The 119,556-nt window shown below is 41.3% G+C and overlaps 2 protein-coding genes across 14 annotated transcripts; one reads left to right on the top strand and one right to left on the bottom strand.

The window, feature by feature from the left end:
- The first annotated feature begins 16,287 nt into the window (after nt 1-16,287).
- On the top strand, nt 16,288-60,582 carry MLH1 (mutL homolog 1). Of its 8 annotated transcripts, XR_014792288.1 has the most exons (22): nt 16,288-16,398; nt 16,927-17,065; nt 17,302-17,392; nt 17,601-17,699; nt 21,959-22,032; nt 24,020-24,092; nt 26,207-26,298; nt 27,390-27,432; nt 28,508-28,596; nt 31,629-31,741; nt 34,284-34,377; nt 35,180-35,333; nt 37,903-38,246; nt 39,350-39,495; nt 41,576-41,684; nt 44,675-44,738; nt 47,177-47,341; nt 48,261-48,353; nt 53,146-53,215; nt 54,343-54,492; nt 54,633-54,746; nt 58,848-59,310. XR_014792288.1 is itself a non-coding variant. In XM_084857967.1 (20 exons), exons 2-20 carry the CDS (start codon nt 16,950-16,952, stop codon nt 59,013-59,015), a joined length of 2,241 nt encoding a protein of 746 aa, XP_084714093.1. In that variant the 5' UTR covers nt 16,288-16,398; nt 16,927-16,949; the 3' UTR covers nt 59,016-60,582. The 8 variants fall into 8 exon arrangements, 4 of the variants coding, with proteins under 4 accessions (XP_084714093.1, XP_084714094.1, XP_084714095.1 ...); XR_014792287.1 differs by lacking the exon at nt 54,343-54,492 and having other exon boundaries at nt 58,848-60,347; XR_014792289.1 differs by lacking the exon at nt 53,146-53,215 and having other exon boundaries at nt 58,848-59,311.
- LRRFIP2 (LRR binding FLII interacting protein 2) lies at nt 60,432-116,701 on the bottom strand. 6 transcript variants are annotated; one of them, XM_084857972.1, is made up of 28 exons: nt 116,297-116,701; nt 110,845-110,992; nt 107,846-107,932; nt 104,895-104,945; nt 101,788-101,841; nt 101,642-101,686; nt 100,885-100,953; nt 97,585-97,647; nt 95,932-96,006; nt 95,276-95,323; nt 95,151-95,195; nt 93,429-93,476; nt 93,265-93,321; nt 90,684-90,752; nt 85,548-85,661; nt 82,540-82,584; nt 81,742-81,849; nt 80,564-80,635; nt 75,434-75,604; nt 73,084-73,176; nt 72,097-72,189; nt 70,088-70,189; nt 69,741-69,873; nt 68,791-68,840; nt 67,576-67,696; nt 65,178-65,257; nt 64,312-64,416; nt 60,432-60,733 (listed from the first exon to the last, which is right to left on the bottom strand). In XM_084857972.1, exons 2-28 carry the CDS (start codon nt 110,932-110,934, stop codon nt 60,623-60,625), a joined length of 2,199 nt encoding a protein of 732 aa, XP_084714098.1. In that variant the 5' UTR covers nt 110,935-110,992; nt 116,297-116,701; the 3' UTR covers nt 60,432-60,622. The 6 variants fall into 6 exon arrangements, with proteins under 6 accessions (XP_084714098.1, XP_084714099.1, XP_084714100.1 ...); XM_084857973.1 differs by lacking the exon at nt 95,151-95,195; XM_084857974.1 differs by lacking the exon at nt 101,788-101,841.
- Nucleotides 116,702-119,556: the final 2,855 nt, after the last annotated feature.

The raw sequence follows: 119,556 nt of genomic DNA, 5'->3' as shown, positions 1-119,556 counted from the left end.
GAAATTTCCCCTCATTAGATCTAGTCCGACTGTCTAGGACAGCAGAGGACAAGTTTACACCCTCTCTTCTGTGTGACAGCCCTTCAGGTATTTGAAGAGCGCTATTATGTCCCCCCTCAGTCTTTTCTTCAGGCTAAACATACAGAGTTCCTTCAGCCTCATAGGACTTGTTTTCCACACCACTGATCACCTTCGTTGCTTTTCTCTGAACTTGTTCCACTTATATTCTTCTTCCAGAATATAAGAGGTCCTCAGAAAGGATTCCCATCCATTCCCAAATGGATTCCCATTTCTTATGCTGGTATAACAGTTACAAATAAGGAACTGGAATTTGAATGAGTGCCTTATGTTCCTATGCTTGGTCTGGAGAAATAGGTAGTGGTCTAGGTGTTCACCATCCTCCCACATTGGTCATAAGTTGGGGATAGCAGCAGAGACCCCAGCAGCGAGGAGAGAAGGGAAAGAGTTGTTGCTATCTCTTTAAGAGGTTTCGTCCTTATATCTTGTATGATATTCATCCCTCCTGGAGTTCCATTCCCTTGTTCTTTCTCTCACAGAAGTATACACTATTTAAATAATAAGTTTAACTTTCTGAGCCTAGATGCTACTTTGCACTTCTACCATTAAAATTGTATTTTGGTATTCAGGTGTTATCCCTTGATTAGTGTCTACTGGGATACGGTGTTCATTGGGATGTCTTGTTGGCTATAATTTTTTAAAAATTGCACTGTGTTAGACCAGCAGAAGCTTTTATCTAGCTTAGAGGAGGAGTGAACAAACAGTATGAGTCATGTCACAACATGATTAACTTTATTGGGGAATGGGTTGCAGTTTTTACTTTATCACTTAATTATCCTAAAGAAAAGGAACTGCTGGGAGGGAGCAGAAACAGTAATACCTACTGCTCAGAGGGACGAAGTGGGGCAAAAGTTACAACCACAATCTTGTCCCAAAAGTATAGAGAACAAAAAGCATTAGAAACAGCACCATCCCTTTACTTTTGCTGTACCCAAATGCAAATAAGAAGTGCAGACTTGCAGTTAGAATTTGCAGATAAAGCTGTAGGTGTTTTGTGAGTAGATCAATCAACTAAAGCTTTCAGTGTGGAAGAATTTTAGGGCACAATCCTATGGATGTTTAGATAGAAAGTCCTCCAGTTTCCAGCATCACGCTGGGAGCTGTAGGAATCGTTTCTGTCTAAACATGCATAGGACTGTGCCCTTCATCAATGAAGGTAATTTTTTCACCAGCAAGAGTGCAATTTAAGGGTTAGTGATAGCACTTTTTTAAAAGAAAGTATTACATATGGCTTTTCCCTCTAACAAAATGTTGGCTTGTGTGTATTAAATGTTATTTTACACGTCCTTCAACGCCATTCAGGATGCTGTTGATCATCAGGAGGCGCAGGGCACCATAGTCTACTGGGTCAAAAGCAGTACTGCAACCTCCTTGAGCCACCGGCTGCCTTTTGAGGGGTCTCCAGTCGCCATTTGATGAAATGAATCAGTCTCCTGAAAGCACAGGACCGCCTCAGAGTTCAGATCTCATATTCACTGCTCTGGAATCAGTTTAGATGTGGAGCAGTATATAAAAGTTGTAAAGAAAATAAGTAAATAAATAAATAGCTGGAGGGGAACATAACTCTGTCTCAGTACGGATGTATGATATAAAAATGAATGGTTAATGTGTATAGCTGCATTTCAAGGACTACATGGAGAAAGTGAGTCCATGGGGTCTGAGGCCAGTTTATCTGTCCTTTGTGCAAACCACATGGCCAGCAGTCTAGCACGAACGTCAACAAGCTGTATAACCCTACTAGCCTGATAGAATTCTTGCCAAACTCTGCAGAGGGAACCAAGGTCACCATGACTTCACAGAAGCATTAACTTCCAAGTTTCCAACAAACACTGCTGCTAAAGGAAATGAAACCTAATCTCACTTGCGCAGATCCACTCTTTAAATGAAGCTAGCTTTTCCTCAGTATTTATAATAGTTTCTCCTCTCACTGAAAGTGAAAGGGAAAAAAAGACCACATCTTAAAGTGACTGGATCTTGTTTACATTTGTACTCTGAAATTTCTTGTAATGCTTGAGCTTTACTCCTCACTTTGTAAACACATTCCCCCCCCATTCTTCTCTCTTTACTGATGATATATGTACCTACCCAACAAAGTTACCTATTTTGTGTATCTGATTAAAGGTTATGCCGCAATAAATGTGTTAGTCGTTAAGCTGCCACAAACCTCTTTGTTGTTTTTGCTGTGACAAAATAACACAGCTAGCGCTCTGTAACATGTCTTAAAGGTAATCTGTCTTTCAGGATCAGGCAGGTGCCACATTTGGGGGCAAAAAGAAAGAAAGATTCAGATCAGAGGAAGCAACGAATATGGACAAACATCACTAAATTTATCATTCCAAAAAATAACAGACACTCCATCTTTCAATAAACCTATCTTCAACTATTTGTTCTTCGCTAGCTCGTATATAATAGGTGAAGTTCATTATTATTGCCACATTCCAGATCCTAAAAACCCAATCAGACAGAGGAGGGGCAATACCCATTTTCCAAAATGAAGCCATTGAGTTTTTTGTTGCTGTCAAAAGATTAATTAGCAATTCCACACCTGCCTTTTCTACACAGTCTTCTAAATAATTAAAGGAGTGTCCTAAGCAGTCCTACCTCCAGGTTTTTCAGGGCCCTGGGGCAAGGCATATGGCATCTCTACAACAGCCTACAATCCTGCATTTAAAACGGGGCGTTCTGCTTCTGTTTTAAAAGCAGGATCACAACTGAATCCCTTTACACGCGCTTCCTTTCCCCCCTCCCCTTCGCCCCGTATCTGAGTCTTCCATTATCTTTCATTGATCTCGCTCCTCTTCTTGCAGAGGTGTTAACTCTTTTCACAGAGGAAACTGAAGCGGAACACAACAGGATAATTTTGCGCGGTGTTAACTCTTTTCAGGGAGGAAACTGAAGCAGAACACAACAGGATAATTTGATAGCTCATTGTCTGTGATCTATTTAAAAACGGAACAAAGGGCATTTAGTGCAGGAGACGCCCTGGAGGGTCACAGCAGGGTCACGGCGTCATGTAAAGAGCCCGCAAAAGTCAGTGAAGGAGCAATCTCAATCGCAGGATAAAAGCTCCGTGTGAAGGAGCCCATGCTCAGTGGGGGCCCTCCATCAGTGAGTCTTCCTTCTCACTGCCATCTCCTTATCCTTTTCCTCATCACTTACTTGCTTGACAGGCAGAGCAGAAGTAGGCAGTGACATCTACCGTTCCTCCTTTTCACCACCACTGCCTGGGCCAGAGTGAGAGGCAGGTGAACATGCAGGTTTCAGTGGTAAAGTGGCAGAGCAACTCCAGGGGCCTCTTGTTAGTGGGTGACTGCTGGGGTGTGGGCCCTCAGCATGTGCCCAGCCATGCCTACCTTTGGCGCCGGCCATAATCCTAAGAGGATCCATTGAAAGCTTATATCTAGGTATCTGCTCATTATAGAAAATAACCAGATTCCAATAAGATTTGATTTTAACACAGTGCCAAAAAAATAGGTGTATAATCCACTTCCCGAGAACCTCTTCTCCAGGATCTATTGTGTTTTAAACCATAAGTCTTGATTTTATAAGATGATAAGTATAACTGATGTAATGAGCTGAGCTTTTTAATAAGTCCGTTAATTTCAGTGAAAGCCTCTTAACACGTAGTTTAAGCAGCTGAATTTAAATTGTTGACAAATACAATTCAAATGTAATAAGAACACAGGGAAAGATTTTATTTCAGCTGAAATCTATAAAAAAAAATTTAGTTAGTGGGCACCAGAACTGGTGAGATGAACAATAAGTTATTTCCCCAAATTGGAACATTAGAATTATTGTACTATTGTACAAAAAAGGTGATAAACAATTACTAAATAACTATAGACCAACCTGGGAACTTGGCAAAGCCTTCAAAATGTATTCCAGATACCTATTACTTAAACTGGAAATGTGCACAGAAATTAATGGTATTTCTGCCAAGTACCAGGTGGGTTTTTGAACCAGATGATGTGCTGTTTACATTATCTGGTTTAATAAATATATAAAGATAGATATATGCTTTTTGTGGCCCTTATTTAGATAATCTCATAGACTGGTACTAGAGTTGTGAGGTTGTGAGACCTGGAAAAATTGAGAAAACACATCTACCTTTTTTTTCCCAAGGACTATTTTTTCAGTTTTTCCAGTGGAAACCCTAGAGATTTGGGGTACACTGAAATGACTCCTATGAAATATTTTCTTTTTTTGGAATGAGTTAAATGCTTCTTTAAAAAAAAAAAAAAAGAGTTTACTCACTCAGGATGTGTACTTATGAAGATGTTTGAATGTGAGACAATCTACAGCATTAGAGAATAATAATTTATGTGAATACTGTAGACATATACAACACAGAACTCCTAAGATGTATTTTGGCACCTAGAGCAGGGTGGGCAACTCCAGGCTGTCTGGGGAACGCTTACAGCCACCTGCCCTGCCCGCATGCTGCACTCCTGGCACCACAGAATTTGATGGCAGGGGCAAAAAAAAAATCTGTGGTTTGCTACCAAATTTTGGCTGCAAACCACTACGGAGGGGTTAAAAAGGACAGCTGTAGGTATTTTTCAAGCTAGATTTGTCCTTTTTAATCCTTCATAACTGCTGATTATTATTTTTTGCCATGGTTGCAAATTTTAGTGGCAGGGGGCAGCAGGGGCCACATGCCACCTGTGGCCTGTGTTGCCCACTCCTGACCTAGAAGATGCAGAGCATTAGGGTGCAATCCTATGTGGATAGGTGGCTGCCTCCGAACTCAGAGGCGAACACCTATCCAATACAGGGCAGGAGAAGCACGGAGGGGATTGTTCCCTCCGCGCTTCTCCTGCCCTGCATTTGCGGCTAGACGGATGTATCGTACCGGCATTTCTGCCTTCCCCGCCCTGGAATGCCCCCAGGAACGCCCTGTTTTGGCCCCTCTGCGCTCCTCTTCTGGAGCCGTTCTGCGCTGCCTGTGAGGCAGCGCGGAATGGGGGGAAGGTCAGTTCTCCGGGAACCGACCTTGGATCCCGGGCTCCAAGGTCAGTTCCCAGAAACCCACATATCCTACGGCCGTCTAGCCGTTGACTAGTGGCTATAGGATTGCTCCCTCCATTGCTTTGTGAATTGCTGCTTGATTTCTGGTAAACTTTGTCTGGTTTGGAGATATTAGAAGCAAGTGTCTGTATCTGTTGTCCTTTTTGACTGGTCCGTCCCTTGTGGTCAACTTTTTTTTTACAAATAAGCAGCTTGTTGCCCTTATGACAAGGTCAGAAGGAGGTGGGGCAGAAATGGAAAGGGATCAGTTGTGGGTACCAAAGCCTCAGAGAGAGAGAAAAAAATCTCAGAGGCTCTGCAGCTCTGAAAATCTGGGTGAGAACTGAGCTCTAAGACCCAAAAAAGGAAATGGACTATATCTAACTGGAAATTCTGAGTAAACATGCATAGATTGCTCTGTAAATGTCATAAATATGCCAAATAGTACAGTTTTATATGCTAAGTTATATGTGATACATTTGACATTGTTAAAGCAGTAAAGTAAGCTTTGCTTTGATAAGACAGTAAGTATTGCATATATTTCATCCCACCCTGCAAATAGAATTTACAGGGGTTTTCCCAGGAAAAAAATGTGTTTTACCCCATGACTTTCAAATTTTCAGAAATTTTACACCTCTAAATGTGATTGAGTTTGGTCTAAAGTGGAACAGCAAGCGCATCCAAAAAGGAGCCAAAGCTTTGAAAGAGTACTAGACATTAATGGCTTTACTGGAAAATGTAGAATGTCCGGTGTTTTTTTTTATCATGTCACCTTCTTCGACGACAAACAGATTATTGCAGTAGTTCATTCAGAGCCCGTTGTTTTCACTTTGAGCATCCTTTTGAGGCCTTGCCAACTTTTTTTGTCTCCAAGTCCCCATGGTGCTGCCCTTTTTCTGTTCTAAAATGAAACAGACAAAAATAGAACAGCGATTGCTCTCTGTTGTTAAATCTGCATATCCTCATCTTGGTATTAGGGTAAGATTTAGCCTTCAAACTTGATGGTCTTGTAGGCCCCTTCCAACCCTACTATTCTATGATTCTATGACACTTGCTCTGTTTCTTTTGAATGTTTATACTGATAACATTATAACAGTCTTTAAATGCTCTCAGTATCCCCCACCCAATTATTAAATCAACACATTTATATCTTAGTGTATGCAGACACCATGATTTTGTCTCAATCAATGATATGGGTGAGATGATTATTGACGGATGTATGGGGCAATCCTACGCACATCAACTTAGGAGTAAGATCCACTGAGTTCAATGAGGCTTGCTCCCAAGTAAGTGTGCATCAGTCATAAGCACCAAACAATTACATGCACACTTACGTGGGAGTAAGTGCTGTTGAATTCTGTGGAGGGTACTTCCAAGTAATTGGGCTATTTGTCTTATGTATTGCAGTCCACGTATATTTCTGAAAGCAACAAAGATCCTAGTGTTTAAAAAGGATTGATTTCTTAAACTGGTTAACGGAAGGCAACAAAATTGAACAAGCTAAGGCTTGTAAGCATCTGGGGCTTTGATTTTCGTTTCATAAAAGGTGAAACCAGCATTAATATGTATCGAAACAGAAAGCAGACTATGCAAATATTCTGATCCCAGGTTTTCCCGTCGGCCACAGAACTCACAGTGCTCTGTTTTTTTGTGCAGCTGAAATTTAATGTAATGTAATGTGTGTAGGATTGGTCTGACCATGGCCTAGAAGATGCTTAAAGTGCTAGAAATTTCAACTGAAATAGCCACAGTGTGGAAGTCTTCCAGAGAACCCTCGTTGGGTGGCTGGAAAAATAGGCTTTGGGACTTGGTGCTCATGGACAAGTTGTTTAAAGACTTTGGAATATTGTGCAAACCCCTGGTGGAGGATGACTTCTACGCTACATGGCATACATTTATCACATTCACCAACAGTCACAGAAGGGACCTGCAACCCCCTGAGTCTCATGGAAATTTGCAGAGAGACTTATTAGGCAATGCCAATGAATCATTCTTCTCAAATTGACTCACTGAAACACTCTGATTTTGTATTGTGTTTGATGGTTGATTTGTATATTATGAAATGTAAATACTTTTTTTAAAAAACTGAAAGCAGAGTACATACCTGAGTTGCAATTTCAGAAGGATATGGGGTAACTGGATAATTCCAGACTTCAGTCTTGAATGGTGCTGGAATATGGGCAGTTTATCCAAATAAGGTATTAGATACTGTGCAGAATAAGTTCCTTACGTCTGCCTTAAACTTTCTGTCTAGCATGTTCCAGCACTTCTCCGTTCAGAGATAAGGCAAAATTTCTAGCACTTTAAGCATCTTCTAGGTCATGGTCAGACCAATCCTACACACATTACATTACATTATGCACCACAATTGGGAGTTCCACTGCTGCTTATGCTGGAGGAGTGGCTGCCACATCGAATGCATGCTCAGCCTGGAAAGGACAGAGGAAAGCAATCAGAAAACACAAAAATGGGTTAAAAATGACAGCTGCACAGTGTCACTGGAAACAGCACCAATGCTTGCCACTTGAGGCCACCTGTGCACCAGTGGTGGAGTCTTACATTGGCATGGATGCAAACTTAATCTTCAGAGTGTATTGCAAACTTGTCATGGAGTGCGACTGAGGGTACAGCTCTCTCTCTAGGTCAGATTGCAACAGGTCCATCATCACGTGGAAAAGCTCTACTGGCTGGCACTGTGAAGAAGCAGTGGGCGTGGCAAAGAAATCCTTCTTTGCCACCTTCCCCACCACAGAACCTATGCTTAGTTGAATTGGTACCAAACACACAGCACTGATGGCATACAGGGCCGGCATACAGAGGCAGGCATTGTTGGGTGCTTGCTGATGGCCTGCACCCCAGGAGGGCCCCATGGACAAGAGCACCCTGCCATTGCTCCACCTCTTTGCCACTGCTTGCTCACCTGCCTCTTGCTCTGGCGCAGACTGTGGTAGGGAGAAGAGGGAGGATGAGATGCCACTGCCGACTTGCACTTTACCTGTCAAGCGAGCAAGTGCTAGCAAAGTTGAGAAAGAGGATGAGGAACAATAGCAGCTAGTGACAATGGCGGTGAGAAGATAGACTCATTGAGGGAGAGTCCATTGAGAGTGTCTTTCCAAAGGGGACTGAAAAACCTGGAGTTGGCACTGGTTGCATAGCCTGAAAATGTCCTGGTGCCCTATCATAAAAAAGACGCTTAAAATGCTGAAAGGTATCTGGTGAGTGTGGACAGTATCCCCCAAAGGGAACACTTTTGATGAGCTGAGGATTGATGTGTACAGCAAGATGAACGCGGCTTTTGCTAATGTGCCACAAACCTCCAGTTCCATTACAACACACATTCAAAAACCATTCCTTGCTATCAGAGGGTTACTCACCCTGTTGGATCACTATGACTACAGTAAGTCTGCCGGACTACAGCTAGGAGGAAGTGTGTGGTGTTTTGCAACCACCTACGTGCCTTATGACTTCACCGGAAGAATTGATGACCATGTGTGGGTGGAAAACGTGCCGTACAAGAATGTGCAAACGTAAGAGTTTCTCAGAGATTTACTGTGCTGTTCAAAAACGTACTTGCATTTATCAGTCAAAAATTTATACTGTTTGAATGTAATTTCTGATTCAATATTATTAAATAAATATTGCTTCCTCCAAGGAACTTGAAGTGGTATAATGTTCCCCTGTCCTCTTATCCTCACAACAATCCTGTTGAGGTAGACTGGGCTAAGGGTATCCGTAGGTAAGCAGGTATTTTTACCCAGGTCTTCCTGCTCCTAGTCTGGCATTCTGTCATGTACTAGACCATGCAGGTGGTAACAGTGACTAGTAATAATTCTTCTACCCATCTTGACTAACACCTCCCCCCCCCATATTTTGCCACCAAAATTAGCTTTCGATGTGCATTCACTCATGAGTTATTGCCATCTCCCCATTCATGTGTCAACCATCTTGGGATATGACAGCTACAGAATTCATGTACCAGAATGGGCATGTCTATTAATTTGTTAAATGTATACTCCGCTCAACTGGCAAATGCCATCGGGGTGGTTTACAATAATAAAAAGCAAAAACAGAGCAAACAAAAAAAGGAAAAACAAAATGATAAAAATATCCAAAATAATACAATATTAAAAACATTAAAAATACATCTACCCAGATGTACATGGGTAGTGTTTGTACATGAGCCCAAAACATACACAAACTTCTAGGTTCTCTGTACATCTTTTTTTTTTATGGAAGTGTATGGCAGATCCTGGACTATGACCCCTGCATGGACCAACCAGCTGTCAGGAGCACCCTTGCTGCCTTCTGAAATCCTCAAGTAGCCAGAACACTCAGACTTAGGGCTCTTTTCCAAGGCTTTATTTCCATTCAACCTAATGACGCTTACAGATGCTAATTGCATGACCCTAATGAGGGAAATTTAAGAGAGCTGGCTACTAAGGTTTTCTAGCCTTAGGGAATCAGTTGGTCTCCATTTGGAGGGTAAAGGCAGGAAGCCTCTGAACTTAAGGGCTAGGGAGGCAAAAGTCCACCCCTTTCCCGTGGGGCATTGGGGCACAGCTGTTGATGTAGCGCCAAGTGGGCTGAGCGCCTCCTCTCAGCGCCCTCCATCTCCCGCTGGTCCCTGCGCCAGTGCCTAGCGTCCCAAAACTCCATTTGTCCCTCCCCCTGCCTGCCAGGGTCACTACCACTCTCAGGAATGTGATCAGGGGGCTCTCCCTTCGGCGCCACCTCTGAACAGGAACGTGGGTTCCTTTCCCACGGTTTCTATCTCTTCCTCAGATTCAGAACTTCTTTGGGGCTCTATGGGCTCCGATCCAGCCCTGACACCAACTGCTTTGTCTTGCCACCACCCTGCAATTCAGCCTGATAGGCCAGCAAGAGTCATTGCCCCTCTGCTCCGTCCTCTCCACTCCAACTGACTGCCTCATGCACCCTCACAGCAACACCCATCCGGCTTGTGCACCCTGCGTGAGACTTGCTCCTTCACAGTCCGGGGAACCTGAATAAACAGAGAGAGGAGGGGGCACCGGCACTTAGCCCATCTTCTCATTGTTAGTGTCAAACTTGTGTGTTCACATTGGGTATTTGTGGTTTAGGCATAGAGGCTGCTTTGCTGCATATGTGCAGATTGCTTACCAATAAATTGTAAAGGCCTATGGCTAAATGGTGAAGGCTGAATTATTTCAATGGAGCTTGAGCAGGAACATTTCCCAGTGGTTCTGTGCTCTGTTGGTCAGACCTGTCTCCCACTCTGCCACCCCTAATGGCAGCCAAAATCTCCTACCTAAGGCTTTCTTCACACGGAGCTTTTATCCTGCGATTGAGATTGCTCCTTCATGGAAGTTTGCTGGCTCCTTACATGATGCTGTGATCCTCCAAGGCGTCTCCTGCACTAAATGCCCTTTGTTCTGTTTTTAAATAGATCAGATAGTGAGCTATCAAATTACCCCATTGTGTTCTACTTGATTTCCCTCCATGAAAAGAGTTAATGTGGCAAGAAGAGGAGCGAGATCAATGAAAGGTAATGGAAGACTCAGCCATGGGGAGAAAAAGGGGGGAAAGGAAGCGCCGTTTTAAATGCAGGATTTTAGGCTGGTGTAGAGATGCCCTAAGTCAGCTACCTCATGATAAGGCCACCTGCGTATACTTATCATGCGCAGGTAATGATAATCATGTACACTTTATTGTGTACACCTTATCATGCACACCCAGAAGCCTGTTCACAAGACTCCCCTCCTCTGCATGCATAGCCAAAACGTGGACAGGGCAGCAGGACCCTGTCTCCAGTGTCTGCGGTTTGATTGGAATTTTGGTAAAGGAGGAGGGGCTACAACACGCAGCTAACTATACCAGCATGAACTCCAATTTCACAGGATTCCCACTGTCATGGTGAGTTTATATGTGTACAGCTATACACACATAGCCTCCCCCTGCCCCCCTTGACAACACTCCACATAGCATATGGATGTCAGAGGTGAGGCCAGGAGGAACTCAGGGATGGGGCCCATGTGTTTGATCCCACTGCCCCCGCCCCCTGTGTATTAGTTGTATGTGTGGAGGGTATTAATCTGGGTTTAAATTTGCACTGTAGTGGGCAGCGCTGAAATAGAGACAAAGGCCATTGACTCAGGATTAAGAACAGTCTTGTGGCACCTTAAAGACTAACAATTGTTTCTGTTTTATAGATTTATTCCATTTTAAATTTCTAAGATGCATCTGATGAAGTAGAGTGTCCACAAAAGCTTATGCCACCATGAATGTGTTAGTCTGTTGTTTTTGCAGGAACAAAAATGGCTCCCTCGCTGGAAATGGAGACTCAGGGCAGTATCCAGTACTGACGCTGGTGGGACCCACCACTTGTGCAACAGAAAACTATCAGTTTAAAAACCACCACTGATGTGCCCTATTCCAGAACAAGCATCATTTTTAACTGCTAGCTCCCTGTTGTGCTAGCGGTGAGTCCCACTGGTATGCTGAGAGACTTGGATACTGTCCTCAGGATCACAGTTGAAATGAATTAAATGCTTTCTTGATATCAATGCTGAACAGAGAAAAGAGTGGAGAATATTGTAGGACCAAATGGCTTCACAAGATGTCATTGTTAATTCCCAAATAGTTCAATGCAACAAATAAGGCAATGCACTGTGACCAAGATGATGATGATGACAGTGCAACAGGAATAAAAGAATAACAGCAATTTAACTACGTATACTTCATCGTTATTATGGTCAATACAGACCAGAGATAAGTAGGAGTTACCACCAGTAAAGATAATGCCTTAAAACTAAAGAGAAAAATAATAGAAATTAAATAAGAATAATTGACAAGGCATATATTTATTTGTATATACATTATACATTAAAAAGGTAAAGGTGTCCCCAACCAGTCGTGTCCGACTCTAGGGTGCGGTGCTCATCCCCGTTTCTAAGCCGAAGAGCCAGCGCTGTCCGAAGACCCTTCCGTGGTCATGTGGCCGGCATGACTGAACACCAAGGTGCACGGAACGCTGTTACCTTTCCCGCCGAAGCGGTACCTATTTATCTACTTGCAATTTCTTGCTTTCGAACTGCTAGGTTGGCAGAAGCTGGGACTGAAGACGGGTGCTCACTCCGTCACGCAGCACTCAGGCCTCGAACTGCTGTCCTGCAGACCTTCCGGTCTGCAGTTCAGCATCTTAACCACTAAGCCACCACAGCCCCACATTATACATTACCAGGCCTATAAATTACCAGCTCACTGGGTTACCATGGGCCAGTCACTGTTTCTTAGTCTAACTTACCTCACAGGGTTGTAGAGTCTGGTAATTTATATATATCCTCCTAGTATTTCCTCCAGACCATCTATGTTAAAACTATCCTAAGTTTCCAAGCTATTCAAAACTGCACAGTATTTTAGCAAGTTCAAGAGAAAGCCATTGCCAGCAATATAGTTGATGTGACAGGTCCAAGGATCCCTCAATCTCCAACAGAGAAAAGCAGAACCAGAAAGAACGGGAACCAACAGGGAGTCTAGCGAAGCCAAGTCTCATAGCAAAAACAGATAAAACATGGAACAAAACCCTGTAGCCCTCCTTATAAAAAGGTAGTGTGATGCAGCAGTAGAATATCACACTAGGAACAGGGAGAAGCAGGTTCAAATCCCACTCAGCCATGAAGCTCGCTGGGGGACCATGGGCCAGTCACTATCTCTCATCCTAATCTACCTCACAGGGTTGCTGTGAGGATAAAAAACGGGGAGGATCATATATGTTGCCTTGAACTCCTTGGAGGAAGGGTGGAATATAACATGAATGAATGAATGAATGCATCTAGTCATCAGAGAAGGGATCTGACCTTTACATTAATTTGGAACTGAGTGCAGAGGTACACTGAAGCTTCTCCACCCTTCATTCATGTTCAGAACTTCTCAGGGGAAATCATAAAATCCCTACAATATTTTTTTTTTTAATGAAAGATCACATAAATACATTTCATATCAGCATCTTCTCAAAACAAAATCAAGTATGTTGTGGCTTTTCCATCTACTGTGCAGCCTGACAATGTTCTTCTAGGTCTGACTGGTCTGTTATCAAGCACAATGTTTTTTCTTATCCCTCCGCTTGCCAAGGTCTCACACTGGCTATCACTTTGTCTCAATAAAAGTTACAAGCAGCTTGTATGAAGCAAGACGTTTTTGTAGCTGTTGTCCATTTTAATCCATTATGAGTGCTCTGCTAGTTCCTTGAGCCTGCAGGGACGGTTTAATAGAGGGGGCTCTTGTGAATAGGCTATAGTGTTCACGGATTCATAGAAATCAAAATATACCATATAAACTTTATAGTTATTTTATATTATAAACAATGGTTTCCTGATACAGAGGTATTTGTACCCAGAGAAAATCATGTGAATAAACATTCAAGAGATACAAAGTAGTATGGGGGATATTCTGTATATAAATCATATATTTTTCATGCTAGAGATGGTATACTATAATTGCATGCATGCAGTTGGAAAAAAAGTTACTATAATTACCCTACACAACAAATAAAAGACAGGTGCCAAAGAATGATAATGATAACAAATTGCTTCAAGAGGAAATGCTTTGTTAATAGTCTTCAGAGCTTGATAGAGATGTCTCAAAGGAATCAAAGAACAAGGAGGTTACAAATAGTGCTTTAGCACTGGTAGGCCGAATTGTCACTAGGCGGAGATAAAAGAAAACAAGAAAACCTGGATGTCTTAAACATCTTCCTGGAGATGTTGACAACAGTATAGGTACTGGTAGTGGAATGCTAACATTTATATATCCCAGGAAGAGCATTTTACTCCTAGGTAATTCCAGCCTATACACATTTACTTGGGAGTAAGTCACATTAAACTCAGTGAGACTTACTTTTGAATAGACAAGCAGTATTATGCTGTGTAAGTCACTTTCTGAGGATCAGAATGAGTACTTTTGTAATCATGTAGAGTTTGGGTGGTTGGGAAGCCATATACCAAGATTTTTAAAACAAGTGGATCATAAAATAAAATTTATGCACTTACAGCATAGTCCTGTTTTCCCAAATAGAATATTTGTGCTGTGTGAGAGTTTGCCATGGCATCTAACCCTTCTATCCCCACCTGCCTGCTGCTAGTCCACACTGGACTAACTGCCACTCAATTGGGGTTTAAGTCAAAAATATTGCTACAAATCAAGTTTGGAAAAAACAGTGGGAAGACCACACACAAAGGGCCCATTTGCACTCATGTTTTGCTGGAGTTGTCTGCCACTGCCATTTTGAATATGCAGCCTCTGATCACAGGTTATTTTGTAACATGTGAACCTGGGCACTAGGGGTTAATTGTGGATTAAACAACCCACAGTTAACTTACAATTAGACCTTAGGTTAACTGTGGGTTGTTTAACCTACGATTAACCCAAAGTGTCCGGGTTCGCATGTCACAAAAAAATCTCAAGTCACAGGTTGCATATTCAATGTGGTGGCAGCACATACTGCAGCAAATCATTAGTTAATTAACCCAAGATTTGCTGCCATTACATGCGAACTGGGTCAATGACTAGAATGCAATTGGTTGGCAACATCATTGTCCAAATTGTTGGGAAAAACTGTGTGAACAAATGGTGTCCATTCCAGAGTAACTAGTATGGAAGTAGTGCGGCAGTTATATTTCTCACCAAATATCACCATTCCCTTGACCCCCAGCTGCTGTTTGTCCCAGAGCCGAACGCCTTCCCTGCTATGTGCCAATGAAGGCGCAGTTTATTGCAAACAGCATCTTTGGGGGCGTATTTTTGGAATACACAAAAATATTCCAAAAAAGGAGGGCCATTTTGGTGCAACAGCATGGGCCTCAGTCTGAACAATCAGTACATTACCCTCAGCTCCTTTTCCTTCAAAATAAACGTGGCCACCTTCAACACACTTTAAAAAACAAATGCAGTCATAACGTGTGATTTGGTCATTAAGGAAACTTGCATAAAGGTGTGTGTATAAAGGATAATATGTCATCATCCGTCCCGTCCCCCCACTCCCCGAAGAGGCCCAGCGGATTTTAGCCAGTCGTCCGCTGGGGAAGTGATTTGCTTCTCCAGTATTAACATATGCTCCTTCAGGCGGCACTTGAAGGTTGAAGGCGGCGGCTTCAAACTACACTTCCCAACATGCCTTCTGATGCGCGATCGACGGAGACTTATCTTCTCAATCGCTCCCAACATCCGGATTGATGGAAGGGTCATGTGCCGCTTTGCTCGAGGCGGCTGCATGCGATTACGTTCTAGATTTGAGCTGGGAGGAAGCAGTTTAAATAGACGGGCTTTTGTTGCAATCTGGGGCTGGAAATCCAAAACACACTGATAGACCGGGGGATAGTTTTTACAGCAGCATTTTAAAGCACCATTTGGCAACCCTTGAGCCGACACGCGTTTGTTTGTTTAAAAAGGAAATGCAGTTTGGGGCAGTGAAGTTCGTCGCACACGCGGAGGGAGGAGTAATTAACCTTTCCCTGTCAGCCTTTTTAAAATCAGAATTCCTAGCCTAGCCGCTCCCCTAGCCATGGGTGGGGATTTTGATAAGGAAAATCGAAAGCAAAGAGAAAGCTTAATCGCCTGCTCTCTTAGCGCTGCAGCGATCCACTTCATACACACCGCCTGCGCCGTCGCCCAATATCCTAATTTTTTCCGCAAATGCTCAGAGATTGGATAATAAGAATGGACTATACTGGAGGGTTGCGTACTCTCTGTCTCAGTATCACCACCGCCCCGTCGCTGCAGTATGGTTGTAACTACACTGGGCTTCTTTGCAGGGCCGTCATAAGCTATGATTTCTCACCCGCGGTCTCTCTCCTCCCCATCACAAGATTATTTTTTAATGTTTAAAAACAAAACAAAAGCAGCCCCATTTCCCACGTGAAGTAAGTCCTAACTCCTAAATTAGAAAGAATGCCCGTCTTTGCCCCGCCCCCCTTATGTTGGGACGTGGAAACACGCTGCTGCTCAGTCACAGCCAGGTATGTTAAAATAGTTCTCACGTCTGCTCCGTGGAAATCCTACAGCAAAAAATAGCGACAAAAGGAACCAGGAAGTCCCTTGTGGCTAGGTCACTCTATTTATTTTTAGTCTCTATGTCCTTTCCCTTTCGACGGAAAGGCGCCTATGGGCGGAAACAACCGCGTCGGATTGACATCCCCACGGTCCAATCGGAGGCGCGCTCGAACCTTTGCGTCCGAGGGCCCAGTGTTTTGGCGCGAGATTGCTGTAGTGGCCGCTGCCAACCGCTTTCGCTCCTACCTCGCTGGGGCTCCGGGGCGGGAGGCTGGACGCCTGCAGGAGGTTCTCGTCAGGGGAGGGGTCGACGGTCTGTCTGTTTGTCTGTCTGTCTGTCTCTCTTCAAGGCGGAAGCTGTCGAGTTTCTCTTTTCTCCTTACGTCGCTCCCGCTTTGACTGTGTGTGTGTGTGTGTGTGTGTATATATACATATATATATATACACATATATATATGTATATATATATATACGTGTGTGTGTGTATATATATATACACACACGTATGTATGTATTTCCATCCCCCTTCGATTATTCTGCTTCCTCACCATCTTGCCTGCTCAAGAATTCTCACCAAACCCTTTATTTCACTACCAGTGTCCTCAGTCCCCTATCCAAGGAGCCCCTTCCTCTTGTCATCACCTCCACCGCTCCCTTTAACATTTCTGGGCCGCTTTTTGAATTCGCTTTCTCCTCCTCCCCATCCCCCGTTTAACCTATCCCATAATTTCAAATTATCTGTAGTCAGCAGGTGATCATTTCTTCCACAACCACCTCCTCACAAAGGTTCTCTCCCCACCCTCACTCCCACCCCAGAACCGGGGCCCTTAGCTGCTCTCATGGCTCTGATGACTGGTGTGATCCGCCGGCTGGATGAGACCGTGGTGAACCGCATCGCAGCTGGAGAGGTCATCCAGAGGCCCGCCAATGCCATTAAGGAGATGATGGAGAACTGGTAATGTACTCCGCTGGGTCCTGGGAGTGGGCAGCGGTCTGCTTTGTAGTATTCCTGCGTGGGGAGGGAGATGGTGGGACAGATGCTCATGGCTTTGCACTACGAAACCTGAAATGAATAGCAAAGCAGATGATGCATGGAATGCGCTGCTTTCCTACACAGATAAATGTTGATGTTAGGCCAATTAGGGATAGAATAGAATTGAAAGATAATGTTATTATTTCTTGTACTTATAGTTTGGATGCCAAAGCTACCAGCATCCAGGTGACAGTTAAGGATGGTGGTCTGAAACTAATTCAAATCCAAGATAATGGTTGTGGAATTAGGGTAAGTAAATCTAACTGACTTTCCAGCATTCATAGAATCATAGAATAGTAGGGTTGGAAGGGGCCTTCAAGGCCATCGAGTCCAACCCCCTGCTCAATGCAGGAATCCAAGTCAGAGCATCCCTGACAGATGGCTGTTCAGACCTTATTTAAACAAACGCAAGTAATATTTGAGAAAACACTGACTTGTATCTTCTTTCCTTCTGCAGAAGGAAGACTTGGATATTGTATGTGAGAGATTCACTACAAGTAAACTACAGACTTTTGAAGATCTAGCTAGTATTTCTACATATGGGTTTAGAGGCGAGGTATGTTGTTGGGATGTGTCTTTGCCGTTTTCCAGAAAAAGTTGCAAGTATTTACCTGTTGCTTGGCAGAGGATGAAATAGGAGCTGGTTTGTGTTATGGTGTGAGCTGGAACTCCTGGACACTAATATGTCACTTTGGTAGTTTACTCTTGATCAGGCCTTTACCCCTGGGTGTGAGAGGAGTGGTCTGGATATGGGAGGTGGAGAACTACCTTGTTGTCATGGTCAGACCACTTCCTGGTGAAATTTGGCCTCATGGTTCTAGTCCCTCCCTGAAGGAGTGGGGGACCCACTAAGATGGTGTGTCTCTGGAGACTTATGGAATCCAAGTGATTCCTGAATGCTCTGGAGGATTTTTCAGTAGTTAGAGCTGGCACTTCTGATAAGGCTCTGTGTGGCGGTGAAGGCATCAAAGAAAGCTTACTTTGCCACTTTCATCGCATCCTCAATAAGCCATCCAGCTGAGCTTTTCGGAGTGGTTTGGGAGCTGCTTTCATAAGACCAAGTGAACCCAATACTGGAACCCTCAGAAGCCCACTATGATGACACTTAAAGGATGAAATCACTCACCTTCATGCTGACTTCAACACCGCTGTTGATGTAGTATCTGTTGAGATGTCCAGTAAATAGTCAGATCATGTTTTGTGGGATAAATTTCAGTGTTTGGAGCCTGAGGATGTGGACAAGATGCTTGCACCTGTACAATCCACCACATGCTCTTTTGACCCTTGCCCTTCGTAGCTTAAGCAAGCCAGCCACACGAAACTGACCAGATGGATCGAGGGAGTGGTGAATACATCATTGCGTGATGGGCTGGTCCCTACTGCCTTGAAGGAGGTGGTGGTGCAACCACTCCTGAAAAAACCTTCCCTGGATCCAGAGATCTAAGCTAACTGTCTTCTGGTCAGAAACACTCCATTCCTGAGTAAGCTGCACAAGAGAGTGGTAGTGTCTCAGCTGTAGCCACTCTTGAATGAAACTGATTATCTGGATCCATTCCAGTCTGGACTCAGGCCCAGTTTGGGGACAAAACCTGCTTTGGTCACCCTGACAGATGATCTTCGGGAGAGGGAGAGCGGGAGTACGACCCTATTACTTCTTGATCTCTCAGCGGCTTTTGTTACCATTGACCACGGTATTCTCCTTGACTGCCTCCATGAGTTGGGGGCACTGTTCTACAGTGGGTCAGTTCGTACCTGTGGGGTCAGTTCCAGAGAATAGTATTGGGTAACTGCACCTTAGCTCATGGCAGCTGAACTATGGGGTGCCACAGGGCACCATCCTGTCCCCATTGTGTGTGTGTGTGTGTGTATGTGTGTGTGTGTGTGTGTGTGTGTATATATATATATATATATATATATATGAAGCTGTTGGGAGTGATCATCAAGATATTTGGGGCAAGGTGTCACCAGTATGCTGATGACACCCAGCTCTATTTCTCTGTGACATCTGAATTGGGAGAGGCTGTGCATATTCTGAACTGGTCCTGGATGCAGTTATGGTTTGGATGAGGGCTAATAAACTGAAGCTGAATCCCAATAACACAGAGTCCCTATGGGTTGGCAGTTCCCAGGTCTAGGAATTGGGATGTTTTCCTGTTCTGGATGGGGTTGCACTCACTGTGAAGGAGCAGGGCTGTAGTTTGGGGGTGCTCCTGGTTCCATCTTTGTGACTGGAGACTCAAGTGACCTTGAGGCACTTGACCTCAAGAGCACCCATTACCAACTTCAGCTGCTATGCCAGCTACACCCGTTCCTAGTCATGGTGATCCTGCACTGGCAACCTCACGATAAGACTACTGCAATGTATTCTATGTAGGGCTGCCCTTGTGTGTGGTTTAGGAGCTGCAGCTCGTGCAGAACACAGCTTGTAGAGTGCTCACTGGGACACCCAGCTATGCTCACATGTTAAAAGAACTGCACTGGCTGCTTATTATCTACTGAGCCACATACAAGATTATGTTACTGTCATACAATGGCCTAAACAGCTTGGGGCCAGGATATCTAGCAGATTGCCAACCTTTAAGATCACCAGAGGAGGCCTTGCTGGTCATTCTGAAATTGACAGAGTGTCGCCATACCTTGATGGCGGGCCTTCTCAGTAGTGGTACCCACCCTTTGGAAAACTCTTCCCTGTGCAGTTTTAGAGGCAGAATATGTGGCAGCCTTCAGATACCTCCTAAAAACACACTTGTTCATGCAGATTTTCCCCAGGTTTTAATTAATCATGCTGCTCCAACTTGCTGCTACTTGTATTGCTTTTGTAATTGGAATTGTTTTTAATATTGTATTTTAAATGTGATTTTAATATTTATATGTGAACTGCTTAGGGATTTTATTATATTTAGCAGTATATAAATAACAAATAAATGGCTTTCATATTTTAGTTTATAGAGTACAGCTTGTCACAATTTAGAATTATATATTTGCATAATTTCAAACATAATGAAGCTCCTTTATCAGCTACCAGCTTGCTGCCAGGCTCGATTTAAAGAGTTTGGGACCAGAATTTTTCAGGAATTCCCCCTGATGCATTGTGTTACTTTGTATAATAGTAAGGTGTGAATTAGTAATTTATTTTGTGCCCTTATGCAGCTAGCTGCATGTAGATAATTGCAAATGAGGATTACAGAGTAGGGATGTACAGATTCCCCACCATCCGTTCTGGTGGGGAATCCGCAGGGGTGGGGGAGGCGATCTGTTCCTCCCCCCCCCGGAATCCTCGTGGAACGGCTCCACTCCGCGAGGATTCCGCAGAGCCATTCTTACCTGAATCAACCGGAGCCCTTCGCCTCCGTGCCGATCGCCATTTAAAAAAAAAAAATCAGCAGGATGTGTCCATAGGCTTATACGCAAGATTCACAGCTCTATTTTGCATATAAGGCTATGGGCACATCCTGCCGATCGCCATTTTTTTTAAAAAATGGCAATCGGTGCAGCGGCGAAGGGCTCCCGGTGCAACAAGCAGCCATGCCGTCCCATGTGGAATCCTCCGGGAGAGGAGGTAAGTGGGGCCGATCCGCTGCAGATTCCTGGAATCCAGCCTCATTTGAATCTGCAGCGGATTTCTCTAACATCCCTATTACAAAGGCAGCTGATTTGTTGTGGGTATGATCCACAAGTGTTCTGTGCACTGTTTTCTTCATGGAGATACTATGCTGTATACGAAATTCATAATGTTTGAAATGATTGTGAATTGCCATAATGCTCACTTTTTATTTAATTCAGGGTCTATTCGGATGTGTTGGTATGTGAGTGCATAATAGCTTACACACTATTTAGGCCTCCGTGTATTATATATTCAGCTGAGTGTTATATAAACACAGTTATTACAAATTTCTTTGTATGATATCTCAGAGCAGTGAAAATTAAGAGAAAATTCTAGGCATTTGTCATGAATTTTGTATCTTCTATGTACTCCCCAAATTTCAGTAAGCAAGTTTTCCTCCGTTGGTTTAGGACACAGGTTTAAGTAGATGAGAGTCTCTTATTTTGATGGAATTTACTCATGGGAAAGCGCTTAGTGTACAGGCCTTAACCTAAATCTGCTTTTCGTTGTGTCTTTTTTCATGCAACTACATGGACTCGATAAGAGTTGATCTATAAACTGCTTATATCTTGTAAAACTTAAAGAGTTTTAAAAGATGATTCATGTATCCTAGTAAGCTACTTTTATCAAAAGCAGAAAGTATTCAGTTTGGTTTCTTTTTAAAACGTAGGGTTGAACCTTTTATTTAATTTCATGCAAGAAAGAAAATGTTTGGAAATTATTTTTATATTTCCAAATATATATTTGGATATATTTAGATATGTTCATTACATAAAATCCAGGAAAAAGGGAAATCAGTATCTGTTCTAGTTGATTTATGATTTAATTTCTTTGCAGATTTTGATTAATGTGTGTTTATTTTTTACCTGGAGATACTTTTGCAGGAATTAAGATACATGGTGTGAGAATTCCTTGGTCTCTAGTTCAAGGAATAAGTAAGGGAAATAATAACCTTTTCAAAGAAGTATTCTGCTACTTCCATATGCTTGTCATCTGAATTACGTATTAAACTGCAGTTTAAAATAAAACTGTCTAAATAAAAATCTCAGTTAATCAGATTTTCAACACTGTGTCTAATGCTGGAGATAAGAGACCTTCATTATTTTACAGTTATCACTGAATGCTTATTTAACACCAGCAAAGGATTAGGTGCTGTTTCTGACATCTAAGTTGACATACTCAGTTTATAAAATTGAATTTTTCCTTCCTAGGCACTGGCTAGTATAAGTCATGTTGCCCATGTTACTATAACATCTAAAACAGCTGATGGAAAGTGTGCTTACAGGTAGGTATATTCAGCCTTTAACTGTGGTAAACCTATAGGATAGAGTTAATATCTCGAATAAGATTACTGTTAAATATATATTTGCTTACAGGAGTAACTAGTTAAAAAAAGGTATAAAGTAATGAATGCTAAGCACATTTAAGTGTTGTTTAGGAGAGGAATGGGAACAAAGTAGATCTAATGGTAGATTGCTGGATGATTTGCAGTAAATTGGTAAGGGTTTCTTACTCCATTTTTAACCATAGCAACAGCAAAAAAGCTTTTCCCCAATGAGGATGTTAAGACTACCTGATATCTAGAAACTCAGGTGAAGTTTTGTACTTGCATATGCAAGTATATGGCCTATGGGGTAGAATAATTAATTGTCTTTGCCCCGACACACCATTTTGCATCTGGCTCTTCCCCTGTGCCATTATTTTGCAGCTGGCTCTGGTTGATGGACTTGGGGTTTAATTAAAAAACAATGTAGATCCCTCAAGCTGTAAACCTACACATTGTTCAGAGTACTGTGGAAGTAACATTATGGCAAGAGCAAATGAGAAATAGAAGAGAGAGTAGCATACTTATAGGTTCAGTGTACTTTAACAAATGTGCCCTACTAATGATCTAGACTAGATGTCCATGTGTTCTGCTATGCCAGCACAGTTCCCACTCAGGCTAATGATCCCTGACATACTAACAGTTAATGTGAAACTGAAAGCAAGGCAACCTAGCTTATAAGCCATTGGGTGTACGCAATGCTGCACAGATAAGTTCTTCTTACCTGCCTACCATCATGCTTAAATTAGGCCCTAGTGTACCATAGGGGCTAAGCTTGCTCAGACCTCACCAAAGCTACAACTTCATTAAGTAGTCATGCTTTCTCAGCCTCAGCACCCCCGTTTTCAATAAGATATCTACCTTATAAGATTGTTAGAAGGATTGCTGTAATGTGAAGTGCTTTGAACACTATAAAGTATTATATAAATGGTAAGTATTATTATTGAGCGCAGGACAGGAAGGCCTGGCGTGCTTTTGGTCCATGGGGTCACGAAGAGTCGGACACAACGTAACGACTGAACAAACTTAGTTATGAGGGAAATGTGCCTCATAGATGCTCAGAGGCTGTCTGTTCTATGGCTGCTCTATTGCGTTTAAAACCGACTGTTGGGCTGAGGCAAGGTGTATATTGCACTTTGTTATTAAAAAAGATTAGAATCCCCTGTACAGTTCTCTGAGTCCCACAGAATTCTGTGGGAGCTTAGCTAAGAGCACATAACTGTGCATAGTTAGGAATTTGTTTGTCAGTATAAGGAACAATGGAACAACTTATTAGAACATTAAAAAACACAACATAAAAACAATACAGGTGTTGCACCAAATAAGCCATGATTCTGAAGCAGTCATACTGATAGATGTGTCAGAAATATTAGCTCAACAATGATAGCTGAAATGTTAGCAGGAAAAGAAGCTACTTGAAAGGTTCACCGATCTTCAATTAACCAACCCCATAGAATAATCTATTTCTCTTTAGCATTATGCAATACAATTTGTAGCCACCAGAGGTCATTGTCTAATTGGTGCAAAGAAAACCTATTTTGAATGAAGAGCAGAAATTCTCCCTATTGCTTCTGGTGTAAATTTGGAGAGAGAGAAAAGCACTCTGCTACCCACCCTCCTGTCCTGACCAACACTTCCTTTCCTTCACCCTCACTCCACTTAGGATTACTCTATTAATCTCATTTGGGGGTACAAAGCAGCTAGTGGTGGTAGCTGTGTTTTGCTCCAGCTGAGTCGTCTCACATCTTCGTTCACCTGATCTGCTAAGAGACCAATTTGTTGATCTGCTTCTTTTAGTCTACTGGAATGTTACTGGTGCTGGTGAGAGTTTGGTATCTGTTCCTGAAGCACTGCTGATTTGAGAAAAAACCTTGTGGAGCCATCTGTTAGCTGATCTGACTGGTTAGTCATTGATTGATTGATTGATTGACTGATTGTTTGCTCTTAGGGCGAACTATTCTGATGGAAAATTGAAGGCTGCCCCCAAACCTTGTGCAGGAAACCAGGGAACCCAGATCACAGTAGGTTATTTCCTTTTTAAACTTTTGTAATACTGGAGCAGACGCATTCCCAGTTCTGTATCTCTCTCTTAGTAGCATTTTCAGCCTTTAGGTACTTTGCAATGCCTTGCCTTAGTGATTAGGATTAATGATTTGGGGATTAATTTACCCTGAGGCTTAGCCTAAGAATCTGTTTTTAGTGCCAGTCCTCAGCCCTGAAATACCTTAAGTAGTAATAACAAGAATGCCCCAGATCACGTACAGAGTGCCTTTCCCACACCGTTAAGAATGCAGTACTATCAGTTGTGCCTTCATTAGGTGGAAGCCTCTGATTACTTAATGGAGAGAGCAATGCTATGGTCCTGGGAGAGCATCTCCAACCTCAGAGGCTTCCAAGTATCCAACGTCCTGCCAGGCTGCTGCTGGCAGGACGGTAGAAGCAATGGAGGTGATCGTTGCCTCTCTGTCCGCCGCCGCCCAGATGGGCCTCTGAGCCTGTCTAGAGTAGTTGCACTGATGGGGCTGAGGTGGTTGCTGAAGAGGCCAAGGGAAACATCATATCCTGACCTCACCCCTGCCCACTGAATACCCCCTTTCAGACTTCTCTGAGGTCCTCCACTTTTGCAACCTTGGCAATCAGCTGATGCGGTTTTCTGCAAGGAGTTGCAGGGAGATCAGATTCTGGAGTCCCTCTTCCGAGGTCATAGCATTGTCTACGGCCTGGGGGGGGAGGGCTCCAAAGAATCCTATGACCCCTGGGATGCTCTCTCCATAAGTATAATCAGTGATCAGACATTTAAAATTGGTCAGAAGGACTTTAGAGCAGAGTTTTTAGATTAAGTACATTTGAGTCCTGATACCTAATTTCTAAATAAATAGAATAAAATACAGAGCATTCTAAACTCTGAAACAGGAGGTCTGTGTATTCTTTTGTGACGCTTCATAGCACAGACTTGGAATAGCCTTCTTCATAATAGATGCCTATTTGACGGCATTTAAAACTGGAACCCTGTTATATCTGTCTTAGTTTCCTCTTACATAGAACATTTTATGGAATTCTTTACTGCTTTTAGGACTTTACTTGCTAAAGACCACAATGCAAATATAAACTCATTACAATAGTAACACTGACAGTGTGTAATATGCACAAAACTGGAGTACATTTAAGAAGTTACATTAAGGGCTTCATTCCTCAACTCACCATTTAATGCAAGTTGTATTTTTTTCATGGGAATTGTGTCCAAGCATTTAATGTTGAGATTTCATAGTGAATGTAAACATACTATAAGATAACCAGTAAAATATTTCAATATCAGCAGAAGAACATGGAATAATTGTCAAATAATTTCAATGATACATCTCCAGCAGTATGTTGTTTAGGCTGATTCAACCATGGTCTGTGTTAACTTCCATTAAACTAAAATATAGTGAAGGAACTCTTCAAAATTGATTCTTAGAAATATATTTGTATTTGCAGAGATGGTGTACTTGTGGTCACACCAAAACATACAGGAGGAAAGTGTGTGTGTACAAACTCAGGTGTTTGACTGTGTGCATGCACTCAATTTCACTTTGGTATTGTGTGTGTGTGTGTGTGTGTATATACACACACACACACAACACCAAGATGAAATTGAATGTAGAGCCTTTATTTTTACTGATGTTTAGCAAAGGTTTTCCTACGTTGTGATATTATCTCTTGATATATATGATCACTGCAGCCAGAATCTGTTATGCCACATACTGGAAAGTAGCAACTACATCATAGGCTGATGAGCGGGAAAACAAGCATTATAAATATATGACAATATATGATGATGATGCCCTGTAATGAGAGAATATTTCTAAACCTAGATCTGGGCCCCAAGGAGTGCAGCTGGAGGGAGCTGAGAATGGGGAGCAGGGGGCGCAACAGGAGGTTGCTTGTGGAGCCCCTTCTCCCATCTGACATGCAATCAGCACTGTGAAAGCTGACAATTGAGAAGATCTGTTAAGTGGTGCAAGCAAGCCATACACCCCATATGCTGGATATAGTTTTCTTTACTACTGCCAGAACAAAAGAATATTGCAGAGTGATCCATGTTCTGTTTGGAATTTTTCCAAACTTTAAACTGCCTGTTTGGTTCTCTCCACAGGTTGAGGATCTCTTTTACAATGTAGCCACTAGGAGAAAAGCTTTAAAAAACCCTAGTGAAGAATATGCAAAAATATTGGAAGTCGTTGGCAGGTAATTTTTTTTTTTAAAGGGAGGGGGAGCTCCAGTTTCTATTATCTACATGACTTGTTTCATGTTAGATTGGGAGATTTTTCTACTTCTAGCCAAGAATGACATCTTTGATGAATTAGGAACCTAAAATAGCAAGAGAGGTGCCTTCATGCTGATCTCAGTATACTGGCACAAATACAGTTGGACAGCAGTTTTAGACTTGAGAAGTATCCCACTAAAGCCAGCTGAACATTCACATAACATTTGTGCTATCTAACATTCACATGACAGTTGAGGAAGGACTCCAGAATTGTTTGTGCAAATTTTTGAAAGAGACAGGGAAGGAGGACTAATTCCATTATATTTATCAGAAGGATGAGGTTCTTCTGCTCCCAGGGTTGTAAAGCCAACAAAAGAAAGCCAACAGAGCCTTTGCCAAGATTAAGTTGTATGATCTGGTACTTTTATTGTGAGTCATATAGCTGAGAATAAATGATTACGCATTCTTCAGACTGTTCTTGCAGAACTTTTAAAATTTTACTAGAGCTTTACAACTGCCCCACACTTCCTTCGCCTGTCCCCCATTAATGTGTCATAAAACCAAATGTGTGCTGTGATATTATGTTCAGAGTTCATTCACTCTATTGCATGGGCTGCTGCAGGGAGACTTATGCTTAAATCCAGTGTTGTGCAAGTAGACTTTCCTGTCCTCTCCTCTTTCCTGGAGCCATCTGTATGTCCCCCAGATCTGTTTTGTGGGGTCACCCAATCCTTGGAGCAGATTTGGGGGGCTGCAGGGGGATGGAAAATTGTTTCCACCAGCAGGTTCCATTCTGCAGATGGAAGGACATTATTGGATTGATGCCTTCAGTATGATGTTATTATGGGACACACTCGGTTTTACCTCATATTACCAGAGGAGTGCAGAGGGGGTGGTTACATAGGGCTGTTGCTTTCAGTGGTGCTTTCTGTAACTTCTAGATTCACCCTTACATAAAACCAAATTTTAGTTTAAAAGTGAAGGAAGTTTCCACATGCTTTACTAGCAGTTTGTTCTGTGTGTGCTTGAGAATCTGCCATTCATTGTTTTACGTATTGTGTTGTTCTTTCAGGTATGCCATTCACAACTCAGGCACCAGTTTTTCAGTTAAAAAGGCAAGTAAAACCTTCACTGCTTCAATATTACTAAAATAGAAGTTGCAGTCACTGGGGTGCTCAATACTATTATTTCAAGTAATCATTTTTTTAAAATATGTAGTTCGTTAAACTAAAGACATGTAAGTTAAAAGCAACCTATAGTTTTAAATATAAAATGTAGAAATTCAGATACTGTTGTAGTGATCACACACGTTTTTTTTCAAGCGTGATCTGTTAAGAATTCTTAAGGCTGTTCTGCTATGCACACGTACCTGGGAGTATGTTCTGTTGAATACAGTGGATGATTTTGTTAGATTAATGGACAACCAATACAATTAAAATCAAACAACACACACACAGTATTTACCAAAACTCCTTTTGCCTCATTGTCCATTTGCTGCTGTGTGCTATTTCAGGAGGTAGGGAACCTGGTGCCTCCAGATGTTTTGGAATACAACTCCCATAATCCCTGACCATTGACCCTCCTGGCTAGGTCTTATGGGAGCTGTAGTTCAAAGCATCTTGAAGGCACCAGATTGCCTACCCCTGTGCTATTCTACGTCAGCAAGCATTTGTTTAGGACCAGATCTTACAACTCCCAAGTCATTGCAACGAGAGTGCCCATGGAACTGAGCTTGCATTCTGAGCTAACCTAGGGCAATGTGAATTTGTGCTGCCATACAGAGCACTGGCATCATCACCAGATGAAGTATAGAAACTGCATAAAGGTATTGTTTCACATATAATTGGGCAGAGAAGGAATTTGGCTGGCACTTAGGAGCAGTTCGTGTATCCCCCAGGCAGCTGGGGTAGCCAGGTCAGCACAACACTGTGTGCCTGTTATCTGCCAGACTTAGACCTCCTTTCTGGCTCACCTTCCTAGACAAAATGTAGCCAAGGGACACACAAAACGACTGCAAAATATTGCTGTCTGGCAACATAGTGCTATGTTCAACATTCAGCTAATTCTTTGATAGAAGAAATGTATTTTGATAAATATATGTAAGTTTCCATTCATTCCGCCACTTATATTCCTTAATGTTCTTCATATAATCAAATTGGTAAATGGAAGCTTACTGTCTTTTGCTCTTAGCAAGGTGACACAGTGGCAGATGTCAGAACACTGTTGAATGCCACAATTGTCGACAATATTCGGTCCATCTTTGGAAATGCTGTTGGCAGGTACACTGACTACAAAATGCAATACAACTTCTAAACTGTTTGAGATTCGTTTTTAACAAACCATGCAAAACATCTCTGATTACGAGTATTGTCTTGTCATTATGTGCTGTGGAATGCGAGTGATTATTGCAAATAAATGTAATAGGCCCAGGAAAGCTTCATATTGAAATAGCGTTGGGGTGCATGAACTTTTCAGTATATTTCCCGAAGAGGATGTTCTGTCATAAGTCATGGTCTCAGCCGGATGGGTTTCCAGCCTAAGTATACTGGCAGCATGGGCAGGTTAGGCAAGAGTTCAGGTTCCAGTAAGGCAAGTCCAAGTTCCAGGCAGCCCCCAGGACAGCTCCAGGAGAAGCTAATGTTGAAGATTCATGTGAGCAGCTCAAATGTTGCTTCAGCAACAGGTAAACCCAGATAGCCTTAAGCAGAACTAGGGTTGTACTGGGTAGCTGGCTCCACCCCTGTTGAGAGAAACTTCTGTAAAAGGGACTGTACCTGCTTCAACAGCCATTGACTGACAGCACAGTGGAAACTGGTTCCACCGGGGCTTCTGGGCTGGAGTCTGAGGACAGCAGTGTGGCCTGTAATGGCAAAATGGACTCCCCTTACACTGGCGCTTCTGGGTCTGAGGATTTCTGGGGCCGGTTCTCAGGGCAGTTCTTTCTCTTTCACTGATACCTTCTCCAAATCTATGGCCTCGTCCCTTGAAGACCTTTCTCTTTTCTCAGGCATTTGATAGTATATGATTTTTTAATTGGTCCTGGATTTGTCTTATGGCTATGGTTGATTGCTCAAAGTTGTTTGATACATATTGTCTTTGTGTATACTGTCTGTGTGTTTTTATGTAAATGATTTTTAAACTTTGTATACTGCATGTTAATGATTTTTAATCTTTATAAACCATCCAGAGAGCTTCGGTGATGGGGTGGTACAAAATTACTATTAGTAGTAGTACTACTACTACTAGTAGTAATAATAATAATATATGATGGGGAGTTAGACTCTGGGCTCATGACGAAGGATTTAAAAGATCAGATTGGGAAATAATTCTTATAGCGTTCCCAACCCAAGTGTCTGCACATATTCTGTCCTCTTTCATATGTGTATCTGAAGGGGATAATGCAGCAGGTTATTTTTTACAAAACCCTTGTTGGTTGTCTTTGCCAAATGTCCTATACTAATTGTGACTGGAGCTCCTGATTTCTTAACTTACCCATAGATGACTATTGATCTTTACATTCCCATTGCTGTTATTGTTAATACACAGAATGAGAGAGCAGTTCCTTGCCCTAAGGAGTTCACAGTCTAAAGGTTGACACAGGGAAGGGAAATGGAGGTGGGATAAACAGGGGAAGAATATATAATTCACTTACATGTTTGTAGGCTTAATTACAGAAGGGTATTGAGATTAGGAGATTGTGCAAAAAGCTTCACAGAAAATACAGCTTTTGAAGGAAGTCAGAGAAGTGGCGTCATGAGGATGTTTGGAATAACCAAATGAGTATCTTAAAACGATGTATAAAGTATCTTAAAACAAGACACCCTGACCTCTCAGTGCCTTGAGGTTTGCGACTGTAGTTGTAGAAAGAATCGATCTCCTGTAATTGCATGGACAACATCAAACAAACAACAGAATGACTTGCTGCCTGTTCTCTAGGATTCCTGCAAATATTGGCATAAAGAACAGTGTCAGACTGTTTCTAAATTTAGAAACGGTAGTTATAGCTGTAGGGCTGAGCAGTCAGTGCTCATGTCATGCTAGCAGAAGCAGTTCTGAGCAGAGGGCATTCCTTATCTAATGGGGGCTATACAGAATAGCTTGTTTGCTGGAGACGTCTCTTTTCTGAGGGCTTACAGAGCTGTAAATCTCCCTCCTTTTTCCTTATAAAACCTCTTGTGTATTGACAATCCAACAATTGTTTCTGAAACGTGGATAAAAGCACATAAATCTGTAATAAAAGCTAGTGTTAAATAAGTTCTAGTGTATGTTAGATATAGCTGCCCTAAAAGGGAGAGGAAGCTGTTAATATACAATATATTTCTTCAATATTCTAGTGAGGCACCACTTGGACTATTGTATTGCCTTTGTCATCATTGTACTCTGATTTTAATTGTAAGAATAGGCCTGGTTTGGACGATCATATAACACTTGGTTTGCTATTCTAGTTTGTTTACTGTGGATGGAATAAACCCTAGTTTTTTGGGTTGGTATATAATGGGGAACTGTGATTTTTCTAAAGTGAAAACAAATGCTTTCTCCTCAGGTGTACAAAGTTTGGGAGTGGGGCATGCTGAGGCTGAAGCAGGTTCATTGATCATAACGTAAACCATAGTTTAGATAATCATCTGAACCATGCCATAGCATGTGCCTCTACAGAAATGTCGTTGGGGGTTGGGGGGTGGATCTGATGAGTCCTGCTAGCTTCACATTATGTAAATACATTACAGTAAATGGAGAAAAGTAATTCTGATATACCAAGGTATGAGAAATGGCCACCTTTGAAGAGGGAACATCTATTAAAATGCCCTTGTTTTGTGAACAATAAAAACTAACTAATCCCTACATAGTGATGTCTTGGCCATTGTAACAAAGCAGTCTGTGTTAACAGTGTTTTGATAAATTATATTACAAATGGATGTAGGGTGCAGTCCTATGGATGTTTATACAGAAAAAAGTCCTCCAACTCCCAGCATTCCCCAGCTAACCATGCTAACTGGGGAATGCTGGGAGTTCTAGGATTTTTTTTCTGTCTAAAGAGAAATATAGGATTGCATCCTAAAGCACATATATGTGCGTGAGGCTATAATCCTATACACACACTTACCTAGGAGTAAGGCCCATTGAAAACAGTGGATGTATAAGATTGCACCTCAGATACACTCTGTTGCTCTTCAACTTTTGTCACCTTAAATGCCAAAAGAGCAGTATTGAACTAATACATGGATCTGACGTTTACCAAGAATTGCTTTTGTCTAGAGAAGTGCTTCCTAAGAAGAAGGGAGGAAATTAATTACTTTTTAAATGTCTATAGAGAGTTGATTGAAGTGGGCTGTGAAGATGCAACACTGGCTTTTAAAATGAAAGGTTATGTAACCAATGCAAACTATTCAATGAAGAAATGCACCTTTTTGCTTTTCATAAATAGTAAGTACAAAAGTATATTTCTGTTTGTGTGTTATATAACAGAATAATGTTTGGACTCTTAACAAGATGTTGCACTTCCAGACTCTGAACAAGATCCTTTTCCTTAAAAAGGGTATAGTAAATACTGTTTCCGGTGAAGTGCTACCATGACTAAGGGGGGATAGGGATTATCTCTCTGTCTGCAGGCTTGATTTCTGGATTGTGACTTGGAATTAGTTTGTAATGAAGCATCTGGGATTCTGTTCTAAACCATAACATACATTTATTCATTTGTTTTGTAACCCGCCTTTCTACCAAGAAAATGGCACTCAAAGTGGCTTACAATCATAGATAAATAAAAACGTGATTAAACCAGTAATAAAACACATTAAAAACACAACAATAACAGAATAAAAACAACACACAGCCCAACTCACTTGCAAATGCATGCATTTATGCTGTTTCCATGTATTATGTATATTGGCCAAGTCTGTTTTGCTTTAATAATAAGGTTATTTTCAGACATGCATTTGCAAGGGTCAGACAAGTAGAACTGCATGCCTAGCACCCACAAGCCACGTGGGTACTGTGCCACTGCAGTGAGAACTGCTGCCACTATCAACAAAGTATGATAACTGTTCAGCACAGGTGGCACAGCCCAATGAAGCTAATCCTTTTGGTGCTGCCAAACTCCCACACTAAATTGTATTGTCTCCTGATACTTCTTGCATTTCCTATCTGGTGCCCTACTACTGGGATATGCTGTCATCTAGAAGCACCCTAGCTTTCTTTGTCAGAATTTACAGTATTTGTCCATTATCCTCCTCCTCTCCATTTTATCCTCACAACAACAACCCTGTGAGGTAGGTTGGGCTGAGAGTCTGTGACTGGCCCAAAGTCACCCAGTGAGCTTCCATGGCCAAGTGGGGACTAGAACCTGGATCTCCCGGCTCCCAGTCTGTCACTCTCACCACTACACTACACTGGCTCTCATGTGGTTAATTTACAATTAACCACAGTTTAATGTTCTGGAGGGAACAACCCTATGTCTTCTAGACAGTGTCTGGGGATATAGGATTTTTCAGTTTCCTGGGTCTGCGCTAGAAGACAGGGCTTCAAACTCAGAGCCAGGAAACTGTGGCCCCCTCCCCCCTTCCCCCATAACTGGCGCAGAATGAATCACACCAGCTGCCTCTCCATGCTCGGTAAACTGAGTGTGGAGACAGGGAGAAGGGGTCATTCCCAGGAGAGGGGAGGAGACCAGGGCAGCATTCCTACGATCTTTCCTATCGCCACCCCAGCCTCCTTCCCTCCCCTTCCTCAAAGCCTGCATTAGACGGGCAAAATCGCCTGTCTAGCTAAAATGCAGAGCAGGAGGCACAAGGCACCTCCCTCTCTGCGGAGGATACTCATAAGCCTCTGGGTTCGGGGGCTTATGGTACCCAGGTCACAATCCATGGGATTGCGCCCTAGTTTGATTACGCTTAACTGTGGTTTAGGCGGGAAACAAACCAGGATCATAAACCACAATTTGAAGTTGGCTTATTTCAATAAACCATAGTTAAGACTAACCACAGTTTAGCTTGTTTTGGACTTATTGATAGTTAAAAATACTTGGTAGTTAAAAATAGAAACGAAACCTCTGATCTCTTCTTCACAGCTGTGCCAGAGGTGGGGAGGGAGGGTGGAGCCTGAGCCTTGTCCACATAACACTTAATCAAGTGTTGCATCTAAATGAGGCCATTATATAAGAAAGAAACAGGGAGCCCCATTGAGACTAGTGTCACTGCATTCAAGGGGTTGGAAGGAAATAATGAGCCTCTGCTTATCCTAAACAAGTAGACCCTAGCTAAAATATCCCACCTCTTGACGCTTCTGGTTGTGCATTCTGATAACACGGATATCCTTCTCTGTTTGAAATAGGGAAGAAGCTAAGCCATTCTTCACCACCCTCACTGGATAATCCTTTTATACACACACTAGCTGCAGTGGAAGCTCTTAATCCAGTGAAAGTGAAATGCATTTAAGTGTCATTGAAATAAATGGGCCTCCGTTCCAAGAGAATGAGTTTATAAGAACATAAGAGCCATCCTGGATCAGACCAAAGGCTTATCTAGTCTAGCAGTCTGTTCCTACAGTGGCCAACCAGATGTCTATCTGAAGCCCACAAGCAGGGCATGGAATGCAATAGCACCACCCTGCTTGTGTTCTCCAGCAACTGGTATTCAGAAGAATACTGCCTCTGATACTGGAGGTAATAAATAACCATCATAATTGGTAGCTGCTGATAGCCTTATCCTCTTCATTTTAAAAACAAATATATATGGAAAATGTATTTAGGATCAGGGTGCTAGTTGTGTTGAATCCAGCAGCCATGGCCATGCAAGAATGCTATCTGAGGACTATTGATGATAATGCCACATGTATATATTTTAAATTTGCCAGCTGGTTATATGAATGAAAAGCTAAAGGTCTAAGCTTGATCAGAGATGGGTGTAAATGTGTTATAAAGAAACTAATGAAGACTGCTTCACTTGTCTCTACTTTTTTTTCCTTCTCCCAGATCGACTGGTTGAGTCAAGTGCTTTACGAAAAGCAATAGAAACTGTGTATGCTGCTTACTTACCTAAAAACACACATCCATTTTTATACATAAGGTAAAGTAGCTTTACTGTTTAGGGTCAGGTGACTGGGAAGAAGAGAAAAGGGTAATTTTCTCTCTTTCTAATGATTCAAGGAAGTTGTAGATGTCTTAGATCAGACATCTAAGACATCTTAGATGTCTTAAAACTCTGTCTGTGAAAACTCATTATCACAGTTTGGGGGTGCTCTTGACCCTGGCTTAGACCTGTTTTTTCAGGCCTCGGCTTTGGCCAGGAGCACATTTGCAGAGTGGTGTGCCAGCTGTTCTGGAACCTTCTGATCCTGCTATGGTAATCTAAGCCTTAGTCACCTCTTGTTTTGATTATTGTAACCCACTCTATTATAACATGTCTGTGAAAGCCCTTTGGAAACTTCAGTTGGTTCAGAATGCTGCAACTAAACCTTTTCAGTGGCAGAGGGTAGGGGGAGAATACAGCATTCATATTACTCCCCCCCTCTCCCCCCTCCATAAACTGTACTGGCTCCCTGTTTGTTTCCAAACACAATTCAGAGTACTGGTTTTAACCTAGAAAGCCCCAAATGACGTGGAAACAGCTTTCCTGAAGGGCCTCCTTCCTCCATATAATCCTGCTTAAGAACTGAGATCTTCCATAGAGGCCTAGTTATTTTGGCTGTTACGAGTTTTGTTTGCTGTTACTTGTTATACTATTTTACTGTTTTTTTGTGTATGCACTGTGATCTTCATAGGGAGAAAGAGCAGGATACACAGAGCACCTGTAACACCTACTCTGAAAAATCTGTTGCTGAGCATGTCATTGATTAACTTACACTTGGTGTTCTCGAAATGTCTTGTAGCCTTGAAATAGCTCCTCAGAATGTAGATGTGAATGTGCATCCCACAAAGCATGAAGTCCATTTCCTTCATGAAGACAGCATCTTGGAGCGTGTACAACAACACATAGAAAGCAAATTGTTGGGCTCTAATTCATCAAGGATGTATTTCACCCAGGTGAGTGGATTCTTTAGCAAAAAAAAAAAAAAGCTTTCAGTCTTTGCTTAGTTATTGCTTATATTATTGCTTATATGAATGAATACTTTGCATTTAGTTATTGCTTATATTATTGCTTATATGAATGAGTACTTTGCATTCAAGATTTGGATTTATTCTGTCCCAAAATGGATGATAGCACACCATGCAAGACAACATGCCAGGATAAACTGGACTAGCAATGCAAAATGTCACACATGTTGAAAAATACTCCAGTTCCCTCATAGGTTCTTGTTGCTTTATGGCTGCACAGTTGGGCGTGCACTGCATAGGACTTTTGTCTGCAGTTTTTCTAAAAGAGTGAAGATTGGTAGGGTCAACAACTTCTGCCGAACCATTATGGAAAGTCTGTTGCTGTAAATCTGTTAAGTTTCTAGCTGTGCATGTCCTTCAACATAGGTTAGCAGTGGTTTTCAAAATGTGTTGTGACGATACGTGAACTGATTGTGTGAACTAGAAACCTGTGCAACTTACAGAGGTTTCATGTCAGGCAAATGGACATCGAAAGGCTAGCCTGATGGGAGAATGCTTTGAAAACCACTGATGATAAAGTCAGCAATCTTAACTTGGACTGAAAGGGGATAATGGATGTAAGCAGTGTTAAGCATCCAGTTCTAACCTGCCCTACCTGTGCAAATGGTCTAAAGCCACTTTGTACAGGTTGGGTCTTCAGCCAGAAGGCATTACTCATGTGATGTAATAGCATTACAAGGCAAATATATGCCTGCATCAGTCTAAACTGCCTACTTTGGGCACCCAACTTTGTACATAGTGCATAGTGCAGAATGTTGGTCTGGCTGAAGATGCCCCCCTTCTATTCACGGCCACTTCCAACCTCCAGATATAGAGAACCTTTAAGTAAATGGGTGGAGAAAAATGAGCAAGATACAAAGGCTGCCATCTTCAGATTTTGGGAAGGTATTTCCCAAATAGCACAGTGGGGCTGTATCAGATTAAGATGTTTAAGGTCATAATGTTGTCAGTTGCATAAAATATCATCTGTTATTCAGGCTATGTGCTGCAAAGTACTTTCATAAAATGCGATATCAACAAGTGCCTTGGGGAGCAATCCGATGTCCCCTAGACAGTGTCTGGGGGACATAGGATTGTTCAATTTCCTGGCTTGGAGCCAGGAAGTCACGCTTCCTGCTCCCTCATAGCTGGTGTGGACAAACCTGCACAGGCCTCCTCTCTGTGCTCACAGAACAGAGCACGAAGATGGGGAAAAGGAAGCGTTCCCAGGGGAGGAGAGGAGACTGGGGCAGCAGCCATATTAGGGATCCTGTGGCTGTCCCAGCTTCCTTCCCTCCCCCTCTCCAAAGCGTTGATTAGTCATCTATCTGCATTGGATACTCGTAAGCCTATGAGTTTAGAGGCTTATGAGTACCTAGGGCGGATGTGATAGGATTACACCCTTAATGTTTAGATATTGACAATTAGGCTGAGATTCGAACAGGAAATCAACATACAGGAGAGCGTGAATTTAAAACAGTTCTGTTTATTTCTATAAACGTCATATGTAAATGGCTTATTTACATGTCAAAGTGTTGTACGAAAAAATAAATGACTTTAGCATAGAAATAACCACTACTACTACATATAATTGTTGACTTGTATTATAAGAAGCTTTAATGTACAAAATAACATTACTTGTACAAATAGTTAAAGGCTTAAGGCTTATTATGACGCAAGGGGTTGGATCCAGATTTAGGGACGTGCAACTGGGTTGGTAGAAGTGGGTGTCCCTGCCCCCTCCTCCTCACAGCAGCCCTTTCAGCCCCCCGAAAATGCTATTCAGAGGGTCGGGGGAGCCAGCTGAATGGGATGAGATATGGGGGGAGGTGTATCCAAAAAGTGGATGGTGGCACCTTCTATAAGTTGGATCCAGTCCATTAAAATTAATGCCGTACAAAGGATCAATAAAGGAACGTAGCCATTTTAAAATAAAGTTTATGTTGGGGATGGCCAGATCTGCCCCGCAATCAACTTTATCTGGGCCCTGGTGGTGCTACCAAATATAATCAAACTATGATCAAATTTGCTAATTTGTATGCTGAAGAGAATTATTTTCAGAAATAAGTGTGTGTTGTGGGGGGAGATTTTTCATACTTCACTGTTGCATTTCCTTGTGCGTCTGATTAATTCCTTGTATTTTGTATGAAATATGTCGAACATAATTTTTTAATACAAGTATTTAGATGGCAAGCACCATCTCAAGAGGTAGAATACATGTGCTTGTAACTTTCAAGTCTTTATTGGTAGGTAGCACAGATTGCATTACAGAGCCTGGTCACTTGTAAAGGGAAAATTGTTGTATTAGGCTTTATCTGTAATACCCATTTCACATAGCTAAGGTATCATGTGACTGTTTGCAGTTTGTGATAAATCTGGCTTTGTGAATAGGCCTGGAGTTGTGCCTGTTCTGGCTGCGCCCAAGAATAAGTCCCTCTCCAAAAGTTTTGAGGAAACACGTGTAGAATTCTAGTGACACTAAATTGCTTCTCTTCTTTCATCCATCTCTTCAATAAAGACATTGCTACCAGGTGTTACTGCCTCTTCCACTGATGTTGTTAAATCAGCAAGTTCTTCAACTAGTCAAGGGGGAGACAAGGTTTATGCCCATCAGATGGTCCGTACTGATTCCCGGGACCAGAAACTAGATGCTTTTCTTCAGCCAAGTAATAAATCCAGAACATCTGGACCTCCTGTAGTGGCATCAGAGGACAACAATAAGGATCAGAGTTGCAAGGGGACTGGGCTACAAGATGTTGAGATGGAAGAATGCAGTGACTTGAATTTAGGAGCGGAAGCTGTGGAGGCACCAGAAGAGTTGGTGGAAAGTCAGCCTCTGACTCTTGAAAATATACCTGCAAGGTAAGAGAGATCTCTACGGAATTTTTCTACATCATCTCTGCTTATAACTAAGTTGGGAAGAGGTGTTGGCACCTTCCTTTCCCTTCCTCTGGCTGGACAAGCATCAAGACTGAATTCACTTCTGTCTTTGGCATATGTTTTTCTAAAGGCTGGGCCTGGACTGCATTAGGAGATGCTGTCTTTTAATTCATTATTTATTTAACAAATTTATATCCTGCCTTTCATGACATTAGAACAATTAATAAAAAACACAGTATCCTCCTTAAAATAGTAGAAATGCCACACACACAAAAACAGCGTAAGATACATTTAAAACCAGTTGCGGAGTAAAACAATCCAGTAAAACCAGTTACTAAAAAGGAGCAACAAAATAGATTAAAGGCCAAAGGCTAAAGACTATCTTCCGAAAAAAGACACATTTTCATAAATCAGCAGAAGGCCATTAGCAAGGGGGCCAAATGGGTTTCCCCTGATGGGGAGTACCATACTATTGAGAAGGTCCTGTCCCATACAAACAAACAGGGAATGATGGAACAGATGAGAGGGCCTTCCTTGATTACCTTAATGAGTGGACAGGTTAGTATCTTAGAAGGTGTTCATTCAAATATTCTGTTCCCAAACAGAATGTTTAAGGTCATAATCAGCACTTTGAACTGGGGCCAGAAACAAATTTGGAAGCCGGTGGACATGTTTCAACAAGGGAGTAATATGCTCCCAATATGCAACACCTGTTAACAATCTCACCACTACATTCTGAAGAAGGCAGCCCCATGTAAAGCACATTGCAGTAGTCCAGGTGTGATGTAACTGAGGCATTTGTTACAATGGGCTAGTCTGAAAGCTCCAAGAAGAGGCATACTGGGCATCCAAGGATAAGGCTGGTTCCAGAAGCACCCCCAGCTCTCTTTTCTGTGAGGGAGCAGACTTTGCTGGCATAATGTGGACCCATAAAACATGAGGGCAGAGAATCTTTTCTGATAAGTTTAGCCTTTACTTTGCAAGTGAAATAGATACTTGAAAGTTCTTGATTGAGTGGCTGCTTATTTGTGAATTCATCAAAGCACATATAGAACATAATGCATTTCTTTTCATCTGCCTTGCAGAAAGAGGCAGCGAAAAGATTGTGATGTGGAAATGGACGAACATGCAAGACAGGAAATGACTGCTGCCTGCACTCCAAGGAGGAGAATTATTAACCTAACCAGTGTATTGACCCTTCAAGAAGAAATTAGTAACCAGGCACATGAAAGTAAACTTAATACTTATCTGCCCTTACAGCTGTGTTTCTCATGCTGCTTTAGACTCTTTAAGATGGTTTCATGAAGATAGCAAAACAAGTTTAACCATCTAGTAGGAGAGGAATGGTTTGTTATGGTCAAAACTTGTGTATTTTATGTATTTCATTAATGTGTGAATTGGCTCATAGCACTGAGTGAAGATCATTTGTTATGCGAAGGTATTTGACAATAGGTCAGTCAAAGGTATGCATGCCTACATACCTAACAGCAGGATGTGATCTTTAGGTACCTTGCATATTAACGAGCTTAACATCCACCTCATCCAACAGCTCATTTACCAAAGTGCTTACAAGATCCTAAACTTGGTAATATGTTCCTATTTTTATTTTTCTGAATACTTCATAAAGTATTAACTTGCATTCAAGGTTAATGGCCTGCAAATCATCAGCCTAGAAAAGCAACACTTTATCTATATTCTTTGGCTACAGATGTAGGAGCAGAAATTTTGTTCTGAGCATCACAGAAAGGCCTTGGAGGCTAGACTGCAGCAGTGTGATTATGCTGGTTTAGAAACAATTGCCAGTGAAATAGGCATTGATTGAGAGCACTATTGGCTGCTTTTTATGACCAGTTATGCAAGCAGTTCAGCAGGAGTCAAGCAGAATTCTGCTCTCAATTTATTTTCAAGGAAACAACATAGCTCACAAATGCTTTGTGTGGGTGGCTTTCTCTCAGCTGCTATTTGTATTTTTCAGAGCAAGATTGTTGTGTGTAGCTGAAGTTGGACTGGTATTCAGTTCCTCAGTTATGTTAAGGTGTGGAAGTACTATGAATCCATTATTCTCTCCATTTTTGCCACTTAGCCTAGTGGTGTTGGCTACTTGTGCCATTTATATTCTGACAGCCAAATCCAAAAAATCTGGACGGGCATCCACTATTAAATAATTAATGCTTAATTTTAAAAACTTTTGCTGCAAAATTTGACAGGGCCAGGTAGATAAACAGAACAATTGGAGTTTTGGGATATAAGTAGACTTTACTTCAAACCCAATTACTTTGGCTGACCTGGTTTGTGGATATGGTTTTCTTGAGATTTGTGTGAGGAGTAGCAAGTACAATATTCCAAGGGCGCAATCATATCCAGATAGGCGGCTGCCTCCGAATTCGGAGGCGGCTGCCTATCCAAGGCAAGGCAGGAGACACACGGAGGGGATTGTTCCCTCCGCTCTCCTCCTGCCCTGCTTTTTCTACTAGACAGCCGATTGCGGCTGTCTAGCTGCAGGAGTACGGAGCGAGGAAGGAGGCTGCTGTACAACACATAGGATGTGTTGTACAGGCAGCTACGCTTTCCCCACCCTGGAATGCCCCCAGTCACGCCCCTTTCAGGCCGCTCCACACTCCTCTTGCGAGTGCGGAGGACAGGGCTGTTCCACACTGCCTCCGAGGCAGCGTGGAAGTGAGGGGAGATCAGTTCTCTGGGAACTGACTTCGGAGCATGGGCTCCGAAGTCAGTTCCCGGGTAACAGCATATCCTATGACCATCTGGCCGCTGTCTAGCAGCCATAAGATTGCTCCCTCCATAACAAAGCACTAACAACTTGAAGTAATTAGGGCTATACTGGGCTATATTAAAAAAAAAAAACCCAAACCCTGGTGTAACTGAATTGCCAAAATATTTCTTGGAGGCAACAACGTGAAGAGTAAAATACAGCTCTTCTGATATTCCGTTGAAAATGCAATGTGTCTTTTAAATCTTGAAGTCCAAACTCGAAACCCTTGAAAATTAGTGTAGGCAGGAGCATATGGTACTGCTGGAGAAAGTATATTCCAAGAAATTTCATAAAGGGAAAAAGAGATACAAGTTTAAGAATAGTATGAGCAACATTAGGCTTTTCCAAATACTTCTTCTCTGAGTAGAAGTAGAAAAAACCTGAAGGATTGGACTGAATAGGGTTATTGGAAATGGAATAGCAGCTGAAATTTGAAGTCCATGGTGCTTTAGTAGTTTGTTAATGAAGGTGTTGAGTTCTTGAAGGGAGAGAGATTATCAGTTCTGTGAATTGTACTGAACACAGGTGGTTTCTGTTTCAGGTCTTCAGGAGTTGCTACGGGATCATTCCTTCATTGGATGTGTTAGTCCTCAGTGGGCACTGGTGCAGTATCAGACAAAACTGTATCTTCTCAATACTACAAAACTCAGGTAACAGTCTAAATACATTGTTTTCAACAAAACAGGTATTTAGCAGATTCAGTAACTTGAGATAGGAAGAAAAGAATCAGAAATGGGTACATTATTCCAAGTCAGGATGTATGAGAAATTCATTTCAGTTTATTTTTTATCCGGGTTTACCCAGTTTGCACTTTCCAGACCAAACACTGACTTGGATGCAAACTTTGGTTGAAGTCTGTACTTTTCCGAGTTTGCAGTGTGATTTGTGGACTCAAAAAAATGAGTTTGACACCATGTGAATGAAAACGTGCATGAAAAAATGCATGATCTTGAAAAAAGCACACAATACACTTTAATCAATGGAAGAAGAATGTATACATCTCAAAGATGTGCACAATTGGTATATACATTTGGAAAAATACATGTGAAAATACAGATTTTCATGTAAAAAGAAAAAACAAAGCTCACAATCTGATATGGACTGGAGTTGGAACGAGTTTTGAGATGGAATTGGGAGAACGTCTGCAAACTCAACTTTTGCTGATTTGCACATCCTTAGTCATGGGTTGTAGCATAATTTATCTTCTTGATACTTGGCTAACTGTCCAGACATGAAAGGGACACATGTATTTAAGGCCAGCTTGCACATGCCATTTGTGATGAGGATATACCTTACTATAGGGCAGTCTGCAGATGAGAAATAGGAAACATAAAAAGAGCTGTGCTGGATCAATCCAAAGCTGGAATCCAGTGGGGCACTTATGCCCCCACTAGAGATGTAAAATTCCTGGAAATATTGAAGCCATGGAAAAAAGTTGGGTTTTTTCCAGGGGTTTTTGGAAAACTAGAAATTTTGGAAAAATTATTATATAGCCTAAATGGCAATAATTCCTGATGTTCCTAAATAACATTATTTAACGTTGTAACAGATGGTAAGAAGCATCCTGTGTATATGGTAGTTTTTCATGGTTTTGTTCTTTTTCTTTTCTTTTTTCTCCTTTTTGTTTCTGTTCTTTTGTTGTTGTGGGTTTTTGTTGTATGTAATTTGTATCACTGAAATAATTTTTTTTAAAAGAATGTACATTTACTGTCAAAAATGCACAATGTGACTCTACTCACATGTTGGGAAACTGAGTGTAAATGTCTATCAGTAAAATATACTTTAGATCAATAATTTTAATAGGGAAGGAAAGAACTAGCTATGCTGGGAATTTTACAGAGAGGATTAAACACAATATTTTCCCCCATGGCTTCATTATTTCCAGACATTTTACATCTCTAGTCTTTCTATAAAAGTGTTCTTATTATATAGTTTTTTGAAATCATTTTGTGGGGAGTAAAGGCTGGGTAACAATATATAAATACTTTGTCTTAAATTCTAAAAGAAAATATTTCATAATCCAAAGCTGCTCAATTTTTCCAGTTTTTCAGGAAAAAACAAAAACAGTCCGGGGGGGGGGGGGGATGGGAAATACCGCAGTTTTTCCCCTAATTTTCTGGGCCTTCACATCTCTAGCCCCCACTGCTTCTTTTCTGCCCCACCAATTCCTTTCTACAATAGTGGGTCCCACTGATTGCATTGTGCAAATGGGACCCACTATTTACACAAGGGAGATTTATTATTTCCTAGGGGAAGCCGTGAAATGAGTGGAAGCGCTTATTTCTGGAAGGAGGCAGGTCAATGAGCCTTCCTTATGCAAGCTCTGCCAACCTCCCTCCTTCTAGAAATGAGGGTTCTGCTCATTTCAGGTTGCCCAGAAGTGGTAAATTGCAGTTGTGCAAGGGGGGGGGGCACTTGCACAATGTAATTGGTGGGGTGGAAAAGAATCAGCAGGGGCATCTTGTTGGATTCTGCCCCAGGGTCCTATCTAGTCCACCATTCTGTTCCCACAGTGGCCAACCAGATACCTGTGGGAACCCTACAAACAAGAGATGAGCATGATAGTACTCTCCCACTTATGTTCCCCAGCAACTGGTATTGAGAGGCACTGACCCTGATACTGGAAGTAATATACAGCCATCATAATTAGTAGCCACTGATGCCTTATCCTCCATTAATTTGTCTTAAAAGCTTCATCGGGAAACAAGCTCAGTAAGGATTTGAACCTGATCATTTCCTACCCTAGGCCAACACTCTAAGCACTACATCACACTGGCTGGATTCCATCCAACCGATAATAGCTGATGAACCTGGAAAGGTTGGAGATTGGGTGACTACATAGACTTTTTTCTCCCTCTCTCATCATACTAGAACCAGAGGTCATCCCATGAAGCTGATTGGTGGAAGATTCAGGACAGATAAAAGGAAGTACTTCTTCACACAGCACACAGTTAAACTAAGGAATTCGCAACCACAAGATGTGGTGATGGCCACCAACTTGGATGGCTTTAAAAGGGGGTTAGACAAATTCCTGGAGAAGTCTACCAGTGGCTACTAGGCTTGATGGCTATGTGCTACCTCCAGTACCAAAGGCTGTATGCCTATGTACACCAGTTGCTGGGGAACATGGGTGGGAGGGTGCTGTTGTGCACATGTCCTGCTTTTGGGTTCCTGGTCGACAGCTGGTTGGCCACTCTGTCACCAGAATGCTGGACTAGATGGACCCTTGGCCTGATCCAGCATGGCTCTTCCTATGTTCTTAAGAGTGAGTAAAAGAACTAGAGAACGAGAACTACTTTCTCACCTTGTTGACTTCACTATAATCATGTTTACCTTTATGATTATTGGTACTGCTTTTAAACCCAACCACCATCACCCATTCCCCATATATTAATATTTACAATGACCCTATTGTTCACAAGAGTCATAGTCAAGTATGTGTTTCTGCTTTTTAATTAACACTGAAATCACCTGTTCCAATACTGGAAAGTTTAGGGCTTTTTTTCTGTCTAAAAATGCATAGGATTCCACCCTTAGCAGTTATTACTGTAATTCCGTGTTAAGATTCTCCATTCGTAGATTTCAAGTATACAGTAGAGGACATGCATAAAAACAAACTGATTTTTCTTCCTTTCTCAAGTCAAGAAATGTTCTACCAGATACTTATTTATGACTTCGGAAACTTTGGAGTTTTAAGATTGTCTGTAAGTATACACTTTTTTGGTTCTAAGTTAGATATTTTAATACTCATTAATGAGCTTTTGTTTTCTCCAGTTTTTTGAGGGCAGAGTATAAAACTTCAAATCACTCATTCTTGCTTTGGTACCACCTTAAAAAATTATGGAGATAACTGCTAATGATATACAGCGGCTGTATTTTTGTGGTGGTAAGCTTTCCTACCAGAACCTTCTTGTTTAAGAACTGTAATTTTGTTCTAATTTATGTCACTTGTAACCACTGTTTGCCTCAGATTCTCAGACTCCCTTTCTGAGAATGTTGGTTTCAGCATAGGTATCTGCTCTACAACTTCCGCAGTGAAGTCAGACACAATGACTGGGTTTGGATGATCAGTGGAGGAAAAGAAGCCACTGTGGCTTCTTTTCCCCACCCCGCTCGTGCGTGCACCATTTCCCTAATTACCCTCACCACAGTGCACTGGGGGGGTTCTAAATGTTCCCATAAACATTACAGCAAGCCATGGGTTGCGGTGTGGTTTGGAAGCACCATGTACCTTGCTGGGTTCAGACAGCATGGCAACCCATGCCACAGTGAGAGGTAATTAGAGAAATGGCAGGCGTGCAAGCGGCATGCGCGGGGCAGGGAAAAGACACCACTGTGGCTTCTTTTCCTTGCTGATTGTCTGAACAAAGAATTCATTTAGCTTCTCTCTAATCTCTATCCTCCATTAGAACTCCTTTAACTGTGTTGAACCTCTTTCACCGCGATGACCGAATTCTATTTCGGAGAAGCTTTTGGGAGCCACATGCCAGTGGTGGGCAGGGCTGAAGGCAAAAGGGCCGGAGCCCCAAATGCCAGCATATTTTAGCTCGAAGCTCTTACTGCCAGTAGCTAAGCCTTAGGAGAGCTTTCAGTCTTTTAGAACGAGGGAAACTGTACAAAAGCCAGGAAACCACCCAACCATCAGTGGTCGGGGGGGGGATGGGTGGAGCCAGGAGAAGGGGGCATGGCCTTTGGGGGAACTCCAGTGAGCCAGATTGGGAGCCCAGGAGGGCTAGAGTTGGCCCCCAGACCCGAGGTTCTGCTCAGGTCTACTGCATGCTTGTGGCGTATTTCTGCCCTGTCCCCATTTGAATGATCAAAAACATGTTCACCTTTATCCCCTAGGGATCATTAATCCCTCACAGGAAGCTTCCCAGCTTCTGTCTGCTTTCCCCTATGGTACAGATTAAAAACCGTTCTGCCACGTCTTTGATCTTAATCACTAGGAGTCCAGTTTCATTCATGTTCAAATGTAGCCCATCCCTTCTGTACAGCCTGGGCTTTTCCAGAAATAATTTCCCGTGCCTAACAAATCTAAACCCCTGTTCCATACACTGTCTCATCCACACATTGAGACCCATCACCTTCACCTGTCTAGATGGCCCTGTGCATGGAATGGGTTGCATGTGAGAGAAAGCTACCTTGCAGGTCCTGGCTTTCAGCCTCATATCTAGCAACCTAAATATAGATTCCCAGAACCACATGACTACATTTTCCCCATATCATTGGTGCTGTTGTGAGTGTGGTGTAGTGGCAAGAGTGTTGGACTAGGAGCTGGGAGATCTGGGTTCTAGTCCCCACTCGGCCATGGAAGCTCACTGGGTGACTTTGGGCCAGTCACAGACTCTCAGCCCAACCCACCTCACAGGGTTGTTGTGAGGATAAAATGGAGAGGAGAAGGATAATGTAAGCCTCCTTGGGTTCCTTGCAAGAGGAAAAAAGGCGGGGTATAAATGCAATAAATAAATAAATTCTATTGAGCATACTATTGAGATGGCACGTGACATCCACAGCCTTTGCACCAGGCAGCCAAGTATAGTGTATATGTGGTCTATATTCTTGTCACAAGCCCATCTGTCTATGTATCTACTTATCAAATCACCCATTATCTGGAGCCCCTTCCTTCTCCCCAGAAGCAGATTTTTAGTGTGAGAGGATATGTGTTCATCCTGCCCAAGGAATAGGTCCCTTCTAAAAGATTATTTCCCTCTTCCTTGAAGTAATGCCCAGGAGCTATCACTCTGGGAGTGGGATGCCACTATTACACACCCAAAGAAAGGAAAATACTAGCTTTACATTGGTAAACATATGTACAAATGCTGAGAACTAAACTCTGTGTATTAGGGATGGATCCTTTTTATGGTTTTTCTATTGAACCACACTGTTCCACATAGTGTTAATTCAGAGGAATTACATGACTTCCACAAACAGTATATTTGACAGGTAGTTGATACATTTTATACCTCATATTTATTGCCTTCAAAATGGTGAAAATTGACACTCCCATAGCAAACATTTCTCAATGCTGCATGCAAAACTTCCTACTTATGTTGACAGTGTTTTGGATGCATCTGCAAACCACATTTTTGGGGTGTATGCACAGTAAGTAATTATGGTACTATGTATTTTTTGATCAATCTAGGAACCGGCTCCTCTCTATGATCTGGCCATGCTAGCCTTGGAGAATGCTGAAAGTGGTTGGACTGAAGAAGATGGTCCAAAGGAAGGCCTTGCTGAATATATTGTGGATTTTCTAACAAAGAGGAGTGAAATGCTGAAAGACTATTTCTCCCTTGAAATTGATAAAGTAACTATCGTTTTTCCTAACTTGAGTTGGTTTTTAAATCATTACCTACCATACAATACACTTTTCAATATCTACAGAGGACAGGGCAAGAAACAATAAGTAGGACAAGCTACAGAAAGGACAATTTAGGCAAGATTTTATACGTAGTTAATTAATACCTAAAAAGCTGCAAATGGAGGCTTTTTTTCCCTTGTAGAATTCTAAACAGCAACTGTTTAGCTTGCTTTTCTCGTCTGTCTCCTGCTGCCCTGTTTAGACGTTTTTAAACTTTTCCACTGGGTGGCTGAACAAGTAGGCAAGACTGCTAGTGTGTGTTGCAGAGTGCTGCACCAGCTCACTCAGAAGCTGTAGCTTTGCACCATCTTAATTTAAATAATTTCCTCCAGAAAAATGGAGGGATTTCAGGGAGAGTCAGGGCATGGGATTGTGAACCCCTGATTTAGCAGGAAGAGAATCACATAGGTAAGTTCAACATACAATAGGTAACCATGTTCGTCCGTTAGAAAAAAAATCCAAAAGCCATAGTACAGCAATACATTCGTTAGGACCAACTAAATAGGTAGAAATTAGTAAAATGTCGCAAGCGTGCTCAATATTCTGTGACATTTTAGTTGGACTTAATAAAACTATTATCTTACTGTGGGTTTTAGATAAAGTTGGTTCTTATTTTTTTAATTATGCTGTGTAGAAGTTTCTTTTTACTTTGGCAGAAGATGCAAATAAATAAAATAATAGGCAGTGATTACTGTGCTAGTTCCAAAGAACAGAAAATACAGAGTACACCACAAGCAGACAGCAGGTAGGTTTTACAAATCTGCAGGTTACTTGGTTTGTAGTCATTAGCTTAGGGACAACTGTCTGTGATTTATGTAGGTGGAAGAATAGATATCAGAATGATGGAAAAACTCTCTCTTTACAGGAGGGGAATCTCACAGGACTACCACTTCTGATAGATAATTATGTTCCTCCATTGGAAGGGCTACCTATGTTTGTCCTTCGTTTGGCCACAGAGGTATGTTGCCATTTAGGATGTATTAGTTTCTTCAAACCATATTTATACAAACAAATATACTTGGATCAGTCTTGTTCTTTGGTGCCTGTACTGTTCATCCTGAAAGAACAGTTAATGGAAAAGGTACTGGGTATGGAGTTTTAAAGAATAATACTGAAATCAAGAGCCGTCAGTCATAACAGATGCACGCTTGCAGAATTTATTCTGGTTTTGCTAGTCATATGGAATGGGTAAGATGCTATATAGGGCCTTGAAGTCCCTCTTCCAACTATCCATCTAGCTTCTGAGACATTAGCAGGGATTGCATTCCCACATTTCAAGTATATCTTCACAACCAGAGAAGCTCATTTTTTTGTTTTGTAAAGGGAAAGCTGAGATTTTCAGGAAGTTAAATTCTGCGCCCAGTATCAAAATCTGTACTACAGAATCATAGTAGAGACACAGATTTACTGTTTGTCCATATAAATACCAAAATAGGACCTGCTTTTTTTCTCCTTGGAGTGCCTCTGTCCATTACACTGCAGGGAGCAGAGCCTACAAATCTCAATGTGACTTCTTCCAAGAATATGACATCATGTAGTCCTGTCTTAAACTGTGTGTGGATAGTATAGAAGCAAGGCACAACATTCATAAAGGATGCCTACAGAAGTACCTAAGAGCACAGTCTTATGGGTTGCACACTCGCTTCCCAGAAGCCCCTGAACTTGGAGGCTTACAGTCATTCTGTGGAGGACAGGAGGAGCGGCAGAGGCGACCTTCGCTTCCCTGTCCTCCCGCCCTGCATTTTTGCTAGACAGGCTTTATTGCCCGTCTGGTGTAGGTGTTTTGGAGGGGGAGGGAAGGAGGTTGGAGAGACCTCAGGATAGCTTGTATCCTGGCCTCTCCAGTCTCCTCCCTTCCATGCCTCATCCACTGAAATGGCCCCTTTTCCCCCTCTCTGAAGTCGATTTTCTGACATTGGAGGCCAGTCAGCACAGTTCTTTCCACACTGGCGGGGAGGGGGGTCAGATCTCCCAGTGCACCCTCCAAGATCAGAGCACTGTCTCTGACCTTGGATTGGGGAATCCAAAGTATCCTGTGGCCTTTCAGATGCTGTCTAGGGACCATTGGATTGCTCCCTAACACTGTTTAGATTTATGTGAGTCCTCAGTTATCTAATAAAAAATACAGCTTGAACGTAGAGACTGATCTTTTACCTTAGCCTGTAACATTTACAAACACTTAACCCATAGAACATTATCACTGTATCATGAGCGTACACACACCACACACACACACACAGCAGCTGCCAGGAATGTGGTGCAGGGATTCCACACCATAATGACTGTTAGGGAAATATCCAAGGCAGGTTAGGTTGAACAGTCAGAAATGTATTAAAGCACATCACAGCCGTGGGAGAGACAGACAAAACTGTGTCTTTCCTCGCAAAAAAGAAAACAGGATGCATTTATACAGACCGAAAGTTGGAGAACAATGAAAACACACTACTCATGCTCAGAAACCAATTAGTACCCAGTAACCGTCTTATTAGCACAGCGGGCTTCTTATCTTTAGGGATGAGTTACTTTGGTGATTAGGAATTTCTTGCTTATGAGCCAAGTTACAATTATCTTCTCATGGTCAGACACATACACATTCTGTCAATCCCATCAGGCACCTTGCCTGAACCAAACTACTTACAAGGCCTCGTCAGGCCTACCTTCACAATCCTCTCTTTGAGTGTATCAGGCTCACCATCCATACTTGTCGTGTTATCAGTTGTTCAATGTCTTTATCACTCTCTTTGTCTTCTTTTCACATTTCTCTTTGCATTCTCTTGACCATCTGGTGCGGTTCAGCTTTATGTATAGTTTTTGTAAGGAATTTGATACAACATTTAATCAAAGCAATGACCACATGGAACAAAGCAATACAAAAAACAATTATGCTTATTACATTGCATATCTTGCTAGGTGGCTGTTTCTGGTGGATCTAGGTAATAGGGTTTAATCATTTTAGTCTGATTTAGTGGGATTTGGATCATTGGTGTGCTTCTGTGGGCATGGACTGGCACATGGCTGGAGATGTAGCAGTTGGATACATTTAAGTCTGTTTGAACCTGGTTCACCACTTTCAGGAAAGCATTCTTTGCTTTCAGGCCACAAAAGATACTCAGCAGGATGCAGGTGGGCTACACCATGAGAGTGTCTCTCTGGTGGATGCTGAGACAATTCTTCCTTCACTAACAGGAGCTAGGCTCACTGCTAGGCGTATGCTCACCTCACTAGCAAGTGCTTGGCTAACTACTGGTCCTTTAGAGGTGGCTATTTTGTAATATAGAGGAGGCCAAAGTGCTAAAAGTCCAAGAATATCTCACACAATAGCAGGAAAAAGGGCAACAAGCGAGTACCATGATGTCAACCGGAGATGGTCTTCTCTTTCTGGGTCCAAAATGACTCAAAGGGCTGATGAACCATCCAGCATTGTCTGGTTCTGGGGCACGTCGTCTCTAGGGGACAACACTCTTTTGCAGTGGGATGCAGGGATCTAGGTAGGCTGTCTTTGCAGCTTCACGGCAGTGTGGGTGGTCAACAGCACCTGATGGGGTCTTTTCTAGTGAGGCTCAAGGGAAGACTTCTTTTGAAGGACTTTGATGTAAACACAGTCTCTAGCCTACAGGTTGTGACGCTATTGTAGGAACATCTGGAAACACTTTTTAACCTGTGAATGGAAAGCTTTCACATACGTCATTACGTCTTGATTTTTACACAGGAGAAGCTGCTGTTACTGTAGCTTTCAGGTGTCATATAGGACAATCTGTCTAGCAGACAGGCATCTGATAACTAAGAGGAGTAAGCTCACACTCCCACGTGGCGAGAATAATAGCCACAAATACAGATATAAAGACATTTTCTCTAAAAAACAAAGTTACTGAGTACATTGAACCCATTATTCTCATTTATGCAGTTTGCTTGATTTAAATCATTGTGGCACCTTCATCTCTTAGGGGGATGACTCAATTGATTCTACCTTTCTTATCTGCTACTACAAGGTGGGAAAGAAGGACCATGGGCACTACCAGGCGGCTGTCCAGGGAGCACCACAAATAGTCAGTGTACTGAGAACCAGCCAGTCTCCACTTTTCTTTTTTTAATATTTGGGCCTGATTTTGGAGTTGTGCAACATCTTCAAAAGTTGTCATGGGAGACTGGTTTATTGCTGAAAGGAATAAGGCAGTAGCTCTAGCGAGGGCAAAGAATTCTGCCACTTGAGCAGAAGTACGGTTAGGCAAAAGGTTTTGTTCTATTACAGTATGGGAAGTACAGACAGCATATCTCTTCAGCATTTCTTTGACAAGACTCATCTACAAAATATATACAATCTACATTAGTCAGTGGCTCATCTGACAAGTCCGGATGTGGCTTTACTAAGTGTTCAACCACTTCTAAAGAATCACAAGGGATACTTTCAGAAGGATCAGGCAGCAAAGAAGCAGGATTTAGAGTGGAACAACGTTGCACTGTATATGAATGCTAGAGAGAAGCACAATTTCATACTTGAAGAGGCATGATTGAGATAGGTGCAGTCTTTGTTTAAATAGAACAGCTGCTACTGAGTGAGGTACACAAAAGAGTTAAAAGAGAATTTAACACAATATTTTCAGAGGCTTGAACAAGGATGGCAGTGGCTGCAGAATCAAGGAAAGTACTGTAATATGTCACTAGTCAGTTCTTATTTCCATGCTTTTAGGTAAGCACACTAAGAGCACAATTTTTTTTTCATAACAGAAGAGAGTGAATGGAATAATCAGAAAGCCCAAGTTGTTTTAGAACAGTGCTTGTTTTGGAGCAGTGGAAGCAGATTCAGCTTTGGAAGACCAGGAAAGTGGTTTAGAAATATCTAAATATACTCTGTCAGGGAGCAAAGATAGTGCAACTAAGTTTACACAAAAGGTCCCTGGTCTGTAGAAAGAAACAGGCGTTGATGAAGTTACAAGCCTCTCTGCTTTCTTAGATGTACTGAGGAGTGGGGGGAGGAGGGGAATGTGTGAAGCGTTTCCATTGGCTGGCCAGGCCAGTGGGGACACTTATTTATCTTATGCTCAATTTTGGCTACAGAAAAAGGGCAGCAATGCTAGAATGTTTTAAAAATGTCTTTAGACAATCCATATAGTCTGCTGCAGTCTCACTTTTGTTTTGTTTACAGTTGATGATTTATTTATTTTTTGCCTAATCAGTTTTCTGCAGACAAATTTCAGGGATTATTTCTAGGCATCTAATGCGTGCTTGGTCTAAAGTATTAAGATCAGCTCATTAATGATTTGGGCAGTTTGCTTGTTCTTTTAATCTAGTGTGCACTTCTTAGGGCAAAATAACTTGCATGAGTTGGTTCATGCTAGCTCAATTAGGGTCTTAACAAGTGATCACTGTTTACAATTCTTTCTTTTTTTAATTTTTGTGGCTTTTCTCTAATGTTTCAAAATTTGACCTGGTCTTTCAGTTTTTCTTGGGAGTCCTTAAGACTCCACTCCCCGGGACTTAAGGTGACCTTTTTGATATCTCAACATATCAATCAGAATGCATTTTCATTGACCCTGTGCCAACTTGGACCTCAAGATTCCAAGCCTCTATTTAAATGCACAATTCTGTCCAAATCAAATGTCCCAACTAAGGGAAATTGGACAGGTCAAGTTCCATTTGTCCAAACTTGGAAGTCTTAAGTCTGTAATTCCTGTACATGTACATTGAAGTTGTCCCTTTTGGGGCTGCAGAATTTCTTTGGAAGAATCCGACCCCATCTTCAATTTACACAGGAGCACACAGGAAAACAATCAGGAGGACTCCACAGGTTGCGAGAAATGAAAGGCACTACTAAATTCCAAGGTACAGTCCGACGCCAACTCTCACTGAATTGGAGGCACAGTCAGTCAGTCACTCGCAGTCAAGGGAGCTCATACCATGGCGGGGAGTGAAGGAAAGGTCGGGTTACTCACTGCAATCTCCATTCATTCAGGAATTATTTATTCAGTAGGTCTGTGCCTTGTTGGCCGGCTCATACCATGGAGGGAAGAAGGAAAACTCACCCACACAAGGTTCCAGCGACTATAATTTGCCCTGGTCCTTTTTACCACAATTCATACCAGGCAACTCTCATTCTATTATTTTCCTCAGTTCACACAAGGCGATTCCCATTCATCTGACGCCGTATCCCATGGACCTCTGTAACGCCCCCAGATAACTAAGTCTGGGCCTCACACTGAGTCCCAGACTTAGATATTTCAAAAGATCTCTCACCTTGGTGCATGATTCTAGGATATTCAGTGAATGGCGGTCCAAATTGGTTCGATACTCCTCAGCGTTTGGGATCTGAGTCATGGCACCAAATCGTTAAGGAAATATCCAAGGCAGGTTAGGTTGAACAGTCAGAAATTTATTAAAGCACATCATGGCCCTGGGAGAGACAGACAAAACTGTGCCTCCACCCACCCACCCACCCACAAAAGAAAACAGGATGCGTTTATACAGACCAAAAGTTGGAGAACAAAGAAAACCCAGTACGTATGCTCTGAAACCAATTAGTACTCAGCAACAGTCTTATCAGCACAGCGGCCTTCTTATCTTTAGGGATGAGTTACTTTGGTGGATAGGAATTTCTTGCTTATGAGCAAGTTATAATTACCTTCTCAAGGTCAGACACATACATGCCTTCTCAGTCCCATCAGGCACCTTGCCTGAACCAAACTACTTACAAGGCCTAGTCAGGCCTACCTTCCCCATCACCAACACTAAGGCCTTTCAAATATTATGGGCCAGGTACTAATTAGTTGCAATGATGAGTCTGTTTTTTTAGTGGTTGTGTCAGTTTTCTTTAATAAAACAGATTAATAATTCTATACCTGTTACGATGATTTAAATTAAGACTGTAAAGCTGAAGATTGGGGATGTGTAACTGCTACGTAAATTGCAACCTTCACATATATGCTCTATCTTTATTGTTTCTGAAACTGTAGGTGCCTTCTCATCACAATGAACTATTTATTTGCTATACAAAATGCACTAAGTGACTTTCATACACCTTTCCAAATGTTTGGACCAGTATTAGTTGGATATTTCAGCACTGAGCCTTCCGATTGAAAGGGAAGCAGTGATATTTCAAACAGGCAAGACTGTACTTGACACTGAGAGGATATATCCATCCTTGTTGTATATCAGATGGCTGCTAAAACCGTTATATGTCAGGGTTAGCTTTACAGCTGACTTATAATAACATAATAATGATCGTTTAAAATTGTTTTACCAGGTAAACTGGGACGAAGAAAAAGAATGTTTTGGAAGTCTTAGTAAAGAATGTGCCATATTCTACTCCATTAGAAAACAGTATATAATGGAAGAGTCTGATCTTACTGCGCAGCAGGTAACGTCCTCATTACTTATCTTTCACAGACAGTAAAATGCAGAAATACTACTTTTAGCCTGAAGTTTGAAAACTCTGCTTTTGAATCCTGTGTTCAGGGACTGAGTAAGAATGGAAAGTGCTTCACTGCGCTTTTTTCATGTAGAGTGAGTTGTAGGTAGCACCATAGGAAAAGGGGAGCTGAACATGCATTTTATGGCTTTGTGTTAGGGGCTCCTACACCACCCTGTACAGGGGGATTTAAATGCTGCAGCAACTGCCACCACAAACTGTTAACAGTCCAACTGGATTGTGCTTATAAGGATAAGCCTCCGTAATGGGGTAAAGATCCTTGAACTGAGTCCATAAACAGAAAGGGGAAATGGTACTCAGTTCCTAGGAGAATAGTGATGTCCTGTCTTCTGCTTGAGGAGGATGAGAGAAAGGCCAGTCTATGCAATGGGAATCACTAGGTTTCTGGCTCTATTCATTCTTAGTCATAAACCAAGTATTGCATGAGGTTGCTTAGCCATGCAATTGCTTCACAGAATGGAGATGGGGTTGAGACAGCTATTGCCCTAATGTTGGATGGATCCTTGCTTGATCACTATCCTAGGACAATATATATTGAGTAGTGTGTGGAGGACAGAGAAAGGATATTAGTCCAGTAAAAATAAGATTGAACTTTAAAATGATTGCACAGTAAATCACTTTGTGAGAACAGACTAGTGTAAGAAGTTACATGCTAAATGTTGTAATGTCCAGCTCTGCGCAAAATGCGTTTCCCCCCATCACCACTTATTCACTTAACATTGTAATATCTCTGCTTCCATGGGGTCAAATGGGTTCTTTTTTCTGAAAAGTAACTTTTCCAGTATTTTAACATTCAAACATTTTTGTCTTTTTATTATTGGAACTATAATCATGAAAAAGCCCTCTAGCTTTAGAAGTGCTAATCTTGTAAATATCCTTTGCTATATGGGCATTAACACCTGCTGAAAGGCACCATCATAATTTTCTGGCATAGTGTGTGGTGCATCCCTAGATCCTTTTTAATTTCTACCCACAACAATATTTGGATCACTCCAAATGCTTGAAAAGCATCCTGTGCCCGAAAGAAGTATTGGGCCAGACACAAATCTATGCCATCTCATAGAGGTCACTCCTGCACGTGTGGGTGTATGATTTGGGGTGGCTTAAAGTTTATTGTGGGGTCTTCACCCCATCCCCAGTTGCTTATTCATTTCTATGTACACTGGCTGTTAATGGGGTGCCATGCTTGACAACATCTTGCACTGTCAAAAGGTCACTTCCTATTTGATTGAAGCAGGCCTCAGCAACAGCATGGTAGGAATAGGCCTCAGCAACAGCATGATGCTTCTGAAGCCCCCACAGGACTGTGGGCTGTGCTGCCAAGAGTTTTCCCTATAATAAGCTAACCTGACAGTTGGGGATGGAAAAAAAACCTTTTGCATTGAGCTAGACATTGCGACTTTTATTATGTTTCTTATGCTAATCTGATGTCTCAAAAATATTTTCTTTTGCAATCAAATATGCATGTATTTCACTGGGTTGGATCTGGTTTTAGTCATGCTTAGAGTATGGGTCTAAGTTAGTCATGACTACTGAAGTCCCGCTGATTTCATTGGGTCTAAATCTGGATCCACCCCACTATTTTTGCTGGACTAATTATAAAGTAAGGTAAATGGAATATTGGTTACTTGCCGTGAAGGTTCCTCCTTCTAGTTTGGTATAATAATGGCTTAACTCTCCCTCACTGCCTAGGAAAGGCAGGGATCACAGTTAAACTGATATTTGTGATATGCTCAGCACCCTCCGGCTCTGTCTCCAGTTCTGTCCTGTGGCTAAGCTAGAGATACGAAGGGTTGGATCCAGATTTACACTGGCTCAACTATGCTGGCAGAAGTGGAGTTCTTCAACCCCTCCTCTCCACAGCAGCTCCTCCAGCCCTACAGAAAATGCTATACAGAGTTAGGAGTCCCTGCTGAAGGGTGAGCTGTGGGAGAATCCCCTGAAAATTGGGCAGAAAGATGTTCCATGAGCAAAGCCCTAGATCTAACCCACGTTATGTGGAGTACTATGAGAACAGAGTGCAGGAGAAAAGAGGAAGATGGAGGGGACATTGAAGTCCTGTCCTGTCCCATCCCCCCCCCCGCTCCCCCCAGTGCAGCAGCAACCTGGAGTATGAACAGGGCTTACTCCAGTCATGTGTTGTAGCAACTCAGCTGCCTGCCAGAGGGCAATGTTGTATGCCTCTCACACCAAACCAGAATGAACCTTCACAGTAAGTAACCAATGTTCCATTCTCAGTTTGGTTTGAAGAAGCATCAAAGAATGGGATTTGCCCAAGCTGGCCTCCTTGGTGGGGAGGAGATTCAGTCTCCCAAAGGCTAAGATCAAGTCTCCCAAAGGCCACTAGTCAAACCAAAAGGGTCCAACCCATAATGTTGGGAAAATGCCTCTGAGTGGACGAGGTGGCTGCTCTACAGATCTCTATGAGGGGAGTGTTTGTGGAGAAGGCTGCCAAACTAATAGTCACTTGTGTAGAATATACTATGACGTGCAATGGCTGAGGGAGGTGTTGAATCTCATAGGCTATAAATATGCGTGCCTTGAGCCACCTGGTAATAATTGTCCTAGATACTTTTTCCTAAGGAAGTGGGGCGAAAGGAGACAGATTCAGTGGCTGGGTTCGGATGATCAGTGGAGGAAAAGAAGCCACCATGGCTTCTTTTCCCTGCCCCACATGTGCTGCTCACAGACATGCCACTTCCCTAATTCCCCATGCCTCAGTGCTTGTTGCAGTGTTGTCCAAACCCAGTGAGGTGTGCAGCACGGGTGGCTTCCAAACCACCTCCCAACTCACGGTTTCTTTTCCTCTGCTGATTGTCCGAGGCCAGTCAGTGGCTGGCTTCAGACATAACCCACACTCAAAGGTTGAGAATGGGTTGTCTTTGAACTGTGCGTTGTTGTCGAAATGTGGGTTATCATGTTGTATGATAACAGAACAAACCATGGTGAACAGCCCAACCACAGGTTCTCTTTATGGCTAACAAACCATGGTTATCACGGCTGGGCTCAGACACTATAACCCACATTTCAACAATAACGCATGGTTCAAGGACAACCCATGTTTAACCCTTCAGTGAGGATTATCATGTTGTGTGCAACCAGTCACTGGTGCTTTCCAGTGTATGTATATTTTCAGAGCCCTGAACAAGTGTAGCTTGGGCCATGCCCTCTGAAAAAGGTAAGAGGGTTGGAGCAGAAGGAATGTGGAATGAATTCCTGGAGTCTGTAAAAGAGAGTTATCTCTGGTTACAAAGGCTGGAGTGGTACACAGAATGATGGTGGTCTGAAAGACACAGAGGTGGGCTCTGAGAGGGCATTTAGTTCAGAGATCCTTCTGGTTGATATAAAACACCATTTGAAGGCTTTAGGGCCACATGCAGGCTCCAGATTAGGAAACTCTAGTGCCATTGGGTTGAGACAGGACATTCCCTGCAGGGATCTTCTAGGATGTGGATCTACAGCCAGTCTTGGAGAGGGCAGAGTCCTGTCTCCAAGAGAGTATTAGGCTTAAGATCCAAGTGGAAAGCTGCCTGCAGAAAATGCAGCTTTTTAACCATGCCACAAACAGGTATCAGCATCCTCCAGCACCAGTAGGTAAAGGTTCTCCTCATTGTTTCAGATAAATTAGTAGCAGAATAATGGACAAAGATATAAGGAGCAGGGGATATATTGCTAAAAGCAAAAGGGAAGTCTGTCCTGGGCAAAAAGCAGGGAAGAACTGAGGGTAGAACCACAAAGATCAGTTAATAGAGGATCCTTGCTTTTCCTGGGCGGTGAGGAGTTAATCCATTCTTGGATGTCTCCTCACACCAAACTGGGAAAGTTCTGTTGCCAGAATGTGTGGCATTTAAGCCTTCCAGACCAGTCAAGGCTTTTCCAGTATGTTAAAGTAACAGAGCATAAGAGATGGGAGAGAAATTCATTCCACTTACATTTCAATGCAAACATACCTAACTTGCACTTCTCAAAACAGTTATCCTGTAGCAAAAGCTGTTTTAAACTTAGGCATTTTTAAAACTCTCCTTGCAGGCAGAAGACTCTGGAGCAGGTACAAGATCATGGAAATGGACAGTGGAACATGTACTTTACAAAGCTTTTAAGCTATATCTTTTGCCTCCTAATAACTTCACAGAAGATGGTAACGTTTTGCAGCTTGCTAATCTACCAGATTTGTACAAAGTCTTTGAGAGGTGCTGAACACAGATGTACGAATTAAGGTCCATAGCTATTAACAGCGTGCTTCTACAGTCGCTGCTGGAAAGCTCAATGCACCACTGAAACTGATGTTAGATTAACTTCTGTATAAAAGTGACTGTACTTTAGGTCAGAAAATGTTGGCTGTGTTCATTCTTTAGCTTTACAAGATTGTTACAGAACTGTGTAAAGAAAGCGTGACTAGTGAATTCCTGAATTTCCATTTGTAATGGGCAACTATAACAAGCTTGTTCAGTGGGAAAAGATAGTTAATAAAATGGAAAGGGTTTTTTCTTATGAACAAATCATGCACTTAGACTGGTTTTTCATTTGAACAAATAGATCAGACACATAAAAACAGCAAATACACGGAAGTCTGATGGGGCTGAATAGAAGAGAGCACCACACTTAAAATGTGGTGCCACCATCTTTTCTTTTGAAAGCAGTGAACAAGTTAAATGCACCTATATAGGAGCCAGACAACAACAGAGTAACTTATCTCCCAAGTTTTGCATGGCTTTAGGATCTGAGAAAAATATAAGCTTATGCATTAATGTAGACAAGCCTGTGGACAACATAATAAGCCAGATATTTGGCAGATCCACAACTGCTGCTTAAGGAGATAGGTTCAAGGGATTTTGTGGCAAAAGTTGAGCTATTAGCTATATCCACCTCAGCAGCAGAGTTGTAATTTCAGTCAGTGGTAATATAACGGTGCTTTGAGTCAGATGGGAGACTAATTTGCCAAGATAACATAGTGAAATGTATTTGCAACTGAACGTACAGGGAGTAAGGTAGAAAACATGTATGCCAACACAGCCAGTACTAAGTAAAGTGTCTGTTTAATAGGTTTTTCTGCCACATGTCTCCCACCCACATTTCACTCCACACTTAAGCAGCTGACACCAGGTTTCACAATGTACAACAAAACATAGTCCTACTCTTACACTAAGAGTAGTTAGGGATAGTACTTTTGGAAGTCTAAAACTCAGGTGTGCATCACCCATGCAATAACACAAATTTTATACAGTCATTTCTATTTTATATAAATTTAAATATTTTACAAAAGTGTTTCCCATCAAAATGTATAAAGTTTAGCAAACAAGACCTCCAACTGTATCTTAAAATAAATGCTATCCAATTCCAAAGATTATTTTAATCTAATAATTGAAGTCTACATTGCACTATATAGAAGGCACTTGTGCCGTGTGATGTCTTGGCCACGTAATTGGTTAGTTTTTAATGCAGCATCCTCTTGAATTCATGCAGTTGTCTCCAAGCACCAAGCATTATTAAAGCAGCTGAAAATAGTTCAATGAATAAACTTGATTTCACAATTGTGAAAATAGTTTTATAGCACTAAGTCAATCATACAGCATTGGGCTCTAGCAGACTTTAGATTTAAGCTGCTAAAACTCATCATTTGCATAAAAGTTCAAGCCTTTTTTTTTTCATTTGCTCAAGTTACAAAATATTTGCCACTGAATTATGGAACTAAAACTCACTGAACAGCTCAGTGTTCAAAGTTTGTGCCAAAGAAAGTCTGTATTAAAACAAGCTGGGGCAAGTTATTTCACGGAGCAGTGCATATTGTTTTAAAAGTTTCCTCTCTACTGTTGAGACAGAAGTGCAGTTCTATTTGCCTTCATTTTCTCCAACCGTTTCACTAAGTGGCTGTTGGTCATCTCCATCTCTTCTATTCTGTCCAATGCTGTTCTTAACTAAAAAAGAAAAAGTCAAAATACATTCAAAATGTAGGACTGTACTTAGTGAGTACTTACAGAATGGAATTTTAAAGCGATACAGGATAATGTTGTTTCTAAACCAGAGATAGGGAAGATGTGTCCCTCTAAGTGTTGAACTGCAACTCCCATCAGCCCTCACTATCGGCTATGCTGGCAGGAGCTGCAGTTCACCAACATTTGGAGGGCTAATTGTAGCCCCATTTCTGTTCTGAACATACCATAGAGAAAAAACTAAACACTTTTGTGCAGATTAAAAGCATGTTTACATAAGCAAGGCCCAGAAGTCACTTAGTTATTCTGAAATGAGCCCTGTCTACAAAGCGAATCTCAAGGCATTTCAGCCCTGCCAGTTTGACTGTATTAGGTAATTTGGAGCTTAACAAAATGCATATTTAAACATGGATCTGCAACAGTTATGTAGAAGGTTCTCTTGTAACAGCAAAGGGAGACATGCAGGTAAATGCAGAATCTTCCCCATACCTCTAGTTATCTTCCTGCAGCTCCCCCTCAATCCCTTTTCTCCAAGGCAGGATGACTTCCAGTATCAAGGCCAAACAGAAGCAAATGTACTAGGGGGTAATCGTGTGTGTGTGTGTGTGTATGTATATCCTTTTTGCAATTAACACTGGGCGTATTCCACCACCCACCCTCCCAGTTTCTGCACTGATTGCAGCATGTCCAGGTTTAAATACTGATCAGCTATTTCATACAGTCTGGATCTCAGTGTTTACTTTTCCTTTACTAAAACACTCTTTCCCCTGGAGCAGGTGTGCAGATCTACAACCAGAGCCAGGTGCAAAATAGTGGTGCAGGCAGACAGACATATGCTAAGAATTAAGGAGCAGGGTGCCTCTGACCCAGTTCATATGTCATGGTGGCAAGGGAAGGTATAATGCCTGCAAGCCACTTTTGATTTCTGTAAACAACCTCCGAGGTACAATTGGAATTTGTCAGTGTGACATGCAAATCTGGACCAAGTGATTGTTTTATGAGCTAAACAATCCAGTGGTTAACCCATGGTTTGTTGTTTGCTTAACTGCTGAGTTGTTTAGCCCCTAAATAACCCACTGGGTTGTCACATCACACTGACAAGCTCTGGTTGCATAGATCAGAGGTTGTTTACAGAAAATGGAAGCGGCTCATGTCTCCTCAAATCATGGATTAATTAACCCACAATTTCCTGCCAAATGCCGTAAGAACAGCCCCTTTTGAGTACATGCACAGCCCAGGAATTTATGATCAGTACCAAAACCAAGCTCTCAAACCCTTTCACACAGAATCCACTCCTAGTTTCCCCCTTTGTTTTTTTTGCAACCTAATTTAGGTGGTATGGGGGGGGGACTTTTTAGTTGTTGCTCTTGTTATGTAACTGGAAGTCAGAAACCTTTACTGATCTACTGGAAATCATCCAGTGACCTAGTACAGTTCCTAACTTCTGGACACCCTTGCAGTAAAAAGCCACCCTGCCAGTGCTGGAGACCAATTTACTTTGACCTCTGATTCACCCTATTATTTGTAAATGGACGACAATCCCTAAAATACAAATAAACCTCAATTTCTTGGCATGAAACATTTGGTTAGAAGACCTGGTAATTACTGCCTGACCTTAGCAGATAAAAGGACAGAAATATGCCATTACAACCATCTCCTCCTCTTGAGGTGCCCTGGAGCACCTCCAAAATCAGCCACCGTAGCCTTGGTCGGCCATGAAACAGCACCATCTCTGTTTTTCATGTCAGCATTCAAGTTCAAATCGGATGGTGGGATAGGTCCAGATTGTGTGGGTCACCCTGCCTAGAGCCAGATGCACCAATGGGTGTTATTCCAAGCCTGGAGATAAGTCTCTCCAACCCACCCACCCTGCCTCAAGCCAAATGGAGGACAGGGAACCCTTCCCAGCTTGTGACCCACTTCCTATGCCTCCTCTGCCCTTACTGGCACCAGGTCCCTCTGATGCTGTTTTCACTCTTTCCTGCACTTTGGGTTGGGCTGTTTACTTTCCTCTGCACCTCACTTGCATTCTGTGGTACGGCCTCTTGTTTGCTGCTATAGCAGCGGCCCAAGTTGCTGGCATTTTATTTGGGCAACAAATAGCTGCCAGCAGAAAATAACTTTCTAAACAAAGCTCAAGAGAGCACAGCTGAGGCAGGCAAACACTTAGGGCACAATCGTATGGGGATAGACAGCCATCTCCAAACTTGGAGGCAACCAATTCTCCAAGGCAGGGTGGGCAGAACATGGAGGGGATCTTCTCCTCCAAGCTCCGGCCGCCCTGCATTTGTGTCAAGACAGCCAATTTCAGCTATCTAGCTGGGGTGGCTTGCAGTGGCGGGGGGGAGCAGAATAGGAAGCATCGCACCTGCACTTCTTCCCCCAGGAAAGCCCCCTTCCCCCCCCGGCTCTTCTGAGCTCAGAGCCGGGGACCAACCACACTGCCTACAAGGCAGCGGGGGAGGGGGCAGGGCGGTGTTTTTCTGGGAACCAACCTCCGAGCGCTGGCTGCGAGGTCGGTTCCCAGAAAACAAAAAATCCTATAGCCGTCTAGCTGCTGTCTAGAGGCCATATAATTGCACCATTAGGGTGCAATCCTATGCATGGTTAGACAGAAAAGAGTCCTACAACTCCCAGTGTTCCCCAGCCAGCACTGCTGGCTGGGAAATGCTGGGAGTTACAGGACTTCTTTCTGTCTAAACATGCCTAGGATTGCACCTTCAATCCAATAAATCAAAGCAAACTAAATAAAGCTGAGATGAGCAGCCAAACCAGAGGACAAATTAACTAAAGTTTATATATAATTACTCAAGAATCAACTTAAGGCTCAGATATAATGAGTTTAGAAATGATTAGGCACCCCACTCACCTTAACTATCTGATGCAGGCAGGGGCAGGGGAGGTAGCAAATAACCAGTCTAGTAACAAGGCAGAAGAACAAGAGGTCTAGAGAACCCTGTTATTGCAGAGCAGGCAGGACAAGAACTGGGTGGGGCCTTCTCCCAGAGGTCTGCAATGACTGACTTGTGGAAGCAAGTGGAAGGAGTAACTCATCTTACGATACCTTCCTCCACTGAAGGCTGTATAGTTTGTGAGGAATTAAGAGGCTGAGGCCCAAGGTGGTAACCCTTTACTTTGCATGAATTCCTACAGTTTAAGTAGATGCAGAATAACTGTTCCAGGGCAGTTAGATTTAGGAATGCAACTCCAATCCCACTGCTGCAGCGGTCACTCTCCTGCCTGCTTTCCACAAGGGACGCAGAAACAGAGTCCTACTTCCTACACAGGTTTTGGGGAAGTGGATTGCAACAGCAGAAGGAATGTCCATTTCTACATAATGCCTCCCTGGAGCTTGTAAAGCAAGAGAACTAGCTTCAAGTCAAAAGTTGTCAGTTCTAGGTGCACACAGTTCCCTAGTCACAGCCGCCAGAGGCTTAAAGGCAGAGCATTTTCAGTACTTTGATATAAAAATAACCACAACCTGTCTTTAAATATATTAAGTGTTCATTAACACATACATTAGTATAATTTGTTCACGCTGAAATAAAAAATGAGGCAATTACCTCTCGCTGAAGTTTTCTCTTTTCTGCTTTGAGTTCATCTTCTACTTTTTCTGCATTCTCTGCAGCAGTTTTATATCTTACCACCTGTCCTTCAAGTCTTACAACCTAAAAGACCAAATAGGTTTAAAGCAATGATTTCCTTATTTCCCCATGTGCAAAGATGACCCATCTTATGAGAGACTTTCTCTTTAGTAGTACTTAAAGAAGGACATGAAAACTGTTACCTTTACTGTCCCACCAGGCAACCAACTCACATAACATAAAGTCAGTTGAAGCAAACACTATGTGTCGAGGTGGTATAAAAACTTGGAAGCTCAAAGGATACCAATAAATTTAAGTGAACTGCAAGGGTGGCCTCAATGTAAAATTCAGCTTTTTTATCTGTGCCCCACACTGTCACTTCTTACGAGTACTGTTCCTAGGCTTTTCATTTGTTAAGCCTGGAATATAAATGGTTCCTTTTCTTGCAAAATTCATGTCCACCAACTCATGCACACCCATTCTGCTGCTCTGGAAGGATGACACCCATATTCAGGGGCAGTTGCTCTGTGGAAGCATGAAGTCCTAAGAAGCATTGGCCTGATTGTGCAGTGAAAGAATTTCCACATAGACACTGCAGCAGAGGCAATAGATTATGATGAAATGGAGGACACAAAGTTCTTTCTGCAGTCTACTATGGAAGAACATAATCAATGTATGTCAGGTGTGGGTAACTTGTGGCCCTCCAGCTATTTTGGCCTACAACTCCCATCATCCCTCACTGCTGGCCAGAGTATATGGAGGGCCACAAATGCCCATTCCTGATGTATGTGGTATCAATAAAAGTTTGGGAAATATATGTATACCAAAATCTTAAAGGTACCTACATTTTGTTCCAGAGTAGTTATATCTTGTTCAGCTTTTGAAAGTTTAAATTTGAATTCACTTATTTGTCTGTTGGCATCTCCTAGACACAAGAAAATTAATTAATTAAGGGCAGTCAACTGAGTTTTTAAATTTAAATCAAAATTTCACTGAAGACTATATTGGTACTCTTCTGCTTAAAAAAAAGAAAAGGAAAAACTAGGCTTACCTGTGAATTTCTGTTCTTTGAGAGGAGTGCATGTAGCATGGGAATTACATGCTTTTGAAGTATTTCCTACAGCTTTCTTTTCCTTAAATCTTCAGGAACTGAAGACTTAAGAGCTCAAGAGTTTTAGTCAATGCTTTTACTGGAACATAAAATACAGCATCCCTGGATAACAGCCTTTTCATCTTAAGGACGGTGGTCAAAAAAGATTTGGTCAGCTGACCAAATAATTGTCAAGAATTGTAAAAGAGCTTTAGTCAGCAATCCTATAGCCCCTAGGCAGAGTCTGGGGGACCACAGGATAGTTTGGATTCCCGGATCCGATGTTGGAGACAGCGTTCCAACCTCGGGCCCAGGAGTCCGAGCTCCCTACTCCTTCCCACTTGCAGCCGGTCCAGAGGGAACCGTGCTGGCTGCCTCTCCGAGGTTACAAAGGCGACCTCAGAGGGAAGGGAAAGGGGGCAGTTCTGTGGGAGGGGAGCGGATGGCTTATGCCATATCCCCAGGCCTCCCCAGCCTCCTTCGCTCCCCCTCCCTGATGCCTCAACTGGACAGGCAAAAAAGTTCGTCTAGCAAAATACAAAGTGGGAGGCGTATGGAGGCGAAGATCGCCTCTGCCTCACTTCCTGCTCTGCTTTGGATAGCTGTAAGCCTCCGAGTTCAGAGGCTTACGGCCATCCCCATAGGACTGCGCCCTTATTAGATTTAAGAACAAAAAGTTGCTTTACTATGGTGCTAGGTTTGCCCCTGGTTGCTGCATGGTTGGTAGGGGGGAAGTGCTATAGAAGAGCAAGGATTAACTTTTTTGAGTAATTAGCTGACCTGTTTCAAGAAAGTAATTATGAGAGGCTACACTTTCCCTTTGGAAATTAAGCACTGCAGTTTTTGCTGAATGGTAACTTATCCCAGTACCTGTTTAACTCCTGCTACTTAAAGGCTTATACAGGAAAAACGCTAATTTCAAAGGAAATGGCTGCATTTCCTCAGTGATATTATCCCTTAAAGAACAGAACACTTCACCGATTTTTGTCTTTGTTGATCTTTCTGGCCCTATTTATTTCTACTGCTTCAGAAATAGCCTGCCTCATTGGAGATGATTAGAGATTCAGGTACAAGGGAGATGCCCTTTGGGAAGATTCCAGTGAACAATAAGAGGTTTCCTAATGCAAGATTCAAAGGGACCATGTTTTCTAATACAAATTCAAACTGCTAAATTGCACAAGTCTAGAGAACATATCAGCTTCCTCACACTGAATAATTTCATTAGGCTCCAAGGACCACTTCATACAGCACTGAATCTACAAAGGAGCACATGGGTATAGGGGACATGATCTACACTAGTCACAGATGATGCACATGTATACACAGCATGGGGAAGCCATTGCCATCTGTAGCTTTTCGATACATGTATACCTGGCAAAATAAACATGTGCTGTCTTCATATGACTGTGCACGTTTCCCCTACACCATTCAGATAAAATCACATGCATGATGCAACACTGATCTAAAGCTGTTGGAGGATAACATTCACAGAATTCAATTAGTAGGCCTTAACTGCTTAGCATTATTCAATACTGAATATCACTTTCATTCCAACAACATGAAATGAACAGTATAAGTATACTGTATCTAAGTTTCACTACATTTAACTGAAACATTTAAAACATTTTATATGAAAAAGGGGCGCTTTAGAAAGGATGGAGTTTCAGGTCTCCCTATATTTCTCCTTGTACTTCAGAGGGGCAGGGGAGCATGAATCCCCTCCCCATTGACTCTGCTGAATCCCAGCATGTTTTGGTTCTTCCTCTCCCTGAACTGTTCTCATCCTAGCTGGTCATTATAAGAACTTTATAAACTTAAGAATTGGTGCTTATGTTTGCACATTTTCGTCTTCTCCCCTATTCCCTTTTTGTATTATTTCTGTAATTTATAAACCTGAAGGCAGGGACCTTCTTGTTCTTTTTAACTGATCTGTAAGCTGCCCTGGAAGCCCTTTTGGCTGAAGGCCAGAGTACAAAGGCAGTAGTAAATAAATCTACTACATCACCCTGGCACAAAATTGCAAAATCCACTGAAAACCATAACAGAATAACTTTTCTAGACATGACTGTTCATACCAAGTGCCCTCTTTGAATGCAGAAAGAACTTCAGTTTCTTTGCAAATGTACAGAATTGCAGACTGAAAGTATACATACTCTGCATTTCAATTAACTGCAAATCAGAACCGTTTTCCAATCCTGTTAAATCAGTATTTGTGCCATCATTTCTAGAGGATTTCTGTCGTTCCTCTTCCAGCTGAAATTTCAATTTTTTAATCTGAAATTAAAATAATGTAATTAGTATTGCTGTGAGTAGTCCACTACTAAGTCTATTCATACTTGATTAGACATATCATTGGTACTTGAAACAATTTTACTTTTTATGGTCATGCACCTACTGCCACCAACAGCAGTCGACAGTAACTACTTTCAACCTTAAATAATTGCACAGAATTTGTTTGATAAAAGTTTATCAAGTGTTGTTGCTATTCCAAGAGAATTATGACTTAGTTGTGGATATGCATGTAGAGTGGAGACATTCTTTAAATACAAAATAATAGTATAACTTCTTTGCAACAATAGCAGTGAGTGATTTCAAGTGGACAAAACTCAGCAGCAATGCAAGATTGAGAGCCTCCAAGTTTACAGTGGCAATAGCCAATGTACCAAGTGGAAGGGGTGGGGGAGAAGGGGAATCAATCAGTACAACTTGTGAAATTACACCTCTGGAAACAGGTTCCTATATGAGGCCTAAGCAAAAGACTTGGGACATGGTGGCTCCCAGCAAGCTCTTCAGGTGAAGCCAGTGTTAAGACACCAACAAAACTGTTTTGCATATCTACACAGAGTCCGTTCTCCATGGTGGCCATTTTACATGAATAGTTCAGGTGAATCTTGTAATTTTGTTGAACTCTAACTGGAACAGGGGAACCTAATGGCACACAATGCTAGGATAGTTCATTTTTCTTCCAGTTTCTGTCTTTTTCTTAGCAGATAGCTTCTTGTTTAAGACACAGAGTTTAAGTTTCTGACTTGGGAGATTCACAGCACTCATGAAGTTCAGAGAGACTGCCTCGTTAGTCTGCTAATGTATTCTTCCAAGTGTGAAGCAAAGCTACCCATATGGAAGGATCTCAGATGGAAGTAGAGCAACGCCCTAGATCTGTAAGAAGTATTAAACATGGCTACATGGCTATGTAGCAAAGTTTCTCAGTAGATCTGAGGAAAAAAGCACTTGCTCTACCACTGCCAGATACTGCTTTATAACACCTCCAATTTGAGAGTGTTTTATATAATCTGATAAAAGCCCCATCATGTGTGGTTGTTTACTTCATTATTGCTTTAGAAACTATTTTGGGTGTGGGGATTTACCTGCGACAACAGCTCTTCCTTTTCTCCTGCTAGCTTTAGTAGCCTAACATCTAAAAGAAACAAACAGTTCAATTAGAAAATGAAAATATAATTCCTTGTACTGGGAGGTTAATGGGTTTTTTTTTGGTTAAGATGAAGAACACTTTTACAGGGATAGAATTTCAACTGAATATTCTCATCAAGAAACAGATGGGCCTTTTCTGAGCAATGACAATAAGAAGGATGGCACAAAATGTGGAAAATTAAAGATTGAGGCTATAATCTTAAATATACTTACTTGGAATTAAGAGATTTGTTTCCAAATAAATATGGTTAAAGTTTTGGGGAGGGAGAATGGGCATACCACATTGGACAACAGCAAAAACACTTTCCATTTGACACAAAAGACTTGAGTGCCATTTTTACTGGTGCTAAGGCAGGGTACAAATCAAATAAATAGGAGACAATCAAGTAGGTGGACCTACATAATATTCATAGCGCTGCTGCTAGTGGTGTAAGGCCTTTTTTGAGCACATGGACCCTATCACAAAGTGCTATAATATTCACTGAACTGCCACCATCAACTAAGTATACATTTCTGCTTCTGGTACATATATTTGAAACTCTTTCAGACACAGTAAATAATATTATAGTATAACCTGCATAGTATAGTACGGGATGCTATAGTATTAGTATAGTGTTCTTTTTGACATGAAACACTTTCCATAGGACACATTCTTATATTTTTTAAAAACTTAAATTTACAGTGCACTTATAGATGCATTTATATATCTGAAAAGATTCAGACTGCAGCAACTATGTATTTAAGTCACACAGAACTAATCGTTTAGTCCATCCAAATATAAGGTCTTTATGACTGTGTGGGGCCCTAAGTTACTTGTTTTTATCTATACACACTGAAACCCAAATTCAACAACATTCCTAAGAAAATAGTTTTCTGTAGGTTTTACCTAGCGGTCCTTCCCCTGCTGATTCCAAGACCTGAGCAGCTTCTTGTGATACAACTGTTATTGCACCAACTACTGGTTCATGGTTGACATCACCATTTGGAGTGCCATCTGGAATTATTACTAATCCATGTTTCTGCAGGGGTAAAAATTAACAATATCTAAGAGAAAGCTTAATCTTACAGATAAAACTCTTTACTTGATTGGCAAAATAAAAGGTAGCAGAAGCATTACTCCTGTCCATGGTTCGCTATAAAAGAGGGAACTTGAATGGTATTGCACTCTTTATTATACTGCCTATGGCTTCATCCCCCATTCTGCATTGGTAAGTGCTGCTACTACTAACATACCTCTCCTGTCTTCATTGTTTCCTTGAGTTCAGCCAGCTCATCTCTGAGCTCATCTCGCTCAATTCTAATGCAGTCAAAGTACTCTTTTTGTCTCTCTAGGGCCTGGGTACAGGTAAGTAACACAAAGAAAACAGCACAGAGAAAGAATGTGTGACAGGGAAGAGAGATATTTTGCAAATAAAAGATTACCAGTTGAACAAAAAGTGAAGCAAAAGGGAGAAAATGAAGTCTTACACAGTCCTGTGTTTGCCACAGAAGTTCATGCGTGGCAAAAATATTCCTCACTTTTAACAGACCTGGGAAACATTAAACCATCCAGCCTCTGACTCATTATGTTACATGTTAAACTATAAATAAAATCCTAGTGTATTATTTCTAAAGCAAGCTTAGGCTTTCTGCCCAGCACTTGAGCCAAGTTGAATGACCCAACAATCCCACAATCACAGCTCCAAAAATGTTGGGACTTTTCAAAGGATAACATGCAAAAATGTCTAGTTTTGCAATCCACATAAACTGTATGTTTACTTTTTTCTAAGCCTAACACTGTTTGCACTTGTCAGAAAGTACACCCAGTCCACTGTGCTGTGGAAAGGTTCAGTGGACTTTTTAGGGGTAAAAAAAAACAACACTGATACTGGGACTAGCGATTTTATAAAAGCATATCCATCACACTATGAGTTCCAATTTCAGTGGAAAACAAGGGCAAATTCTTTCAAGAGAAGGCCCAGACACACTTTTCACCATATCTGATTATATTAGGACCTGTTCAGAGATTAATTGTCCTCTTTAGGAGATTAGGAATGGGCCTTCAGTTTGCATGCTTCCTCTCCCCTCACTGCAGGGAGAGGTGAATGACCAAATGAAAGATTTCTTCAGTTATTTTTATTCCTTCAGTTACTTCATCTTAAACATTGTTTTCACATGTGGTCTGAGCTCTGATCCCGAGTTCTCCCTAGGAACAATCCTACTACTAAAATAATGCCCAGACTCAGGCTCTAAATCTATGCCCTGTTATCTTTCTTTGATGAGCTTCTGCCAGGCTTTAAAAACCTGGCTGTTTAGGTGGGCATTAGGGGAGGGTTAGGGCTTCTTAGAGCAGTGTTATTTTGTTATGTTGTTTGTTCAGTTGATTATGTAAATTTGTTGTATTTCATGTTGTTATTAGTATTGTACGCCGCCTAGAGTGGCCGGGTAATAAATCTAATAAATAAAATGTTATAGATCAAGTTCTATATTGCCAACAAGTTGTGAAATTTTCATAACTCTACAAGCTTAACACCACACACGCTCTCTTCACATATGCATGAGCAGGCATCAAGTGTAGGACGAGGCTGTGCTGCTGGCCCTGGCCCTGGGGTCACATGGCTCCTTGGTACCACCTGCAGCATCCAAACTGGAAGTTGTCAAGGCTAGTACAATAAAGTTGATGATGGTGACAACATCTGCAGAGAGAGCCTATACACATAAACTGCAGACATCTATGACTAATTATGCATGGACATTGGGAACAGGGCTGAGGAGTCCTGCAGTGCCTTTGATGATGACCGTTCATGGAAGTCATGCGTGAAGGGGGTTACAGACTCATTAAAATTAATGGATATTATGTTATTCACAACTAACTGGACCAATTGATTTCTATGGATCATGACATACTTCCTCTGAACTGAAGAGATATGAAATTGTTTTTATGACTTGTTTGAATGTTTAGGTGCAAAGACAGTAAATGCTTTTAAGGTTGGTACCTGATCTACATATACTGTATTTTACAGTTTCACAAAGCTGTATTTTATTTTTAAGAAATGCAACTAAGTGTCTTGAACAATCTATCATGAAAATCCAAAATAACGGTGCTAGTACTTACACCAGAATTTTACTTTTTGAAGTTTAAATGATTATATTCAGACTTTTCTCTGAAACACTCAGTTTAACACTGGAACAACCAACAATCCTAATGCCAACTTATACCAATCTATACCTAATCACTCTTCACCTCAGAATTCATCTCATACCCCAATTTTTTTATCTTTCCAATTAACAGTCTCCTGGAGGTCAAACACCTCTTTGGTTATAGATTCTATTTTCTGCTGCATGTGTTGGTTCTCCTGCAGTAAACACAGGGAAAATAATAAGAGGAGGAAAAAGGAAAGGAAAGGAAATTACAAGAATTCCAAGAAGAAGCAGTGGGCAGGTAAATCAATGAAACACAAAAGATAAAAAGGTTTTCTGAATAAAGGCTTACAGCTAAGATTCTTTCCTTTTCCTTAAACAATATACTTATGAATAGCTGTAAGTCAAGATCTGTATTCCATTGAACTACAGAAATGTCCTTTAATTACATTGGAATTACAAACTTAGTCATAACTGTATGTTGTTTTATAACACTATTAGGTCCAGCATAGCAGCACAGCTAATTTTATTTATTAACACATTACTGAAAGGACTTTTACAACAATACTAACACACCTTATCAACTCATAGCTTCATATTCAGTTCCAGCTTGCAGGGTTGAAATGGTTATTTAATAAAGGTCACAGATGAGAAGGTATCAGAATATTTACTCCCAAAGGCAAACATAACACATTGCTTTTTGTGTTATGGTGTCCCCATTTCCTTTTTGATCCCATCACACTAATCTCCTGTATCAGCCCTAGCACTCTGTGAACCAGTACCCAAGTGTCAGAAATAACACATGCTGCACTCCCTCCTGGATGACACTTTAGACAGCAGGTAGGGACTGCTTGACTGAAAGTTCAGATCAAGAACTCTCTACACATGGAAACCTATATGGTTGAGGAAAAAAGGTTTTAGTTAGCCTGCTCCCCAACATGTACAATTAAATACATATGAAGCCAGGAAGGGGTGTGGAGGGAGAGGAAATACATTTACTTATAACAATACCAAATTGGTATGTAGGAATACATCACACAAATTCATTTGCATAATAAAAGCCACAGTAGATTTTGAATTACATTTATTCAGCAAGCATGAACATGTACCTCTATTAGTTCATCTCTTTGGCGAAGACCCTCCTTAAGTTCATCCACCTTATGCTGCAGAACAGTGCACGTGTGTTTCTGTCTTTCCAATTCCTGTATTAAGCAAAATTCAATTAAGCCACTTAAGCTTAACTTTAAGCATAACATTACGTTAAGTATACAATAGGTAAAAAAAACGATGATAGGAGTACTAATATAATAATTCTTGGCTATTAATTTGAGTCCATTATCCTGATTCAACAAAATGAGACTAGCCAGATGGGCACAAGATTGTTTTAGCTGTCCTGGCCTCTTGGCAACACCATATACCAGTCCATTACAACAGGGGTGAGCTGACTTCAGGATCAAGGGAGCTGTTTATTATTGGTAATCACTATGGGGCCCAGTGGGCCACTTGCTTCAAAAATTACAAAGCTGGAATACATACTCAGGACCTCCCCACAGTTAAATGAGCCTGAGAATGCACCCTAGCTTAAGAATTTCTTCAATAGTGTGTTGTTGGGTCAGACCAAGGCTTTAGGTCCCACAATGACCAGCCAGATCCGTCATGACAATAAATACGAACAGGACATGATTGTGATCTCATCCCAGTTTGTCCCCAGTATCTGGTAATCAGACATATATCAGTGTGGAGCCAGGGTGCAGAATCTTCAGCCCATTGGTGTAATCAGGCTCACAGCAACTTCTGCCACCTCCATGGGCCCCTCTGCATAAAGCCACGGCCCTACCAGGGATTGGGGAGAGGAATCCCCCACCGTTATTTATGATCAGAGATCAAACATAACAGCGGGGATTCCCCTGCACTGCTACTATGCCTGTGTATGGGCTTTCCCTGTGAGGGAAGCCCACAGGCAGTGTAGCCCATCGCAAAGGGGACTCATCCAGCTTGGCTTCAATACACGTGGGGCTTCCCTGACTGGGAATGCCTGCGTGCAAAGAAGCCTGATCCCTGGCTCAAGTGCTTCAGCCAGAGAGCAATGATGTCAGGTGGCTGTGGCTGCACTCACTGGGGTCATATGGCCCGCTGAGGGCTAGGTGAGGGGATCATCCAGCCCCCCACTCCATTTTGGTTCTTCACCCCTGGTGTAGAGGATCCATTTTGTAGAGGATCCAATAGCTAATAGCCATTGTTCAACTGCTCTGCCTAACATTTGCCTATCCAAGGGTGGGAGGTACAGGGTCCATTTTTGCCTCCCCCAAGCAGGCAGTTTGCTTTGTAGCACTACAAGGGGCAAATTTAGCTTGTTCGCAAACTACAATGGAATCTTGCAGCACTCCATAGGTTGCTAAGGAGCACTAAAACAGACAAATTTAGCTTGCAAACAAACTTAATGTAGTGCTACAGGCACCAGTTTTTTAATCTTATCCCCCCCCCAACACTGCTGAATTCAGCAGGGCTGCAATCGGGGGCTACAAGGGGGACACATGCAGCCTGTGTTGTTCACCCGGTCTAATCCTTTTTTTAAAAGCCATTATAGGGCCAGAGCAAATATCCAAACCATCACAAGACTTCTAAATTCCAACTTCTAAGAGAAAACTCGGATGGGCATGGGACCCACTTGTCCACAGCTCTGTCTGTACAACCAAGCATCCTGCCTCCTAACCAAAGCAAAGCAAAAGCAGTGCATAGACAGATAACTGCTTAGTGTAGCTCATGCTTGTACTCTGCCAAAATCTTAGCAACTAGCAAGTGTTAGGCTGTCTACCAGAAACTGGCCAGAGGCCAACTGGCAGATCTGTTTACTTTCTGTTCGCCAATCTCTGTATTAAAAACACCTGAGAAAATAAGGTTTGCACATCACTTTACAAAGACACTCGGGTGGGCCTCTGAAGGAGGCAAGGTAACAAGGTACCTTCTGTTCACCACCTGGAAACCTCTTTACTAAGACAGATGCTATGCCTCTTGCCTCTCACCCTGTCTAAGGACCAGGAGAAGCTTGCAGCTTCCCAAACAACTGGGCATTGCCTTCTAGGGAGAACTACCTCACATTCTGAAAACCATTAGCTGATGTCATAGTCAATTCCCAAGGTGAAAACATACAAGACTGATTATAGTTAAAAGTGATAAAAAAGAAACTAAGGTGAAGCAAGCAATGACCTGGATTATAATAGGAAAAGAATCTGGCTCTAAATTACAGGGGGAAAGTAAGTGGTGCCAAGAACAAGTAATTTTCCCACTTTTGAGCCATCCAAAAATTCAATCTTGTAAGCTCTTCATCTTCTTAATTAAAATATGTTAAATGGTTTAAAAGCATTGCTATGCAGAATTACACAATTACAATTTTTAATATATTCAGCTAGTCATGATAAACACTCTCCATATTAAAAATAATGAATAAAATACAAGTACCTTAGTCTTGTCTTCATTTTCCCTATAGTATTCTGCTAACTGCTCCTCTCTTTCCTCAATGACATCCTTTAGGGTATCCACTTGATAGATCAAATTGTTTTTCTCATTATCCAGTTGGGCATTAGAAACCATTGCTTTCTTGTATTTCTCTTCAACTTCAGCGAGTGACTCCTAGATATATATGTGTGTGTGTGTGCGCGCGCGCGTGCGCGTGTGTGTGTGAGAAAAGATTTTATCATTAAACATACTCTAATAAAGTATTAGGAATAAAAACTTATATTAAAATAGCAAAACTCAGACCGTTTCACATTTCATTAACACAACTGTTTCTTTAAATGAAACCTTTAATACATTTGCAGAAGTCAAGGACATTTTAACATGTACAAAGATGTTACTGATAGAATTTATTTTATCCTATTTTAGCAGCAAATACAAGCAAGTTATTTACAGACATGGCTACATGAGAGAGTCTTAGGAAAGTACTTCCAGAGGGTACTGAATTAGCTGAGATAGCTGAAGTCTGTTGCAGCAAAAACCAGTGGAGTAGCCAGTAGCATTTTAGAATAGTAACAAACGTATTAAAGCATAAGCTTTCATGAACTAAAGCAGTCTTTTCCAACCTCGTGCCCTCCAGACGTGTTGGACTACAGCTGCTAGCATTCCTGACCATTGGCCATGATTGCTGGGGTTGATGGGGTTGAAGTCCAAAACATCTGGAGGGCAACAAGTTGGGGAAGGTTGGACTAGAGTCTGAGAAAAGTACAGTCTTGTCTTCAACTTAATTAAGGCTACATAGACAAGTCAAGATTTCTCTAAGTGCACTGCAGTATATTTCTGAGTCTAGATATACAAGTTAAATGAGACTTCAGCCATTTCAACTTCAAGTAGGAGAAATTCCTTAATATTAACATGGCTTTACAATCAGGAAGCAATATTATTTGCAGATTTGATAACTTAAGGCTATTCCCTCCACAAGAAAATGTACACTATTCCCTCTAAGAGCAAACTCAAGTGGCTGAGTGCCTATAAGTTTAGCTGTGAAACAGGGCCACCCAAAGATAAGGTACTGGCTTCTACATAGTCAGAGATGCCCTAGTACAGAAATACAAAAACACATAAATTTAAGAACCCAACCAAAAACTGCCTGAGAGGAACCTGAGGGCTTACACAATATTGGTAACAGCTGTGCCTAGAAGTGTATACACGTGTGTTGTGGTGGTCAGGTCCAAAGAAACCAGAGGCAAGTCTAGCAGTTTGAGACAAGGAGTATTCAGTTATCCGTTGAAACAACGCTCCCAAAAGAAGATGGGGGACCAAGAAGCAGAGGGAACTGACCTAATAAAGCCCAACAGCTTATAATAAATATACTGTAAGAAGGGATTAGAGGTAGGGAGGGGGGATGCATTTCCTATATTCAGTATTGCTTGCTCCTTCTTATATAGCTATAGAATACTCCAGTTGGGTCTGGCAGCCACTAGAATGATGTAGCATGGCAAGGGAAGGCTTCATGGGGGAGGTACTTCATACTTTTCCAACAGGTCTGAACAGCAATGCAAGACCCTGTTTCAGGCTGGCTGGAGCCTTGAACAGGACCACTTCTTTTAGGGAGTGTGGGTACACTGCAACATTATGCTGAAGATCTCACTTGTCATATGAATATAAGAAAAGTTTACCAGATATGATCTAACAAATGTATATGAAATATCATAAAATCAGTGATGTGGGTTTTCCAGAAAAATTTGAAGCCTGCATTACTATCTTGAATCACTAGGTGGCAAACGTCCCTATCCAGTGCACAGCTTTCTAGGGATGTCAGAGAATTTCTCCACGAATCTCGGGGAGGCCGAATGCCAACGCATTTGGCCCCCCAAAATTGTTGGTGAAATTCTCCGCGCCCCCCCCGCCCCCCCAGGATGGGACTTACCTCCCTCGAATGTCCCTCTTGGCGGCGGGTCCCAGCGGGAGTTCGGCGGCGGTTCGTCGGGGGCGGCAGCCGGTCTTCCGACCAGCTGCCGCCGCCATTACAAAATAAAGTAAAAAAAAAACAAAACACCCGTGATAGGCTACGTAACGATTTACGTAGCCTATCATGGCTAGATTCCCAAAGTCAGCCGTGATAGGCTACGTAAATCGTTATGTAGCCTATCACGGGTGACTTTGAAAGGAAAAAAAAAAGCGCGTACGCAAATGGCGGCGCCCATGGGCGCCACCATTTGCATTCCTTATTTGGTCCCAGTAGTCTACGTAAAGATTTACGTAGACTACCGGGACCAAATAAGGAACGCAAATGGCGGCGCCCATGGGCGCCGCCATTTGCGTACGCGCTTTCTTTTTTTTTTCAAAGTTACCCATGATAGGCTACGTAACGATTTACGTAGCCTATCACGGCTGACTTTGGGAATCTAGCCGTGATAGGCTACGTAAATCGTTACGAAGCCTATCACGGGTGTTGTTGTGTTTTTTTTTTCACTTTTATATTTCGCGGCCGGGGAGACGGGGCGCTTCTCCCCGGCCTTAATTTCGGCCGGTCGAGGCAGGGCGCCTCCCCCCCCAGCCTGAACTTCGGGGGGAGAACCGAAGTGCCTCCCCCCCACCGCGAAGCAGGCTGCGGGACCAGGTAAGTGCCTTTTGTACATCCCTACTTGCAGCTGATTTAGTGTGGGGGGGTAGTAGTCTAAGGCACAGAGTTATATAGCTGCACCCTCCCTTTTGCCTTGGGAAAGCCCCCCTAAGGGGAATGGAGTGGTCAGACCACTTCCTCAGGGGGCTATAGGGGTGTATCATGACAAGAGCTATGCCTAGGAGTTCTAGTGGCTGTGGCGTAACTCAGACAGGGCGGGCACAATGAGTTCATCTGTGACAGCTGCATAACTTTGCTTGAAAGCTTCACTGTATCTAAGGGCTATTCAAAGCTGGATAGATTCACTAGTGGCCTCATACGACAAGTTCATATCTAGATTTCTTCATTCTCTGAAAGGAAAGACTGTCACACAGTCTTGGAGCTAGATTCATCAATACAAATCAAATTCAGAAGACTGACTTTCCTTCCAAAATGTACATTTGAGTTTTACTTGAGTGCTTTTCTGAAAGGTACAGAGCATGACTAAAAATTATCTTGTGGTCACTTGAAAACCGAATTCCACGCAAGTGCCAAATGTGATAGAGTAGGACAAGCCCTGCCCCAAAGCATTTTTACTCTAAACAGACAAGAGCACACTGTGGGAAAGGAACATGATAAAGCCACAGCATGAACAATTATGGTTACATGCATCATGTACATTCTCTGAAATTTCCCCTACTGCAAGGGGTGTGCACACTATAATTATTTAATGGGTGTATCAGTTCAGGGATGGCATACTTTTATGCACAATTAGCTGGAAGTGGAAGGGAAGAATGCAGTTGAGAGGTAGGATAAAACAAAACTGGGGAACCTCCAAAACGATCCAATGGAATAAAGGGTGGAAGTCTCAAGATGTTGAAAAAAAATTATGGTTTTATTTCATTTCAACCCTGTAGCGTTCTTGGAAAAAGATTGTCTCCAAGATGAATCCTGCAACTGGACATTCAGATCTCTGCAGGCATTTATTTATACATTAAAACTGACCCTTGAAGAAGGTCCATACTCAGGGCCAAGTTACGCAGGGTTATTCCTTGGAATAAAACCACATATATTTTTTCAACATCCTGAGACTTCCTCTCTTTATACCATTAGAAAAGCTTGTGAAGACAGACTGATTTAAACACTAAGGGTAGTGGAAGGGACTTGCCAGAGAGGGCAAATTAATATTCAGACTGGATTATGAAGAAATTCACAGCTGTGTCTAGTGATATTTACTTATGTTTTTCCATTTTTAAAGTGATTTATTTAAAGCGACCGTTTACTTCGGTTGTAACATGCAAATACAATGTAAATGCTATAAAGACAGTCCAGAAAGAAATACTCATCAAAGTAACCATAACGGATAATTGAAAGAAAAAAATAAAAATAAGAGTTAACATGCAAAGAGTAACTGAACTCAGACATAATTTAGTACTAATCAATGAAGGTAAAATTACAGAGGAGATTAAGGGGTAAATAGATCTTATATTCTGCCAAGATTAAAGAGAAATGGGTATGCTCAATCATATTAGATGTACACCTCTATATGGGGCCCACCCATTGACTAGTAATGGCACTACACAGGGGAGTAAGGGGAATCTTAAAATGCTATAGGATGACTTTTCTGACTAATCACACTTGTTTGGTAACTTCCCACATTATCATCATTTCCCATATCTTATCACACCATCCTGTGGTAGGGAGATTTCCAATGTCTGAAGTTGCATAAGTAATTTCTTATGATGGTAACCAGGGTCCTCTTGTTAAAAAGAAAATCAGATCTTCATATTGTCCAGATGAGGCTAATAACAGCCTAGCTAAATTCCATATTCTATACCAGCTTGTAGAAAGAAGTGCTTTAACCTAAGCCAATTGCTAGGTTACTAAAAATTCTTTCGGAGTATAGTAAGCATTCTAAGATGATGCCTTTGACAATTTACTTGAGAGAGGGAATTCCATGACTGAGGGCAGCCTCCATCAAAGCCTGTAAAGGAGATGCCTCCACTGTTTTTAACTGAGGCTTTTACTCCACATGAGACAAGGGATGTACATCACACATGCCTCAAATGGATCACACCCAAATTGTGCTTGTATTTAGCATGCCAAAATATATCACTTTTACTGTTTTTTTATGTTTATTACAGTGAGTTTAAACAAGCACATATCTCCTGAAATAAGCTGATTTCTGGTCTATTTTAATTTCTCCCAAATTCAGCTGCCTGTCCCCCACCATACTATTGTTAATATATAATAGCTAATAAAAATATTCAACCTTAAGTCCAAGCCACACAAAGACATTTTCTAAACGTTTTGTAGGATTTGCTTAAGTAGAATATCCCTATATTAAATATGACATTTCATCAGGGAAAATTCATTAGCAGATATATAAAGCAAACATGACCCATTCTTCGATTTGTAGATTAGGCACATGCTTTTTTAAAAGCAAGCAATGTGTTAGTAAAGTTCTGTTAGTGAAACACACAAAAACTCCATTACCATAGTGAATGCATGCTTGGGAGAAACCCTGATACCTTTAGTTCTTTAAGTCCCTGCATGTATCTCCCCTCTACATCTTGTATCTGGTCCTTAAGATCATAGATATCCTGCAGGACATAGGAATGAACCATTGTATAAGAACATTGTAAAGAATTCACTTTACATGTTTAATTTTGTGATTTAAAAATCCAGGACTTCAGTTTGCATGTGTTTCACATGAACGAATTAAATAAGAGTTTTCTTAATTTTGTAAGTAGCCAACATATATGGATTTTTAATTCAGTGTTAGCTATAAAGCTAAAATAGGCAAAATTGCTGTATAATGTTCTTGAATTTATATGTTTATTGCCTAGTTCTCAAACCACCAAGTATGAGAAAAATAAATTCCAATTTCAAACACAAAAGATCTCACTACCCAAAAATATATACAGTGCCTATTGTAGACTAGAATCTTTGTAACTCCATAGCTATAGTTAATTCTAAATATTATACTATAAATTATGTCCTGTTTCTTTCCTAAACTGTTAAGGTATGCTTAGTATTGGAAGCCTGATTAATATCCTATGGGGAAAAAAATAAAAAGAATATCTGTCCTATTAACAAAAAAAAAAAACCTTACTGTCAAGCAATTTTGAACAACTAAAAAAAATACTTGACTCTTATAATTTGTGGCTAGTTCCCAAGAAAACAAAAACTGCCAGAAAATGTTGTAGCAGTCTCCTCTAATTGGCAGAATTCTTTTTTTTTTTCCTGAGGGCACACTGTTTAGGTATATACCTGATACATGTAGCTACAGAATGCTCAAAATACTTACATCTTAAATAATGATTTAAACTATGTGAAGCTAGAATTTTACAACCGTTAAAGCCCAGTCCTAAGCATGTTTAACTGGAAGTAAACCCACTAATTTCAAGGTGATTTACTTCCTGTTAAGTATTCATAAGATTACAGTTCTAAGAATTTATGATTCCGGGCTGTGATTCAATGAACTGTGTAATCAGGTCCACAGGCCCAAAGGAATCTGGCCTTGTGTTTTGAAGACAGCACACCCCTAGCCCCAGTGATACATAGCAAACCTCTCAAAGCCAATGTCAAAATGTCAAAAACCCAAGCCCTTGGCTGTGCTTGAAGAAGGTCTTTCGATTTTGGCCTTGCAGTCTTTCAAACCTATTTCTTTCTCTCCTCTACTTTTAGCCAACGAAAATTTGCTCACCCGCAATTCACTTAATGAGGTATCAGGATCCACCAAACTACTGTTATCTCCACTTCCTCGTCTAGATGAATTTCCACTCAAAGAAGTTGCTGAATTGCGAGATGCTGGCTAAAAAACAAGAACAAACAAACAGAAACCTGTTAGAATTGCTATACAATTTAAAAGCTTTCCCAGATACATTGTAACAGTTAACATGCAGCTAACATTTCAACGTATGAACACCAGTGTAACCCTATGCAGGCGTTCAAAGTGTCTACCTATGGAGAGGAACAGGGATGTGTACTGCAGCCCTACCCCACTCTAACTGCAACCTTCCCATGTTTAGGGCTAACTTCCAAGTGTATTTGTCAAGTCTTTTCATGGAAATACATGACTAGAATTCCTATAAAGTTAAATCTATCCATGTGTTTTGTGACTTTTTCAGGTTTAATCCTTCTCTACCTACCACACGGGACTCTTAAAGCAGCAGCTAAAATGTACAGAACTTTAACAAAATATCTTGCAAGCGGAGATGGCAAACAGGATACAGGTTTGGCACAGCAGTTATCTACATGATATTCTGCCAAATGCATAGTTAAGAAAATATAATGAAGACAATCAGCAGTACATATGATGTTGGAACACTGCTGGTTCAAGAAGCCCTGCTGTACACCTGCAAATATCCTAACATGTATATTTGAATTGGCACCAATATGCAGAATTTTGGTATGCTTTAAAATTGCCCATAATATGAGACTCGATCTGTTTAAAAACTCACCTTATGTGTTTCTAAAATAAAAAACTTTAAGAAAAACTCACCCTTATATATAAATCAGAATACGGCTTGTCACTCTTCTCTTCCAGCTGAAAAGATAAAGAAAAATATTATTACATTTGAACCACTTCTTTGAATTACAAATCTGAATTACCAGGTCCTTTTTCACCCTGGAAACAAAGTCAGAACATTTGCAGAACAAAGCTTCCTCCTCACTTTTCTTCCCATGTGAATACAGAGCTTGCTTTTAATTCAGCAACACTTTAGAAGATCCCATACTAAATGTGTGTGTGTTAAGCAAACATCCACAAGATAGTGCTTTGTAACTTCAGATGAATTTGACATACCTGCCATACATAATATTTCTTCTAATTTCCATCTGTAACTCTGGGCAATCAAAAAACACAACAAGAGCACTAGCATGTTGACTAATTCCTATTAAAACTCCAGCAACTTTCAGCACTTTAGTTTGATGCTCTAGTCTACAGCTTTATCAGCACCAAGAACACAGAAGGGAACTCATGACCATCCAGTTTCCTTCTTCAAACTCCTCCCAGATTGTAGGGTCAGACAACGTGTCAGAGTAGTTGGTCAAATCTATGTAAATACATATTTCAGGAATTCTTCTACACATACAATGTGCAAATTCTAATTACCATTCTTGAATAAATAGCGCCCACACACACACGCACACACCACCACCACCACATAGTGTCACACCATTTGGAATGTTGGTTTCATTTCTTTTTGATAGTTGAATTGTACCATTAATCCCAAGACATTGCATCATTGTATCATTTCTGCAAACTCTGTGAGATGAATGAAGCTTAGCTTGCAGGCACTGAACTTCCTTGAAAATGACGTTGTGCACATATGTGTTTGTCAAAAGAAAACTTCTAAGTAGCAATCCTGAAGTGCTACAACTGTGAACCTCTATCACAGGTTGGAAGAGATGTGCAATGTTCTCAATGTATACAACTTCCACATCTGAGGGATACCTGGTTCCAACAATGAAGGAGCCAATGAATTGCCATGAAGTTTATTTGTAAGTCACCAGAACATAAGATCCAGCAACCATGGTGATCTTATCTGAACATTATTAATTGCTGCACAGATGGGTAAAGGCCCATGTCAAATGGCAAGTTCAATCACAAGTTCAAATTCTGCCAGAAATGTTACCTAGCTATCAGTTAAGCTAGCAGTTATTACTGGCAGGACGCATACCTATGCCATTTTATTAGGCACTTCTGCTAATGCTGAGTTGAAGGCAGACCAGGTTGCAATGTGTATTTATCAAGATCTAGCATGCTCTGATGTATTTTGGATATCTGTAGCAACTGCATCTCCATCTTCCATTTCTTCAGCTTCTTTAATAGTCAGGCTATTAATATCTCTAGAAGCACTTATTTAACTTTCAATTTATTGAATTTTGACTTGTTATAAAAGTAAGGACCATGCCACCATGAATGTCCTATATGCTACTTACAAGTGGTTGACTTCACAATACCTCCAAAAATGATGTTTGCAATCAAAACAAAAAGAACATCGCAGATCATAACAATGTGCTTTATAACATATGTAAATACCTTTCCAACAAGAGATTACATCATAAAGTCAGTCCAACAGATCCCAAAATAAAAAGGTTTCTTATTTTTGTGATGGTGGCCATAGTGTTCGGATGGTCACAACAGGAGAAGAAACGAATGTGGCTTCTCCCCATCCCCCATGCATACAACCATCATTTGCATAACCCCGCACTATGCAACACAGATTGGCGTGTTGTCTGAACCTGGTGCAGCAAGAGTTGCTTCATGCCCACTCTGCAACTTCTACTGCACATCGTGGGTTGTAGGGTGGGTACGAAATGACCCCTTGTGCCACTCAAGTATGCTAAGCTAACTTGATTAAACCAGTCAAAGCATTTGGTTTCTGAGCTTCTGAGACTGTATTAATCTTCTCCTGACAATGTGACATTAAAAAGACATGTACGTGTACACACACACACACACACACAGAGCTGGGATTTTTAAAGGAGACTATTAAAGGACAGAATTGTCTCTCTCTCGTTCCAGCCTTTCCCTTCTCATGCATAAATTAATCCTACCAGCCTATCCTTTACCATGGTTAAAGGATTACCACACTGACCTCAACTACGATTAGTGTTAATCTTGATTCACTATCAACCAAAATTTTAAATGAAGATTTGAAACATTAGAGCATGAAGGGAACACATGGCTAAAAGATCAAGACTGCTATGTCTCACCCCCCTTAAGTAGAATCCATTTTGTCCAATATTCACTTACCTAAAGATAACCCTTCATCCCTTCAGAACCCCATTCAGAAAAAAATTATACTATCATAAATAAAAAAGTGTTTTTATAGTAGAAGTACAAATGTATAGCAATCTCTTTAGTGCTGTAATTACTTTCAGTGATCTGAGGTCCAATAAAGTTAATTCATTTGTATTAGCAAGAACTACAACATGAATAAGTACACTGCAGTTGAAATCTTCCCATGCTTTTAAATCATTACAGTGCTATAGTGAATATCATGCATTTCTCTGACTTACAGCATCACACTATTGGTCACTGGAATTTGAACAAGTAATGTTTAGTGCCATTATAAAGTGTAAAAGTATTATTCATGAAATTGTCTAAATGAGGCAACTATGTAAGTCAAACACTCTGCAATAGTATCAAGTTTGTAGAAAAATCCTCTACCCAAACACAACCCTCTGCATAGTATTTTCAAGGGGCTGGAGGGGTTGCCATAGGAAGTCTGCTTCCATCAGCTCAGTTACATGTGCCCAAATAAGGATCTACTGCCATATGTAGGTTGTGTTTTTTTTAAAAGAGTAAAATACAAGAATTTAGCCATGCAAGTTGGATTCTATAGTTTAAATAAATAATTTTTATAACATTTTGCACTGCAAAATTATTTCTGCTACTAAAACCAAAAAACAATATAGGATGCTAGTACACTTTCCAAACAAAATGGATAGTCACTAATAAACTAGCAGCAATGACATCAGCACAATACCAAGCACACTCACACTGTTCATGTCTGGAATGCTGACATCATCCAAGTCAGAAACAATGCTTCCCCTACGATTAGAGCGGCTAAAATAATCAGCTGCAGTTTCACTATGATCAGAAAAGTCAGTTGACTTCAATGACAAAGACAACAGATAGAGAGAAAAATGACAGAATAAAACATTTCAGAAACACAAAAAGAAATGTGGTCATACTGTACTTATTTTGTCAAAATTGTTCTAAAGGTGATTTTTCTTTGAAGAATGAGCTATCTCTCCTTTCTGTCAGGCAAAACCTTAAAGGCAAATGATATTTCTTTATTGCTATGGGTTTCAAGTTGTGTTCTGGAACCCTGGGATTTCACACTGATACCAACCTTCCCATGCAACATTACAGGACTCACTGCAATCCCATGTATTCATTATGTTTCACACAGGACTATCAACATGTGCTTTCAAACAGATGCAAGGTTGAAGTCAATTGCATGGAGAACTTTGATGGTACTGCCACAAGTGTGATTTTTTTCTTCAATCTAATCAGCTTCACAGTTTTAAAGGATAAAATGAGAAAGCTATTGTTATCCACTTTAGACCCTTCATACAGTGATAAACGAATCTTAACACATACATACACACCTCCCCGCTGCCATGCTAAGCTTTTATCCCTTCTTTGGCATCAAACTGCTGGACGTACGCACCCACCCAATTCACATTGCCACTGGAGCATAACACCCACTCTTACTCTTTCTCGATAAATGACCAGTATATGTCCTTAAGCAACTTAACAATCAGCTGTTGTTGGCTCTGAATGTCTCTCCCAACTGGACTTGAAAACACCTCCCTGACCTGAAACTCTCCTTGGGGCAATATGTTTAATGCCACAGTACCTATGGTGATCGATCACACTGAGTTGGATTTAAAGAATGCTACTGAATATAATGCGATCAAAATTCTGTCAATACACTCAAGTGCATAACGGTTGTGGAGATTCTCGAGGTTCTAAGCTTGCTCCTTAGGCTAAACTTTTAAATGCTGAGGGCAGCTGTCCCGGACTGGGTGTCCTCCAGATGTTTTAGATGACAACTCCCAGCATTCTTGACCATTGGCCATGCTGGCTGGGACTGATGGGAGTTTATTTATTACATTTGTTCCTCCTTAAGGAACCCAAGGTGGAGTACATAAGCCTTCTCATCTCCATTTTATCCTCACAACAACCACCCTGTGAAGTAGGTTGGGCTGAGCGTCTATGACAGTGAGCTTCCATGACTGAGTGGGGACTAGAACCCGGATCCCAGTCTAACACTCTAGCCACTACACCACACTGGAGTTGAGTACATCTTGAGTGCACCAGACAGGGAAGGGTCACCTAAGGTAATCCACTCATGCTTTAGCATACTTGCTAAAAGTAAATAAGTAATCCACTCTTCCAACTCATCAATCTCATACTCACTATGACCTGTTATCTATTATTTACTTCACAGAACTTCCCAGGTTGCTTCTCTTGCTCCTTTCCATGTTACCACATTTATTTGCTCTGGCCCCAAGGATACATTTTAAAATTCCTTTTTCTTCATATGGACAAGAATTTGATAGTAATCAGTGTTGTACTTTTGTGTTCTGTGAACAGTGTTTTTCAAATACAGCTCCTGCAGCTGAACATAACCAGAGGTGCTGAAGAAAAGGTGCCTACTTATATCATCACCTTTTCTGCAGAATGTTTCCTCTCAGAGTACTCATCACTTAATTATTTTTACCAGCCATCTCTGTGCATGGAAACTATAAAACACAAACCATCAAAATCATCTTCCATGTAACAGATTTGCTGACTTTGACTTATCTGAAGTTCTAAGACTCAAATATTTTATGAAAAACACATTTTGAATCATGCATTTCAATGATGTAGAAGAAAAAATTAAATAATTATCCTACATATCTAGAGAATTCCAAGTTATTTATAGACAATGTCACACACGATTAATTTTCAGCACAGATATCACTTCTATATAGAAAGTATCTTCATGATGCTTTCATCACATATTAATACGAGCAAAAATCCTTCGGCTTGCAATCAAAGAAAGAATTTCTCTCTAAAATATTGGCTTTTGCTTCAGGAAGACCTTGCAGTAGGAGATAATAGAAATTGAAAACCAGGTTGGTGGAGGGTTATGGGGAGGATGTTCAATGACAGAATGTGGATCATCATCTTGTTGAATAAGATAAACAGTAGTAGCAACATTCACAAAAATCACTAAGAGAATTGCTGAGAATTCTGGCTTATCAGCAGCAAGCAGTGTGTTGGTGTTAGCTACCCAATCATTTCCACTTGGTTCCTCCTGCAAGCAGGAGCAGCTAAAGTTACCAGAAATTTACCAGGGTGGAAAAGTTTAGCATTATATCTGAATACAGACCCTGGCTTGTCACTTCTCCAACAAGCCTGGATTCACAAGCCAGCTTCAAACTCTGGCTGGCTAGGACAAGCCAAGATTCAGAAGTGGACACTATGCTAAGCTAATTCTGGTTTAGTGTTTGGTATGAACATGGCCAGTGTCTAATCGCTTTAAGGTTATGTATAGATAGTACCTCTCAAATTAAAGAGATGCAGGGTACCTATTCTAGATACAGGCTGGTGTTGCACAGAATTACAGGGGATTGATTTTCACGTGTCATGGAATTATCCAGTAATTTAAATCTTGAATATCATCTCTTTCATTTTTGAGATCCTCTTGGGATATTTACATGACCTGATATGTGTGACTCAGCAAGAACTTTAACTAACATACTCACTGCTACCAGAATAGAAATTGCTTGCAAATAGAAGAGATGTTGCTCCATACTAAAGCCAACCCATTTAGGGCATAATCCGATTCATATTTAGACAGAAAAAAGTCCAGTAACTCCCAGCATGCCCCATGCTGGCTGGGGAATGCTGGGAATTGTAGGACTTTTTTTATGTCCAAACATGCATAGGATTGCACCCTTAGTGAAGTTTAGAGAAGGCAGGGAAGGAGTAATCAGTATTAACAATTTATACCTCAAACAAAATCAGTTTATGCAGTACTGGAACATGCATTTTAACCAAAATATAACCTTTGAAAATTTATTACTTTACAATATATGTTTATTAGTTTAATAGATTACAAATTTGAGGTGGAGATCAGTTGGGTTTGATAGGTCATTGTTGTTTCTACAGCATTTAGAAATACAGAGAATAGAGTTAGTATAACAGATATTTTTCTGAGTTTGAAAAACATGTTGCATGTACTGTAATTTAAAAAGTAAATTACAAGTAGATTAAGGGAGCAATCCTATGGCCACTAGTCAGCGGCTAGACGGCCATCGGATATCTGGTATTCCGGGAACCAACCCTGAAGCCCGCGCTCTGAGGTCAGTTCCTGGAGAATTGACTTTCCCTCCTTCTGCACTGCCTCACAGGCAGTGCAGAGAAACCCCGTCCTCCGCGCTCAGAAGAGGAGCACGGAGTGGCCTATATGGGGCGTGTCAGGGGGTGTTCCGGGGCGGGAAGGGCAGAAATGCCAATACAACACATCCAATGTGTCATCCAGCAGCCTCCTCCCCTGCTCCGCTCTCCCGCAGCTAGAAAGCTGAAAGCGGCTGTCTAGCTGAAAATGCAGGGCAGAAGGAGCACAGAGGGAACAATCCCCTCCATGCTTCTCCTGCCCTGCATTGGATAGGCGGTCACCTCCGAGTTCGGAGGCGGCTGCCTATCTCCATAGGATTGTGCCCTAAAGTATTTTGAGATACAAGAATTAAAATGATTTTGTGGAATTAATTTTTGGGAAAAAAATTAATTCTGGGTTGGATCCAAATGTCCCCTTCCTCTGATGGATTATAAATGCCTCCTTGAAAGAGGCCATATTCTGGCCTCTCTAAAAGAAGACAGTGGTTCAACCTTTATTTCAAAAGCCTTCATTTGTTCCTACTATGCTTGATAATTATCGGGCAAGTTTCTAATCTCCCTTTTTTGGGTAACATCTTGGAGCAGGTGGTAGCATCACAACACCATGAGTTTGGGGATGAAAAGGATTATTTGGACCCTTTTCAGTATGGGCTCAGGCCTAGTTTGGGGATGGACATCCCTAGAAAAAAATGTTAATAAAACTACAGCTAGTGCAAAATGCGGCGGCCAGATTTTTGTCTGGTGTACATTTTATAGATCATATAACACCAGTCTTGAAACAGCTACACTGGCTTCCTATTTGTTTCCAAGCCCAATTCCAGGTGCTGATTCTTACCTATAAAGCGCCAAACAGCTTGGAGCCAGGGTATCAGAGATTCTGCCACCTCCTCAATGAACCTGTCTAGAACCTAATTCTTTATCTGAGATCCTGTTATATTTCCTACTTCCTGGAGAGGTAAAGTTGATGGGGACTTGAGACGGGGCCATCATGTAATAGCACCCCAGTTGTAGAACTCCCTTGCCAGGGAAGTAAGGTTGGCTCCTTCATTATTGGCCTTTAGACAGCAAGTAAAAACTAAACTGTACCATTGATCTTTTGCTGATCAAGTTTGCTTTTTTATTTTAGAAAGTTCCAGTTTTACTGTTGTAAACTTAACAGTTTGTTTTAGTTTCATTTGAAATTGTTGTGTTCTATTGTGTTTATGCTTTTACTGTAAACTACCTTGAGCACTCATTGAGTGGAGGGGCAATTCAGAAATACTTTTTAAAAATAAGGAGTCCTTTGATCTTTGGATGCAACCCTCTGTATTTATGTATCTATTTATAATTATTTTCTCTTTTCTGTGTATGTAATTAATCTCTGACGTACCTCTTGGATGTTGATTCTCTATTCCTATTTAAATTGAGAGATACTTTAATAAAAATGTCAAGGACTAAAAAAGAAAAATACCAGCAAAAAAATCCTTTTCTTATTATGGGTGGGAAGTTGCAAACAGAGGGAAAGCTTTTTATCAGGATCAGGACCAAGACATACATGTATTTCTGAACTGCAAGTCATAGGTATTATGTAATTCTACCTTATGGGATAATAAAATAGAACCAAACTACTTCAAGCTAATATGTGCACACAATGTGAATACTAACACCTATTATTTGTCTCAGGCCTGTGAAACGTCCGGTGCTAGAACTGATAAAATTAGAACACAGTAAACACATAACAATCATGCAGCCCTGCTCACCACACTACCCGTCCGGCCTCGAACAGCACGATCAGAAGATGGAATGCTTCCTGATTCATCATCTGTAAACTACAGGATTCAAAGACAAGTAATTAACTAATTTACTATTATATAAACATTTATTTGGATCCAGATGAAGTACTGAACACAGCGTTAACAATCCATAGGCATACTAAAATGTGTAAACCAGTGCAACATGGTGAGAAAGAATACCTTCATGATGTCTTGAGGACACCACTCTTGCTGGCAGCATGTCCATCATGATGGATGGGCTGCATGCAGAGGTAAGCTTTAATAGTACAAAGACCCAAGCAAAAGTGAAGCAGTGCAACTCTGTGTACTCTAGATACATTACATTCACAGCAGGATACCAGTCAGTGAGGGCTGAACTACACACAGTATCAGGTAAATTGCAGGTTTTGCCCCCAGTTTCTCCAAGTGCAGTGCTTTATTTTTTTGTTATAGAAGTGAATGGAAACTATTGACTTGTACAAAAGAAAGTAAAGGAGTACATTTCAGGACACCATTGGCTAAGCCTATTCCCTACCCCATGGCCTATTACAGAGAATTAAATCTGCTCATACCTGCATAACATCCTGGTTTCTTGGTCACACTAGAGCCATCAACCCCAACATGGTGCCCTCCAGATGTGTTGGACTATACCACCCATTATCCCCATGCTGGGCAGGGATTATGGTGAATGTAGTCCAACATATCTGGAGGGCAGGTTGGGGAAGGCAGCTCTAGATTTTAATGGAATGTTGGGAACTGCATTACATATTTGCATGAGTATGAGAGATCTCTCTCTCTCCTCTCTCTCTCACACACAGTCTACCTTACTGGGCTGTTGCTGTTGTTGTTGTTATTATTATTATTATTATATTTATTTATATCCTGCCTTTTTCCCAATACTGGGACTCAAGGCGGCTTTACAACATTAAAACTTGTACAGTTAAAACCTATAAAAAGAAGTATACAAAAGTTTAAAATATAATTAAATCACCAATAAAATTGTATAAAATATCAAAATGTTAAAAGACAACAAGAAATTATAAGAAGTTATAAGAATTAGAAATAAGGCAAAGTGCCCTGAGCTTTTAGTGAAGGTTAATAAGATATAGATACATGCACGCGCACACACATTCTAACTGTCTATACTTTTACACACACACACACACACACTCACACACACACCCATAAACCTTTACTAAGAACTCTGGGCACTTTGCATATCTTATCTCAGTAATTCTTTTAACAACCCCAGTAAGGTAGTCTGTAACATCATGACAGTGTAGATGCTGGACTGAGAGAGAGATTGAGAGAGACAGAGAGAGAGAGATTTCCTTTGGGCACCTAATGAATTCATTGTTGGCAGCGATCTGAACTTTCAGCTCATATCCTGTACTTTTAACTGCTACAGTACAGCAGCTTCCTTGTCATTTAATAAGAACTTTTAAATGGGAGTTTCACTGAACAGTAATGTGCTCCAAGAACTGTCTGATTACTGCAGGACACCATGCTCATAGGCTCCTCAGTGTTAGTTGATAAGCAGACCCTCATGCAACAAAGCTAAGACATTAAAGCATCTGGATGTTCACTTTTAAAGTACAAATGACCTGCCCTTTCTGATATAATGTCCAAACAAAATTCATAGATCTTATTCTCAGCAATATTCCTGAACTCCAGAGACCATCAAGCATGACAAAAAGACCAACAGAACAGACTGGATGGTCCTGGTGGATCAGTTGTGCATGACAGAGTGGGATGTCACAGAAAGTGTAAACGGTAACAATTAAACATTTTGTCCATCACCATTCTCTGTATGGATGTAACATCCATGCATGGAAAGACCCGTAGACACAGTGGGGAAGCCAAATTATTACAGGGAATGCACAGTTCTCCTGTTCCTAGCAATGGTCCAGGGCAGAGCCACCACATCGCTAAAGATGGGGAAAACAAGACTCTGTCCTATGGGGATCCCACTGCATACAGTCTCTGCATCCTCATGGGGCAAGATCATGTTCAGAGTGTTTAGCTGGGAGGGAGAATGCATGGAATGCATGGAAGCTGGAGGGCTTGCACCAAAAGAGTAAACCTGGAAGTTATATGACACCAGTTCTTGGCACGATTTGTATAGAAAATGAAAGGTTGAGTGTCAAGGGATTCAGTGCTTAACTAAAATGTCCTTTCTGCTCACCATAAACCTCCGAGCAAACTGACTCAAGAACAAGCAGGACACAGGTAAAACCACTGGAGGCAGTGACTTCTTCAACAGCTGTATTTCCCTTTAGCATTATGGTAGTTTTGAGAGATATCTTCTCTTGAATACTGTTCAAATTTCCTGTTACAGTACTTCATTCATACTCTATGTTCAAAAGACATGTATGCAGAAGTAAACCTTTACAATGATTTCCACATTGCCAGCCAAAGCTGCTTATATTTACGATTAACCATTTACAACACCTTTTGTAATGCAAATTAGAAATATACATTCCATGCACTTATCAGGAGAGTGATTCACAGAAATGGATCAACATAAGAGCATTAGTCAAAACTTTAAGACATGCAGAAAATCTCTCACCACTGGACTACTTCGTGCTGAACTTGCTCTTGAAGAGTAACAACTGTATTCAGAAGGCTAAAAACAAAGTTGTGAAAGGAAAGGATAGGAAAATATGTGGTTTTTCAGCTACTTATCACAAAAATATACTGTGTAAAATGCAAAAGAAATCCCTGTAGACTTACAGTACGATAACTACATGACTTATACAATCCATCACCACATAATGATGCCTAAAGAACAGAGAAAACAGTGTTTGTAGTTATTGTATTGGAGAACAAGGCACATCATCTATGTGGTACACAAACGGCACATCATACAGTAGAGCTGGACAACTATGTGGCCCAAGGAACCCAATTTCATTCAGGTTGAAAAAATGGTTGAAAAGCAGAAACTGATGGAGTGATGGAAGAAAGGGAGGCCCTCTGCAAGCAATCAGTTCAGACTCTGGCAAGAGTGTTCTGTCCCTTCCCCAGCAGCTTGCTAGGTGGGGAGGAAGAGGGAAAAAGGGGGGGGGGCAGCAGAGTAAGAGGAAAGGGGGCATCAGGAAGAGAAAGAAAAGGGATGTCTCTGCCCACGTTCAGCTCTGACCCCAGACACTGCCAGCATACGGCTCAAGAGATTACCACCATGGGAATATGATTTTCAACAGAAAAAAGGTTCCACACTCCTGGAGCACAATGTTACCTTTACCAAATGCAAATACATATGCCTTTTCACTAAGTGGCATTTTTCTAATGGGAAATGTTATTAGAATGCAAACCTGCAGGCACAGCCTGATTTATCTTTAATGCAGTGCCTAGAATATTTAATATTTAGCAGCAGCTGTATTCACCATGTTTATTGATATTTTGTGGATAAAATATTCCTTTCAGCATCCATTATTCATACTATTCAAAGACTCTTGCCAGTCAAAATCTAACAAATTATAAGCTTTGTAAATATAGCAATTAGTTTTTTTTAATTCAAGTCAAAAGTATTTACAAATGCGAAACTAAATTGTTTACATTGATCCATATATTTTTCAGCTTCAAAGACACAATTAATCTAATTCAATCCAGCATCTTAAATCACCAACCGATACCTAAAACACTCCTATTATATGCTTTTCCATGCCTTTGTTGAAAAACGCTGAAGATTTTATAGTACCCACAAGCAGCCTTTGCTTATCTTTCCAGAAAGTCTGGAACAAAAAACACAATTTCAAGCACTAGCCATTTGTTCATTTCCCATGCACTGCTGCCATTAGCTTGAAGCTTCCGTTACTGCTGAAGGTTTGTCAACTGGTATGGCTACTACAAGATTCTTTAGTGCATTAAAACACAGACAAACTTTGGAGAGTCTAAAGTAAGTACTTGGTGGGAATGGCCCTTCATTTGTACTTTGTAAAAGAAGCATTTACACCATGTCTACATGAGGTTGTCTTCATAACATTTTTAAGACAGAAGAAAACAGAGATATAGCCACAAGTACAGTTGAAGCATTCCATGAGTCTATGTAATGCCTGTCTACGGTTAACTTTTCTGATGAGTCCCAAAGGAATTAAAGGAGCTACAAGACATCCTGTACTGGCTACTCTGATGCACCATAAATGCGTATGTGCAGGCTGGCAGCTCTATGCACCCAAATCTCCCAGTGACAGCTCAAAAGGAGAGACAGTGGTGAAGCTCACCAAGTGCATACAAAAACAGCAAAGACTAAATACTATCATATACTTTTCATATGTCAGAAAGGCATGGGTGTGCATACAGTTTGTCTTTCTTCCATACACTTTTCAGATATACTTCACCTTTACGTATTTGTGCATACTTAAGCTAAGATTTTTCCAAACAGAACACAACAATGCTCCAAGCCACAGTACTCTCAGAATGCAAGCTTAAGGCAACCATGCAGATCTGCATACGAACCAAACTGGCACTTCTTATCAAACCAGTGTTTACATCTGGAGACACCTATAGAGAAGAGCATTGTTTTTAGATTTACAGAAGGTTACAATACCTAAATATAGGCTATTATATCACACTCTACTAACCCTGTAACTCTTAGTTGTCGCCAAAGGATCACTGTATAGAGAAGATGACTGTGACAAGAATACAAGAATAAGACATTGTATTACATTTGATGCTGTACAAATGAAGCACATTGCTCATAATATCTACACATACAAAACAAGTATTAGTATTGTCATAAAGTGACAGCATAAAAATAATGCAAGTCCAAATGACACAAAACTGGCACTAGGATACCAGATTAAACATTTCTCTGGTCACTTAAAAAGCGTTTACCAAACACCTGCACTTTTTTAGCTGAATTTGTAAAGCTGTTCCAGCACAAACAGCTTTCAAATGGTTACCACAGTACAGACATTTGTTAACTGTATTGCTGTAAAAATAACAAGCTCATAACAGGCTGTCACATCACAAAACGTTAAGTGGATGCAAGACTGAATTCATAAATCTAGCATTATTTCTAACCCATAATGTGATTCACACAGCATTAATCTATCTGGGACAAAAGAAAGCACTATTTGGCAATTTGTTAACCCAAACACCAAAAAAAAAAAACACCAAAAAGCAAGCAAAGCTTCTGTGTTATAGTTATGTTAGTGGAGACTTGGAGCATGAAAGCTAAGAAAAAAGTTGCTCACTAAACTCAGCCCCCCAAAATAAAAAAAAAAACTTGACAAACCCGAGGATGGTAGGTAGAAAGCGGTTTGTTATGGCTAAGGCTGCTGTAATTTCGCTGGTCATGGTAAAATCCACTCTGTTAAAAAATATATTACAAAGTTGTAAAGGGCATTCAGACACAAACTCGTAAAGTACCCAAAATACTGATCTTTGTGCCAGTATTAAAGACGTGATAAGTTATAGCTCTCCGAAGCACTAAAGAAGAGCAAGGAGCTGTTTGTATACCAATACGCTCTACGTTACACAACGATTCTCATACTCTACATGCTTTTTAGGGGCAGCTGCTTTTAACAAATAAAAGCTGGTAAACTTTTTGTGTTGACCTGTATTAATGACACCCACTTTGTACAGTGGACAAAGTATTTGGTTGTATGTATCCATCTAGTAAATAGGAAAGCATCTTTCACTATATTTCAGTACCTTTAAATAGTGAAACTTCCACCACTGTGGATGTAGTTCTTCATATTAAGTGCTGTAAATATCATTTATTTAAAATGTACACTGAACTGTTCAATGTGGGATTTCTCATAAGATTGAACAGCAACTTAAGCCTGTGCCAGGAGAAGTCATAAAATTTAATCAGTGACCATCTATAAAGAGTTATCTTAGAAATCCACAAATTTAAGTGTTCTGAAATTGTGTACAAATGTTTTCTAGAAATCAAGTTATTTAAGCTATGTTGCAATAATTCAGTGAAGTGGTTTCAGATGTTTACTTCATTTCAAGTATCTGACCTTATATAGGCTGTTCTTCAATGGAATTTCAAGCACTCATTACTGAGGGGCTTAATAAAGTAGATTCCTATGCCCAGCAAGAACAAATACAAAACTAGAAACAAAACTTTACTTTCATGAGTTCAATATGAAGGTCAAGAATTCAAAATGACTTGGAAAAGAACTCAGAAAGGGGCAGCATATATATACAAAAAGTCTAAGAGAGCAATCCTATGGCCAATAGAATCTGGGGCACCACAGAATACTTCGGATCCCTGGATCTGAGGCCAGAGAGAACACTGTGATTTCAGACCCAGGAGTCCAAGTTTCCTACTCCCTCACAGCCAGTGCGGAGAAAACCATACCGGCTACCTCTATGAGCTCGCAAATGTGAGCTCAGACAGGAGGGAAATGGGGCATGCTGGTGGGCAGGGAGGGGACTGAGGAAGTGGGGATACAAGCTATCACCAGCCTTTCTCCCTTCCCCTCCCCAACGCCTCAGCTAGTTGGGTGAAAATGCCCATCTAGCTAAATTGCAGACCGAGAGCCACAAGACACCTCCCATTCTGCTTTGGATGCTCGTAAACCTCTGAGTTCGGAGGCTTACAAGGGCGGATCCAATAGGATTGTGCCCTAAATTATAAACACATTAGAAGATAGCAAAATGGGGGGAAACTACTAGCTTCTCACCAGGATTTTATCATCCCCAATGTCAATCACCCCAATCACCAATGTTCACATTTTAATGCTTCTGATTCTGCCAGCTTTGCTTACATTATGCAATGGCAGCTAAGAGTCCGCCCAGTCGGCAAGATTTCTTTCAGTTAGAAGATATAGCTAATATCATACAGTCAATATAATAAGCGTATCTGGAAAAATATTGTTTATATAGAAGCTGCGAAGAGGCAAAACTGTAGTAGACCTTAACTGAAAACACTAACCAAAAGATCTTTATGAGAGCTAGAAGACTTCTTCCCACCATGAGAATCCCCATAAGTATGACCCTGTTGAGTAAAAAGTTAGAACATTACAATCATCAAGAAGCAGTGGCATCCTCAGAAACAATTCTAAACCACCACGTGATTATTTTAACAACAGACCTTTTAAAAAATGAGAATTTAGCAAAACAACACATAGATTAGTCTTGTATGATCTAGAACATGCTTATTTCCCCCTTTCGGTGTCAATAGCACACATGGTCGCTAAACACGCATTTCATATGTATTACCATACAGTGCTGGGCACAGAAATTACAGATGATGCTTATCATTCTGTTTAATGATATGCAGAAAGCCCTTGACATAGCTGATCTTTAAAGTACATATGCAGAAAAGTCTCACTTTACAGGTAACGATAGCTCATGGGTTCAACAACCCATGGGCTGCCAGGGCAAGTGGAAGAAAGTGGGCAACCAGCGATTAACCCAACAAACCATAGGTTAACCACTGGGTTGTTTAGCCACAGGCAGCATGCCTGGTTTCTTCCACTCATGCATGACTGCCCATGGGTTATTTAACCCATTGCCTATCATTACATGCAAACCAGGTAACTATGTTACTACAAAAAGGAGCTGCAAGATTTGGGGTGGAGCGGCAAGATTTGGGGTGGACCCTAGATCACCCTTAAAACATGTGCTAGAGACTTGGGGACTTCTGCAATGCAAGCGGGGGCAAACGTCAGTTCCACACTTCAAAACCTGAGGATCATCTTGCTAAGGGGGCCACTTGGTCCCCTTCTCTTGAGCTGTAAGTGGGTAATTGTGAGTGAATTACCACTGATGGTTTAGGAAGAGAGGACCAGATTACCCCCTTAGCAAGGTGGTCCCCAAGGTTTTAAGTGTTGCATTGACCCTTGGGGGTCCCCATTCCATTGCACACTTCAGCAAGTCATTTTAAGGGTGACCTAGGGTCTACCCTATTTTTGCAGCTCCCATCCCCAATAACAGGGAAGTTGTGAAAAGGAGGTGGACCACCCTTAAAACCACTTGCTGGAGACTGAGGTAAATGTGCAATGAAAGGGGGGGACCCCCAAGGATCAGTGCGAACCTTAAAACCCTGGGGAACACCTTGCTAAGGGGCCGATCTAGTCCCCTTCCCCCCAACCTGTCAACAGCTGTCAAACTAGTTCTATTTCCAATCCCATCCTGTCAGTTACCTTGTATGTTTCCAAGTGCATGCCTTCCCTTTGAAAGATGAAACATACAAGACAATAGACAAGAAAAGGCTATATACTGTTTGACAGCCAGAGGTGCGCACTTTCAAAACTGTAAAAAAACAGGAGGGGGGATCATTTAACAAAACATAATGGAGGCATTTGCACAAACTCCTGGGACCAAAAAATAATAAAAATTTGTGGCCCCACTTGCACAAACATTGGGGCCCAAAAAATAAAAATAAAATGACCAAGGTCGCAATTAGAGCCAGGAGGGGGACTTAGCAGCAGACAAAACGGGTTCTGCTGCCAGGTCTTTTGGGAAACATCTTGGAGCCAACTGGAGGACCAAGGGGGAAGGAAGAGGAGAAGAACCCACAGTAAGCCAGATCATCTGTGGGACTCACTGTGTTTCATGGACAGCCCACACTGCTTGGCTTATTCGCCAGGGATGGTTGTCGTGCCATATGAACTCACCCTATGTGTAGCATTGAATTAACAGTATAGATACACAATTTCACATCAGAGTAACAGTGCCAACAGTTGATCCAAAAATGCAACCATTCCAGCCTGAATCTTACCACCTCCCACATAAAAGAGCCTACATCCTCATGTGTGGGGAGTAGGAGAGCAGTGCAACTAAGGGGACAATACACATAGGCATTGAATTAGGGCTCAATCCTATGGTTTCTAGTCAGCAGCTAGACAGCCATAGGATAGGTTGGTTCCCAGACAACCAACCCCCACCCCATCCGGTGCCGCCTTGTAGGCAGCGCGGATCGACCCCTCACTCCTAAGAGCACCATAGAGCAGTGAAAATGGGGTGTTCCCAGGGGCGGGGAGGTCAGAAATGCCAGTACGACCCACGCTATGTGTTGTCTGGCTGCCGCTTCCTGCGCTTCGAGGTCCTGCGGCTAGACAGCCAAAATTAGCTGTCTAGCCGTGAAAGCCGGGTGGGGAGAGCAAGGAGGAGATCCGCTCCTCACCACTCCTCTCGCCCTGCACTGGATAGGTGGTCGCCCCCGTGCTCAGAGGCGACCGTTGATCCAGACAGGATTGCTCCCTCCATCTCCCAACTGAACACATTTCTTAAATGAGGCTTTTCAGCACTTCTGTCTCTTTCCTGACATATGTAATGTCACAAACTCACACACTGGAGGAGAGGAAGAACAATGCTATTTTCTATTTTATTGTATAAAAGTCTACTTTTATGCCTCAAAATAAGATGTTTATAAGAAATAAATTATATTTGTCACAAAAATCATGTCATAAATAAAAGTTATGGAAAAAAATTATGAACAGGAAAGCAACTACCTGGTCTCTTGCCATAGCATCTCTCTTGCATATCATATCTTATAGTGTAAATCTGCAGGTTAACCTTGCTTATTTTGTAAAACAAATAATTATTTATTATTAAGAATGGAAAGGTAAGCAGAGGTTACTCATTCCTTTAACACCTATTAAATGTTATACCCGCTCCTTTCCAAATCAAATACAACTCTGAAACACTATCTTCTCAGACATTCTTATGCAAATTCTGGACCTGCATACAAAATGTGACTATTCTGCATATCTCTTCTTCCCATAATCACACATTTTTAATTTTTAAAAAAGGAGTTAGAACCCAAATGCAAGAGCTGAAATGAAAGAACCTCACAAACCATTTAATATAGCTAAAATTAGCAGTCAGAGATAAAGAGTTCCTATTATATATACTATACATCACACACAGATACATGCTTTTTAAAAGATATTTTGTAGGCACTGGTCTTTGCCATAGGCCTTCAAGCATACTATTGCATATAAGTAGAAATATAACCTTTAGCTGCCCCTATCTCACTTTTTAAAAGTTAAACCAATCCTTGCCTGTCCACAATTCATGCAACAACTGCTGGCCTTAATAACTGTGATTTTATATGCCATGGTTTTTCTCCGCTCTCTCCTCCCTACAGACAAAGTTCTCACTTAACATGTTAAATGCCTTGAGCTTCCAAATTTGATTTATTAAAATATTTTGAAGTCACTATTTCTCATTAGTGCACACAAGTGTTATGTGAACAAACCACAGCATGCTCATCTGGAGTACGCACCACAAGATCTCTCCTCCTGGAAGTATTTGTCCTGCTCCTGTGTGACCCACTGACATCAATGGAGGGGCTCTTAAGAATGGAATTGTAGAAGATTATGAACCACAAAAGTAAAGTTCATTGCAAAAAACATTGCTTTATGGACATTTTTATTTCTCAGTTTTCTAGTGACACTTTACATAGCATTGTGGCTTTATGTTAATCTAAAACATTATGCTTTTGACTGCAATTCTCATATTTCTAATTCCCACTATATTTATTAACATAATGCATTTCAACACTGAAATGCAATTAACATCAATTGTTCTATTAGAAAAGGAGTAGAGAATTTGGACGCCAACTCTCATCAGTCCCAAACAGCTCGGCCAATGGTCGGGGATGATGGGAGTAGTAGCCCAACAACATCTCTACTTCTCTGGTACTCTATTCTCTTTCTCACTCATTCTTCCCTTCCTGCATAGATGAAGAATAAGAAGACATACATTCTACTGGCAAAGTCTTCAAATTAGAAAATATTTAGATATCAGATGAATTAGTCTCATCCTTACATCAACAGAGACAGGAATCTTCTGAGTTTCAAAGTTTTTTCCCCAAGGTTTTCATAAAAAAAATTTTTTTCCTATTGTGGGCATTATCTCTGAAGCTTTTAAAACAGTTACATATTTTTTGTTTTATAGAAAAAAATCAAAGAAACACATTCCACATGAGTATAAAATGAACACTTCATGAACTTTATGAAAGGCAAATTTTAAATACTAACCCTGTAGCTACCAGTACTTCGAGTGGACACCAAGTCAGCAGCTCCCTAATCACAAAATTAAATCAAAAATGAAGTGGCACTTTTAAATTTTATTTTTACAATACAGAGGAAAAAAGAAAACTGCGACTTTAGAGGCTAGTACAAACCAGATATGACTGCCGGCTGGACCGGTGTGAATACCTAGCCTTCTCTGAATCATCCTAAGAAGGGAAACACCAGATACTGTTATTTAAGAAAGAGAGGATAAGAAAAGACCATAAAAAAACTAGTATTTTTAAGCACCTCCCCCCACCCAAATTATTAAGAACTGGTGGAAATTACAGATATCCTGTTCACACAAGTCTGATTCTTCTTCCATTTACCTTACGGGAGCCTATCTTGATTTTCAATGTGTCATCACTTTGTCTAAATACATTCCAGATTACGCAGTATGTTATGGGAAACTAACCTGTTAACGCTAGGGTTGCAACCTAAAATCTTGACCTTTACATTGATCAATTAAACTTGCATACATTTGTGTATGATCAAAACAATATTTGAGGCAAGAATCATATTTGTTTATAGATGATACAAATGTGTGTCATACTAGGCATTGTCTTAGAAGAGACATTCCTCCTACTGTTTGTAAAACCAGAGAGAATGCCTCTTAGGATTGTGCTTACCATCTGCACTTTTTATAAGCACTTGTATTTATAACACAAGTCTGCCTGATTAATCAAGAATGGCTTTTAGTTAAAAGTAAAAAAAATTAAAAGTGTTTAAACAATTAATCTAACTGATCAATTAGCTGTTGCTGTCCCAGTTAAACGATAGGATTAATTGCTCGTGTGCAAGAAATACGCACCTAGGAAAGGTGAAAAGAGACTTATGCTATGCTTCCCTCATAGCAGCCTTCTGCTATGTTTCCCTCAGATATGTCACCAAGGACTGCCTGTTCTACTATACTATAGTAACTATAATTTTAATTTATTACATTTTAGTACATTTATTACAAACCATAATCCAAGGAGATCAGAATAGCATACATGGTTCTTCCCCACCCCTTCCATTTTATTCACACAACCTCCCTGTAAGGTAAGGTGAGGCTGAAACCCAGTGGCTGATTCATGAGCTTCATGGTTAAGGGAAAATTTGAAACAGGGTCTCCCCAGTTCTAGTTTGACACTGCTTCTCAATTATAATTACTACATAATATATGTATAAATCAATACAGATTGTATGGCTACTCAACAGGAATTGTAGCATGATTCACAGTACCAACAATGAGCAATTCTAAACTATAAAGTCCAAAACTACCTCCACAAAAGAGACACCATAAGTCACATATCACCTACAGATTAACCAATAAGAGGTTCAATAGTGGAAGTGAAAAATAGACATAAAAAAATATTGAAATAAAAAAGCTGTCCAGCATGTATGCTTACACAGATGTATACCAGCTCCATAATAAGGTAGAGCAAAGAAATTTATTTCTGTCCAATTCACTTGTTACATAATAGTAGCAGCTTCCATACATATTATTGCTTAGCCTGTATAAGGGCTCTCTTCTTTAGATTTATAGTTAGATAGCATCTGGTTTTAATCTGATGACATCACATTGATTTTGGGGTATAGGGACAGCATAAAATGTTTATACGGCGTCACACATGCACACTTTTTTGTCCAATCATGGGCAGCCAGGTATCAATGACAGCTAACTCTCTGCCATCTAAATGAAGAAACAACAGCTTACAACAGATGTTAAAAATACAACATTGTAAAATTTGGAAACCAAGAATACATATTATTCGAACAATAATGATTTACTAGAGGCCAGATATAATTATTTAAGTTCAAACATTTTATATACTGAATAACTTTATTTGGTATGACCAGAAGGAGCATTAACAAAGGTTAGCAGATACTTTAAAAACTTTGGAATGTTTATGATGTAATGGTGAGGTTTATGTTTTGCTGCTCCAAGGAATATTACTTTGAATCAAATACAGACAGTAATTAACACAGAAAAACTGGAGATTTATAATTACAAATCAGAGTTTGAATTAGAGGATACGGTGGGGAAAGCTGATCTACACTACATGTTATCTGATTACCAATAATGTCTTATTTCCATTAAAAGATTCAGGATTTGGGGAAGAAACCAACCGGGCGCTGATTCCCTTCTACAAGCAGTGAGTCCTGCCAAGGAAGGTTTAGCATTTCCTAGGGGGACATTTGTAAGGGAGATTTAGTACTTCCTAGGGGAAGCCCCAAAATGAGCAGAAACACTCCTTTCTGGAGTGTTTCTCCCTTATGTGAGCTCCACCTACCTGCCTCCTTCCAGAAATAAGGATTTCCACTTGGTTCAGGTCACCCCAGAAGCACTAGATGACCATTGTGCAAATGGTTGGGGCCACGTGCATAACAGAATTGGCGGGGCAGAAGAGAATTGGCGGGGGGTAAGCACCCCATTGGATTCTGCCCATAGGGTTAGATCCAAAGGCTGAACGAGCAGAAGCCACTCATTTAAGGATTTCCCCCTCCTTGTAGCAGAAGGGGAGAATCGCCACCTTGTGAGAACAGATTTTGAGCAATTCACCCTGCTCCTGCGCCAGCACCCCCACGCCAAAGCCCACACTTTTCAGGAGGTTTCCTCAACCCTCAGCAGAGGTTTTCAGGGAATGGGAAAGATCCTTGCACCCTTGTATCTAGTTCATAATAACCAAGACTTTACTCTAGATATAGGGAATAAATATGGGGGTTTCTTAATTTATTTTCTCCAATAAAAGTACTTAATTCTTAATTTCCATGTGAAACTACTTTTTGCTAAAAATTTGGAAGGCCCAAAATGGTTAAGGAAAGCCTGGGATATCTTCATCTTGGCTGAATTCACACAAAACAGATGGCATGCGATACAAACATATGTCCTTAGGTCTCCATTTATTCAGTACTAGAATGATAAAAATCTAATCTAAATCTAATCTAATTTTAATCCAGCCAAGATTAAGCACTTTTAAATCCCATAGATTTAATGGGAGACTTACACAAATTCTTAACTGATACTTATTTTTCTTTGTATTAATGTATTTGAGTTAGCATATTTTACATATTTTTCATGTAAATGTCTTCATAGATGTCTTCAACCTTTTACTCAGAGACATGCTATTGTTGATACTCAAACTTAACAGACTATAGACGGTATTAGTAAATTAACCACTCCAATTGATTAGTTTTCCAAGTGTAACACACCACACAACAGGCAATCCTGTCCTACCATCCACTTTTGGATATGTCCCCATTTTCTATCATAGGAACGCTGAGAAAGCTACAAAAAGGTAAAAATAATCTTATTTCACAAGTTTAAGGCAATTCCAACAAGAATAGTTTTCATCTCTCACAGATTTTGCTTACAAAATACAGAAAGAAATCTATATTCCAATACTATATTAAGAAGTTGTCATAAAAAATTGTGTTCCAGTTTCTCATTTTACCTCCACAGTTATATTCCACTAGCAAAGCCTACCAAGTGCTATTCAAAAATCTATTACACCAGTTTAAATGCAATACAGCCAGACTGGCGATGATTAACAAATAATTCAAATACAGTAGTAATGATCCACACCATGAAAATATCCTCAAAACTACAGACATTAGTATGAATTCATCATAAAGTATAAACAATTAGTTTCCATAACCAACCCAACGAGTCCTTAACAGGAGTCTACCTTTTATTAACATTTATTCTCTCAAGTGCTGAAATCCAATGTTAGTCCTACATAGACTGGGTTCACACAACATGACAACCATTGTGAGTGACAAGCCACGCTGGGTTGTCATGTTATGTGAACCTGGACGAATTCCCGCCAGGTGGCTTGTGTGTGGGCAACAAGCCACCTTAACAACCCACAGCTGGCTTAGGGGTTGCTGTACCCCTGATAGTTGGCATGTCGCCCAAACCTGGCACTGCCAACTCATTGTTGGTTGTGGACATTGGCAAGCAAGCCACTCGTCAAGAGAGCAGATGCTGCTGCTCTTGCCAAGTGATCTCGCCTATGCTGCAGCGACAACCCCCAGTGTCCAAGCAGCACTTTGGAGGGGCTGTCACTCATTCGGCACCGCTTGTTTTTTAAAAGAAATTGCGCCCCAACATTTGTGCAAAACAGGGCTGAAAATAAAAAAGCAGCCCTAGGAATGTGCACAAATGTCTTTGTAACTTATTTTTGGTTGGTTTTTCACAACTGAGTCAAACTTTATATAACCTTGTATGTTTCAGCTGTCAAAGGAAACAAAGTGTAATAGGAAACCTACAAAGTAATTCACATAAGGCTACATATATGCTGTTTTGACAGCTGACAGGTCTGGCGGGAGGGGACCAGATTGTCCCCTTAACGAAGTTACCCTTAAGTTTTAAAGTCTGGGATTTACCCTTGGGTGTCCCACCTTCCATTCCACCCCTCCCCAAGTTCCCCACAAGTGACTTTAAGGGTAATCTAGGGTCTACCCCATTTCTGGAGCTCCCATGGTGTGGACCATAGATCACCCTTACAAACACTTGGAGGGGGGGAAATGAGAGGGGGGACCCCCAAGGGTAAGTTCCACACTCCAGTGGGTAGTTTGCACACACCGACAGCTGTCAAATTGAGGAAAAGAATCAGATTACACCATAGCAACCTGATCCCCAGGGTTTGAAGTGTGGAATCCACTTAGCAAGGTGATCCCCACAGTTTGAAGTGCTGAGCTGACACGTGGGGTGTCCTGCTTCCAATCCATACTTCCCTGAGTCTCCAGCAAGTCCTTTTAAGGGCAATCGAAGCTCCCCTCCCCTTTTCGCAGCTCCCATGCACAGTTTTTCAGACTTGTCAATGGCTGTCGAATTAGCCTATATGCAACCCCATCTTGTCAATTACCTTCTATGTTTCATACTGCAGTTTGCTCTCTTTGACAGTTGAAACATACAAGGCAATAGGCAAGGCAAGGCTATATATATATGCTTTTGACAGTTGCAAGTGCGAATTTGCACAACTGTGAAAAACTGACCAAAAAAAGTAATAAAATAATTATGAAGGTATTTGTGCAAATTCCTGGGGCCCAGAAAAAAATGCTAGGGAACAAAAACAGGGTCGCAATCAGAGCAGGAAAGGAGATGGGACAGGCAGATAAGACAGGTTCTGCCGCAGAGTCCCCTGAGATATGTGCCAGAGCTGGCTGGAACTCTGAGAGGGAAGGAGGGGGAGAACAGACCACGGTAAGCCTGATCATCTGTTGGGCTCACTGTGGATTGTTCCCGAAACAACCCACACTGTGTAGCTTGTTCACCAAACAACCCACACTGTGTAGCTTGTTTGCAAGGGTGGGATGTCATGTCATGTGAGCTCACCCATTGGTATTTAAACTCTTGTTAATTACCAGTGATATATAAAAGAAATGTTGCCTACAGTTTTTAAAAAAAACTTTATTTGGACCCAATGAGGACTTCACATGTTGCTTTACTACAACACCACACAAGTTCTTAACTCTCATCACACGAAAACGGAGAGTGAAAAAATATTAGCAATAAAGAAGTTTGGCTATAACGTAACATACTCAAAAGGGATCTGTAGTCATAATAACTCCTACTGAAAACTTTTACATAGACTAATTTCAACATGAATTCCTGGAAATAGCAGTTGGGAGGAGGGGGGCGAGAAAGCTGTTGCTCAAGTTGCGCAAAATCTCCATCTAAGGCAGCCTGTTTTCACCTGACACTATTCTACAATAGCATCATTCTAAAATATTAAGACAACATCCTTTCAGTTTTTACAGAGAACAGAAGAGATCCTATTTTTGGAAACAATTATCACTTAGAACCCACCTGTTCAGGCTTGTTCCAAGTGCTGCAACTCCTGTACAGTAGTAGTTGATATCCTTAGCACATTGGAAACTGTTTTTCATACAAATCCAAGAAGTATTCAGACACCAAGTTTCAGGTTAACTGGTCATTTGGTTTGTCACATGTACTACACCTTATGTTTCCCATTATAAGTGCAACACAATCTTAATAATCAAGCTGAACTAGGCCTGAAGAATGTTGCAGCACCTGGAAAAACATCTTACCAGTTTTCAGGGTGGTGCTCAAAAGCATGGAATTATGTCATAGTTAGGGACTGGTTCATGTTATTAACTCCAATACACTGTATTGAAGCTAAGAAAACCAGAATTTTGTTCAAAGTATAACTCCTCCAGTACCTCCTTCTGTTGTCGTTCCAGTTCCCTCATGCGTATATCCCTCGCTTCTGCTCGGGCTGCACGTTTGGCTGCGAGCCGTGCTTCTGCCTGTTAAATTGAAAGAACATTGCTTTAAATACATTCACACTCAAGGAGACAAATTTCTGATTCAATAATACTTTTAATAAAAGTGAATGAACTATTTTGATATGATTAATGATCAAAGTTACCAATTAAATTGTTATACTTTGTAATCCGGAAACTTATCACAAATACAATTGAAAAATCAACTCTCAAAATGAATTTTAGGCTGCAATCCTATACATATTTACCTGGGAGTAAGTCCCACTAAACTTAATAGGGCTTACCTCAGAGTAGACATTCATAGGATTGTACTCTTAGAGTTTATAAATGTATCTGCTAAGCAAAAAGTTATCATATCTGACATTAACTGTTAGAAACAAAGGTATAATTTTTTCTTGAAATGACTGGCTTAAAGATTTGCTGTAGAAGTTAGTTATTGGTTACAATATTACTTGTTATGGAATGTTCATCTTGACTGTCAAAAATATTTGCGTATGCTTTGCTTCACAATTCAGCAAATCATTGTTTATACATAGGTGAATTTTCAATATTCCATCCCATGCTCCCAATGTTCTATCATATGCTAGCATGACTGTGAACAAAAAAAAACTCACTAAAGGGCTACATTGATAGTGGCTAGCTTGGTTCTCAATAGCTCCATAGATGTAAGGCGCCTTCAATGTATGAGTAAGGTGCCTTCAATCTGAGATAACCAAGAGCGCAAAACTGTCTCATTCTAGGTTCCAGCATCACAAGAGGCAGGTTCAGCCTCCATACCAGTACTGCCCCCAAGTGCATTTATTTACTTTCTTCTACGTAAGTAAATGACTGTTATTTAACACCCTTGGGAACAATGTGCAGTGGTGGCAAACCAGTACTTGATGGACCAGCTATCATGAAATCTGGAGTGTGGAGACAAAATAACCCAAGGAATTAAGACACTTCTGATGCTTTCCCTCCAAAAAACAGGAGCCACGTTCAGGAAGTATGAAGAAATCAGGCCTGGCCCCACCACTTCCTCTGCCTCAGTCAATTACCTACATGACTGTTGGAAGGGTAGAGAATGAAGGACTAGTAGAAAGGACTGGAATAGTTCATCCCTTTCCCTCCTACCAACCTTGATAGACCTTTAGCTCATAATAATGTACCATTTCTCTCAAATGAAACAGAACAATGTGTGCAAATCATACAGATTTGGCTCAATGCAAAATGTTATCTTTGTGGGGAGAGGAGGGCAGAGTTGCTGGGTACTGCCTGGTCCTTGTCTGGTAAAATTGGTAAAGCAACACCATGGGAAAGGTGAGAGGACATAGATCCTTGTCATACCAGCGTGAGTCACATGGGATTGGATCACCCCTCAGGTGTTCCCATGCCATGAAGCTAACATGAATCAGGATTTAACTGCTAATATTATATAATATGTTGCCCTGAAAATATGAGCTTTTATAGTCATGGTTTGGATATGTTTTTCTAGTTCTAAAAGGTCCAATACCCCCCCCCCCCAAGTTAACAGTAAAGGAGCACCTCAAGGAAAGACAGAATCCCACAGGAAGGTGGGGCAGCAGTGGTAAGAAAACACAGAAGCCCAAAAATAAATGCACACAAGCCCAAATGACTGTACGACAAATGCACCCACAGGCCTGAAAAAGACAGACAAGTATGCCTGTTGGTCCAAAAAGGTTGTATATCCCTCTTCTAGACTGGCAGGCTATGGTTAACAACTTCACCATATAACATACACTCCAGCCCATCTTGGTCCGCAGTATGTGCAGTCCCTTATGAAGAAAGAAGTTGCCTATCCCTATTCTAAAACATTCAGAATGAATATGCATAAGGACTAGATTTAAGACTTGTTAGTACCAGATGTAAAGGAGAATTATATGGGAATACATTAAATAGAAGAACATTAAGTATATCCCCAATATAAACAAAGTGTTTAGAGAGTTGAAGGACACTGTGAAAACAAGACAGAAAAACAGATAGCAACAACTGATTTTACTGAAGCAGGTTCTACAATCAGCTCAAAAAAGAAAGCATTTGTAACTGCATATCACAAAGCAAGTATTTGTGAAAGCAACAGACTAAAAAGATAGCCAAGGTTCTAAAACATTTACATTTACCACAGTGAAAAACCATAGCATGTTTTTTTAAAAACTACCTAACACCACTTCTTTCTTTATTTTTTATTATTTTTTACAAAACTAAGCTTTGCTTAGGCTTAAAACTTTTAACTATTCCCCCTGCAATCCTAAATCTTGAAATACAAGACTAGAAAATATATTGCTTTCTATTTCAAGCGGTTAACAGGAAAGGAGACATTTGGATTATTTTTTACATCTTATAAAGAGAATGCTGTTGCATGGATTGCTGTGACATGTGAACCCGGTCATTATTATGCTGCAAGCAGCCATATCTGTTCTCAGTCAGTTCATGCAAAAAATAATAATCAGCAACCAGCTCCCAGTTGAACCTAACAGTAAGGGAACACTGCAACAATGGTGGATCCATAATTTGTGCTACTGGCTCAGTATATGTGCCCCCACCCTCAGACTGCTGCACCAGTATGAATGGCTGCTGCTATAATAGCACGAGGTCTCCTTGTTTTCATTTTAGAATATCAGTAAGATTGGATAAACCACAGGAAAAATATAGATTGCAGGAGAATTACAGTAAGCCTGTTTCAAACATTTCAATTTTAGCACAAACTTTTTTCCAATGGTTTAAATTAATAAGAACCATGGCAATGAAAATCAATAAGCGCAACAACACATTTTGGCTTCATATCACATAGTAAATATAGTATCATTTTTTTGTTCCAACCTAGTCACTTTTCAGGTATCTGTAACTGTGCCTTTTTTAAAAGCTTCTGTAGCAAAATTTTAGTCTCCAGATTATGACTGTCATTTAATATTGAATATATGTATATATATACCAACCTCTCTAGCAATATGACCCAAAGCTTCATCTTCTGCAGAAAATCTGTCTTTAACCGGAGTTCTTTTTCTTCCTGATCCAGGAGTCCCCATGTTTAAATATGGTCTCAGTAGTTTCTCACAAGATTGGGTCAGATCCAAGTGCCCAGATCTGAAATAAAGTTAAAAGATTATCAAGATAACTTTTAAACATACATATGTTCATATTCTGTGCCACAAGATAGCTTCTGCCCTTCTGATACCCTCTCCCGCTGAGGGGCAGAAGAGGCCATTCACTAAGTTAACTTCTAACTTTAAACTAAGATTTTGGCTACATTCCCAAACACACTTAAGAGAATCAATCCCACTGAACATAGTGGGGAACACCATAGTGGGGAACATCAAGAACACCGTTAGTCAAATTTCAGAAGATACTATGGACAACTCCTAGTCCTTAGGTGTTTCTAGGTGCTAATCACTAAGATGCACATGCCTAAAAATAGTACTGCAGATCTAACTTTGCACATTTCAGTTGCAACTAGTGGTCTATATCTACTTTCTTTCATACAATGGATAAAGAGATATGACTTTGTTGGGAACCCAAGTGACTTTAGCAAAACAAACCTTTAAAAAGCTTTCAAAATACTTTAGAAAGCCTAAACCAGTTATCATTTTGAGCTGCAATAGAGTTTGCTTTATTAGCCAAAGCATTTTAACTGCAGCTGGGAGGTGGGGTGCTAAGACAGTCATAAACTGAGTTTAATACAGTTTGAGATTAAAAGGGCTACACCCTTCTGAATGCTGTGGAGCACAGAATGGTATACAGAACCTAGCCCCTCTGCAACACGGTAGATAGGTGGAAGTGTGACCGCACAATAAACATTTCAACAGAACAACAGCTACAGGTAAGTATCTCTTTTCTCCTTTGCTTTTCTGTCCTACCCCATATTTAGGAGATCAACTAGTTAGCCAACAGACTGAAGAACTACAAATGATGAAGTCTGCATTTCCAGTATACAGCGCTTCTTGAAGACCAAGTCAAGTTGCCCCCTTACCCACCTTCAGTATTCCCTTGGCCAATACAGCCATTGTGGATGTCTCAGCATTTGTGCAATGATTTCATATAGCCCATATAGCCATCTATCTCATAGCACAAGAAACTGTTTTTAGCACTGACTTCAAGAGCGAATGAGCAATCACAAGACATCCATTCTTCATAAGAGATGAGTAGCTACCACATGTCATACTACTTACATGATCCTGAGAATTAGGAGCAATCCTTGCAGGATCATGGAAACCATAGTTTAACCATTGAGACGCTGAGGCAAATTATGCTGTGCTTCAAACCAGGATAGCACGCAACCACCACTTGCAAAGGGTCAGGATGGAGTACACTAGCTCAAGGTTGTTCCATATTCATTCACATCTGAACACAGATGATGTCTACAAATTAACAAATCAAACATGCCCCCATTCTGGTCTAAGGTTATTTTGACTTCAGCCTCCAAACATGCTTGATTTGTAGAGACCCTCTAGTCACGTACAGGCAGACAGAGATACTACAGAACATATTCTCAACCTTTTACCATCTGCTCTGATGCCTGGGCCAACAGAATGTGTATCAAATGTATGCAACGCACTGAAGTATCCTAGTTAAGAATGTACTATAAATACACAATACATACCTTCACTTTTTAGGCACACATGATGGCCTTTAAGATCTACCTAGACAGGAATAAAATGATATATGCAGAGCTTCTTCCTCAAAGAAACTTAGGGCCAAACTATTACCATACAGCTGCATGTAGCATTAAGTCAACAGACTGTTCTATTTTGCAAAAACTGTTTATCAAGAGCCACCACTGAACCAATGTAACATGCAGTTTGGCCCTTAAACATCATGTTAGTGACTTTCAGTATCTGATTTCCATGTAAGAATGAGCCACACCCATAATGGTATCAGTTTGCAATGAACAGCCACTCAGTTTCCTCAACAAAAGGTACTCAAGTGGGTGGGTGGGGTGGAGTGGAAGGGGGCCTGGCAGGCGCCATTGGGGGACAATGCATCCATGGACGCCAGGTTCTCAGTGTGAATGTGGTAACAATTAGAAAGTTGACATAACTTAAGTGAAAAGTCAATACAAAGCCAATTTTAGAAAGCATGTATTTCTGTTCCTATACCATCTTCACTGGCTGCCAATTCGTCTCTAGGTGCAATTTAAGGTACCGGTTATGACCTCTCACGTCTAAAATGGTTTGAAGCTAGGATATCTTCATAACTGTTTCCTCCAGTATTATCCTAGTCCCCTCTCCGCATGGTGTCCCAAACCACTTGCGATACAGATGGCAGAAATAAGGGACAGAACCATCTCTGTGGCAGCAACCAGACTGTGGAATTCCTTGCCCTGTGAAATCTGCTCTTTCTTGGGCTTCTCCCTTAATCACAGCTCAATAAACAGCAGAACCGCAAACTATTACTTTCTATATACTGACTAGAGAGAGTCATGATGAAAATTAAATCCTCCTCTTGAAACCATGCCAAAGATTGTTCTACACATGGGAACTCCCACAACTTTAGACATCTTTCATAAAATCTCTCTGACTCAGATTTCTGTATTCCTTTAAAGAGCTCAGAAGATCTTGGGTTGGGTTCAGATTTAGGCACATGCAACTGGGCTGGTGGAAGTGGAATTCCCACCCCTTCTTCGTCACTGAAACCCCTCCAAACTCCTGAAAATAGTACACAGAGGGTTGGGGGATCCCGCTGAATGGGGTTATCTGTGATGCAGGAGGATCCCAAAAATCCTTCTGCCCATGGAAGACAGATTCTGGATCGTTCTTGGTGTTAAGAACAGCCTGTGGCTTCAAATGTAAAAATGTCAGTCCTTAAGTTATCTTGCTCAAAACTCATTTTTCTCACTATCCAATAACACCATCTATTTGAGTAACGGTATGTATTATATAATGAATTTTCATTACGCAATGATGCAGTCTACAACATACTAAAGTTACTGAAACTCGCTATGGAATTGTTCAGTACCAAAAAGATAGTATTATTAGCACTATTCTCAAGGAACATTTCCCAAGGAATCTAAAAAATGTCAAAATTATAATCATAATGCCAATTAAGAGCATGTAGTAACACAGCAATGTCACTTGTCACTAAATAGTTATATGAGCCGAACAGCAATTCTTAAACACCAGAATTCAGATGCATATTCATAAAAGTTAACTCTTCGGTCCTACCGTAAGGCTGCTAAACCACCCATCAAAGATCAAGCACATATGCAGTCGTAACGCATGAAGAAGTATCTTATTGAAATTGAAGTTGTTAGCAAGACTGGCATTTAACATTTACATTTTGGCACAAGAATTATTATCTAATGAAATTAACAGGGCAGTTCGCATTATTAGATATAACTATAAAGATTGTGTGTTAAAATTATTGTTCTCTTGAGCAGATGTTCACATCTCTTATAATGTGCCTGGCTTGGGTGGGGGGTAAGGCGGGTGTGTGTGTGTGTGGGGGGGGGAATTGTGAAATATTTCTGGATCACCCAGAACCAGAGATACCATGCAGAGTTTACTGCATGGTTATACTTGATAGACTATTTTCCTCTTGTATCTATAGCATTCATTTTTCAAAGGGAAAGGGCACCTCCTTCCCTACAGCATAAAAAAACTGTATTGAAAAAGGACAGCAGTAGACAGTGCCTTCATCACACTCTTCGTGAAGATAAACTTTTTTTCTAATTTGCTCTATAGGTACAAAGCATATCAAATACATGTACTTTAAAGTATGCTCCACTGACATAAATGGGATTTACTTCTGAGCAAGTGTGCTTAGAATCACATTCTGGGAAAAACTATGTCCTTTCTTACTTTCCCAGTGCAGTCAAGGGCAACAGCAATTCCCCAACTCCTGAAAAAGCTATTGAGCATCACAACTTGTCCCAGTTATAAAATATCAGGTCTGAACATCTCTTCATGACCTGATCACCAATTGTTAAAGTACATTAATACTTACTGCACTGGCCTCCTTCCCATCCCCCACTTCATCATCAGAACTTCTAGTGCAGCCAGTCATTCAGTACATGCTTAAAATGTGTATCTGTAGAACAAGCATTTATTTTTAAGCATGTACTGAGTGGAAACATCCCAGTCCCTTTTCCATCCTGACAGTGAATGTAAGAGGAGACTAAAGACTGTTCAAGAGCAATTTATTTCCATTAAGTGATCTTGGGTATACATCCTCACAGGGTATTCAGTAAAGGGATAAATAATATGCATTAAGTAGAACTGACAATACGATTCTTGTACCTCTTATAATGCAATCCTCAGCACATTTAAAATACTTTCCACTGCATCAGATTAAGACAAGCAGAGAATCCTAACCCCTTTAGAGGGCTGTCTAAAGTGGGTTAGAATGGGGCAGAGATCCCCCTCTATTGGTGGAGAGGAGCTTTGCCAGTGGAGAGGAGGCTGTTTGCCCCACAGGCCCTATTTATGTTGACAAAAAGTTCCATAGGCTTTTTGCCATGGGCATTAACGTGGCGTTTTGGGGGGTGAAGCAGAGTTAGGGCCCCCTTCTGAGAGGGGCCCCTCAGCTACTGAAAAGCCTGGCAAAGCACGCACACCCATATCTACCAGACACCTCGTGCTCTGGCCAGCACAAGCTGACAGGGCTCTGGAAGTTTTAAAGGATCTCCACTCTCCCTACCCCACTTAGGATTACTGTTTAAGTTAGTTGTCCTTAGCTCCCTTTTAAATTAGTGGGACATAAATCATGATAACGGTACGCATTCAACATGCCTAGGATTGCAGCCTTAGAGAGTGTAACTTAGATCATAAACTTACTGGGGGCAGAGATCTATCTATTTTTTGCTTACAGCACTCCGTAAAGCACCATGTATACCAACAGCGGCATAATAATAAATAATAGTTACTCAGAAGTAACCTGCTTCCTCTCCCTCCCCAACTACGGTGGAGACTACTTGCAAGCAGATATTATCAGGATTTCAGCCCTGAAGGTAACAGGACTTCTCACAGGATCTGGCAACCTTACCTTTAAGCGATCTTCTGTAGACGTCGGGTAATTTCGTCTACAACGATACCGAATCCGTGGGACTTCCCCCTTGTCTCCCGCGTCAGGGTCAACTGAAGCGGACTAACTTCCACCAGACATCCCCCGCCCACCCTAGCCTCCTCAGGGAGGTCAGTCCACAAAGCACCCCCACCCCCACCCCCCAGACAACACGCCTGGTCAGGAACACCTGGAGTTTCCTGCACGACCATCCTGCCCCTTCCTACATGTCCGGGGTCACCACTAACCCTTTCCCCGCCTACCACCAACCTCAGGGAGGTGGAGGGTCGCCGCCCAGCCCCCCGGCAGGAGCGCCTGCCCGCCTCCCCCCCAAACCACCAATTCCGGTTCCTCCCGCCCCCGCCCCCGCCCCCGCGCCAACGGCTCTCTCACCAGCGGCCAGCTCCGTCCGGACGAAGAGAAAGGAGCGCAGGGGGACGAGGAGACTCCGGGCACGCTAGCAGGGCGGGGCAACCGAGGGCCCAGCGACCAGCGGAGGCAGGAACGATGGAGCCGCCACTCCCGCAAGCCGAGGCTCTCCTCAGTCCTCCCGAAGGGGAAATGGGAGGCTTCTTCGCCGGACCGCCACTGACGGCTTCAGCGACGTTGCCCCCACCCTCGCGCCCACGGTTGCGTTCGAATCCACCTCAGGCTCCCACGGAGCGCGAGGCGCTAGCGGCGGTTCTTCTTTTTCGGCCGCGGCGTTGCCGGTACAGCCGCTATCGCCGCGCGCTCGGAGTGTCAGCCGCGAGCCGACCGCCCAGGCAGCTGCGGCGAGGATTCCTTCCCCACATACACACGGGCAACAGCGCGCATGCGCCACTTGACTCGCGGAGGTGGAGCCCCGCAGGCGGCGGCCGTCAAAGGGGAAAACGCATGCGCAGAAGGGGCGGCGAGGGACGTGGGCGGGGGTCGGGGAGGTGGGGCGCCGCTCCATCTCTGTCGTCCGCTGGGTCAACAAGCCTGTCGACGCCGTTATGCGTGTCGTACGGCTGTCGGTGTGCGCAGGGACATAGTGTGGGCGCGTCCAGCGTCTGAGCCACGCAATAGGAGAGACGCTTAGGACGGGCACTTTCGTCCAATAATCTTAAAGGTGCAATCCTATGCCTGTTTAGCCAGGAAAAAAGTCCTGCACTTCCCAGCATTCCCCAGCGAGCTATATTGGCTGGGGAATGCTGGGAGTTGTGGGCGTTTTTATTTCTGTTTAAACGTGCCCAGAATTGCGCCCTAATCCATTCTATAGGGACGTAAAACCTACATAGATCGATTTCTCTGTATAGTGACATGCTTCCCCATAGGTGATGACGTTGAGGGCGCAATCTGTGAGGCTCTTTTAAGTATTGTGTGAAAAGCAGGTGGGTCATTACTTTTTTTTTCACACGTCAAGCGTAAATTTGGTTTTGACTGAACTGAAAATCTTACAGTGACTACACAGTACATCTGATTTTAATTTTGCAGAGTCCCACATTACCAACGTGCACATGTGGTACAAGAGCGCCTCACATGTGAACATAAAGTTATTTAAATAACTACGATCCAGATTTATAAAAAAAAAAAAAAAGCATGGTGCAGAGAAAGTCGATATGGAGATTTTTTTTTCTTCTGCCTCATAATACTAGTATTTGGAGTCATCCAATGAAGCTGATTGGCAGAAGGTTCGGGTCAGACAAAAGAACATTCTTCACATAGCACATTGTTAATTTATGAAATTCACGGCTACAAGATACGGTAATGGCCATTATCTGAGATGACTTTAAAAGAGAATTAAGGTGCAATCCTATGCATGTTTAGAAAAATGTCCTACAACTCCCAGCATTCCTAGCTGGCCAAATCATGGATGACGAGGGTGCTTCCAGACAAGGTTTTTTTATTGTGCAATCACCCTGTCTCAAACACGGAATTTTAGGAGGGGTCCAGATTATGTCTTCCATTTGTAACCTTCCTATGTTTTCCCACCGCTTCTTCAGTCTTTTTTCTTATCACAAAAAAACCCATTAAGGACGCAATCCTATCAAGATAGTTGGCAGCCTCCGAAGTCAGAGGCTGCCAAGTATCCAGTGCAGGGCTGCCATAGCTCTGTCCACCCTGCATGTTTGGCTAGATGGCTGATTTTGGCTGTCTAGCTGCAGATTCAGGGAGAGGGAGGGAAGGAGGCTGCGTGGTGCGTAGGAACCTGCATAAAGTGGCTTCTGCAGTCCTGTCCCCAGGACCTCCCCATCTCAGTGCTCCATTTCCAAGCACAGAGATGTAGCTGATGCGGAGAGAACTGCACCAGCTACAAGGGGGCAGGGAGCATGGTTTCTGGGAACTGCATTCAGAACTACGACCTCAGTTCCCAGAAACTGAAAAATCCTATGGCCCTCTAGACAGTGTCTAGTGGACATAGGATTGCTCCCTAAGGATGAAAAGGCAAAATGGCTGTACAGTGCCTTTCGATCAGCCGTGCTAGGAGCTGTCTGTCAGGAAGCACTGCAAGTTTATCAATGGCTACAAGTCATTATGGCTATATGCTACCTCCAGGATCAGAGGCAATAAAAAGGTCTTTATCTGCCACCAAGAAAATAAAGTCTGCACCAGGCAAGACACTCTGGAGAGGCAACTTCAAACATAGAGTTCCACCACTGAAAAAAGCCGTCTTAGGTCACTGCTTATATCAACTCAGATGTTTGAGAACGCCCCCTCAAGAAAATCTAAAAGTCTGGGCAGGTTCATGTGGTAGCAAACAGTTCTTAAGGTATCCTGGCCCTGAGCCATTTTTAAAGGCCAAAACCACCACTTTGAATTCTATGCAGTAGTGGGCTGGGAGCCAGTGCAGCATTTCAAAACTGGCAAGAGATGATCTGAACACATAGTCCCAGTCAGCAATCTAGCAACAGTATATTGTTCTAGTTGAAGCTTCCAAATAGTCTTCAGAGGCAGCCCCACGTAAAAGGCATTAGAGTAATCCAACTGATGTAATCAGAGCATCGATAGCTGTGGCCAAACTATAAGGCCCCCAGACGATGTAGCTGATCTTTAAGGGGTCATGCAACCTTATCTAGAAGAGGCTGACCCCCCATATTGGAGAGAGCTTCAGTTTATTGACCCTCATCCAATCTATTATTTATTCACTTCCTCTGATCCACATATGAATTATTATTTATTTTATTTATTTACAAGATGTATATACTGCTCTACATCCAGTAAAATTTCCAAGTGGTGAACAATAAAAAGGGGAGAAAATAACAACAACAACAACAATGACGATGATAGAAATAAAGAGTTAAAAACCTTTAAAATCAGTGTGTATCAATAAAACTGTAGCTGGTTAATCAGAGAAGGCTTGATTAAATAAAAATATCTTCAGAATTAGATGAAAACAAGTCATAGAGTTGGGTGTCATCCACACATTAATGATGCTGCACTCCAGATAACTTCTCAGAGTGGTTTTGTGTACATTTTAAAACAGCGTGAGGGACAAAAAGAGTCTTGTAGAACACAAGAGCACAATTGCTATGGGGCAGAGCAATAGTCCACCAGCATCATTTTCTGGAAATTGCTGTCCAGATAGGAACAGAACCACTAAAGAGCAGCATCCCCAGTCTCCACCCCAGCCAGCCATTCTAGATGGATACCATGGTCAATGATATTGAAAGCCACAGAGAGGTCCAGAA

Source organism: Heloderma suspectum, chromosome 5 (genome assembly GCF_057233095.1).
Source record: "Heloderma suspectum isolate Gila_16-S chromosome 5, 16-S_ref, whole genome shotgun sequence".
Classification (NCBI taxonomy): Eukaryota; Metazoa; Chordata; class Lepidosauria; order Squamata; family Helodermatidae; genus Heloderma; species Heloderma suspectum.
The sequence above is the reverse complement of the archived record's forward strand: the minus strand, read 5'-3'. Positions and strand labels throughout refer to the sequence as shown.

Excerpts from the sequence above, each read along its gene's own strand:
- LRRFIP2 (XM_084857972.1), bottom strand. The coding sequence starts at position 110,934 with ATGGGGACTCCTGGATCAGGAAGAAAAAGAACTCCGGTTAAAGACAGA. Across the intron at positions 101,687-101,787 it reads CCAGCCGGCAGTCATATCTG|GGAGCTGCTGACTTGGTGTC; the intron begins GTTTGTACTAGC and ends TTTTGTGATTAG. Across the intron at positions 67,697-68,790 it reads AGGAAGAGCTGTTGTCGCAG|ATTAAAAAATTGAAATTTCA; the intron begins GTAAATCCCCAC and ends TTTTAATTTCAG.
- MLH1 (XM_084857967.1), top strand. The coding sequence starts at position 16,950 with ATGGCTCTGATGACTGGTGTGATCCGCCGGCTGGATGAGACCGTGGTG. Across the intron at positions 27,433-28,507 it reads CCAGTTTTTCAGTTAAAAAG|CAAGGTGACACAGTGGCAGA; the intron begins GCAAGTAAAACC and ends TTTTGCTCTTAG. Across the intron at positions 41,685-44,674 it reads CTCAATACTACAAAACTCAG|TCAAGAAATGTTCTACCAGA; the intron begins GTAACAGTCTAA and ends TCCTTTCTCAAG.